The 144,179-nt window shown below is 45.4% G+C and overlaps 4 protein-coding genes and 1 long non-coding RNA gene across 6 annotated transcripts in view; 3 read left to right on the top strand and 2 right to left on the bottom strand.

Moving 5' to 3' along the window:
• Positions 1-23,364, top strand: part of atat1 (alpha tubulin acetyltransferase 1) — a 46,722-nt gene extending 23,358 nt beyond the window's left edge. Inside the window, exons 9-12 of the mRNA XM_052043993.1 lie at positions 2,591-2,801; positions 18,037-18,143; positions 21,139-21,184; positions 22,933-23,364. Of these exons, the coding sequence (XP_051899953.1) occupies positions 2,591-2,801; positions 18,037-18,143; positions 21,139-21,184; positions 22,933-23,332 (764 nt within the window). The 3' untranslated portion in view covers positions 23,333-23,364. The remainder of the gene's footprint in view (positions 1-2,590; positions 2,802-18,036; positions 18,144-21,138; positions 21,185-22,932) is intronic.
• An 8,507-nt stretch (positions 23,365-31,871) lies between these two features.
• Positions 31,872-60,795, bottom strand: ppp1r10 (protein phosphatase 1, regulatory subunit 10). The gene is given in 22 exon segments (XM_052043535.1): positions 31,872-34,448; positions 34,961-35,197; positions 35,303-35,413; positions 36,812-36,908; positions 37,875-38,075; positions 39,467-39,542; positions 40,503-40,749; positions 41,430-41,612; positions 42,700-42,844; positions 43,682-43,782; positions 44,384-44,493; positions 45,400-45,407; positions 45,638-45,744; positions 45,942-46,139; positions 47,371-47,389; positions 47,391-47,431; positions 48,268-48,319; positions 50,978-51,113; positions 52,487-52,573; positions 53,435-53,553; positions 60,342-60,683; positions 60,777-60,795. Coding segments are annotated over 20 exon segments (2,373 nt in total). The 5' UTR covers positions 53,542-53,553; positions 60,342-60,683; positions 60,777-60,795; the 3' UTR covers positions 31,872-34,338.
• A 176-nt stretch (positions 60,796-60,971) lies between these two features.
• LOC127585869 (uncharacterized) lies at positions 60,972-62,153 on the top strand. Its single transcript, XR_007958605.1, has 3 exons — positions 60,972-61,539; positions 61,653-61,759; positions 61,847-62,153. It is a non-coding gene; the product is annotated as an uncharacterized LOC127585869 (long non-coding RNA).
• An 8,288-nt stretch (positions 62,154-70,441) lies between these two features.
• Positions 70,442-79,361, top strand: mrps18b (mitochondrial ribosomal protein S18B). Its single transcript, XM_052043575.1, is given in 8 exon segments — positions 70,442-70,580; positions 71,693-71,718; positions 71,720-71,747; positions 71,750-71,790; positions 75,765-75,833; positions 76,727-76,793; positions 77,838-77,897; positions 79,039-79,361. Coding segments are annotated over 8 exon segments (612 nt in total). The 5' UTR covers positions 70,442-70,474; the 3' UTR covers positions 79,254-79,361.
• A 908-nt stretch (positions 79,362-80,269) lies between these two features.
• abcf1 (ATP-binding cassette, sub-family F (GCN20), member 1) lies at positions 80,270-138,543 on the bottom strand. Of its 2 annotated transcripts, XM_052043572.1 has the most exons (28): positions 138,375-138,543; positions 134,353-134,393; positions 133,311-133,379; positions 128,867-128,999; positions 127,936-127,967; positions 126,685-126,792; positions 124,258-124,335; positions 123,188-123,259; positions 121,026-121,106; positions 119,998-120,084; positions 117,530-117,625; positions 116,129-116,242; positions 111,683-111,805; positions 109,587-109,687; positions 105,928-106,013; positions 104,835-104,974; positions 103,813-103,961; positions 102,550-102,633; positions 101,449-101,573; positions 98,054-98,166; positions 96,931-97,102; positions 94,553-94,627; positions 91,573-91,643; positions 89,937-89,969; positions 88,176-88,344; positions 87,001-87,065; positions 84,815-84,887; positions 80,270-81,825 (listed from the first exon to the last, which is right to left on the bottom strand). In XM_052043572.1, exons 1-28 carry the CDS (start codon positions 138,454-138,456, stop codon positions 81,656-81,658), a joined length of 2,742 nt encoding a protein of 913 aa, XP_051899532.1. In that variant the 5' UTR covers positions 138,457-138,543; the 3' UTR covers positions 80,270-81,655. The 2 variants fall into 2 exon arrangements, with proteins under 2 accessions (XP_051899532.1, XP_051899533.1); XM_052043573.1 differs by lacking the exon at positions 119,998-120,084.
• Between the last annotated feature and the right edge of the window lie 5,636 nt (positions 138,544-144,179).

Below are 144,179 nucleotides of genomic sequence, written 5' to 3'. Positions count from 1 at the left end.
AGTATGTCACGTGTGCCGAGATACAGTGAAAAGTGCCTGTTTTGCGTGCCATCCAGCCAGATCGTTCCATATATCAGTACATCGAGGTAGTAAAAAGAAAAGCAGAATGCAGAATAGAACATAGAACACTACAGCACAGTACAGGCCCTTCAGCCCACAATGTTGTGCCGACATTTTATCCTGCTCTAAGATCTATCTAACCCTTCCCTCCCACATAGCCCCCTATTTTTCTATCATTCATATGTCTATCTAAGAGTCTCTTAAATGTCCCTAATGTATCTGCCCCCACAACCTCTGCAGACAGTGCATTCCACACACCTACCACTCTCTGTGTAAAAAAAAAACTACCCCTGACATCCCCCTTATACCTTCCTTCAATCACCTTAAAATTATGCCCCCTCGTGTGAGGCATTGTCGTACTGGGAAAAAGTCACTGACTGTCCACACGATCTATGCCTCTTATCATCTTGTACACCCCTATCAAGTCACCTCTCATCCTCCTCCTCTCCAAAGAGAAAAGCCCTAGCTCACTCAACCTATCCTCATAAGACATGCTCTCCAATCCAGGCAGCATCCTGGTAAATCTCCTCTGCACCCTCTCTAAAGCTTCCACATCCTTCCTGTAATGAGGTGACCAGAACTGAACACAATTCTCCAAGTGTGGTCTGACCAGAGAATATAGTGTTAAAGTTACAGAGAAAGTGCAGTGTAGGTAGACAAATAAACTGCAAGGGCCATGACGAGGTAGACTGTGAGGTCAAGAGTCCATCTTATCATACTAGGGAACCATTCAATAGTCTTATAACAGCGGGATAGAAGCTGTCCTTGAGCCTCGTGGTACATGCTCTCAAGCTTCTGTATCTTCTACCCAACAGGAGAGGGGAGAAGAGAGAAGAACCGGGGTGGGAGGGCTCTTTCATTATGCTGGCTGCTTTCCCGAGGCAGCGGGAAGTGTAGACCGAGTCCAAGGAGGGGAGGCTGGTTTGCGTGATGGACAGGGCTGTGTTCACAACTCTCTGCGATTACTGGCGGCCTTGGGCAGAGCAGTTGCTGTACCAAGCCGTGATGCATCCAGACAGGATGGTTTCTGTGGTGCATCTGTAAAAATTGGTAAGGTTCATCGGGGACATGCCAAAGGAATGCAGAGGGCAGGGATTGCACTAGGTTTGTGGTACCCAGCTTCATGGCACAGCAGTGGGGAGGGCAGAGGGTGGTGTCAAGTTCCCAGCACACCAATGTGCAGCGAGCAAGTGTCTGAAGTGCAGAGGTGTTAGAACACAGAACAGTACAGCACAGGAGCAGGCCCTTTGGCCCACAATGTTGTGCCAAACTAAGCTAATGACACCAATTTAAACTAATCCCTTCTGCCTGCACGCGGTCCATATCCCTCCATTCTTGGCACCTTTAAGAGCCTCTTAAACACCTCTATCATATCTGCCTCCACCACCACCCCTGGCAGCGCATTCCAGGCACCCATCACTCCCAGTGTAAAATAAAAACTTGCCCCACTCATCCCTTTTGAACTTTTCCCCTCTCACCTCAAATGCATGCCCTCTAGTATTAGACGTTTTGATCCTGGGGAAAAAGCCACCAGCTGTCTATTCTTTCTATGCCTCTCATAACTTCGTAAACCTGTGAATGTTCAGACCGGAAGTCCGAGAGCTCTATAATGAATCGGAGCTCTCTGGGGAAGTGCTAAGCAGAGCACCAGTGTATAAATTAATGTTAGTATCCCAGTACTGAAGCCTACCATTCAGCTCGTGGGGTTAGTTTGGTAGCACTGCTTCAGCAGTAAACACTGCCCAGTCCGTCACTGGCTCGTCACTTCCTTCCATCCAGACTATCTTCGTGCTGCGTTGCTTCAGGAAGGCTGACTATTGTCAAGGATGCCTGTCACGCTGGCCATTCCCTTTCCTCTCTTCTACCTTCTGGGAGAAGATACAGGAGCTTGAAAGCCCAGACGTCCAGATTCAAGAACGGCTTCTCTCCCACTGCTGTCAGACTTCTCAACCAACCACCTCTTTCACATCCTCTTCCCGGTGGTGCTGCCATGTTCCTGAACCGTTAATTCTACCTCTTACGTTATTGTCACTTTAGTATTCTTTTTGCATGCCCTCAGTTTGCACTACTATACTTTGCACCATCCTCTAAAGACAGGCACGGTAGTGTAGCGGTTAGCGTAACGCTATTACAGTGCCAGCGACCCGTGTTCAATTCCGGCTGCTGTCTTTGAGAAGTTTGTACGTTCTCCCCGTGTCTACGTGGGTTTCCTCCGGGTGCTCTGGTTTCCTCCCACATTCCAAAGACGTACGGGTTAGGAAGTTATGGGCATGCTATGTTGGCGCCAGAAGCATGGCGACACTTGCGGGCTGCCCCCAGAACACTCTACACAAAAAGATGCATTTCACTGTGTTTCCATGTACATGTGACTAATAAAGAAATCTTATCTTAAATTGTTGTAACTTCTGACTCCCCACTTTATATCTGAACTCTCCCCGGCTTTCTCACCACAGCACCTGTGGAAACGATTTCTTCTTCAGCTCTCCTCCTGACGACCTTACTGACTTTGCGGTCTTGCTGTCTCCAACAGGGCTCCCTGAAGACAAGGAGCTCCCCTGGCCCTTCAACCAGACGCCCTCTCTGACTCGCTCAAACAGCCTGGGCTGCAGCCCCCGCCGGCAGGCCGGTCCGCCCCACCTCGTCCAACAGGAAGGGCTGCGCCGTGTCAGGGGCGGACATCCCCATGTGCTGAACGGCACGAGGGAGGCAGATGACGCCTCCGCCCACAGGAGGAGAACCAGGTGAGTGCCAGCACTGAAATCCATTTGGTTGCTGCGATATTGTGCGCTGGAGCAAGGTTTGCACAGGTCTGGTGTAGCATCAGCTTCTTTTGAAGCGTGAGAGAGGAGTTGGAACGTATTTTACCTAACGTTCCTCGTATGCTTACCAGCCCTATTTGTATTGCATTTGGAGCAAAATAGAAATTTTTGAGATTGTCTGAGGTGATGTAAAGGGACAGTACACTGTCAATGGCAGGACCTTTAACAGTGTTGATGTACAGAGGGATCTAGGGGTCCAAGTCCAGAGCTCCCTGAAAGTGGCTACACAGGTTGATAGGGTGGTAAAGAAGGCGTACGGCATGCTGGCCTGTATTAGTCGAGGCACTGAGCTCAAGAGTCAGGAAGTTATACTGCAGCTTTACAAAAGTCTGTTTAGGCCACATCTGGAGTATTACATTCAATTCTGGTCGCCCCCATTATAGGAAGGATGTGGAGGCTTTGGAGAGGGTGCAGAAGAGGTTTACCAGGATGCTGCCTGGATTAGAAGGCAGATGCTGTAAGGAGAGGTTGGACAAACTTGGGTTGTTTCCTCTGGAGCAGCAGAGGCTGAGGGGAGACCTGATAGAGGTTTATAAGATTATGAGATGCATCGATAGAATAGACAGCTGGTATCTTTTTCCCAGGGTTGAAATATACTAGAGGGCGTGCATTTAAGGTGAGAGGGGATAAGTTCAAAGGAAATGTGCAGGGCAAGTTTTTTTTTACACAGAGAGTGGTGGGTGCCTGGAATGCACTGTCAGGGGTGGAGTTGGAGGTAGATATGATCGAGGCATTTAAGAGGCTCTTAGGCACATGGATGTGCAGCGAATGGAGGGATATGGACATTGTGTAGGCAGAAGGGATTAGTTTAGTTAGATGTTCAATTGCTAGCTTGCTTAATTCGGCAGAACATTGTGGACTGAAAGGTCTGTTCCTATGCTGTACTGTTCTATGTGACAGAGAACATGCACACAAAATTTTAATACAACAGCTGTACAATTTTAAGGCATCGTCTTAAAAGTTGCCCGAGCATTGTCTGCTTTCTGAAACTAGATCATTTAGATTTGGGCAGTGATCGCAAAGCCTACAGTGTGTTTACATGTCGTGCGTTCAGCGCTGTTCCCAAAGGGCTTGACAGGCACGTTTGGCGCTGCCCACATGGATGGTGACGGATAGTTTGGTGGTTTTCATGGAGTGGCTCAAAGGATGAGAGAAGTCGAGAGAAAGGAGGAGAGGTTTGGTGGGGGAGACTCCAGAGGCCAGGGTACAGACAGCAAAGGGGATGTCCAAGCTGCCAGAAGTGGAGGGACACAGAGACCAGAGAGATGTAGGGCTGGAGGATGTTGCAGCGATAAGGAGGGGCCAAGAGATCCATTTAGAGATGAGGAGGAGAGCTACAAAATGGTGCTGTTGGTGAATGGGTCAGAGGGCCACTGTGGGACAAGTTGGGATACAAGCAGTGGAACTTCTGGTGGGATGAATTTTACATGGGTTGCAAGGTGAGAAGCCGTCCTGTGGACTATTGGTCAAATCTCGAGGTAACCCAGGCTTGGAGGAAAGGGTACAGGAGTCGACTCAGACAGTGCGGCTGGTAGTCTTGATGGGAAGGTTCTGTTGTGGTTGTAAACAGTGGGAATGATTGAGGATCAGTGTTACAAATCGGGTATGATCTGTACACGAGGCATCAATGAGAAAGTTTGGCCAATGTGAATGCATGAATTTGTTTAACCGCTCCAATGTGAATGCAAGTGAGCCCGTGTGATGTATTGTGATACGTTTACCTGGACCTGTCTTGTTTCCCTGTTTTTTGATTGCTGCGTGCATGCGTGTGTGTGTGTGCATCATCCTAATGTAATCAATATCAGGATCTAGACCGCTGTTAGAACGCCTGCTCTTTGTTCATATGTTCTCTGGTTTTCTGTCTCTGTTTCTCCTCCTTTCCTTCCCAGTTCCCTCAACCGCTCTCAGCTTTCTTTCCAATGACATTCCCCTGACATTAGTCCCTCTTGTTTCCCATGGTGTCCGAGCAAAGTACAAATCTTTGAAGTATTAAATGGGTTTTATTGAAGCCTTTTTTTACTTGTATGTAAAACAATTGTGTTAATATTTTTTTACAGAAATCTTGGATTTTTTTTACTCAATTCTGATTTTCTTTAAAGCTGTTGTTGTTAATCTACTTTGCCACACCTTTCTGTGGATAAATCCTAAAATTCACTGCTTCCTCAATATCGACCAAGCTGTTTTAAAGTTCATAATTTTGCATATGAGCAGCCTGCATCATCCCAATGAGTCGTGGGACTTGCAACTGTCCCAAGTGGGAAGTGTTCCCTGTTGTGGCAACAGATGAGGTTTTGCAGTTCATCGCAATGCAACACCTCTGGATTAAGGGTGAATGGATTGGTGGGGTTGTTGGAGATCAGCCACAATTCTGAACAGGTCACGCAGGAGCAGCAAGTATGCACAAGAGAAAAGTACAAAAGTTAACACAGTTGTCTATTGCAAAGGCAATTGAATACAAAAGAAGGGAAGAAATGCTTGAGTGATATAGAGCATTGCTGAGACCAGCTGGAGTACAGATTTGGTCTCATTCAGAAAGGATATCAATGCATTAGTAGTAGAATCAGATTTATTTTCACTGACACATGATGTGAAATCTGTTATTTTGCAGCAACAATACGGTGCAAAGACTTAAAAAATTTATAAATTACAGAAGTAATTTAAATAGTGCAAAAAAAGGAATAACAAGGTGGTGTTCATGGGTTCATGGACCATTCAGAAATCTGATGGTGGACGGGAGGAAGTTGTTCCTGAATCGTTGAGTGTGGGTCTTCAGGCTCCTGTACCTCCTCCCCGATGGTAGTGACAAGAAGAAGGCATGTCCCGGATGGTGATGGATGCCGACTTCTTGAGGCACCTCCTCTTGGTGATCTCCTCGATGGTGGGGAGGGTTGAGAAGGTTTACTAACCCTGGGTCTGAAATGGGCAGTCTGTCTTAAGTTGGGCAGGCAAGGTTTGTATCTCTGGAGGTTAGACAAGTGAGAGGGGACTTGATTGAAACGTGATTGAGGGACCCTGACACGATGGACGTGGAGAGGATCTTTCCTCTTGTGGGAGAATCTAGAACTAGGGATTACTATGTAAAAAAAAAAACTAAAGGGTGGTCCAGTTAGGACAGAGGTGAGGTGAATTTTTTTTTTCTCTAAGGATCGTAAGTCTTTGGAACTCTCTTCCTCAAGAAAGTAGAGTCGTTGTGTGTTTTTTGTGAAGAAGTATTGTTAAGGAAGGGGGTGAAAGGTTACTGGCAGATAGGTAGGAATTCAGAGTTCAATAAGATCAGCCAAGATCTTATAAAATGGTGGAGGGGGCTTGAGGAATCAGAGGCCCTCCTCTGAATTTGTACGTTCTTCAAGTGACTGGCTTAGTGCTTGTGGTGCATGAGCACCCATTGGTACATGCACACGTGTTTTAATATATGTGCATGGGTATATGTGTGCGTGTGCATGTGTGTACTTTCGTGTAGTGGGTACTGGAGGGAGACTGTAACTATATTTATGCATGGAGTCGACACCTGACAGTAGTGAGAGGGGAGGTGTCTTCATTCTGTGGGGGGAATTCTGGTTTCCAGCGGTATACTTCAGACTGGAGGAGCTTCAGGCCTTGCAAGCAGGAGAACTTCCACCGATCGTGGATCAGGGTCCATGTTGATCACAGGCTCCAAACCGGGGAGACCCGCCAGTGCGGCCAAAGTTGGCTCAGCCAAAATTATGACTTTTAAAATGGGGAACACGTTGGTTAAGGGGTGAAGCAGTTTTTGTATTGAGTGAATGTGTGTGGGTCCCGATCCCTGACTTCTCCTGCATTTTATTGATCTTATGTATTTACGCTAGATACTTCAAAATCATACTTTGTGGAAATGCAGTAATGGTGTTATGAAGGACTTTTTTTGGTTGGGACTGGTGTTGGTAAATCCTAATCAATGCTTAAAGCAAACAACAAATACATGCAGGCTACCTGGGTTTGCTAAAGTGTATTGTTGGAATGGAGAGGTGGGGGAGTTGATCATCAGTTGCCGATGTTACAACCATGCGTGTTCAGTTATTGTGCACGTGCTGGGTTTCCAGTCAAACATCATCAGCTTATCTGACACCTCGCTCTCCTGCCTCTCTGAGCTATTTTGCGTAAAGCAAGGAATAGCACAAGGTGGTTGGTGGCCACTTGACCCACTGTATGTTCAGTAGTTCTTCGAACGAGCAATCCTGCCCTTATCCTGCTCACTTTCTTTTCCAAAGTGCTTGGCTGATTCCCTTTGGAAGGCTACGACAGAATCTGTGCACTCTGAGCATCCCAAATCCTAACCACGCTGTTGCGTTTAACGAGAAAGCTTCTCACCTCATCTCTGGTTGTCTTCCCAACCCCCTTGGGTCTCTGCTCTCTGGTTATTTATTGACCCTACTGTCATTGAAAGGAGCTCTGTTCTTCACAGGTGACCTTTGATTAGAGAAATACGCCCCTACATAACTTACGTCATTATGTAACACAGCACAGAAACAGGCCATTTGGCCCAACTCATCCATGCCGACCAAGGTGCCGACCTGAGCTTGTCCCGTGCCTGGTCCATATCCCTCACCACCCAAAGATTTGAGATACAGAATAAAATCCGCTGGTGTGGAACTTGTGTGGAAAATAAATAAATCAACGCAATGTTTTTTCAACTCGTGCTTCTAGACGCAGGTGACACGGCTTCGTGTTACAGAAGATCAAGATACGGACTGTTTTCTAGGAATCCAATCCACCCCCCCCCCCCCCCACCACCCCCTCCCCCAGTAACACGTGGGTCACCTGTATTGACTTGGTTCAAGCCCCTCATGATTTTAATGCAGAAGCTTGTATTCTCCTCCTGTCCCTCCACATGATGAGAGTTAAAGAAAAGAAAAACCTTTTCATTATTCCCAGCACCTTTCACAACCTTGGGATTTCTTTAAAATGGTTTATAACCTACAAGGTACCTTTTTTGGAAACCCTGTCACTGTTGTGATGTAGAAAGGACATAACCAATTTGGATAGAAGAAGATCCTTCAAAACCTTGTGAGAAATGTTAAGACTATTTTAGGGGTAATGTTTGAAGGGGAAATATTGGGCAGGCCACTGGGTTGGAGCCCTCAGCCCTGTGTCCATTTCAGTAATGGACACAACTCCCCTGAGAGGGTAGACAGGACCTCAGTTTAATGTCTCATCTCTTGACGGTGCAGTGTTACCTCAGTCTCTGGAGAGACTCAGAGACCAAAGCTGGCACCTAAAGCTGGTGCAGAAGAGGAGAGCTCTGCTTGTCACTTTTATGTAGAAGTCACTTAGCCATTGAAGTCAATGGTGATGAAAAACTGGAATGTGATTGGTGTGTGTGGGGTGGAGGGGAGGTCCTATATTGGGGGTGGGGGGGGGGGGGGGAAACTTACCCCCACCCCCTCCCCCAAGGCCAGCATTGGAGCCTCAATGGCAGGCCAAGGCCATAGCTCCATGGCACTTCCTCAGAGGAGCTGACCTGCAGTTGAGCTGAGATGCAAGCACCCCATAGAGCTTCCTCTACCCCATCAAACACCACCCCATCCAATGTTCTGGAGGTCTGAGCTTCTGTTGCTCGTCCTGTTTAGTTTTCGTGCTGGAGCGCGGTAGGTTCCCGGAGACTCCACTCTGAGGAAAGAAGAATACACTGACTGAGGAAGGTAAAGCCAGAGCGCTCATGTCACTGCGAATGTTGAGAGACCTCTGAGGCGAGTCTCCAAACATCGTTCTAATTTGAGGAGCTCTGGGTGTTAGATTGATTGCAGGAGTTAAACAATCTAACACCGAGAGCTCCTCAAATTAGAACGATGTTTGGAGACTCGCCTCAGAGGTCTCTCAACATTCGCAGTGACATGAGAGTTAAAGCCAAAATGTGCCTGGAAGTCCCAGTCTTTCCCTATCTGAAGCAGGAGGGTCTGCCATAGGGCTCACTGGTACTTCCCTGTTTTTTATAAGATAGATCTCTTTATTAGTCACATGTATATCGAAACACACAGTGAAATATTTTTGCGTAGTTTTCTGGGGGCAGCCCACAAGTGTCGCCACGCTTCCGGCGCCGACATAGCACGCCCACAACTTCCTAACCTGTACGTCTTTGGAATGTGGGAGGAAACCGGAGCACCCGGAGGAAACCCACGCAGACACGGGGAGAACGTACAAAGTCCTTACAGACAGTGACCGGATTTGAAGCCAGGTCACTGGCGCTGTAAAGCGTTACGCTAACCGCTACACTACCTTGCCTGCCTTTACACTTTAACCTGCAGTGAAAATGCCTTCAGTTTTGGGTACTTGTCACCTGTTGATTGCAGAACCCCAGAGCGTTGAATGGGGTGGAACAGGGGTAGTGTATGATGGGGTAGAGAGAACTTTGTGGGGTCCTTGCATCCCAGCCCCAACCGCAAGTTGGTTCCTCCAAGGAAATGGCCAGGTACTGTGGCTTTGGCTTGCCTTTGAGGCTCCAGTGATGGTCTTGTGGGGTGCCCCCACCTCAATGTAGGACCTTCCTTCCACCCACACCCACACCCACCAATCACACCCAGTTTTTTTGTCACCATTGACTCCAATGGGAAAGATCATTGGTGAGAAGTCCAATGTGCACCAACATTACACCTTGAAGGCAGATTGAAAATGCGACCCCTCCCTGGGGCTACCAACTTAGGTGAAATTCGTCCTGTGTAGGTGAAACCTAACTTCTGGGAACGGTATCTGGAAGAAGAGTCCATGGGAAACGTTGCAGTGATGTCTGTCTTCTTCCCCCTTTGAACTTTCTAAATTTGTTTATGAACCAATATGAGGTGGAACAAATGGCCCTTTTGACAGATGGTTAAAAATCATCTGGTTGGTTGCTTATTGACGGGCCTTGGGGAAAAGCAGTGCCTTACCATTAATGGGCATGTCAGGCAGCCAATGACGGGTGCAATGATGTCTCCACCTCCACCCAACCAACATCCGAAGCACTGTCCTCATCCCCGTTGGTGTTTCCACCTCCCCCATAGTCACACCGGGTGACTGCCCAGCTGCAAGAAGCTGTGATTGAGTCCGTGCATGCTAATTTCTGTGGTGAAGCTCTCCTCCACTCACTACATTTAGCATGAGAAATAACCCCGCCATTATCTGGTGATGTTTGCAGTAGTTTTGTGTCATGAGTCATATTTGCTGAAATTGGTGGATACTCTCATTATGTAGACGGTGTAGATTGTTCGCCCCTGTCGTGCTGTTCAAATTTGGTGGGTAAATAGACTGTTGTTGTAAAGTGGACTTTGTGGTGAATCCTGCCTTTCCCTGCCGCAACCTCCCAACTGGTTGGTTGTCCATGGACTCTTGGCGCAATGTGCTTTTGACAGACTGTGTTGACCTTTACATCCAATGTGGAGCGGAGTAACTGGGTTTACAGTAACTTTGGGTCTTTGTTGTCGGGAGTTTTACTTCAATCCGTGCCTTTAGAAATTTTTTTTTTATGTTCCTTTTTTATTGTTAAACATATCAGGAGTTGAATTGTTTGCCATTATGGCTGGAGGATGCAGAATTATCCTGGCGGGAGCTTCCGTATATAGAGAGAGGAATGCAAAATGCTAAAAGGAATATCAAAGGCGAATTGAGCTGGAGTCATAGACTCACAGTCATAGAGTTGTACAGCACAGAAACAGGCCCTTCAGCCCATCTCGTCCATGCTGACCACGATGCCTATCTACGCTAATCCCATTTGCCTGCATTAGGCCCGTATCCCTCTACTTTTTTTTAATCCAAGCACCTGTCCAAATGCCTGTTGAACATTGTAGCTCCTGTGTTGGGTGACTGCAGGACAAGGAGGTCATAGGTGGAAACCTGTAAAGGGCAGGCTTCTGGCTGACGTCGCAAAGTCCTTGGTTACACCATGGTTAATACATATGAGGCAAGAGATGGATTCCTGGACGTCCAACTTCAACAACCCTGGAGACACAACCTGGGACGTAGCAGCCCACCCGATCGGCAGCCTGGCCACCACCGTAAACAGGGTGGCTTCAATCACTCCCCACTGCTTCCTCTGCACCACCTCATAAAGCTACTCCTGGAAGGACAGAGGGACGGGGCAGGGAAGCACTGCCCCCTGTAACTTTCCCCTCTTGACTTGGAGAGGTATCACTCTTCGGATTTGGTTCCCACTGGGTTTAAACCCCCGACTGCCTACCTGGCACCTTCTACACAAGGACTGTAACAGTTCAAGAATGTGAAGGAATCTACGAGGGGAAGGGTTAATGGGAGAAAGAGGTTAGTGTGGGATTAATGTGAACGGTCCCTGACAGTCTGCATGGTCCTGATGGGCTGAAGAGCCTGTTTCTGTGTATGACTCTAATGTAGCCTGCCGCTACCTTCTTGAAACATCTGGGACTTTGCCAACAATGTCCACCTCCTGTAAAAGGTTATCTTTGAACCCAATCCAACTCATCCAGTTATAATTCGGAAACTCGATGGATAAACTCACAAGTGGGATTTTATTTGCCTCTGGGATGCAGATCTGCTGGACCCAGGTTTATTGCTAGTCCCTGATACCACTTTAAAGGGCATTTGATATCTATGTGGTGTGGGTCTGCACTCGCGTGGAACCCAAACCAAGTAGATAATAGACTGGATGGGGGAGGTCAGAAAGGACATTAGTGAGTCAGTTAAACTTCTGTTGACAACCCCATTGATTGGCAAGTCATCTTTATAGAACGCATAGGGTGAGCTCCCAATCGTATGAGAGTCTTGGGCCACGCAGACCAGCCTGGTTTCACACTGCCCGACTCAGAAATGTGGCTGAGGGAGATCTGAAGTCCCTGGAACAACAGGAGTGTTCTTAACCGACTCCCTGTGTGCCGAACCCCACGGGATTGGGCGTCAGACTGATGTTACTGTCCAATGTTGCCCGTTGACCAACAGAGTAAAATCTGGGCCAGAGCGTGAAGTCGGTATCATACCCAGTCCCATCGGATCGCTACCTGACCAAGTGGTTAGACTTACTCCAGTCCGTTCTCCCCTATCCCTAATGGATTGGATGACACTACTACTGATTCCTGATGTCGTAGAGTCCTAGAGTTATACAGCATGGAAACAGGCCCTTCGGCCCAACTCATCCATGGTGTCTCCTGAGTTAGTCCCTGCCTGCATTTGGCCCACATCCCTCTAAACCCTTTTCTATCCATGAACCTGTCCAAATGTCCTTTAAACCTTGTAATTGTACCTGCCTCTGCCACCTCCTTTGTTACTGGTGGCGTTAAGGAGTGACCAGATTGACTGGATTTCTGTTCGTGACTTGCCCTTGCTTATCCTGACATGGGATCAACAACCCTCTCCCGCACGTGCTCTGTGCGTTCAAGTTGTCCTGTTGGTGACTGACGCAGTTCCGGAAGGGGAACGGTAGCCACCGTAAGCATCACCTTGGTTTTGTTCTCTGGTGCTGTGCTGACCCCAGCACTCCTCTGCTGAAGCTGCTGTTTTCAGCTGGTGCTGTGGGGTTGGAGGGGTCCCTGACGTCACGATGCTGCAGGTCAGAGATGGGATGGAAGGGGGGTGAGAGGTGACGGCTTCCACTGGTTGGCTGCTAACTCTGTCCCTGGAGCAAAGCAGCGACGAAGGTCACACTGGGTGTGGTTGGTGCCACCTCCATGGCCAGCAATTGGCCGGAGAGGACAGAGGGCACCCTCCTCTATACCCTGGGCCAAGCTCGATGTACCACTGGGTCGTCTCCTGCCCACCATACCCATGTCTTCAGTTGCATGGAGGAGCTGCCTGGCTGGCATGATGTTGGAGGTGCACTCTCTGCACAAAGGGGTTGCAGAGCGAGTATCCGGAGGAATGATCGCTAGCCTGCTCAGTAATCAGAAGGGCAGGGAAATCTGGAATTCTGGACACTACATCACCTCTGTCTTTTGGATTTACCATTGAGAATCAGAATCAGGTTTATTATCACTGACTTAAATGATGTGAAATTGGTTGTTTTGCAGCAGCAGTATAATGCTATATAAAATTACTATAAATTACATAAATATTGCAAAAACGAAAGGAATAATGAGGTAGTGTTCATGGACCATTCAGAAGTTTGATGGTGGAGGGGAAGAAGCTGTTCCCGAATCACTGAGTGTGGGTCTTCAGGCTCCTGTACCTCCTCCCCGATGGTAGTAACGAGAAGAGGGCATGCCAGATGGTGAAGGTCCTTAGTGATGGATGCCGCCTTCTTGAGGCACCACCTCTTGAAGACGTCCTCGATGGCGGGGAGGGTTGTGCCTGTGATGGAGCTGGCTGAGTCTACAACCCTCTGCAGCCTCTTGCGATCCTGCGCATTGGAGCCCCTATACCAGGCGGCGTTGCAACCAGTCAGAATGCTCTCCACCGTACATCTGCAGAAATTTGCAAGTCTTTGGTGACGTACCAAATCTCCTCAAACTCCTAACAAAGTAGAGCCATTGGCGTGCCTTTTTCATGATTGCATCAATGTGTTGGGCCCAGGATAGATCCTCTGAGATGTTGGGGCAGGCTGTGTTGTGATGTTAGGGGCATTGTATCTGTTGGCTTTTGAAGGTCACATCCTTATCATTCCTAGTAATCCTTGTGTGGATGGGTGTTTTAGTTCCTGCATGTCTGTGAAGAAATAAGTATGTAAAAGACCTTGCAATGTAGTTTCTATGTTTACAATAAAGCCCTGGATGATTGGACCTTTTATACGTGTGTGGTTGTTCTCTCTCTCTGTCCTACCCAGCTCGCCCCAGACTTAAGGTCTGCGCTCCTAAATATACAGTCTCAGGAAGGGTTGTTGACCTGAAACATCAGCTGTGTTCCTCCACCCACAGACGCGGCCTGACCTGCTGAGTGTTTGCAGCATTTTGTGGTTTTATTTCAGATTTCCAGCACTGCTAGTCTTTTTGAGTTTCACATGCAGTCTAGCTCCTTGCAACAAAGTAGGCAGCCCCACGTTAAAAAAGAAACTCTCAGCTCCCTCTCCCCTCCGCCTCAATCGTTGACCTATGCTGACTCGTTGAGTGTGGGTCTTCAGGCTCCTGTACCTCCTGCCCGATGGTAGTAATGAGAAGGGGGCACATCCCAGATGGTGACGGTCCTTAGTGATGGATGCTGCCTTCTTGAGGCACCGGCTCTTGAAGATATCCTCGATGGTGGGGAGGGCTGTGCCTGTGATGGAGCTGGCTGTGTCTACAACCCTCTGCAGCCTCACTCGACAATATTGCATAGGTTAGGAGCGTGTCAGTGCCAAACCTGTCCAGTTTAGGTAACACCCACTGACTGTAAAGAAACTAACCAACCCTACCCTCCCCCCACTGTATACAACTGCTGAGTCTTGCAGCTCACACTGAGAGTCAGACCCGTGGGAGAAACTGGTGTTCGGGAGGGGAGGAGAGGCAGATTAATAATTCTGCTGTCAGGAGGGGCGCGCAGTGTGTGTTTTCTTTTGCAGCATCCATTAGTGTCAACCCCACACTTGCCAGTGCCCATTTTGCAGCAACACCACCACCCACCACCCCCCCCCCCCCCCCCCACCAGAATCAGGATCATAACCACTGACTTAGATGATGTGAAATTTGTCATTTTTGCAGCAGCAGTACAGTGCAAAACTTATAAATCTGTAAATTACAAAAATAAATAAATAGTGCAAAAGAGGAATAACGAGGTAGTGTTCATGGACCGTTCAGAAATCTGATGGCGGAGGGGAAGAAGCTGTTCCTGAATCATTGAGTGCAGGTCTTCAGGCTCCTGTGCCTCCTCCCCGATGGTAGTAACGAGAAGAGGGCATGTCCCGGGTGGTGAGGGTCCCTAGTGACGGATGCCGCCTTCTCGATATGGTCTACAGTATTAGATGGCATCAAAAGCACAGACTGATGAGAAAGAACAATTGTTTAAAGTGGAAAGAGAGAGGAAACCAGTCCGTGGGAACAAACACGTGTATGTACATTGGGCTTTTGAATGTAGTAATATTTTTCCAAGCTCGGTCATACGTAGGGATGTCTGTAAGTCGGGGGTTCGTAACTGAGGGACGGTCTGTACACTGAATCCATGGCCAGAAGAGTTGGAGGGAGAGGGAAAATTTACCAAAGGCCTTTAAAAGGTTAAGAAGCTTCCTGTAAATCTCCTCCTGATCGCCGCAGCAGCCAGCCTTCTGCTTTCTCATTCTAATAGCTGTATCTTCCTACTTCTGAACTCATCCTGGAAATCCGCACTGGGCACACTTGTGTGTTTCAGCTGTATTTTGATGTGACATCAAGTGGAGTTTATTGTCGTGTGCACAAGTACGGTGAGGTACAGTGAAAAACTTGCAGCAGCATCACAGGCACGTAGGTACAGACAACACACAGGACATAAATTATACTAGGCAGCGAAGAGAGAGAGAAAAAACATACAAAAAAATAAAGACACAATCACAGACAAGTCCACGGGAGTACAAGAGGTGGTCCGCGGTGTTCCTTTGCTGAATAGCGTCAGGATTGTGTCTCTCATCAGTTCCATTCCCTCAACTATTTCCCTGTAACCTGATATCCCTCACGTGCCCCTGATTCCCCTTCCGGCCACCTACCCTTGAGGTATTTTAAGTTCAAGTTTATTGTCAGAGGCACACACACACCCAGGGTATAAAATGCCATGAAAACTAGCTTTTACCAGCCCCAGCACAGTACGTTACAGACATGACCAACATAAACTTAAATTAATATAAATTATACATAACTTACAGCAAAATAAACAAAAATAGACATAACCACATCAGTGCGAGTTGAGGGAGATACAGTGCGAGGCAGTGTTGAGGTTCTTCAGGTTAGTTCAAGACCCTGACGGCCATGGGGAAGAAGCTGTTGTTGAACCTTGAGGTGTGGGTTCTTCAGGCTCCTGTACCTCCTGCCTGATGGCAGCGTCGAGAAGTGGGCACGGCCCGGACGGTGGGGGTCCCTGATGATGGACGTCGCCTTCCTGAGACATCGCCTCCTGTAGACGTCCTCGATAGTGGGGAGAGCTGTACCCGTGATGGAACTGGCCAGGTCCACCGCTCTCTGTAGCCTCTTGTGTTCCTGTGTATTGCAGTTCCCATACAGTAGACAGCTTAGCCTATCAGCACAAGTGTGAGGAAACCGGAGCACCCCGGGTCACGGGGAGAACGTGTAAGCTCCACACAGGTAGCACCTGAGGTCAGGATCGAACACCGTACCTGTGAGCAGCACTAACCCCTGTGCTACCTCATTCCACTATACTGTACACACAGTAGTCATGGAGTTGTACAGCACAGAAACAGGCCCTTTGGCCCAACTTGTCCAGGCTGACTGTGAAGTCTATCTACGCTAGTCCCATTTGCTCACCTTATGCCCATATCCCTCTAAACCTTTCCTACCCAAGTACCTGTCCAAATGCCTTTTAAATGTTGTAATCGTACCTGCCCCGACCACCTTTGGCAGCTTGTTCCATAAACCCACCACCCTCTGTGTGGGAAAATTTTCTCCTCACATCTCAAGATATACAAGATATTTATTTATTAGTCATATGTATATCGAAACACACAGTGAAATGCATCTTTCGCGTAAAATGTTCTGGGGGCAGCCCGCAAGTGTCGCCACGCTTCCAGTGCCAACATAGCATGCCCACAACTTCCTAACCCGTACGTCTTTGGAACGTGGGAGGAATCCAGAGCACCCGGAGGAAACCCACGCAGACACGGGGAGAACGCACAGACAGCGGCGGGGATTGAACCTGGTCGCTGGCGCTGTAATAGCGTTACGCTAACCGCTACACTACCGTGCCTGGGGCCGCATTTCCCACACTCCCTTTAAACTCACCAGCGCCCCGTTTCCCACACTCCCCGGGTCCCTGTTTCCCACACTTTCTTTAAACTCCCTGGGGCCCCGTTTCCCACACTCCCTTTAAACTCACCAGCGCCCCGTTTCCCACACTCCCTTTAAACTCACCAGCGCCCCGTTTCCCACGTTCCCTTTAAACTCACCAGGGCCCCGTTTCCTGAACTCCCATTAAGCTTACAAGGTTCATTGTAAAATTTCTAATAATGCTCTGTATTATTATACATTATTTTTAAGAGAGAAGCAAAGAATACGAAAACAACCTTTGACAACAGCCAGTCTGAGGAATTCAATACATCTTGTTGCATCTTGCAGCCTTCACGGCAACAATCCACCCCTTCCCCCTGCTGCACTGCGCATCGCAGGGTTTAACGCTCCCTGTTTTATAAAGCAGTGTCCTCTGACTTGTGTGTTCAAGCAGCCAATACTTCTGACGGCCCATGTGTAATGCACTTTGTTTTGCATCTAACCAAATGGACACACACGATAAAATAAGAAACCGTGGAGAAAGGCGAGAGGCAGCCTCCAGATGACTTGTGAGGGTTACTACAATTAGTATCTAAATGCCTTCTAATTGTCCTGTGGAAGCTTTGTGGCAATCAGTCTCTAACTGAAGCAACACACAAGATGCTGGAGGAACTCATGGCATCAGGCGGCATCTATGAAGGGAAACAGTCAACATTTCCCTTTATTCTGGATGAAGGGTCTCGACCCGAAACATCGACTGTCCATTCCCCTCCACGGATGCTGCCCGACCGGCTGAGTTGCTCCAGCATTTTGTGTGTGTTGCTCCGCATTCCAGCATCTGCAGCCTCGTGTGTCTGCATCCATGTGAGCCTGGCCTCTGTCCAGTTGTGGCGATCACCCTCTGTGGGGCTGCTGCAAGGACAGGCCAAGCTGAGCACAGGTGGTCTACAGCAGGCACCCAACACCGTGTGCGTTACACGATGCACATCCCATCCTTGTTGTGGGAAGGAAGGAAGGGGTGGTGGTGGTGGTTACCACATCGGATCCTTCAACTCTACCAATGCCAGGGGCGTGCTGTTGGTTTTTGCCAAGCAGGATCCTGGCGTTACTCCTCTGCAGGCTGTGTTCTTGAGTTGATTTGGCTCGTTATTTTTGCCTCTGCCTCATCTGCATCTCCATTAGTTTGACATTGCATTGTTTTATTTCTACCCATCCCATTGGCCTCCTCACTTCCCCTTCACCTTTTATTATCCTCCTGACATCCCATCTCTTGCATCCTTTGCCTCCTTTCCCAAATCCGGTTCCTCCTTCCCCCCCCTCCCTTTGTGTGTGGTCCCATCCCCTCCCTCCAATGTCCCCACCTCCCCTGTTTCGATTTGCTTCTACAGTGACGCGCCTGAGGAGGAGGCGGCGCTCGCCATGGGGAACGTGTGTACAGTCTACAAAACCTGCTCTCAGTCCCCAGAACACGGGCCAAGGAAGTCAACTGAACCTTGTGAGTTACTTTATTCTCTCCACCGTTAAGAATCTTGCTCAGCCTGGTTCCCATACAGCATGGCTGCTCAAACCTAGAGCACTTTGGGTACAGGAGATTGTCTGAACACTTAGCATAGAACCATAGAACACTACAGCACAGAAAACAAGCCATTTGGCCCTTCTAGTCTGTGCCGAAACTTTATTCCGCTAGTCCCATTGACCTGCACCCAGTCCATAACCCTCCAGACCTCTCCCGTCCATGTATCGATCCAATTTATTCTTAAGACTTAAGAGTGAGACCGCATTTACCACGTCAGATGGCAGCTTGTTCCACACTTCCACCACTCTCTGAGTGAAGAAGTTCCCTCTAATGTTCCCCCTAAACCTTTCCCCTTTCACCCTGAAGCCACGTCCTCTCGTACTTATCTCTCCTAATCTAGGTGGAAAGAGCCTACTCACATTAACTCTGTCTATTCCCCTCATAATTTTGTAAACCTCTATCAAATCTCCCCCCATTCTTCTACGCTCCAAGGAATAAAGTCCTAACCCGTTCAATCTTTCCCTGTAACTCAACTCCTGAAGACCTGGCAACATTCTAGTAAATCTTCTCCGCACCCTTTCAATCTTACTGATATCCTTCCTATAGTTAGGTGACCAGCATGCATGGCTCCTGCTCCCTGTCCCCTTACTTTTACGGACGAGGAAATCGATTGTTGGGACAACACACAAAAAGTACTGGAGGAACTCAGCAGGTCGGGCAGCATCCACAGAGGGAAATAAAGAGTCGATGTTTGGGGCCAAGACCCTTCATCAGGACTGGAAGAGGGCAGAAGCCAGAATAAGGTGGTGTGGGGAGCGGGAGGAGCACACGCAGGCAGGGGATAGGCGAGTCCAGGTGAGAGGGGGAAGGTGGGGGGTGGGAGAGGGAGGGAAGATGTAATAAGCTGAGAGGTGATGGGTAGAAGAGGCCAAGGACTGAAGAAGGAGAAATCGGTAGGAGAGGGCAGTGGACCTGGAATAAAGGTTGGAGGAGGGGAGGAGAGGTCATCAAGGCGGGGGGAAGGGGGCCACAGGAATGAGGGAAGACAAAGGAGTGGGGGGGGGAGAGAAAGAAGGGTGGGGTTACTGTGGTCTCTTGTGTCTCTGATGTTTCAGGTTGATCTTTCATGGGAGCATTGAAGAGGAGAGGGGGAGTGATGTCTACAACCTCTGTCATCTCCAACGGGATCCAGGCACAGCTTCCCCTCCCCTGTCCCTGCAGGGACTGCTCTCTCTGTGACTTCCTTGTCCGCTCGTCCCTCCCCACCAATCCCACCCCCCCCCCCACCCCCCCGGGCACTTATCCCTGCAACCGTGCTAAGTGTTATGCCTGCCCTACACCCCTACACCTCCTCTCTCACCACCTTCCAGGGCCCTAAACAGTCCTACCAGGTGAGGCAGCGCTTCACCCGTGAATCCATCGGTGTTATTTATCGCAGCCGGTGCTCCCGGTGCGGCCTCCTCTACATTGGCGAGACCCGACACAGGTCGGGGGTCCACTTCGTCGAGCACCTTTGCTCCATCCGCTGGGATCTCCCGGTGGCCGGCCATTTAATTCCACTTCGTGTTCCCACACCGACATGTCCGCCCATTGCCTCCTCCACTGCTAAGCTGAAGCCAGGCGCAGATGAGAGGGACGGCACCTCGTATTCTGCCTTGGTTGCCTCCAACCTGACAGCATCAACATTGATTTCTCCCAACCTCCGGTAACCACTCGCCTCTGTCCCTTCCCTGCCCCTATCACCCCTTCTCTTTCCCCTCGCCCACCCGCTCTGTCTGCCCATCACCCGCACACTCCTCCCTCTGGTTCCCCTCCTTTATCCGGGAGGCAGCGGAGCCCCCAACCTGGAGGCCAGCGAGCTTTTAATGTCCACTGCGTTGGTTTAAAATCCACTGAATTGTCTGAGGGAACCCATACATAGCACCCAGTCTGTGTACAGAGAAAAAGAGGCTGGTTAGGTCTAGTAAGCAATTAAAACCTCACCCCATTCGACAAGGCAACATACTTTCAGTGGTTGTTAATTGAACATAGAACACTACAGCACAGTACAGGCCCTTCAGCCCATGATGTTGTGCCAACATTTTATCCTGCTCTAAGATCTATCTAACCCTTCCCTCCCACATAGCCCCCTATTTTTCTATCATTCATGTGTCTATCTAAGAGTCTCTTAAATATTCCAAATGTATCTGCCCCCACAGTTTCCGCCGGCAGTGTGTTCCACGCACCCGCCACTCTCTGTGTAAAAAATTTACCCCTGACGTCCCCCTTATACCTTCCTCCAATCACCTTAAAATTATGTCCCCTTGTGTTAGCCATTGTCACCTTGAGAAAAAGTCTCTGACTGTCCACTCGCTCTACGCCTCTTATCATCTTGTACACCTCTATCAAGTCACCTCTCATCCTCCTTCTCTCCAAAGAGAAAAGCCCGAGCTCACTCAACCTATCCTCATAAGACACGCTCTCCAATCCAGGCAACATCCTGGTAAATCTCCTCTGCACCATCTCTAAAGCGTCCACATCCTTCCTGTAATGAGGTGACCAGAACTGAACACAATACTCCAAGTGTGGTCTGACCAATGTTCTATAGAGCTGCAACATCACCTCACGGCTCTTGAACTCAATACCCTGACTAATGAAGGCCAACGCTCCATGCGCCTTCTTAACAACCCTATCGATCTGCATTGATGCAGGGTTTCAGTAAGTACCCGAGGTTGCCATCTGCTTGTGAGCGTTTGATGTCTGTGCTGGGGTTGAATGGAAAGCAGTCCCTGAGGAGGAGTGGTCCCGGATTCCTGCCTTCAGCTCTCGTGTTTGCTTCTCCAGGTGGTGGGCACCGGTGCAAAATTGTGTGCCAAATGGGGGGTGGCGGAGAATGCCGCACAAACGCACGACCTTCTCCCCTGGGCACCCCGCGTGGAGGGAGGGGAGCAAGAGTCAGAACCCGAGTGTAACGGAGATCTGTGTCTTTTTCCAGGCTCGGACCAGAACCCCTCGGGATGGGGTCAACACTCGGGACTCGGGTGAGCAATGAAGATCTGACCGCGGTAGCTCGATGTTCCCCCCCCCCCCACAACCCCCTCCCCTTCCAGCTAAGAGCCTCGCCCTCAATGGCTGCTACTTAAGAGGTGGTTCTGTGCTTGACCCACCACATCCCCAGCTCATCCTGCCTACTTCCAGTGAGGGGCTGAGGTTTGGAGAGGGTGGAGGGAGGAGTGACAGCCTGCTCGGAAGGTGATACCACACCAGGTCATCCCCGGCTGTTTGGGCAGGAATATGGGAAACAGGGTGCTGGAATAACCTTGGCCACCAGAAGTCAGAGACCCTCGGAGGGAAAGAGGGAGTAATTTTAATCTGGCTAACAGGCTGGCAACAGTAGTGTAGTGTAGAAACCATTAGGGAGGAGGTACAGGAGCCTGAAGACCCACACTCAACGATTCAGGAACAGCTTCTTCCCCTCCGCCATCAGATTTCTGAACGGTCCATGAACCCGTGAACACTACCTCGTTATTCCTATTTATTTAATTTTGTCATTTACACTAATTTTTGTGTCTTGCACTGTAAAGCTGCCGCAAAACAACAAATTTCACAACAAACGTCATAGAAAACCTACAGCACAATTCAGGCCCTTCGGCCTGCAAAGCGGTGCTGAACATGTCCCTACCTTAGAAATTACTAGGCTTACCCATAGCCCTCTATTTTTCTAAGCTCCATGTACCTATCCAAAAGTCTCTTAAAAGACCCTATCATATCCGCCTCCCCCACCGTTGCCGGCAGCCCATTCCATGCACTCACCACTCTCTGAGTAAAAAACTTACCCCTGACATCTCCTCTCTACCTACTCCCCAGTATCTTAAACCTGTGTCCTCTTCTGGCAACCATTTCAGTCCTGGGGAAAAGCCTCTGACTATCCACACGATCAATGCCTCTCATCATCTTAAACACCTCTATCAGGTCCCCCTTCATCCTCCGTCGCTCCAAGGAGAAAAGGCCAAGTTCCCTCAACCTGTTTTCGTAAGGCATGTTCCCCTCTGATGGTGTCAGTGATAATAAACCTGATTCTGATTGCCAAGTGCTGGTAAATGGGATTAGTAATTGGTTTATTACTGTCACATGTTCCGAGATACAGTGAGAAGCTTTGTTTTGCGTGCTGTCCATACAGATCATTCCGTACATTAGTACATTGAGGTAGTACAAAGGGAAAAGAAAACCGAATGCAGAATATAGTGTTACAGCTACAGACAAAGTGCAGCGCAGGCAGACAATAAGGTGCAAGGGCCACGACGAGGTAGATTGTGAGATCGAGAGTCCATCTTCAGCACATGAGAGGTCTGTTCAAGAGTCTGATAACAGCGGGACAGAAGCTGTCCTTGAGCCTGTTGGTCCGTGCTCTCAGGCTTTTGTACCTCCTGCCTGACGGGAGAGGGGAGAAGAGGGAACGACCAGGGTGGGTGGGGTCCTCGATTACATCGGCTGCTTTCCCGAGGCAGCGGGAGGTGCGGACGGAGTCGGCGGAGGGGGAGGCTGGTGTTGCGCAAGGGACCGGGCTGCTTCCGCAACTCTCTATGGACGGCACAGACAGGATGGGCCGAAGGGCCTGTTTCTGTCGCTGGGCGACTAGCTGTAACGCGACAGTGGGGAGCCAACAGACCACGCGGTCTCAGAGGGGAGCAGGGCGCCTCCCCTGTCCGGCAGAACAGTGTGTTGACTGAGCGGACCGTCTGCACCCATCTCATACCCCCCCCCCTCCCTGTATGTTTCCTTGATGCAGGGGCACAACATCCCGGACCCATCCCGTCCCGCCTTTGGATCTGAAGGACCTCTCCCAGGACTCGGACCCTCCAGCAGAGCAGGTGCCCCCATCCGCCCGACTCCCAGAGCCCCCTGCCGCCCCGAGGGGGGAGAGATGTCCTGGACTGGACGGCCGGGGCACGGGACGGAGCCGGGATCAGTCGCCCGAGCCTGGACAACCCGGGGGCTGCGGGCCAAGGAATGGGCACCAGGAGGGGCTCCACCAGCCGCTCCAGCCAGAGCAGAGAAGGCCGCCGTCTCCCAGGCGCGTCGGTGGGAAGGGGCGCGGCGATCCTAATCCTTGTCTGGAGACTGCGCTCCCCTCCCACGCCCAGTGGATCCGGCACAAGAACAAGTTCAGGAACACCAGACCCTGGTGAACCCGGGATGTCGCCTACCCCCGACCCCCCCCCCCCCCACAATGCGGGAGATTGCCGGGGTTTTTTCCATCAGCGACCGCGAGAGAGTTGCTTCCCGCCGGCTTGGAGCCGGGGACTTCTCTTCGGAGACCAAGCGCAGACCAGGCAACCGCCTCGCCGAGCACCTGCGCCCCGTCCGCCGTGGCCGTCTGGAGCTCCCGGTTGCCGGCCATTTTAATTCCCCCTCCCCGTTCCCCCAGCCACCTGTCTGTCCTCGGCCCCCTCCATTGCCAAACGCAGACTAGAGGAGCAGCACCTCGTATCCCGCCCGGATAGTCTGCAACCCGATGGGGATGGGCATTGAATTCTCTGACTTCCAGTAAACTGATTCCCCCCCCAATCCCCTTTCTCTCTCTCCTCCCAGTTCCACCCCTCCCCATCTCCCTGTTTCATTCCCCTCTCCCATCTGCCCATCACCACACACCCCTCCCACTGGGTCTCCTCCCCCCCCCCCCCCCCCCCCCCCACTGTTCCCACCTGCCCTCCCCACCTCTCTCACTTGGTTCCCTCACCCGTCAGATTCCATCTCCTACAGCCTGTCGCCCTCCACCTCTCACCTCCCGGCCTCTGTCCCTAACCCCACCCTCCCCTCCTCCGTCTGCTTATCACCCCCCCCCTCCTCACCTGGATCCACCTATCACCTGCCAGCTCTTCCCCCACCCCCTCCCCTTCTCTTTATACTGTCTACCTCCTGGCTTACAGTCTCTAACTGAAGAATCACACAAGATGCTGGAGGAGCTCATGGGTCAGGCAGCATCGACGAGGGGAAACAGTCAACATTTCCCTTTATTCCGGATGAAGGGTTCTCGTCCCGAAACGTCGACTGTCCATCTCCCTCCGCGGATGCCGCCCGACCCGCTGAGTCCCTCCCAGCATCTTGTGTGTTGCTCCAGGTTCCAGCGTCCGCGGTCTCCCCCGTGTCTCCCCTGTACCGGTCTGCCGCCCTCGCTGAACCCTCTGCACGGGGCACCTGACTGCTGCAGCGAACGCCAGCCCGGACTCCTTCACTCTCGCTTCCGAGCGGACTGCGCGAGGTGCAGACCCGCGCCACAGTGAAGCCAGTCGGCCAACGTGACACAAGAATCTGCAGACGCTGGAGTCCGGAGCAACGCGCAATCAGGACGGAGGCAGCTGAAATGTCGACAGTTCCTCCGCCCCTCCACAGATGCTGCTTGACCTGCTGAGTTCCTCCAGCTGGTTGCTGGTGGACCTCAGCTGTGCAGGCCGATGTTTTTATTCCCCTCCCTTCCTTGAGTATTACGTTGCCAGGGATAGGATGAGGCAGCATGGAGACCGGTGCTGGGTTTCCGACAATAGCGCTCGTTCCGGGAAGAGTTGAGGGGAGGCTCGAAATAACCCCTGGCTCCGAACCCAACCGTGACCAGCTTTGGACTCCAGACCTCCATACCTAATGGACGGTATACTTAATGTGTAAATCTGTCCCTAACCTCCCGCTGTATCAGCCACGTCTATTACTCGTGCAATGAGACACTTCTATTAAGTATTAATTATTACCAATTTCTCTTCAGCATTTTAACTGAGCGGACTCCATTGTGAAATGTTTGTATGTCCTGCAGGGTTTACTGCCAACCCCCCACCCCAGGCAAGTTTGACGTTGAGTTTGGGAGTGCCAACGTGATGAAATGTGACTGAAATAGGACATTTAACATTCAACCGGATGTTCTGCTCACTGCCAAGAGTATTTTGTGCATGTGCATGAAGATTTCAATGTATTTCTACCTTTAGTGCCTTGGGGGTTGTGGTGACACCTCCCAATTTCTTTGTAACACAAGTAGTTTTTGTTTAGTAAGTAATGGTGTCTAGCTTTGTCTATTAAATTATTAACGTGTCGTAACACCGGTTGTTATTCTCAGAGAAGAGAATTTGCAATTAAAGTATTTTTGTATGTATGCATATCTTTGTGTCATGTCGGTCCATGATCCACAGGTTCATGTCCTGGGTAAAACAGGGAACATTTATTAGGCGAGAGTATTCTGGGTTAAGGAATCAAGGTGTGCAGATGAGATTTGAGATGCAAATCAGCCGCGTTCAGAGTGGATGACAGAACAAGACTCGAGGGGCTGAATGGCTTTGTCTCGATCCTCTGTTATTCAGCTGTCAGGGTAGTATGGGGAACAATGCAGTCCAGTTAACAGAGGCATAACTGAACAGTAAGGCACAGGAACAGGCCCTTTGGCCCCATGATGTCTGTGCTGACCATGATGCCAACTAAACTAATCCCATCTGCCTGCACACGGTTCCATATCCCTCCACCCCGAGCTGTTCATGTGCCTCTTAATCGTTTGCTCGTCGGTTCTGCTTCCACCACTCCCTCTGGCAGCATGTTCCAGGCACCCACCGCTCTCTATGTAAAACAAAACCTTCCTCGCAAATTCCTTTAAACTTTCCAACTCTCACCTTAAAGCTACGCCCTCTAGTATTTGATATTTTCGCCCTGGGAGCTAGATTCTGACTGTCTACCCTATCTCTGCCTCTCATAGTTTTACCAACTTCTATCAGCCTTCGATGGCCCAGAGAAAACAGGCCAAGTTTGTCCAACCTTGTCTTGTACATAGTCTGTAAGCTAACCTCTCGGAGATCTGATGAATGAGGCTCCAGTTGATGCATGGAGTCAGACAGCACGGAAACAGACAGCCATTCGGCCCATCATGTCCACGCTGACCAGTGGAACATCCATCCATATTAATCCCATCCCCCAGCACTTGGCCCGTAACCTTCTACACCTGGGTGATTCAAGTGCTCATCTTATTCAATGCTGTCGGTGACTCTGCTTCCACAACTCTCTCTGACAGTGTGGTCTAGGTACTCACCACTCTCAGGGTGAAGAAGATCCCCTGTAAATCTCTTACCCCTTACCCTAATGTCCTCTAGTGTACAGTGGTGTAGTGGTTAGCGTAACACTATTACAGCACCAGCAACCCAGGTTCAATTCCGGCCGCTGTCTGTTAGGAGTTTGTACGTTCTCCCCGTGTCTGCATGGGTTTCCTCTGGGTGATCCGGTTTCTTCCCACATTCTAAAGACGTACGGGTTAGGAAGTTGTGGGCGTGCTATGCTGGTGCTGGAAGCGTGGCGACACTTGCGGGCTGCCCCCCAGAACACTATGCAAAAGATGCATTTCACTGAGTGTTTCGATGTACATGTGACTCATAAAGATACATTATCTTAGTTTTATCGACCTCTGATCCAAGGAAAAGTTTCCTGCAGTCTACCCTATCTTTCCCCCTCAATTTTACCTACATAAATCATGTCCCCTCTGAACCTCCTCTGCTCCAGGGAGAACAGTGAAAGTGCTGTCACAGGTAGACCGGGTGGTGAAGGTGGCACTTGTCACACTGGCCTTCATCAGTCAGGGCACTGAGTATGGAGTTGGGACGTTATGTTGCAGTTGGACAAGATGTTGGTGAGGCTGCACCTGGAGAGACACCATTAAGCTGGAAAGAGTGCAAAGAAGATTTACGAAGATGTTGCCAGGACTCAAGGGCCTGAGTTATAGGCAGAGGTTGGACAGGCTGGGACCTTATTCCTTGGAACGTAGGATACTGAGCTCATACAGAGGTGTTTAAAATCATGAGGGGGCACAGATGGGTGAATGTGCGCAGCCTTCTTCCCAGGGAAAAGGAATCAAAAACTAAAGGGCACAGGTTTAAGGTGAGAGGGGAGAGATTTAAAAGGGACCTGAGGGGCAACTTCTTCACACAGAGGGTGGTCAGTATGTGGAACGAGCTGCCAGAGGAAGTGGTTGAGGCAGGTACAATAACAACATTTAAAAGAATTTGGATACAAAAATTCTAGAGGGAAATGGGCCAAATGGGATTAGCTTAGATGGGCAGCTTGGTCGGCATGGATTAGTTGGGCCGAAGGACCTGTTTCTGTGCTGTATGACTCTGTGACTCAGACCCAGTCTCTCCTCATAACTGAAGTGCTCCAGCCCAGCCCATAATTCTGCAGAGAGCATTATTACGTCAGTTCCAACTTTGGGAAAAAGACGATCTTTGCTGGTTTGTGAACTTCTGCACGGGGCCCTGAAGTGAGCGGGGACTGCAGAATGCATCGCCAGCGACCGGCAGTGAAGTGCACACTTCGCACCGGGAGACAGTGCACGTCACAGGTTCAAGGGCTGTGGAGCATGCAGTACGCTGGAGATCTTGTGCAGAATGTTGCCCTCAGATGGTATCGGCTCTGTTGCTTAAGATAATTAAGGCACTTCCTAAGGTCCAGGAAAAGCTTTAAAATTGCACCTGAATTGTAGACAGACAACATTACAGGAAGGTTGTATTGTTTTATTAGTGGGAGTAATTTGGAAGTCAGTGCAGATTTTCCTTTCTAGGAGGTAGACCTAATTAAACTGCATTCATGTCACTGGCCATCCCCCGGTTACATATGCCCAACTTATGGACACCCCTACATTTGAACAAGCTCCCATAATATTATTAAATTCAAAAATCCAAAGTACATATATATAGAAACATAGAAAAACTACAGCACAATTCAGGCCCTTCAGCCCACAAAGCTGTGCCGAACATGTCCCCACCCTAGAAATTACTAGGCTTACCCATAGCCCTCTATTTTACTCAGTAAAAAACTTACCCCTGACATCTCCTCTGTACCTACTCCCCAGTATCTTAAACCTACGTCCTCTTGTGGCCACCAATTCAGCCCTGGATATATGTTCGTTCCTACGAACTAGTTTCTTCTCTCGCCTCATGTAGTAACTTTTCTTTTCAGTCTTGTGTGTTTTTGGTGCCAGTGGCGGTGTGGTTCCTGTATTGAGTGATTTCTGTGTATTTTCTGACTTATGGACAAAATTGACTTAGGGACTTCAGTAACAAACAGAACCCGTTCCTGACCTGGGAACAATATTTTATGCGTGCTAAAAGTGGCAGTGTTCCCCATCAGAATCAGCTGCTGTTTTCCTTTGGTCATCTTCTTCATTAAGGGCTGAGTAGCGGGTGTGATGCGGCAAGCACTGAAGGCCTGGAGAGTGGGACTGGTAAATTAGTTTTTTATTGTCACATGTACCGAGGTACAGAAAAACTTTGTTTTATATGCCATCCAGACAGATCATTTCATTACAACAGTACATCAAGGTAGTTGAAGGGAAAAGCATAGAACATAGAACAGTACAGCACAGAACAGGCCCTTCGGCCCACAATGTTGTGCCGACATAGCTAATCCCTCCTACCTACAGAATATCCATATCCCTCTATCTTCCTCTCATTCATGTGCCCATCCAAGCCCTTCTTAAAAGCCTCCTTTGAATTTGCCTCCACCACCCTATCAGGCAACATATTCCAGGCATCCATCACTCTGAGTAAAAAAATGTACCCCTCACGTCTCTTCTGAACCTACCCCCTTCACCTTAAATGCATGCCATCTGGTATTGGATCGCTCAATAATGGGGAAAAAGATATTGCTTGTCCACCCTATCTATGCACCTCAATAATTTTATACACTTCCAACAGATCACTCGACAGAACTACTGGGCCTGGCCTGGGTGCCCATTGACAGGTCCAAGCAGCAGGTCAGCGAGGGGTGCGTCCAAACCAACCACCTTTCCCTCCTCTGAGGATAAGGATCTGCCTGGGAGTCTGCAAGGAAGGAGCACATTGTATCTGCTGGCTTGCTGGAGGACTTCCTGACCCGGGGGTGGCGCGCAGGGGCTGGAGTGCATCCTGGACAGTGAGGATCACAGTTTAATCTAAAATTGTTGTGAGCATCATCAATTAAGTTTTTGTTTTAAAAAAACTGAAGGGGTTCCAAGGGGAGGGGCCTCCTGCCACTGCACTCAAAGTAAATTTTGTGTTCAAATCCCATGAATTATTTAAGTTTGTAAATGGATAATGGTGCTGATGTAAAGCAACAGAATAACCTTAACTGTAATGAAAATGTTTTGTACTTACGTTAGATATTTTATCAAGGCTAACCGTATTGTCAAGCATACCTGCCACCCTGGTCATTCGCTTTTCTCTCTTCTACCTTCCAGAAGATAAAGGAGCTTGAAGAGGCTCCAGCCTCAAGAACAGCCTCTTCACACTGCTATCAGACTCCTGAACCAATCACCCCTTCCTGGCGCTGCTGTTGTGCTCGAATTCTTAGTTCTACCTGTTCTGATATTGTTACTTTAGCATTTCTTTTTGCACTACAATCTTTGCACCATCGTGTTGTTTTAGTGTGAATCACAGTATTTATTATTACCATGTGTACTCTCCACTCCATGAGCTTCGCAGAGCAAGGAATTTCATTGCACCTTGGTGTATATCACAATAAGCTAAACCAACCAACTCAAAAATGTCACGAACCCCTGCCCACTCAACTCTGCAACACGAAATCATTTGGTTTGCATTGTTCACACCAACTGCTATAGATACAACCCGGATATTGTCACCAATCTACGGTGTATTTCTGCCTTATAAAGAAACTCCAGGTTTACCTTGAATGTAGAGGCCTAAAATATTTGGGGAGCAGTTAAAACAGTATCCATCAACCCATTTTAAGACTGCAGATAACTCATCAGTTGAATGGCATGTCACTAATGCTTTGGAGAATTGTTCAGTGAATTGGAAATAGTCTTTGCACTTTATCTTTTAATGTCTGACAATACCACTGTGCATCTACCTTGACAGATCTGCACTGCTTTGCAGTTCCCCACTTGGAGCACTGTGCTCAGTTCTGGTCGCCTCACTACAGGAAGGATGTGGAAGCCATAGAGAGGGTGCAGAGGAGATTTACAAGGATGCTGCCTGGAATGCAGAGCATGCCTTATGAAAACAGGTTGAGGGAACTTGGCCTTTTCTCCTTGGAGCGACGGAGGATGAGAGGTGATCTGATAGAAGTGTATAAGATGATGAGAGGCATTGATCATGTGGATAGTCAGAGGCTTTTTCCCAGGGCTGAAATGGTGGCCACAAGAGGACATAGGTTTAAGGTGCTGGGGAGTAGGTATAGAAATGTCAGGGCTAAGTTTTTTTTTCCCACTCAGAGTGGTGAGTGCATGGAACAGGCTGCCAGCAACGGTGGTGGAGACAGATAATATGGGGTCTTTTAAGAGACTTTTGGATAGGTACATGGAGCTTAGAAGTTACTAGGCTTACCCATAGCTCTCTATTTTTCTAAGGTAGGGACATGTTCAGCACAGCTTTGTGGGCTGAAGGACCTGAATTGTGCTGTAGGTTTTCTATGTTTCTATAACATCTTTCACATTATCTTAACACCAATCTATATTCACCAACTCCACTTCCTATTTACCAACTATTCTTTCCGTAATCACACCTCAAGATTTTGAAATACAAGTTTTGATGTTTTCAAATCAAACCTACTTACCAAAGAAAGCAGGAACACTGAAGGAAAACTAAAAACATCCAGCTAGTAATAAAGATCCTTATTGCTGTAGGAATAATGAACTATCCAAACTAACTTTTTGGGTCTTAAGCAAAGCTATGAAAAAAGATTTAAATATATAATGAAAACATTGCAATGGAGTTCACCAAACTGGTTCTCTGAATGATTCAAATGATCCTCAAACAGGGAACCAACTCTAGGAGTGGTCTAATATGGAGAGAAAACTAAGAGGTTAATTTGTAAACTGCACCCCACAGACACACATGCGCGTACACACACTCAGCTCATTTTCACTTCAGTCACTGGTGGACAGGACAGGACAAGGTGGGTTCTCTATGAAGACACTGGTCTGTTTTGAGTGCACGTGTCCCTGGTTTGCTTTCAGCGCATTGTTGGCATCTTTAGCGTATGCATTTTTCTCTGGTTACAATCATCGTACTAATTTTACACTGGAAATCAGGGTTAATGGAAACATACTGAAACATTATCCATCATCGCATTCTGGCTACGTACAGAATATTTAGAACACTTACAGCTGCAGGACATTAATGGTGGAAAATTCATCTACAAATTTCTTAAAATGTGTTATTTAATACGTGGGGACATGAATCAGCTTAATGTTTTTTTTAGTATGTCCATATGGTTATATGTCCAGAGAAGGAACTTGCTACATGCTTATTTAGCTCCCAGAAGCCCAGTTATACAATCTCCCAATTAAAATTAGTTTTAAACTATGTACGGATAAACAAAATCCTCATTAACCCTTCACAGCCCATATGAGCATAGGACTCAGCAATGGCCTTCAGTTTATGTGTTCACATGTGGAGATGCAGGTGGGCTTAGTGAAAGATGCAGACTATGGTTTTTAAAATTATATTTTGACTGAATCCATCTCAAGCAGCATTTCATTCATTCATTGTGGGTGCAGTTTCCCAAATTAACATCAAGGAACAGCTCCATTGTTTCAATGTTTTATTATTAAAATATAAAAATAGCAAATACTGTACAAAAGACAACCAATTTCACAAAACTCCCAACAGTAATATGCCTCCAAAGAGACGAGCAGCAGGTTTTCACAGAAGACAACTCTCATACTCACTGACCTTGCAGCAAGTCACATTTGAAAAGGTACACAAGCCATTTTCAAAATACTTTTATTGGTTTATTAAAAAAAAACTTCCTGGTTATTTATATTTTTAAGCACAATGACAGAATTGTACAATATCCATTTGTTCAAAAAAAAAACTGAGCTGTAAAATGATCAGTAGCAGCCATTATCACCGCATCGGCTCTGATGGGGTATATTTTGAATATATATATTTATATAAAAAAGAACAAACTAGACAAACATTGGACATACACAAATGTAAAAATTAAACACCGTTCTGAAGGAAACCACCCTAGAGATTAGGCTGCCATTGTGTGTATAACAGTACTGTTAGTGCAATGTTGACTGGGTTAGCTGATCCAATACGTCCTGCCTGTACAAATCAGAATGGTCGACCCTTGACAACAGTACAGACTTCCTAGCAACATTTCCCATTCCTCCTCACTCCCAAGGGGCTACGCAAGCTCAGAAGCTCTTGGTGTCAGTGTGGGTTCGGTACTGGGGAGCATCATTTACAATGCCCTTTTCGAACTGCACACATTTACTGGCTGTGAATCACTTAGCGGCAGGTGGAGATGAGACCAGGGGCATCACCATCTGATCAGGGGCTTCATCCAAATTCTGAGAAGCCAGAAACAAAAATAACTGCCCCCTTTGAAATCAAACTCAAGTGCATTGGATTTTCAATTAAAGTATGGCTGAACCATCCCAGCCTCAGTTCAAAACTAAGCCCATTTTCTTTTCAAAAGAAGAATCAAATTTAACTTTACAGAGACCCAAGGATAGTGTCTCCCCGCTTCCTTAACAAACCTCACTAAACATATCAGATGTCCAAACCTGGAATGAAACCCATCAAGTTGGGTTTTATGGAGTTTCCACAGGAAGATATGCTGGGCACCGCCAGATGTTTACTGGTGGACCCTTGGGTGCAGAGCAAGAGGGGTCAAAGCTTTTAACAAAAAAAATAATGCAAGTAGAGATGTCAGATGGTCTGTGGGGAACAGGCCGAGGGTTATTTCAGGGGCGACCCATTGGCTGCTTGCACAGGCTCTCACTCTTCCTCTGTCAAGGCAGAACTCCTTTGTCCTCGAGATGCAACTTTAAAAGAGACTGTGAGGTTACTCTAACTGGCCTTGTTTAATAAATCACACATCTGTGGAATAACTTTCCCTCAGGGCTGGAGGAGGGGTCTGTGAAACAGTGGTTTCCAAATTGCCAGCGTCCCATGAACCAAACACGTTAAAGAACGTCATCACCTTGGGAACCGCAACCTGCGCTCACACCCAGACTGGTCACGGTTAGCCAACAATTCCAAGCGAGGGAGAGAAGGGGGTGGGGGGGGGAGAAATATTGGCCTCTAGTTTATGACTGTACTTTGGCGAACAGGTGGGGTGGACGTCACTGGATATGCCTTGCTAACTTGGGGGGGGGGAGAAGAGGGTGATGCAGGCAGTGACATGGTACTGATGGTTGCTGAACAAAGACCACAAGCTCAGCCAGAGGACGCCAGCTGCCAGGCACACAGTACCGTCCCCGTCAGTAACACACCGCGCACTTATTACAAAATAGATATTTACAAAAATAGTTGGAAAAGATTTCAGCCACTGCACAGTGAGGAAGCGACTGGAAGGTTATCAGCACTTGTGTTATGGAAATAGGTGGATGGGACGGACAGGGGGCAAAGAAAAAAAAGTCAGAAGGAAAGCAACTTGCAAAAGAGCACGAGTTGAACTAGTCCAAGGGAGTGGATTCCTTCCACTCAATGGAAAGCAAAAGTCCAAACGTGAAACAGAAGGTTCGCTGGGTGTCGAATGCAGTGTTGAAATAGTTGACTGGCACTTTTCTTGTGCAGAGGTAGAAGCGTTCAGTAGTTGCCTAGTCCGAGGAGGTGCCTCTGCGCTGCCTGTCTCCAACGTAACGGACTCGCAAATGGAGGAGGGAGGGAGGAGACATCACCCAATCTTCAGACCACGTGTGATCCGCTTCGCTCTGCTTCACCACCAGTTGCAAATAACCAAACAGGTAGAGGGGAGCTTTTGTCACTTTGTCTGTAGTGGTGAAGAAGTATTTGGTGCAGACTTAAAAGGAGAAAGCACAGTTTGTTTTTCTCTCTCCTTCAAAGTTCAGCTGCAGTTCAAGCTGCCTTAAATGAGCCTCACAGAGGCAAAGAGAAAGAGGAAAAGGGTGAAGGGGAACAGTTGGGTCCAGTGTCTGTGCAACAGTGAACACATTGTAGTGGTCTAAATCCCATGCCTAATGTCCTTTCAGTTTCATTGTTCTGAAGCCTGTGTAGACTGTGATGGAGACCCAGACAGGGTCCTGCACGTCTGTGATACAGCAGTGAACTGTTCAAACTCTCCACAGGATAGAGGGAGGCCTGCTCGCTCTGGTGTCAGGAATCTCCACAGGAATCAGAGTGCCTGGCCCAGCCAGAATGCTCTTCAGCTCTCTTCAGTCAAGGTTAGCTTAACCGCTGCATGTACCAGCCTGCCGTGGGCTTCAAGGCAGTGGGGGGCCGTTCACTCCAGGGTGGTAGAAGGCACAGTTGCTTTCATAGCGGCAACTGCCTTTCATCATGAAATGCCGACACGGTGGTCTGTTTGACATGTCTGCTTGGGGGGGGGGGGGGGAGAAGAGAATCCTCTGATTAAACTGATGTCATTCCAAGCAGCGAGTTCTGTCACCCCTGAGCCAAGAAGCCCCGCCCCACAGCTCAGTCTCCCTCTACAGCTCACCTACACCCTCACCCCTCACTCCCCCTCCTTCACACTCCACTTCCCTCAGTCCCTCCACCCCTCACCTCACTCCCCTACTACCCCTCCTTCACCTCCCTCAGTCCCTCCACCCCTCACCTCACTCCCCCACTACCCCTCCTTCACCTCCCTCAGTCCACGCCTCACTCCCCCACTACCCTTGCGTCACTACCCCCTTCCTTCACCCTTCCCTTAGTCCCTCCACCCAACTCATACTCCCCTTCCCTCACTACCCCTCCTTCCTTCACATTACTTTCCTTTGCCTCACGCTTGCCCCCACGTCCCCCATCGGAATGTCCCCCCCCCCCTCTCCTACCCCCCCACCCTGTAGCCCACCTGCCCCAGACCACAGCAGGACCCCCACCTACCTCCACCGTGGTTGCCTCCCATTCCATTGCCATGTGCACCCCTGCCCCCACCATGGGGGTGGCCTCTCCCGCACCGGCCCCTGAAGCTCTGGTCGTTGCTGCGGCCCCGCCCCCGCGGGTAGGGCCCACCCCGCATGCCATGGGGGGGACCCCTCATGTTGTCGTTGGGCTGGTCCCAGTAACCATCCCGCTGCTGGGGGGGGCCCATCATCCTGGGGCCGCCGGGGCCGTGGGGACCTGAGGTGGGGGAGAAGAGAGCGGGAGGTGAGAGCGGTGCCAGACAAACACCGGGGGAGGGTCGGACACGTGCGGAGCGGAGCGGAGCGAGAGGCGCCAGCCCACCTGGGAAAGGTCCACCTGGCCCCCCCGGGCCGCCGGGAGGGAAGTGAGGCATGTTGTTGGGGCCTGGAGGGAAACCGTTCATGGCCGGAGGGGGGCCCATCATCTGCTGTCCTGGAGGGCAATAAAACAACAACATTTAGACCACAAGACATAGGGGCAGAATTAGGCCATTCAGCCCATTGAGTCTGTTCCGTCATTCAATTGCAGCTGATTTCTCTCAACCCCATTCTTCCCGTAACCCTTAACCCCCTCACCAATCAAGAACCCATCAATCTCTGCCTTAAATACACCCAATGACTTGGCCTCCACAGCCCTCTGTGGCAACGGATTCACCGCCCTCTGAAGAAATTCCTCCTCACCTCAGTTCTAAAGGGATGTCCCTCGGATCCCGGACTCTCCCACTGATGGAAACATCCTCTCCACATCCACTCTATCCAGGCCTGTCAGTATCCAGTAGGTTTCAATGAGAACTCCCTCCCCATACTCTGAACTCCATCAAGTACAGGCCCAGAGACATCAGATGCTCCTTGTACGTTAACCCTTTCATTCTACGGATCATTCTTTGAATAATTTAAAAAAACAGCCCCAGACCCATCTGCAGACAGAGATCTTTGTGTCTATGCTGGGGTGGACAGTTTTCAGCCTGTGGTTCAAACCCCTCAAAATAAAGATTGTTCTAACTGGTAGAACAGGCAGAAAGGGCAGGAAGGCCTCTTCCTGCCATAGAGGTGAAGTGACATGGTATCCAGGTGACTAGCCCTGCCCGGGACAGTAGTGGCATCAATGCCCTTGACTGAGTAGGTCTGTGAGCGCAGTTGGAAGGTGATGAAGCCATGGCTGTGCCAGTCCTGGTGGTGAGTTAAAGGTTGTGGATGAGGGACAAAACTCCCCAGAATGAAGGAGTATCCAGATCCTCCACTCTGGACAATGGAATGAACATTTCCTGTGCCCCATTCACCCCCAAAGACCCTTGATCTGATATTTCCAACACTAGCCTCAAAGCACTGAGCCACCCTAAATAAAGAATGCTGTGTGTGGCAAATCCCAGGCTCCACCACCCTACATTCCCAATCCAATTTCCTTTCCTTTTGAACACACCACCTCTGCAGTTTGTTCCAGGGAGCGGGAGAGGGAGCAGGAGAGGGCTGCTCTCCAGACTCTTGACTTATCCCCCTTTGTGCAGAATGAGAATCAACCTGCAACTGAGCCACAGGTATCTGTTTCCACCTTTACCCATGCACCTTCTAGTAGGAGTCATTGGATAACAGTCAAATGTTGAGCAACTTCCTCCTCCAGAGAAGAAAATCTCTCCTCTGGAAACTGTTCAGTCAGCAACACCAGTAATTGAACTTCAGGCTTTCTGACTTCATACACGTTTTAGAAGATTCCCCAACTCTATTTATTAGATCAGTAAGAGGAGAGAGGATTACCCAGCTTCACTCAACTTTAAATACCTACGGGGTGAGGAATACATGCACACACAATCCAGTGCCACTCTGGGTAATGTACCTGAAGGAGCCTGCTGCTGCAGTGGCCCAAGGAGCTGTTTGATTTTATCTGAAAACTCTGGCTGTTTGACCAACTCCTCGATGGGCTTCTGATTGCTCTGGAACATGTAGAGAGAGAGGAGAGAGAAAGAGCAAAAATGTTGGTTAGTACACAACAATCTCAATTAGTAAGCAATTAAATTTAACCAATGTTACAGAGTTTACAGAACAATACATTTAGTAAATTGAACCCAGACTGCACCAAGCAGCTCTTCAATGACCATCTGGGTAACTTGTAGAGGGATGAATGCTGGTCTGGACACCATTTCTCAAATAGCGTTTAGGAATTTAACAATCTGCTTCAACATCTGTCCAAGACCTCGTTCTCACGAGTGGCAGTTGGGAGAAAGCTAAGGGCTCAAGTTGAGCTCACAGCCCGTGCTCGAGAGATAAAACGTCATGAAATGAGACAAGCTGGCAGTTAGTGAACCAGCATGAACCAGTCAGGGCAGCACAGTGATGCAGCTAGTAGAGCAGCTGCCTCACGACTCCAGCGACCAGGGTTCGATCCTCGCCTCCAGTGCTGTTTGTGTGGAGTGTGCACGTTCTCCCTGTGGGTTTATTCCGGGTACTCCGGAGTAGATGGGAATGTAGGAAGAGTAAGTTAGAATAGGATTACAGTGAAAACAGGTGCTTCCGGTGGCCCGATTCCGAGCTGCATCTCCGTGGCTCTTGTCAGAAAAGAATCTGAAATGCTGACCCACAATACTTTCAGGTGATCGCCAATACTTCATTAAAGGAGTCAAAGCTCACAGCAAGTAACTCTCACCCACTGTCCAAAATAAACCAGCGTTTTGCTGGAATGCTGGAAAACTTGACCAGCCAGCCAGTATCCGTGGAAAGAGAAACCACCCAACGTTTTGTGTCAGGCACCCTTCCTCAGCCTGTTTCAGATTCCAGTATCTGCAGTTTTGTCTTCCAGAAACATTATCCATTTCTCTTTCTGCAGATGCTGCTTGACCTGCTGAGCATTTCCCCATCTCTGCATTATTTTTCCTTACTGTCTGACTGCTCTCTCGACTCACCATGATGGAGGTGAGCAGCTCCTGGACGTTGATGCTGGAGTTGGAATTGGAGCCAGCTTGTTGTGCCTTCACCACGCCCATGCTGCCCATGAGGTTGGCCAACACCGGAGGCAGTTTGGAGCTTCCAGAGCCATCTGGAGACTGAGAGCCAGCTATCGCCTGCAGCGGCTCCTCATATAACGGCTCTTCAACACCATTCTCCTGCGGAGAGAAGCCACAGAGGTTGCAACAGCTGTAGGTTTACTACGACTAAGAACTAAGCTTCTCGATTGCTGCCTTTAAGGGGAGAGCTCTTACTGGGGTGTAGATCCATTGTTTCCCCCACTGTACCTCACCCCTATGCCCCTTGCTCACCCCTTTCAGCACAGGGGTTGAAGGAATGAGATCCTGCAGGGTAATCATGCAGCTAGCCCTCTGAGCGCAAGGCAGAAGGGAGAAAGGGACCACAGGTTAACCTAACCCCATTTATACCCAGATCCTTCAGGATAATGGTGACACCGCCCAACCCAGCAAACTGACAAAGTGGCGAAGGCATATGGCACGCTTGCCTTCATTGGATGGGGCACTGAGTACAAGAGATGGAATGTCAAGTTTCAGTTGTGTAGGATATCATGAGACCACACTTGGGAGTATTGTGCACTGTTCTGTTCACCAGACTGTAGGAAGGATGTGATTAAGCTAGAGAGGGCGTAGAAAAGATTCACAAGGATGTTGCCGGGACTGGAGGGCTTGAATTATGAGGAGAGACTGGATAGGCTGGGACTGTTTCCCCTGGAGAAGAGGCTGAGAGGTTTATAAAATCATGGGGGGCATAGATAAGATAGATAATCTTTTTCCCAGGGTGGGGGGAGTCTAAAATTAAAGGGCACAGATTTAAGGCGAGAGGGGAAAGATTTAAAGGGGATCTGAGCGGCAACTTTTTCCCCACACAGAGGGTGGTGGGTATGTGGAATGAGCTGCCAGAGAAAGTGGTAGAGGCAGGTACAATTACAATGTTTTAAAAGACATTTGGACAGGGACACGGATAGGAGAGGTTTAGGGGGATATGGGCCAAATGCAGGCAAATGGGACTAGCTCAGGAAACCATTTTGATCAGCACGGACGACTTGGACTGTAGGGCCTGCTTCTGTGAACAGCTTAGACTGTGAGCCCAGTTTTAATTGTAAGAAATGTGCAAAAGGCTGAACAGCTCAGAATTTCATAGAATTACCAATAACTGTCATCTGAAAGGATGGTGACAGCAGATTCAATGGAAATTTTCAAGAGTGAACCTGATGCGAGAAAGGAGAATTTTGCTGGGCTTCAAGGAAAAGGGAGTGTGATACTTGGACCTCTAAAAGGTGGAAATGACCAGATATCCCATGCTAAATAACACATCCCAAGATAACCTGGACAGAAAAAAGCTACAAAACTCACACGACAGGCCACAGATTGTGGGGTGTGTACTTAAAAATAATAAACACTGGTTGTTATCTAATGGGTAACGCAGGGGCAATGAGAAGGCAGAATGAAAACCCAATTTCCTTTGAGTACAAAAGATCTTAGCTTAAGCTGCTTTGACTGAACTAGGATGCAGTAAAGAGAAGACTTACGTCATCCAGCGGAATGACCTTGGGCGGAATGGTTTCATAGGATTCGGGATCAGGCTCATGGGGGCTCTCCGGAACGCTGAGGATCCAAAAGTAGATCAGTTAGTACACCAAAAACTTTTACTAAACTGGCATCTTGGTCAAACTGCATCAGTGAGGAGAGAAACAGAATCAATGCTGCTGGCCTTTCACCAGCTTTGATCAGACCCAAAACACTAATTCTGTCTCTCTACAGACCTGCCTGCCTCGTGTGCACTTCCTATATTTTATATTTCCAGCGTTTTACTTTTGTTTCACTGGCAACATGGTCAAGTGTGCTCTCCATCAATGCACTCTGTACTAACCCAATGTAACTGCACTGTGTAATGAATTGATCTGTGCAATCGGTATGCAGGACAAGTTTTTCACTGTACCTCGGTACAAGTGACAATAATAAATCAATACCTGAAGTTGGGAATCAGTTTTAGGTTCTGTAAAGGAGAGGTCAAGCTGACATCTAGCAAAGAACTAGCATGCACATTATATCTTGCATACGTGACCAGACATATCAGCACGCTGAGCTTAGGTTTTTTGTGGATACACTTGAACGCTAAAGTCGTTATACTCAAGCTTCAGCAGGATGGTACCAGGGATGTTAGATATGAACCTCAGAGCAAAGATCAAAAGAAAAATCCCAAGAGGAACACTGGCAGAAGAACTAAGGAGGCACAGCAGGAAAATCAGTGGATACAGAGACCAGGTGTTCAAGGCAAAAGAGCCAGATAAAAGACATTTAACCTGGCCTGAAACAATAGAAGCTTCCAGAATATGGAGAAAAATGAATGGAAAAATTTGATGAGACTGAAGCAGGCAATGAGCCAGTACGGGTTCGATAGGCCAAATGGCCCATTTCTGTTGTGTGCAATCAGAGCAGGTGCTTAACTAGAACAGCTTTTACATTACTCATGACTTAGCCCAGAACTGCCAGGATCTTACCGGTTCTTCTCTGTGAAACGCTCACACAACACTGCACAGATATCTGATGGGGAATAGGACGTACCAGTCTTTAGACAGGAAGATTTCCTGCAGGATTCCTTTCTCTCGCTCCTCCTGAATGAACTTCTCCTGACTATTACTGCCCCGCTCTGCGAGCTGAGGGCCCAAATCAATTAAAACCGGGCACGCCCAGGGGATCTTCTCCTCCATTGTGTCGTGGCTTAGCCTGCGAGCCGTCTCAAACGCCTGCCGATCCATCATCATTTCGCGCTTGGCAGCTTCACCAAAGTCTTTGATCTTGTTCACGTTGACTGAAAGGGAACGGATTAGATGAACACAACACATAATGACCTGCCCAAAGCCGGGCAAGATGGAAAAGTGCCCAGTCAATGGATAAGATGGGGATCCATCAGTTTAATTAATTTTGAAAGTAAAAGAGTTATTTAGGACTCCACCAGAGAGGAGCATTGAAGAGTACAGCAAGGAACAGGCCCTTTGGCCCACAACGCCTGCACCAAACATGATGCCAAATTAAACTAAATTACTTCTGCCTGTACATGATCCATATCCCTCCATTCCCTGCATATTCACGTGTCTATCTAAAAGCCCCTTAAACGCTGCTAGCACATCTGCTTCCACCACTACCCCTGGCAGTGTGATCCAGGCACCTACCACACTCTTGGTTAAAAAACTTGCCTCACACATCTTGCCTGAGCAAGTTCAGGATTGATGGCAAGCAAGGAGATAGTTCTTCACTAGATCGAGGCTGCTCAAAGCATTAATGAGCTATGAGACAACAACGGAAGCATCCCATTCACCCGTGTACATCTTTGAAACCTTTAGCAGTGGGAGTAGGGTGGCAGGAAAACGAAGGAGCCGACTAACTGCACTGCACCAAATCACTGCCAAATTCAAGAGCAAGCAGGCAAGAGATACAAGCAACACAACTTTAATGGAAAGAGATCCCCTCAGTCGTAAACTCATGTCTCACCTCTCTCCGTTTCATCCAGTTCAAAGTAGAAATACTCCCGCAGCTTGGACTCCTCACGCCACGACACAGTCTTCCTCTTCTTTCCCTTCTTGGTCAATTTGGCTGCTTCTGGCGTTACCTCGGGGAGAGATGGCTCGGCCACTGATGCAGCCACGGCTGCTGGGTTATCCTCTTCCACGGCTGCTGGTTAGAGACAAAGCACGCAGATGTTACACTGACTGGAAACAGTCACCGGCTCAGTTATTTGTTTTTAAACAGCAGTTTGACACCCTTGCTTGCTTGGTGTGGTGGGAGGTAGACCAGAAGGTAAAATGGATCAGAAACACGGATAGCAAAAACTGTCAGAGACCATCTTCTTGGCAACAATTTGACATTCCTCGATTTCTTATGCTGGTGAGAACACCTCTCCCCTCATGATCAAAAAATCTGGACACTAATCAATCCAGCAGAGAATTCAAAAGAAACTTTATCCAAGAGGATGGATCTTGCCTAACGGCAAATAACATACATCTTTAAGGGGAAGCAGGAATAGGTAAGAGGGATGTAAAAGTAACTGGAAACGTAAGAGTAAATAATCTACAGCTGTTATTGCTTCAACCATGGTGTGACTATAGTTATGACTGCAAGATGTGCAGGTGCTTGTGTGAAACAAAGAAGTGCTTAAGGCATATCTTGTTTTGCTAAATGTTTGCTGTGAGCAACTGCCCTAGTATGTGCAACTTCGCACGCAAGCTTCTTTAGATTGTATAAAAGGAGGGACACTAACATGTAAATCTCTGAGTGGGGATCAGTACAGAGCTCGGGTTACACTGTTTACTCTTTCTCTGTATCCCTCACTCCCACTGGCATTAAAATAATAAAGCGCTTACTGTCCACTCCTTGGTTCTGTTGTCGTCTGCTTTATTACAGGGCGGGTCAACTTTCACAGGGAGAATGGAATGGAATATGCTTTCAAGTTGAGATGGGAGTGGGAGTAGGGGGGCTGGCATGCAACAAGCAGCAAAGACTGGGCTGAATGGCTTATTTCTTTGCCATAAAACCTTGAGGAACCCTGTGAGAGGGCAGAACCGCTTCCCCTGCTATTACCAAATGACTCCCAATGCACCATTAGAAATGTTACAGAAACCTGCAATGCTAAGGGCAGTGGCAAACAGTTATCTTCTAGAAGAACAGCTCATGGGAAAACTTTTCAGTTCATGATGCAGTGACTACTGACATGAATAGTAAAATTACTTGGCTAAGATATTTCAAACACTGCTATTGGACTTACTCATCTCCATGGGCTCGGACACCTCTTCCAGCGGTACAGGCGTGGCAGACCTCTCCACATCCATGGGTTCAGTGACGGCAGCTTCTGGAGAAGCAGGCTTGGTGCTGTTCTGTTCAGGGCTGGCTTTTGGATCAAAGGGATTGGACTGAGCAGGAAAGAGAATGTTAAAAAACCCTGAGTCAGTGACAATGATTACAAAGCAGAGGTAAACCATTCACATCAGGTGACTAAACTGCACCTCAGAACAGAGCACATCTGCGCCTGTGTGCCCGGTGGCAGCCAGCTGGGCATGAAATCATTTTAACCAACATCACTTCGTTAGTGCTACTGGTAGACTGAGTACATTCATTTACTGCTACCTTTTTTTTTAAAAGAACAAGACTTCAGTGTCTACCCTTCTGCAACTAATCAACCTCATTTTGCTTGTTTTTGACGATCACATCCAAACAGGAACTCAGCATCCATTCACACTGGGCTTCTGTTTACAACTTATCCCTTTTTTGAATAGCAATACCATGCAAAGACTTCTTAATTATAAGACCTAATGTGCTCCTGCCTTCTACAATGGCCATCATTCAGCAGTCTGGCTCACAATGTTAATCAGAAACTAAGCACGACCTTCAAGTGAATTATAGCCTGCTGCACTCGCTCACACAAATTCAGAAATTACTTCAAGGCATCCATCAATTAAAAACTACCATGGGATGAAACAGGTCAATTTTAGAAGCTTAATGGTATTGACATTTTTCTCATTTGCTAGCTTGTGTAGTAATCACCAAAATAAAAAAAACTAAGAGTAAATTTCAGTATGAAAGAAAATCACGTGCCAATAAGATTTATCAAAATCCCAGTCAAAAATATGATTCTTGCAGGAATCACTAAGAGCACCTTACAGATTACCTTAAAGACCAGCTGTCTACTCCCATTAGTTCAAAGATTACAGACAAGTAAATACAGAGTCCACACTCCTGTTCCTCAGTACCTTGACATTGGTTGGAGATGTGATCTTCTTCTTTTTCTTGATTTTTAGCCCATGTACTGGGGCAGAGTTGAGCGCCTCCAGAAAACCAGTACTCTCAATAGCTGGGAAAAAAAAAGAGCAAGGTCAGGATGCTGCTAACAATGGTTCAGCTACATCTAAAGGATGCATAGTTATTAGTTTATGAAAGATGAAATGAAAATTCAGAACTCTGGAATGGGGGGCTGCAGTGCACATACGCACTATCAGGGGTGTCCAGGACTTTACTACATAAATAAACTAGAAGTATAGGCCATTTTGCATTTGACAGTGCTCTCCTTGTAGGGACGCTGCCCTTCACATTTGTTCCCTCTCTACATGCATGAGAACTCACAGGATCCTCACCCAACTCACTGGATATGTGATGTCAAACACACGCACAGAATTCTGCCCGTGGCCTGGACTGAGTTAGCTGTCCCCAGGCAGTTCTTCCAGAGCACTCCTATGATACTGCAGTGAGAAGTGCGAATGAGAGAAACGTAACCTACAGCTATTGTACACGTGAAGCTCTTGAGGGAGGGTAGGAACAGGGAGACGAGCTGAACCATAATCCAAGCTCAAACACATTTAGCATTCCAGGCACGTTATAAGTGCATGCACAGCACTCATAGAATTGCATCAACAAGCACTTTCAGACAGAAGTTAAACAAGGTGCCAAATACTCACGTTGGGGCGGAATGATCTTGACTTTGATTTCCTTGGTAGCGTTAGGTGTCACGTTTAATGGTTTGTACTTCTTTTCCACTTGCGGTGCAGCACTACTTGTTAAAGATGTGCTAGGAAATAACCCAAACAAAAGGCTGTTATTGACAGCAAGAGTTCTGGTTTATTAGTGAAACAAAAGACAGTTGTCTAATTACAAGGAATAGAAACCACAGCTATGAAGATCAATGGGACCTAGTTCATTTTGGACCAAGGCTCCTTTGAACAATTAATCTAGTCTCCCAGTTCAGTACTGAGGGAGCCTTGCTGCACTGGAAGAGGTTGTCTCTTTCTGATGAACATGAACCAATGTCTGTACCTCAGGTGCCTACTTTGAACAAGAGCAGAGATATTTCCAGTGACCCTGTCCATCTTTACTCTTCTGCCCAGTTTGAAAAATTGAAGTGGATATTATTTAATTTAAAATTACCTGGTGCTGGTTGTGAGTAAATTCATTGCCACGTTTCCTATAGTTTAACAGTGGCTATACTTTACATTTAGCTGTCCATAAACCACTTTTGTACTGGCTTAAAGATTGAAAGGCATCCTATCACACTGACATTTTCAATTGAATTTGAACACAAGAATATAGGAGTAGGCCACTCGGCCCCTCAAGCTTGCCCTGACATTAATCTGATTGCGGCTGATCTATGTCAGCCTCAACTCCTTTTCTGTGCCAGTTCCCCACAGCCCTCAAATCCTTGATATTTCAAATATCTCCACTTTAACTGCTTCTAATAAATTAGCCTCCACAACTCCCTGCATAAGAGAATTCCAGAGATTCATTACCCTCAGAAGAAATTTCTAAGTGCCTCAATTTTAAATGACTGGACTTTATCTTGTAACTATGCCCTCTTGTTCCAGACTCTCCCACCAGTGGAAACTCTACGCTGTCAAGCCCCCTTAGGATCTTACAAGTTTGAATAAGGGCTCCCCTCATTCTTCTAAACTCCAAGGAATACTGACCCAAACTGTCTAGCCTCTCTTGCTAGGAGAGATGATAAACACATACAATGAAACAAAAGTAGATCTCTTGGTGGATGCTACCTACCCCAAAATAGGTTAAGGCAGTATTCACACGAGCACTAGAACAGTTATCTTTGCTGCAACTTTTACTCTCAGACATGTACAACCCCATGAACAGTATCTGATTATAATATAGGTTTCTGCTCTACACCCCAATGTACAATGTGATGTGCATCATAATAGTGATCTTACTTTGGTCCTCTTAAGAGGTGCTGGCTTGAGTGTTGTACTTGTCAGAAATGACTGGACCAGGGTCATCTTTTTTGGCTGAACGGGAGCTGCTGGTTCCATCTCCAGACCTGTAAAAGTAGTTGGGTAATGTCAACATACACTGCACCAACAGGCACAAGGAACACCCGCTGGCAGCAGGCTACCTCAAGGCTCGAATCTGCATTACAGGGAAATCACCCTGTCTGTGCGAGTAGGTGGTGTGTTACCATACCTCGCAGCGCACACTCATCTATTACATCTAATAAGGCAAGCACTGAGAACAAACCTGTCGACCGGAACTTGGCATGACTGGGTGCCGTTGTCCGTAACGATTTGGGTTTTTCTCGTTTCTTCTCCGTTTCTTCCTCCTTCGTCTCCACTCGGAGGTCTGACTTGGGCTCTGGGACTCTCTCGGAGACTGGTGCTCGAACCTTGCCTTCATCCTTCTTCTCATCCTTCCTCTTTCTCTTCTCTGGCTGTTTATCTACAGATTTTATAATGAAAACATTCAAAATTTATCAAACTTTATACTTGAGACATTTATTGTTAGAGCATAAAAACACCTCCAGCTGCCAAACCAATTATACTTGAGACATTTATTGTTAGAGCATAAAAACACCTCCAGCTGCCAAACCAATTAACACTTAACCAAGGATCTACAATTGACACACGTCGCTTCATTGCGCAGAAGAGATTTAGCTTTGAAACACAAGCTAACTTGATCAACTAGAAATCTAAAGACCTCCCGTTGAAGTACACTTAGAGCTACTAAATGCTGTCGTGCCATATCTTACAGAGTCCATTGCTACATAATCATGCATAAAAATATTTAATCTGCTCAAAACAGCAAATGCATGTTCTGTGACACCAATTGTCATACTCAAATTTACCATGATTAAATTAAAATATAGATTGTCTTTGGGTCTTTTGGTGCAATGCCAAAGTCCAGAGACAACTGCAGACAACCAGCCTGCCGGAAGATTATAAAATTCACAATTTTGGATGTTAACAGCAATTTAGACTGTATGATAGAAACAGAATGTGCACTGCAAGGTCTGAGAGTGTTCGAGCCCATGTACAACACAGCTAGCAGAAGCAACACACAAGATGTTGGAGGAACTCAGGGGGTCAGGCAGCATCTATGGAGGGGAATGGGCAGTTATGTTTCAAGATCAAGACCTTGCAATGTGGACTGAAAGATAGAGTGGAGATAGCCAGTATAAAAAGGTGGAGGGAAGGGGTGGTAGAAGCACTGCTAGAGAACCACCTAAACCAGATGGGCTCCAGTTTCCTCTCCCTGGGTTTGGAAAGATAACTTTATAAAGCTGGGTCAGGGGAGGAGTTTTGAACTACTGCCTTACAACTTCTGAGATCAGGAGCTGTATTTTATTAATTGATTATTAGTGGACACCAGGTGACATTTTCCAAAACAAAACGGAAGGGACATCGGAGAACAAACAATATCCTCAGAGCAGAACAGGATTAGAAGGCATGAAGCAGTGGAAATGCAGCAGGAAACAAGGCAATGCCTTTGGTGCTGGGGGAGGGCAATGTTATTTCTCTGGCAAAGATGGCTTGACTACCTATATCAGCATTGTAGTCACTGCTCCATTTGATCAAGGATGCCATGTTGTATCAGATATCTGATTTCCAGTAAACCAGTAATAATCAATTTTAACAAGACTGAATTGTACCTATCATTCCAGGGCCCAAACTCTGAGATCGAATGACAGTCCATCCAATGGTTGACCAAAACCTGTGCCAACTTCCTGAGCTCTGAAACAGAAACCAGAAGAAATTGAGAAATATGGCTCTTGCCCCGATAACAAAGGCATTAAGCTAACAAACCCTTCATCATGCAAAAATCTGTACAGGAGGTAGCATGAAACCGTCAACATTCTCAGAGGGTACCAGCTGCCGCAAATGGCGAGAAGTCAAAAGTCTCCTCTCCTGAGAGGATGTAGTAAATCAAAAGCAAACTGAGCTCGTTGTGACAAACTGAAACATACAAGTCATTCATCAATTCGCCATTGTTGCCATATGGTAGATGCAGGCACTTGAGTTTTTTTTAACCATTTTAAATAGCTTGTTTATTTAACAGACTCATTTCCATTGACTTGATCAAAAACATTAAATGCTACTGGTTTTTATTGACCTGTGTTTGAAAGGCAGTCTCCCCCACCCTTCACTAAAGCAAAAAGTGAAAATCAAATAAAAAACCCTTGTTGTAGCAAAGATTCATCACACAAATGTTTGTGAACCACATCACTTTCAGAGCAAGCAAAAGTGAATGCCATGATTAAAATGTAATTGCACTGGCAGATAACAGTGGTACTTTTCAGAGTCAACGATGACAACAGATTATTTCAAGTGGTTATGAAAATCTAATCTGTTGTGGGATTCCATTACAGACAGTTTAGCAAGGTGGATGTATAGTAGGTAGCGAAGAGATTGATATGGCCTGCATGCTGACACTGACTATCCCAGTCTCAACTGGAAGCTGCAAGAGGGTTCTTAGTTCCTATAAACCCACAAGAGCACGTCAATAACCATTTTGAATCATCATAGGTCTAAAACATGCAGCAGTTCCACAAATCAAAAGTACATCTTACCTTCATCCTCAAAGCTCTTGCTCAACTGTTTCACTATCTTAGCTGTATTATTCTGAAACAGAATGAAGTTCAGGTTAAGAATTTGCCAGCTGCATTTATATTAATGCTGCTTTCTGGAACCCATCCCTCCCCCACATAAGATTGTAAAAACCCATGATTTGCACACTTCTCTCCGTCCCAAAACAAGTCAAGATGGATGATGCTACAGGCGACAGTTCAGTGGCTGCAAAGTCTGCTATTCCAGTGAAGTCGACATTTGGAGCAGTGATGTCTTTCATGACCCTAATGATTTTCAATAAAATTTAGGGCCAGATAGCTTAATCTTCATCCTTCATGCCCGTTTTGCTCTTCATCAGATCATGGCTGACCTTCTGTGTCAGCTCCATTTTCCCACGTTCTCCATACAACCCTTGATTTCCTTAACATCCAGCCATCAATCAAGCTGTTCAGAATGAACTTGATGACTGAATCTCCAGGGTAACGAATTCCAAAGATTCACAACCCTTTGAGTGAAGAAATATTTCCTCACCTCAATCCTAAATGGCCTACTCTTTATTTCAAATGTAGCCGTTGGTTCCAGATGGTTTAAGAGAAACTTCATGCATTCACTTGTTAAGCGTATTAGAACCTTTGTCCCCTAGAAACCTCATTACATCCTCCTCCCCATTCACAATTCTACTTAGTTTTGTACATTTAGCAAACTTGGAATTATGACATTTGTTCCCTCCAGCCAAACTGTAGATTTTGAATAACTGGAGCCCCAACAATCAATCCCTCCAGTACTTCCAAATCACTGCCTGCTTACCCAGAGAGACTCATTCATTCCCACTGTCTGTAATGAACTTGCAATTCACACTAGAATGCAGCACCCAACTTCAATGTGAAGTAAACTCGATCTACCCATGTGGGACCTTATAAAATGTCTTCTGAAAATCTAAATAAAGGACATCCATTGATTCCCCCTATCTATTCTCTTAGTCACATCCTCAAAAGAACTCCAAGGAAGTAGTCAAGAGTGATTTCCCTTTCTTAAATCCATGCCAACTCCACTCAATCGTATTATTCTTTTCGGGATGTTCATATACACTTCCAGCATTTTCCTATTTTCCCTCTGCCTTTTTTTAATACTAAAGTCACATTTGCTACCCTCTAATCTGCAGGATTCCAATCCCAGAATTTTGGAAGATGGTCACCTCTATCAAAACTCTGGGATTTACATCACCTTGTCCTTGTGATTTAACAGTTCACAGTCTCACCAACTATTCTACTTTTTCTCCCCCTACTAACACCAATTTCCTGTGGTTCGTCATTCTTACAGGATCCTTGGTTCTCCAGTAGTTTGAAGTATTTAATTGCTCTGCTGTTTCCTTACTCCCCTTTCTTTAAAGGACCCACAGGTGCCTTTGCTAACTTTTATTGAATTACTTAGTCAGCCTGTTTCCTGTCAGTTAATACTATATCATCCTTTTCTTCAATTTTCTTCCTTCATAGAGTTCTAAAATGCTCCCAATCCCCAGGCTTACTGCTACTTCTGGCCCCTTTATAAACCTCTTCCTTTAATAGTTTCACTTTCATTTCTGCAATGGATCCATCACTATGCAAGAACACCTAAGGGAGATTAATGGAACCCTAGCAAAATCTTGAGAGAAGATAAAGTTTTAGGAAAGGGGTGGGGGGGAGAGAATTAAAAACTCAAGGAACGCTTTGAAATATTTCACTATGTGAGCTAGTTGTCTCTTCAACAATAAGCTGAAAACTATTCGTCTCAATATTAAAAACCAAAAAGCCACAATATTTCAAATGGCACACTAAAAAAAAATCATAGGAACACGATTCTTTGTCACAAAAAAATCAGTTGCGAGAAGTTACCCACAATCATGTGGAGCCCAACCATTTGCTCCCTTCCACCCTACTTGAAGTGTCACATCTTACCTGAAACAAGAATGCCCATTTCTTGTCCCAGGCTTCTATCCAAATGCATTGTATAACCAAACCTCATCACAGACTAAAGCAGGATGCCAATCGGTCCATCATGTCTGTGCTGGCTCTTTCAAAGCCTTTTCATTAGATCCATTTTCTCAAACGGCCTTGCAAATTTTTCATTGAACACCAAATTCCATTTTCAAAAGTTATTACTGAAACTATTTCCAGTATCCTTACAGCATTTTGTTTTTAAATGATCCTTCCAGTTCTTTTGAACCACCTCAAATCTGTTCTCTGGTTACTGGCACTCCTTACCAATGGAAACTGGCACTCCTTACCAATTTCTCAAATTTTTCATACTCTGGTTCTGTACCAGGGCTGAACATAGAACTATTGCAGAGACCTATTGCAGGCATGGCAGTGTAGCGACTAGCGTAACGCTTTACAGTGCCAGCGACCCGGGTTCAAATCCGGCCACTGTCTGTAAGGAGCTTGTATGTTCTCCCCGTGTCTGCATGGGTTTCCTCCCACATTCCAAAGACGTACAGGTTAGGAAGTTGTGGGCATGCTATATTGGCACCGGAAGCGTGGCGACACTTGCGGGCTGCCCCCAGATCGCTCTACGCAAAAAGATGCATTTCACTGTGTTTCGATGTACATATGACTAATAAAGATATCTTATCTTAATCCAGCATGCACCATTCTAAAATTTAGTCACTGAAGATAAGCCCTGCCATTCTGTGGGCACTGCCTTAATGACAACTTATTTGTTCAGGGTTTTATTTACCTGTTTCAGATGGTCCACAGTGAGTGGTAGCAGCTGCAAAGCCAACAAAATCTGCTGTAACAATGGCACATTGCTGGTAGTTTTGGAATAGGTCAGCCAATTATTCAGCAGCTTGTAACCGCCAATGCTGATGAACCTTCAGGAAAGAAGCAAACAGGTGACTATTTGCATCTCATGATTTGACAGACAATGCAAGGTAATGCTGGACTAAATAAAATTTGCAAATAAGGTCAGGATTAGAAGAAATAGTCAGAATGAGTGACCTAGGCTTCTATCCTCTAGAGTTTCAAATGAGAGGTGACATTGAAATGAACAAAATTCTCAGAGGATGTAACAAGGTGGATGCTGCGAGGGTGCCTTCCCCTGGATAAGGAGTCTAAGAACTAGTGGTCACAGTCTCCAAGTAGGGGGGTAGGCTATAATGGACAAGTGTGGAATGATTCCTTTACCCAAAGGGTGGAAAATCTTTGGAACGCTCTACCCTGGAGAGATATGGAGACTCAGTCATTGACTGCATCGAAGATACAAATTATTTCTGGATATTAAAGGATATGAGAAAAGAGCAGGAAAATTGTGTTTGAGTTACATGATTGGCTATGACCTTGTTGAATGGCAGATCAGATTCATGTGGTTGTATGGCCTGTTCTCTTGGACTCTGTGGGCTGGAAGCAATGAGGGAGGGAAGGGAAGATCAAACATGGATTTAAAAATGATAGAGGCAGAATTTGAAAGTTGAAGCATCATTTAATCAGGAATTTTCAATCTTTTATTATCTTCATTTGTTATTCCTGTTAATATGAAGTGCTATCCCCAACAGACTGGTACCATTATCCATCTGGAGATTTATGCACAGCAGCACCTGATGCTTGTCCTTCAAAGGGATGTTCACAGTGCCTTTCATGGGCCAGTGGATCCTCAGTAGTTGAGTATTTTCCAGACTGGCAGATAGATTTTTGGATACTGGGGGGGAAATTGAGGGATAAGGAGATCAAGGAAGAAGATAGATTTGAAATAGAAGATCAACATAGTCATTAAAAGGCTTGAAGGGCTATATGGGTTATTCCAATTTATGTCCTTAGGCACGTTAGACACAAGTCATAAAGGTTTACAGGGTTATCTACTGCCCACCTTCAAGCCTGCATTTAATGCAGATCTCAGTGCTATCATCTTTTTTAGAAGCATAAGATCAGTTGTTTGGGCTGGGCACAGGACTCTGGAGCAACCCCAGCAGTAAGCAGAGCCCAAATTTGAGTGCTGACCAAGGAATATCATTTTAAGCAAAACCATACGACTTAAAGTTGTAAAAAAATTTTGCACAAGAAAATACACCTAATTTTTGAACCCAAGGCAGTGTGGTGACATACAAATGAACTGGAGATGCACAGAATGAATTGTCTTACATATAAAGCAGTACATAGAACAAACAATTTAATAAACTCAAGGACAATACCAATTTAGCCAAAGTAGAAAATTAAAAAGAGATTAACAATTAGAAAGTATCATGCTTACTGATTTAGGATATCCTCAGACCTGGTCTGCAGCAGGATATTTAAGTACATACATCTGCTTACTAACTTTTTTGACTCCTTCATCAACCTAAAAGTAAAAGGCAATGAAGAAAAGCAGTTAATACACCTTGCACTGGATATGTAGCCATTATCCAGACATACAACTGCAAATGTTTGAAAGACCAACGTGTTCAGTGAAGTGCAGCAATCATTATGAACAACTTTCATGTGGTCCAGTGGATGAGTCTGAATTGATCACAGAAGAATCTACTTGAGACACGAGGATTGGTGAGAAGCAGGAAGTAGGGAGTTGTGATTACTTGATGGAAAACAGACAGGATTAGGTGGAATACCAACTTTACTCCCTTCCTGAGTCATTAAGTCAACAAGACTGTGGTGTAAAAACGTCCCACTAAATCCCAAGGGATTTCCACACAGGTGAAATCACCTCCATCCCCTTTGATGGTGAACAACGTGGTCTATGGAAATTATGTCAAGGGTTGACATTTAGGTAAAGCTATCACTTCATACGCATCCAGAGTGGAAAGAATTGAGTATCAGCTTACAAGAAAAATAAAATCACGTACTCCACACACAAAGAAACGTTTAATTGCAAGGTAAAGCCAGCCAAAAAACTCATTGATGGTAGCCAGTTTGTATCTTGGGTATGACCACCAGCACTAAACACAATAGTCACAGCCACACACCAGCATGGCTACTTGAAAAGTGCATGAGTCATATACCGAGGATGCAAGAAGCAGAAGCAAAGACTGCAGTCCCAAGGAGTGGCCGTCAAATGTCTCCCCATGCTCCCCTCACCCTATCAACAACATAAGTATGTGCTGCAGAAAGGATGTCCCATGTTCAAAGATACAACACTATTAAGGGAATTATTGAATTTGTATAAAGAAGCTTGTGTGCAATTGCATGGAACAGAGTGAAGGTTTACCTGTAAATTCTAATGACATCATCGCCACTTTTAATTTCCCCATCTTTACCAAGGAGGCAGTCCAACCCTATTAGGAGTTCTTTTGGATCTACAGGCCCCGAACCCATTGTATCAATTACCTTAAGAAAACAAAATAAAGAGGTCAGTGTTTTTTTTTGTTTCCCTGTCTGGTTGAAAATATAGTTACAGAGCAAAATTTGACTATGAGGTACATTAAGTTTATTAGATGCATGACAGCATACTGATCTTTGAACTTGACAAGAGGGAAAGAATGAAGTCCTCCCCATCCTGCCTCCTAAACCAGTTTTGCAAGAACTTGATATGTTCCTCCATCTCCGTGTTACAAAATCTTTGGATTACTTCTGAAAATGTAATTGTTGATAAATGGATTTGTTCTATTGATTCTACAAAATGCACTAAAACAGCAAGTAACCAACATACAGAACTCCTGTCAGCACACCAGGCCTTCTAAGACACCTTATGTATAAATTTACATAACTCTTGTATTTGCTCAGGGTAGCTGCATGTCAAAACTTAGAATATGTTCCCATTTTGAGCACAAATTTCAAACTCCAGGAGTTGAACTGTCACCAGCAATTTACTGGGCCTAAACTGAGATGGACATGAATGAAGATCTCACAGCTCCAATCAATGGGCAAAAAAAATTTTAAAGTGGACAATGCCTTTACAGTGCTAGGATTGAATCTGATGGGTTATATCTATCATTTTGTTGCCAAGTGCAATGCACTGCATACTGCCCTGTACAAGGCAACATTTTTCTGCACATATGTATGGCACTATTTAGGTATATAATTTAACTGCTCACATCTATTAGTACTATTCTGGAAACAGAGCACCTATCACCCCAGGAACACTTCTTCCCTTTACTCCACGACAAACTCTTCACCCCAAGTGTAACACTCCATGCAAGAACAAACTCTTGGGATAGCATACTGACTGGTAACTTCCCAGATATAGGCAAGGTTATATTGGGCCCTTCACATCTCAACTATTTTTAAATACTGCGCATTTGAATGTTCAGACCAACTCCCATTTGATTTCCAGCCTTTGCTGCTATGTATACCCTATGTTTAACAAGGTACTAGCTTCTGCAGATAACCTATACAACAAATGCAACTAATGCTACTTCAAAACTGCACAGAAAGATTATACGTCTTGATGTGGATGATGTTGGAAGTTAAAAAGGCAACAACGAACTGAATTGTTTTGCAGCAGAAGGCACTCATATGTTGCCACATGTAACATTTTCCACATGACTCATGCAATGATTTTCTTAGAATTAATGCACTTTTCAATTACAAATTAGTCTTGGATCAGAAGTTTCATATTTAGAAAAACCATATCTGCAGACATTTAACAATGCAGTAAGCAGCTGAATGGAATTTTGCTTCACTGAACCACCCCCTCAAGGACATTGATCTCAAAACAAAATTCCAGTTGTGCTCAAGCCTGCACTGATCAGTATATACTGTAAATTTACAAGATTAAGTTGTGGGGACACGGATCTAAATAACTTTTAATGATCTTAGTGAGGGGAGCAAGCTTGGTTAATGAGACAGCTGTAATTACCAGCAGGATAATCTATGCTGATCCACAGCAACAGAAGGCCACTACTGCTATCAGGGCTACTTCACCTACAATAATCAGAGGTCAATTAGGTGCATTAAAGTTGATGTTCTATTTATATAGAATAGAAAATTCAGGAAACTGAGCATAAAGTTCATTCAAATTTGGATCTCAAATTGAGGAAGACAGTCAACGTGAGTGCTCTTGCTATGTGAGTAATATGTTGTGCAACTGTTTGGTGGAGCATACTTTAAGTGATTGAATGCCAGTATAATCATGCTCCCAACTAAAAGTGAGATGAGGGAGTATAGTGGGGTGTCATGGACTGTTGCTAGATGGGGCCGCAACCACAGCAGTCTGGTTTCAGGCTCAGGTGTTGTGGCTCCCTGCAGACCGAATCTTCACCCCTGATGTACAGAGCATGAGCAAACAATAGGCAAAGCAGTGATGAGCCACAGTACAGCATCCACTAGCAGCTGAGGACAGGAATCAGTTCTGCAGATCTCCAGCCACCTGCTCAGCCAAGGTCCATGGTCTGGGAGACAAGGGGGAGGGGAAAAGAGGATAATATTAATAGCTTGGAAGTTCTCTTTCTTGCATCACTGAGGGGTCTCTGCACAATTTCTAAATGCCACTTTGAACTGCTCAAATAATGTAGATACAGAAATATGCTCATGAAATGCTTACATTTCATGAGGTAGCTGGCTGTCTAGTGCAAAAGTGATAATTACCTGCATTGAGTTACATGTTTGCATGAAAACCCTTACAAATTGCAATACACCCCCAGAAACCAGAATACCCCTTCAAGAATCTCCAAGTAATTGAAAGTCTGAACAGATAGCATATTTTGACATCTGTTCAGATGTGGCAATCAGTCAGGGGATTGAATACAGCCAGATTATAACATTAACCCCAGTGCAAACCTGTAGCCCTTGGTACAGGGGTCAAGAGCAGACTGAAGCAGTGCCCTCAGAGGTTGAGACCAAGCCAATCACATTGACAGGTAAAATATTTCATATTCATGCCTGCACAAGTGGGGCAGAAATCAAAGAAAACCCAGTTTTATCACCTTTATTGGAAATGGGAAGCACCAAGTTGCTTATGCCACTTCTGAAAATATCACCAGTAATTACCCAGCATCAGAAGCGAGAATTTTGCTCTTGCATATTGGAAAGTGCTTTACTACAGCTAGATGGTGGAAAATATACTGGTCAGTGTACCTTAGTGAAACAACTAGTGCAATCAGTATGTATATCCACGTTTTAAAATGGCAATAAGCCAGAATTTAATGGAAACTCTGCTAAAAAGCCATTAGTCTCAGAACAGCCTTGATCAAGATTCTAAATCTCATTCAACTGAGCACCACAGCCTCCCACCTTACAATAAGCTGCCTAGTTTATTGCAGCTTCCAGAGAATACTGCTCTATCTACAGCAATAATTGCTGGAGTAATCTGTAATGCTGTCATTTCAAACCAGGTCACCATGTAGGGACCTGAAATCTCATTGATGTGCCCTGCATAAGTGAAAGTTGCCAAAGCAAGATAACTATGCAGATTTATCTGCAATGTTTGTATACATTAATATCACACAAATGGTGGAAATCTAGCAAGCTGTTACCAGCTCCCAAATAGTTAATTTGATAGGTTTTGTTCTAAAAGCTTTTTTGTGGACCTTGAGCACAAAAATTTGCAGATAGCAAATTTGAATGTAACTTAATTGAGAACAGACTGACTCACAGAAGCCCTCATCTGCAAGTGGAAATTTCCCAACTACAGTAGATTAGGAACATTTACTTTAAATGACATTGGTCACAAATTTAGTGAGCCCATTATTAGTGAATTAATAGACTTACCCCTTCACTATACATTAGTTGCACTAATCACCTAGAGGTCTGATTTCAAGGTGAAATGAAACATGAATCCTTTCTAAAGCTACCTCAGGATTGAAGGCTCGTCTGCAGTTCTGATGGTCACACTTAATTGAAATGCATAGTTATGGAAACAAGTATTGCAGTGAGTGGAAGGTGAAACTGTCAAAGGTTCTAGCAGCCTGTCAGGAGAGCTAAATAGAGAAGTTAATTATCCCATTAAAAAGTGCAATGAACAAACCTGTACACTTGTGCACGTAATTGTAATTTACTGATGTTACAACCCATCCCTTCCACCCACCATCCCAATTCTTACTGGTAAGCAAAAACTGCTCAAGCCAATTCCCAAATCTTTATACTGAAGCTTGCCTGGTAACCTGGAAGTCTTTCTTTCTGATAACAAACAAGATAATATGACACCTTACAAGTTATCTGTGGCTTACAAGTTAAGTTGAAGTCAGGCTGTTGTGTGACCAAGACAAACAAAAAATTCCCAGTTTGTTAGGCCAACTCCAAAGCTTGCTCACCTAAATCAAAACACCTACATCACTGGATGACTGAGCAGTATTCTCACATGGAACACTGGCAGCACAGCTTGCATTCTATGTATATGACTGAATAGAATGTATTTGGAGCAAAGCTAAGGCTGTTGGCTGGATACAGCCCTCATGTTAGGCCCTAGTCCTAGCAAATTGAATTTATGGCCAGTGGCAAGCTGCAGACTAATTTAGAAGGAAGCTCATGTAGGTAATTGCTGTGCTTGAACTATAGTTGACATGCAACTTATGGTTTTATTATAGGGATGTGTTTTCAGTGCTTAAATTATATTGTAAATACCCTAGCAGTGTTCAACTCGACTCCTAAAGATGAAATAAAAATCACCAATTCCTTCCAAATGAGCACAACCCAAAATTTTGTACAGGGACCAGTTCCAGCACTTGAAGCAATGGTTTCCTGCAATATACATACAGTATATATAGACCAAATAGCAGCTAAAGACATTTAAAATTGTTCTTGCTTTCCATTTGCATATGTAACCAGTGATGCAAGACATTAGCTTATATTGTTACATCCATATCCACCCAGTAAAATTCATTGTACATCAGTGCAGTGGAATACAAAGGACTGGACTAACAAATTTAACCCATTTAAGTGAAGATTATCACTGTAACCTGTTACCACTGTGCCAGATAAGAGGGTTACAATGATTAATTTATTCACCAAATGGCTCCATATGCAGGGCACGTCGTCAGCAAGATGCATAATTGGTTTTTTCCAAACTGCCACATTTAGTTCCTTACCTCAAAGGTGTTTGATCTGTCCTAAATCCCTATAAATAGAACACTAACACGACTCCATTGCTAGTCTGCACAGAAGCCTAAAGTACTCAAAACCATTTACGCATTAGAAATCATTGGTGGCGCTGGCTTTCAATATCCCTGGCCGCTTTCACAATTTGTAATGAAAAAGGGGCGGGGAGTTGCCCCGCAGCTAAGGGACAATAGCCTTTGTTCCTTCGAACCCGGAGTGGGCGGGATAAGTAGTGCGAGGTAAAATCGAACTGAATGCCAATTAACCACCTAGAGTTTAAACTGATGTTCTGCCGCATGCTGGAGGTTAACGCAATTAAGATCAGTAATATAACCCGCCTCCCTAAAAACCTACAAAAAAAATACGCAACGTGGAAATAGCTTTAAACGCTGATTTAGACATACGCGTATTTGTAATCGCACTTCTGCTTCCAAAATTGTACCGGCATAGGGGAACGTGGAAAGCAATGGGTACTTTAGAAATTAAATTTGATCGTGAAGCAAGCTCACTGGAACAATGCCGACAAGATTTTTTTAATGCATGCAGATCTCGAATACTTTGCTATGGATCTGTTAGAATGGCAAACGTCACACTCGCTCAAGACAGCAATGAAGTCGTGAATGCAATTAACGTTCAGAAAGATTTGCTTACCAGTTTGCATGTGGCTGTCACTGATGAGTTTTAAAGTGCAGGATGTTTTAGCTTCACCTCCCCCTATTCATCAGCCCTATTGTGCTGGGACCTAAACAGTACAAAACCGTGCAAGCATGGCACTTTAGCTCCAATATGAAAAGTTAATCGCTTTCCATATGAAAGTTGCTCTCTGCAAAGAATTATACACCTATACAGAAGACAGATTAGGTTATGGCCTGCAACCCGTTTACCTACGGCCCAGTGGTAACCTGGTCACAGGTACTTTTTCATGACATTCAATCGATTTAATTAGAAGAGGTTGATTGATACCTTCAAAGAGTTAATCACTTTACAGTAACCTTTTACAGTTAACCATAAAAAGCTTAGTTAACCCCCGCCCGCTAATGAGGTACCAATCAAGCCCTTAAAAACACAACTGACATTGCAAAATGGGTCACGATTCCTTGATGCGGGAGGAAGAAAATAATTATTTCTTATCACACGACCACGGCATCTGATCGCCACCTAGGACAAGCAGTTTCCAGTTATTCCTCGGGGGTGGGGGGGAGGAGAGAGAAGAGGAGGAGGAGACAGGAAAGGGGGGGAGGGGGGAAGATGAAGCACTTGCCAGTTTAAGAAATCATTCCCCTTCCCCACACAGAGGTTTCCAATGTGGGGCGGGGGGTAGAAAAGTGTGAGTGTCATCTGTCCATTTCGGAGCAACAATCGGATCTCCACAATAGGGGAGAGAGAGAAAAAGGGCTGTTTTGTTTTCTTGGACAGCCCCCTTTGCTGCAGAAACAGGCGCTTCTTCCTCTGCAGAGTCCATTGGCTGAGAGAGAGAAGTGGGAGCTTTTGGGTTTGAAGGTGGTGGGGAAGGGGGGTGGGTGCTGAAGGTTACGTCACCTCGACTTGAGTCAGCGCTGATAATCATCCAAGCCTCTCTGTGGCTCGCTCCTTGTGGCGTTTCGGATAAGAGGAAGGAAAACACGTTTTTAACAAGGCAGCAAAGCAGCCACCACCGCCATCTTAGGACAAGACGACCAAGCGCCCGCCATCTTAACGAGCAGCCACGGCACAAAATACATTTAAGCATCAAACCAAACAGCCTGCTGCAAACTGTGCCCACCCTCCCCTTGCTGCTTTTAAAACCCTTTTTCCTCCTTCCCTGGGACAATTACTTGCAGCAATCTTTATTTACAGATTGCACGACCTTCCTTTTATTTTTTAAAAACGATTTTTCTCCCCCCTGGTCTCACACACACACACATATATACATACAGACAAAGCACAAAAATTTTACGCTTTTATTACCACTTAAAAGTGTGTGTGAGCTCATGGTTTGCAAACCCTACCCCTCCCTTTTTTAAAAAAACACTGCCCTCCCCGCCTCATCCGAGCCCATTAATAGGCATACCTTTTCATATAGAAAAAAAATCGATTTCATTGCACCCCCCCGCCCCAACCCAAAGTAATTTTCCTTTCGTTTGCCAAAAAGCGAAACTTACTATCAAACTCTCCTTCAGCGCCTCGAGCTTTTTTTTATGTGCAAACACAACACAAGGTTGACAATTTTTTTGTTAAAGAGATTTTCATGACTTTTTTTGCAAAGAACTCGGCTTATTTTTTTGTTAAAAAGGAGCTTATGGGTAAGTAGGTATATTTTTGCTGATATTTTTCTCTCCTTTCGCAAGAATTGCAAATATTTTTTTGGAAAAAGTGTCCCAAGTTCATCAAAACCACATGAAAAGGAATTTTGAGGTGCGGCTGTTTTGTTTTGTTATCCTCACACACACACACCCACACAAGGGAGAGACTTCTTCCCCGTCGTCTTCACCAAAAGAAAAAACCTGGAGAGAAAGAACAAGAGAAACAACATTAAGCAAATACATCGTAAAAATACATTAAAAAATGAAAATAAATCTTTAAAAATTAAATCAAACCGTTTTTTTAAGGGAAAACCCCACAATCTGCCAGCAGCATACCCTCCCCTCCCTCACATACCTCAAACCAAACGCTGGAATGGCGCTGCCGCATACGTCGTCCCTTTTATACTTGGGATGCGGACGTCACAGAAGGCTTTCGCGTCACGTGAGGAAAGCGGTTAACGTTTGAACCTGATTGGCCAGCGAGCAACCTCTCCGGCTCCCTCCGACCATTTACTCCCCTTATTTTTCAATACTGACCCTTGAATCTTCACTAACAATCCGAATTAACGGCAGTTATTCCGCGGGTAGACTTGGAAAAAATAGGATTTCTAAATCATTTTCTCCCCCCCCCCCATCGTTTGACGTCAGAATGAGTTGCAGATATTTCAGTTGGAGCATGCGCATTGACACCGACGCGTTAAACAACAAAATTATGTTTTAATATCAATTCATTCACGATCTTTCTCACTTCCAGTCGATCGTGTGTATTTCGATGCGAACACCAACCGGGAGAAATGTCCATAAAATGAAACTTTCCCCTCAGTAAAACGTCGGAGAAAAAGAAAACGGGTCACGTGACAGCGAGGCGTTGGCCAAATTTAAAACGACAACTTTTCCACGTCTGTGAACCAAAGTTGTTATTACTTCAGATATTAAAAATCTGAGGAAATAATAGTGTGGTGTTCTTTATTTTTGAAGGATAATAAACTTTCCTCTTTGAAAACGAAACCTTTGGACAACACGGTGACGCCGTTGAGCCCGCGCGGGTTTTAATTGGGTTAAGTTTCATTTCAAAACAAAGGAAAGTGAATCGTGCGACTTCTGTTTGGCGGTAAAATAATTGCAAATGTGCATATCTTTATTCGGAATTTAATTTATTTTATTGTACAGGTGGGGAGCGTGACCTTTCAACTGTGGGGGAGGAGAAGATGGCAGTGCTAGTGAGTGGCTTGAGACTGCAGCTTAGGACTGTTGCTGTGGCTGGCCGGACTTTGCTGGTAAGACTTCTGTGGTGTGGCTGTAGGAATAGTTTACTCTTGGTTTAAGATTCTGCTTTGAGTGGCTCAGCATCTTTTATCTTGCAGTGGGACCACACTCTGGAGTATTGTGTGCAGTTCTGGTTGCCTACCCCAAGGAAGGATGTCAATAAGCTGGAGAGGGAGCAGAAAAGCTTCATGGGGATGTTACCAGGGCTTGACTTCTAAGGTGAAGCTGGGTAGGCTGGGGCTATATTTCCCCTAGAGCGTAGGAAGTTGAGGGGTGGCCTTATAGAGGTTTATAACATCATAAATGTCATAGATGAGGTGAATGGTCGCGGTCTTTTCCCAGTGTAGGGGAGGCTAAAACTAGAGGGGATAGGTTTAAGTTGACAGGGGAAGGATTTAAAGAGGATTTGAGGGGTAACTTTTTCACACAGAGGGTGGTGGGTAGGTTGATCAAGTTGCCAGAGGAAACTATAGAGGCGGGTACAATTACAATGCTTAAAGGAAATTTGGACAGGTTCATGGGTAGGAAAATTTTAGATGGACATGGGTTAAATGTAGGTATATGGAACTAGCTCAGGTAGACAATTTAGTCAGCATAGACAAGTTGGGCCAAAGGGCCTGTTGCCATGTTGTATAACTCTGTGACTCTCTATCTTGAATTATGTCTAGTTTACGTTTTTTTTTGAGTGCTGCTTATCTGATGCTCTGTGCCTGTAATGCTGCTGCAAGTAAGTTTTTCATTGCACCTGTGCATACGTGTACATGTGCATATGACAACAAACTCAACTTTGACTTTGTAAAGATAAACTGAATACTCTGTTTTTGAGAATGTTTCTTTAAAGATAAAAACTGATTTTTTTTTTGTTCAAACTGTTCTTTCTTGTAAAAATTGTGTGTAATTTATCTTTTTCTTGTGTATCTGATGCTGTGTGCCCGTGATACTGCTATAAGTTTTTCATTGCACTTGTACGATTGGTAAATTGGTTTATTGTTGTCACATGTACTAAGATACAGTGAAAATCTTTGTTTTACTTGCTATCCATACAAATCATTTCATCACATCAGTACATCGAGGTAGTACAAGGGGAAAGCATTAACAGTGGAGAATATAGGGTTAGTTACTGAGAAAGTGCAGGCAGACAGTGACGAGGTAGATTGTGAGGTGTAGAGTCCCCACCTTATTGTACAAGAGGTCCGTTCAGTAGTCTTGTAACAGCGGGATAGAAGCTGTCCTTGAGCCTGGGGGTGCATGCTTTCAGGGTTTTGTATTCCCTGCCCGATGGGAGGGGGAGAAGAGAGAATGTTTGGGGTGGGTGGTGTTTGATTATGTTGGTTACTTTATTGAGGCATTGAGAAGTGTAGACAGAGTCCATGGAGGGGAAGCTGTAGACACAAGAGACTGCAGAGTTGGAATCTGGAGTAAAAAAACAATTGGCTAGAACTCAGCGCATTAAGCAGCATCTGTGGGAGGAGATGTCGACATTTTGAACCAGAAACATTGACAATTCCTTTCCTCCCACAGATGCTGCTTGACCCACCGAGTTCTTTCAGCAGATTGTTTGTTGGGCAGATACATGCTTGTGGATATGACAATAAACTTGACTTTGACTTTTACTCAGAGTACTCTGTGTTTCCACTGTGAAAGAGTGCAAAGGTTAGGAGAGCAAACTTTGCTTTCAAAACAAAGATAGCACAGTTGAGGTCAGGCAGTGTGTGGAGAGAGAAAAGGTTACTGTTTTGGGTTGAGGGGTCTTTCATCAGAACTGGGGAAAAATGGGTAGGAGATGGAGATTACACAAAGTTTGCGATTGGAAAAAGAGGTTAATGATTTAAATAAAAGGGGTATGGAAATCAAAATGAAAAACTGCAGATGTTGGATGTCTGAAATCCAAAAAATGCTGGGATCAGGCAGCATTTCAAAGTTGCGTTTATTGTCACATGTACATTAATGCACAGGTGCAATGAAAAACTTGCTTTCAGCAGCATCGCAGGCACGTGGCATCAGATAAACAGCATTCACAAGAAAAACACAAATTAAACATAAATTGTACACTTTTTACAAGAAAGGACACAATTAGAACAAAAACAAAGTCCATTTCAGTGCAAAGTGATCAAAGTGGTCATAGTGTTGCCTAAACTGAGGTAGTGATTAGGGTTGTGCTGTTTGGTTCAAGAAAGAGAAGTAGCTGTTATTGAACCTGGTGGTGTGGGACTTCAGGCTTCTGTACCTCCTATCCAATGGTAGCTGTGTGACGATAGTATGGCCTGGATGGTGGGGATCTTTGATAGAGGGGAGGTAGCTAGTATTAAAAAGGTGGAGAACAGATTTTGCCTAATCTCAACTGTTTTTTTTAAATAAACAAAGTGCGGATAGAGAAAAGGTTAATGTTTTGGGTTGGAAAAGACAGGTAGGAGATGGAGATTACACAAAGGTTTGTGATTGGAAGAAGAGGTTAATGATTTAAATAAAAAGAGTGTGCCTGATGAGCCTTGGGTGGTTTCCCCCACAGAAACTACTCGCTCTAAGCCTGTTCCATAATACTGAAAATGCCTCTTCTAAGTAAAACATTTTGTAACTGTTTTCATGAAAGAAGACTTGGAAACGTACAAAACTTCTACTGGGCTTGTCAGACTAGAGCCATCTGTGCTGTTTCCCCTGGCTGGGGTATCTGGAACTAGGGGTAGCAGTTTCAAGATAAGGGCTGGGATGAGATAAGAGAAAATAAAAATGACCTGGAGGGTGGTGCGTCTTTGGAATTCTCTACCCAATAGGTCTAAATATGTTCAAGAGAAAGCAATAGATTATTTGGATTAAGGAATCATAGAGTCATACAGCACGGGAAAAGGCCCTTCAGCCCATATGTGTCTATGCCAACCAAGATGTATATTCAAGCTATTCCCATTTCCCAGCACTTGGCACTTATCCCTATAAACTCTTGTCCATATAGCTGTCCACGTACTACTTAATTGCATCTAATGTTCCTGCCTTAATTACTTCCTCTGGCAGCTGGTTCCATATATCTACCAACTATACACACCATATATCAAGGGATTAGAACAGGGAAATGACACTGTGGTAAAAGATCAGCCATAATCTTACTGAGTGGTGGATCAGCCAACTGAGACCAAGTGGGCCACTCCAGTTTCTTTTCAACGACTAGCTATATAATTTCACATTGTAAAACACTTCTCACTGCTCTTTATGGCACAGCTCACTATTTTCCCCAAACTCCTCTCGATTCAGAAGGCCAGTGTTTCAGGTCCTCGCTCCAGGTTCTGGGGCAGTGATCCGACCTTGCATTCCCTGTGTGGTGCTGAGGGCACACTGCGTTCTCAGATGCACGCCGCCGCCACCACCACCACCTTCAGGGCAACGATTGCTGGCTTTGTTAGCATCAACGATTCCACAGTGACACCAGCAGCAGCAGATCGGTCCTGAGGCAGGGTTTCGACCCAACATGTCGGCCATACCTTGGCCTCCACAGATGCTGCTTAATCTTGAGTTCTTCCAGCAGTTTTATTTATTGGTATTGGTTTATTATTGTCACTTGTACTGAGGTACAGTGAAAAGCTTGTCTTGCATACTGATTGTACAGGTTACTTAATTACACAGTGCAGCTACATTGGGTTAGTACAGAGTGCATTGAGGTAGTACAGGTAAAAACAATAAAGTGTCAGCTACAGAGAAAGTGCAGTGCAATAAGGTGCAAGGTCACAACAAGGTAGATCGTGAGGTCAGAGTCCATCCCATTGTATAAGGGAACCATTCAATGGTCTTATCACAGTGGGGTAGAAGCTGTCCTTAAGTCTGGTGGTATGTGCCCTCAGGCTCCAAACTTTGCCTGATGTCCTCATGATATTCATCCCTCAACCATCGTTAACAGACCAGGTTATCCTGTCATTACAACATGCTCATTGCTGTGTGCAGATTGACTATTGTATTTCCTACATGGCCCCAGAGGCTACGGTTAATCAACTGTTGGTGGTCTGGGGTGAGCAAGATTGAAAGACAATATACAAATTCAAATCTTCCTTTCATTTATTTTTGTCATTTAAAACTTAGTCCCTCCTGTGGACCATTGCTGTATGCTATATTTTTGTCCGATTAAAATCTGTTCCAAGTGAGTCAGAGCCACACAGCATAGAAGCAGGCCCTTTGGCTCAACTGGTTCATGCTGACCGAGTTGCCCAGTAAAGGGATTAAAATGTGGCAGCATCCATGTGTCAAACCATGCCTTGGTCAGCACTCCTACCTAATGTAACCATGTAAAAAAAAATTACTCACCTCAAAGCTGTTTGGCTTGTTGCTTTGTGCCAAATGCCTTTTGCCCCAATAAACCGCTTCGTTCCATCAAAAGCTGTTCCTTTTATGAAAGACTTTGGAATGTTTTGACAACACTGGTGAGATGCTGTGTAAGTACAAGCAGCCTTGAACACACAAACCAAGGACTTTTTAATTGGGGAATTTATTTTTGTGTTTTTTTTTGAATCATAGTCATAGTCTTACAGCAGGGAAACAGGCTCTTTCTTTTCCAATCTTTTTATTAGTTTTCAAATTAATAAACATAACAGTAGTAATTATACACATGATACAAAGAGATAGGGATTACAATAATAAGTTAACATATACAGACACAAAGAGTAAAATGTGTAATCTAAACTTCCCAATCGCTTGATAAATGAGCATGAAAAAGATTTAGAAAGAAATTTGATTATATGAAAAAAAAACCCCAAACCAAAAAAAAACAATAACAAACCAAATAGTAATAACAAAACTAAACAAAAGCGGAGCTGTTGTATTTCATTGGTTAAAAGCAGTATTATGTCATTAACTCTGCTCCTCTATATTCTAATAGAAAGTTATCGAAAAGGATTTGGAAAGGGTCAGCTTACATCATATGAAAATGCTGAATAAATGGGCTCCAAGTTTCTTCAAATTTAACATGTTATGGTTTGGGAAAACCATTGGAATGTAGTAGGGGGTTTAGGACCTTTCCATTTAAATAGGATGGATCTCCTTGCTATTAAGGTAACAAATGCAATCATACAACAAGCTGAGGCAGATAAATGGCCAGAATCCATCATTGGTAAAAATTGCAGTAATAGGATGAGGTTGTAAATCGATACTCAACACCACTGAAATAATATCAAAAACGTCTTTCCAATATTTTTCCAAAAGAGGGCAGGACCAGGACATATGTGTCAGGGAAGCCACCTCAGAATTGCATCTATCACAGATAGGATTTGTATGGTTAGGGAAACAGGCTCTTTGGCCCATCAAGTCATAGGTGACCATCATTGTACCTGTCTCCTTTGTACTGACCCTTCCGCCTCTGGAATTGGTTTTCCCTTATTTCCTCTTCAAAACGCTTCATGATCTTGAACACTCCCAACCCTGGCACTGTCTGTGTAGAGTTTGCATGTTGCCCTGGTGACTGTGTGGGTCTCCCCCTGATCCTTCGGTTTCCTCCCACATCACAATGACAGACAGATTGGCTATTGTAAATTGCCTCTTTTGTGTAGGTGAGGGGTAGAATCTGGAGGAAGTAGATGGGAATGTGGGGAGAATAAAATGGGATTTGTGTAGGGTTTATGCAAGTGGGTACTTGATGTTGGTGCAGACTCGATGGATTCAAGGACCTATTTCTGTGCTGTCTCTCTGGATCTTCTAGAGACAGCACAGAAATGCTGGAATTTGGAGCAACAAACAATCTGATTGTTTGAAGCTCTGAATTCCGGCATCTGCAGTCTATTTTGTCTCCAGGAGGTCCATAGATCCATAAAGGGCAGGCACGGTGGTGTAGTGGTTAGCATAACGCTTTACAGCGCCAGTGACCCAGGTTCAATTCAGGCCGCTGTCCTGTAAGGAGTTTGTATGTTTCTCCCATGTCTGCGTGTGTTTCCTTCGGGTGCTCTGGTTTCCTCCCACATTCCAAATACGTACGGTTAGGAAGTTGTGGGCATGCTATGTTGGCGCCGGAAGCGTGGCGACACTTGCGGGCTGCCCCCAGAACCCTCTACGCAAAAGTTGCATTTCACTGTGTGCTTCAATGTACATGTGACTAATAAAGAAATCTTATCTTAGATTATTTGCTGCTCCATGGATCTCCTATCAGCCTACTATGCCTTTTGTATTGCCTGTTTCAAAAGCAGTGTGGTAACACTCACTTTTGACTGCCTTGCTGCTTTTCTCTGTTGTTCAAATCCAGAAAGATTTCCCCGTTTACTAATGATATTTCTGTGCTGCTCCGAAACTACTGTTCCACACAACTTACTTTTAGTTTGCAAGAGCTGAAGGTCACAAGAGGCAGCCTGCCCCTGCCACCATAAAGCTGTCCCTTGTGAGTGCACTTGGCTCTGTGCCACTGCAAAATACTGTGCACAGTTCACACACAGTGAAGGAACTTTGACAACACAGTACTAAGGAAGCCAGCATAAGTTTTTTTTTTAAACCAGCGTACTATTAAAGATCTGAAGCCTTCCAGTTATTGAATAGCAAGTTTAATTCATGTCCTTTTTGTTTGTTTGATGTTCTTTTTAATTTTAGAGGACTTGATGTGTGAGATCGAGGTTTGCAAGGCATCTTTTATTGGCAAGCAGGAATAGGATTGGCGATTGGGCTTTAGTGACTTAAACTTATGATTTTTCACTGCACGGCTAAATTTATTCCCACTCCCCCACTGTCATCTTGTAACGAACAATTGTTTTGACTTGTTGGGCATACACTTGCCTCTGGTTCCTGCATGAGGACAAAAACTAGGCTGATGTTCCAGTGCTGTGTTGTCTGAGATTAGACAGTAGAGCAAGGTCTCCTTTGTTTCCTTTGTGAATATTAAAGGTCCCACTACACAATTGGGAACAAGAGTAGGACAGTTTTCCCTCCCCACCCAGTCCCTGGTCAAACTTTATTCTCCCCTCTAATATCTTTGATTGTCCTGTTGTTGGCTGCTGATGTTCCTCCATCCCAGCCCTGTGTACCCTCTGAGAGGATGCTGACTACTGTTTGGACTGAAACACACCTTGTAAACAGAAGTCTTTCTCATTCCAGAGATGTCGAGGGTTAATCTTGAATCTGGACATGGGTGGTAAATAACCTTCAGTGAAGGGTACTGAGCACACTTAGTCAGATTTTTGATCATATGGTCTGGTGCTGGTCTACATTACCTGTTGCTTTACCTTTTCACAACTTGCCAGGGTGGAGACAGAGCTTGTGACTTCCATCCAGTTCCCTAACTGCATTGGGATTAATTCATACATGATGCATTGGGATTAATTAAGACACGGGAAGAGCCTAAAGCAGTGGGGAGAAGGGTCACAGGCTGATTTCCAGTGACCTGAAGGCTGAGAGGCTCGTATAAACCTTGCACACCCCTCGCTGGCCCTTCAGCACAATGACTCTTGTGCTTCTTGCCTCTCATGGCTGCATCATCTCTCAGCAGAGAAAACCAACCCCGGGGCTAATGGGAAGGGTTTAAACAAAAAAGCAATACTGTAATTGTTTCAGTTATGAGAAGAAGACTGGGTCTGTTTTCCCTGGAGCAGAGGTTAAGAGGGGACGTGATTAAGGTATATAAAGTTATGAGGGGTATAGGTAGGGTAGACTGCAGCAACCTATTCCCCGTGTCCAAGGTAGATAAAACAGGATGATATAGATTTAGGGTAGGGGTTAAGAGATTTAGAGGGGATCTGAGGGGGAATCTTTTCACCTAGAGACAGGTGAATGCCTGGAACACACTGCCTAAGAGAGTGGTGGAAGCAGAGTGACTGACAGCACTTAAGAAGTCTCGAGATGAGCACTTGAGTTGACTGGGCGTAGAAGGCTATGAGCCAAACGCTGGAAGATGGGATTAGTTATGATGGGTACACACTGGTCAGTGTAGACATGGTGGGCTGAATGGCCTGTTTCCATGCTGTATGACTGAGTCTACGAGGACTTCAGTTCTATGAGGAGGCTGGAGAATTGCAGGGGGAGACTGGGGGCTGTTCTGAAGCCAGAGGAGATCAGGAGCAGGTTTCGTACTGCTCAAAGTCATAAGAAGTTTGTATGGGGTGGATGGAGAGGGACTGTTTACTGTGGCCAGGTCGGCCACCAGGGGATATGGATTTAACCTGGAGGTGAAAATAAACTCAGAAAGCGCTACCTGAAAGGACCGCAGAAAGCAGGTTCGTCAGTGACTTCAGAAGCGAGTCTGATGAATGCTGGAAGGGAATAAAACTGCAAGGACTGTGGGAAGATCAAGACAGTGGAAACTGTATTGAGCTCTCAGTGGGCACTATGGGCTGAAATGGACTCTGTGCCATGTGGTAATAAATCATCAACCTGCCTGAGGATGTGGTTGAGGCAAGTACAATAACCATGTTTAATAGGTACATGGATAGGAAAGGTTGAGAGGGATATAGGCCAAACGTGGGCAAATGGGACTAGCTTAGATGGGGAGTCTTGGTCGGCATGGACCAGTTGGGCCGAAGGGCCTGTTTCCATGCTGTATGACTCTATATTCTGCATTCTGTTATTGCTTTTCCCTTTGTATCTCCTCAATGTACTTGCATATGGAATGATCAGTCCGGATGGCATGCAAACAAAAGATTTTCGCTGTACCTCGGTACATGTGACAATAATAAACCAACTACCTCTGTTGAAAGAGGCAGGGGATCTGGGTGACGTTGCAACAGATTAAATTCTCCACTTTGCTTCATGCCCCCAGAACACGGTTTCCGCAATGGAGGATGCTGCAACCAATTCACCAGCCCTTCAGCACCGCAGCAGACCAAGCCACCTTCGACATGATCTCGCGCTACAAGGAACGGCCATGGGAATACCTGGAGAGCGAAGGTACTTGGTGCATCTCGATCCCTCACGCCACACTGCATGCCCTCCACTGTTCGGTGTGAAGGGAAACAGAAAGCCTTTCTCAAGTCAATGGGAAATGATAAAGTGCAGCTCCTTTATAAGCCGGTGGGACTCATCATGGGCAAAATCGGTGGCTGAGAGGTTTGAGAGTAATAGCTGTTTTCCACAGATCTCTGGATCTAGAACTGGGGATATGAGGGGTTGGACACTTGGGATCAAGATGAGGAGAAATTTCTTTCTGCAAAGGATCGTAAGTGTTTGGAATTATCTACTGCGAGGTCTGTAGAGACTCATTCATTAGCCTATTCCAGACTGAGTTTTGATGGATTTCCAGATACTGAGGGGGATCGGGAGAGTTTGTGGTCAGGCAGGCGAGCAGGCAATGGACATGGGTAGGTATAGCCACCATTTTTAAGTACCCCATGGGGCTTTCTTGACCACCTATCCTGTGGACTGCATTAAATCAAGGGTTTTGCTGTTTTAGACAGTATGACAGGCTGACACCTATAATCTGTTCACTTCGGACAAGACAATTGATAAGTAATGAGCTGAGCTGTAGGGAACGAGTGGGGGAAGAGACAAACTGGATTGTTCTACTGGTGGACCAACTTGTAATGATTCTGAGAATGTCTGACTCAGTGTTGGGACTAAAACAAACAGCTCTGAACTTGATCACTATTTGCCCCTGCCTCAGATTTTAAGGCTGGTAGATCACTGATGATAAAAATGGTAGCAAAATAGGTCACACACTGTCCTCTCCCCCTCTGGGACCGGGTGGGGCAGTGGGTCACAACACTGTCCTCTCCCCCTCTGGGACCGGGTGGGGCAGTGGGTCACACACTGTCCTCTCCCCTCTGGGACCGGGTGGGGCAGTGGGTCACACACTGTCCTCTCCCCCTCTGGGACCGGGTGGGGCAGTGGGTCACACACTGTCCTCTCCCCCTCTGGGACCGGGTGGGGCAGTGGGTCACACACTGTCCTCTTTCCCCTCCAGGACCAGGTGTGGTAGATTTTGGAGAGGACGTTTGGCTCACTCCAACCCACAACTTTTGTACTTGTTGGGATGTTACTTAACCATTTTTATTCTGCTGCAGAGTACATCGAGCGATACGGCAATCAAACCGGTGTGGGCTGACTATCGCAGAAACCACAAGGTGCAATCCCACCTCAGAAGACCAGGGAAACCTGCATAGTAAGAGTTGCGCTCTCTCTTGTTTCAAACTCCTTTAATCCTGCTGGATCTTGACCTTGCCTGGATGACAATGTTGTGAGCTTGGGGCCCAAGGCTTGAGAAAGATGCACTGGGTGCAGAGCAGATCATTGGGAACTAGTTTTAGTGTTAATTCAGGATGGAGTTGGCTTGAATTTCCTTGGAGTGGCCTGACTGAGATGTTTAAAATAAAGAAGGGTAGATTCAGAGACTGTTTCTGCTCTGAGAAATGCAGAACAGAGGAACTTAACCTGAAAAATAACAGCCAGAAGTCTTCCACTCTCAAGACACGAAAACTGGGAATGTTGTTCTAGATGCTTCAACTGGAATATATTATTATTTACAAACAATACTGAGGAATAGTGGAGCTGAGATTTAAGCTAGAGATGGTACAGAAAAGATTCACAAGGATGTTTCTGGGAATGGAGGGCTCAAGTTATAAGGAGAGACTGGATAAGCTGGGACCTCTTCCCCTGGAGTGAAGGCGACTGATGGGTGCCTCAGAGATGTATAAAATCGTGAGGGGCATAGATAAGGTGGAAGGTCACAGTCTTTTTTCCCAGGGGTGGGGGAGTCCAAAGCCAGAGGGCACAGGTTTAAGGTGAGAGGGGAAAGATTTAAAGGGGACCCGAATGGCAAGTTATTCACACAGAGGGTGGTGGGTACATGGAAGGAGCTGCCAGAGGAAGGGGTAGAGCAGGTACAATGACAATGTTTAAAAGACCATTTGGACAGGTACATGGATGGGAAGGTTTAGAGGGATATGGGCCAAGTGTAGGCAAATGGGACTAGCTTAGATAGGCATCTTGGTCGGCGTGGACCAGTGGGTCAAGGGCCTCCTTTTGTGCTGTATAACCTTATGACAGCAGAGATGGGTTTAAATAGCTCCAGTTCCCCATGATCTGTTGTGTTGTATGTGGAGGAGCGGGAGCTTTCCCCCATCGACACAATTGTCTTTTAATGCGATTTTCTTCTAACGCAAAGCTTCTTAGGAACACAACTATTGCATTATGACAGAACTACTTGTAGCTGCAGTGAAACTCTGCTAATCTGACACACCAAGACTTTGGTGCCAGGCTATAGGATGTCCATTCCTATTTTTTACCCCAACACACTTTTTAATGTTGTGCAGTATTATAAATTTTCCAGTTTAAGGGATGTGTGGGAACCGAGGCCCCAGTGGGTTTTATGGGAGCTGGGGCCCCATGAGTTTCAGAGGAGTGTGGGGAATCGTCAGGAATTTACTTGAGACGGTGCAGAACTATCTTAGTTCAGCGACTAGTTTAGTTACTGGTTTAATTAGTTCATTACAACATCATGAGCCGAAGGGCCTGTTCCTGCGGTGGTTCTCTGTTGTTTGTTCTAATAGTTGGTATTGTGGATTATCAGAGTTTACAGTATTCCAAATCATTTCTTTTTTTATTTAGAAAATGTATTCTCCTTCTCCTGATTATTATCTAATTAACAACAAAATTGCCTGTTACACACTGGGAGTACTTGCTCCTTTCAGGTCCTCCCTGGGTTACAAAATGCCGGACTAATGTGCCAGGAGGTAGGGGAGGTCCTTCAGTTTTCACCAGGGAGAGGGACTTTGACAAATGTGAGGTCAGTGTAGAACAGGCTAATGTGCTGGAGCATGTTGAGGTTGAGAAAGTGGTAGTGTTGGAGCTTCTGAGAAACTTTAGGATAGGTGAGTCCCTGGGACCAGATGGGATATACCCCAGGTTACTATGGGAGGCGAGGGAAGAGATTGCTGGGGTGTTGACGATGATATTTGCAACCTCCTTGGCCACAGGAGTGGTACCAGAGGATTGGAGGGTGCCTAATGTTGTTCCCTTGTTCATGAAAGGTAATGGGGATAATCCTGAGAATTATAGACAGTGGTGGGCAACCTATTGGAGATGATTCTTAGGGACAGGATTTACAAGCACTTGGAGAAGCATAGTCTTATTAGGGATGGTCAACATGGCTTTGTGAGGGGCAGGTTGTGCCTCACGAGCTTAATTGAGTTTTTCGAGGAAGTGACAAAACAAGTAGATGAAGGTAGAGCGGTGGATGTGGTGTATATGGACTTTAGTAAGGCGTTTGACAAGGTTCCCCACGGTAGGTTCATCCAGAAAGTCATGAGGCATGGGATCCATGGAGACTTGGCTGTGTGGATTCTGAATTGGCTTGCCCACAGAAGGCAGAGAGAGTATTCTGCCTGGAGGTTGGTGACTTGTGGTGTTCCGCAGGGATCTCTTCTGGGACCCTTAGTCTTTGTGATTTTTATAAATGACTTGGATGAGGAAATGGGGGGATGGGTTAGTAAGTTTGCAGATGACACGAAGGTTGTCGTAGGTTACAACAGGATATAGACAGGATGCAGAGTTGGGCAGAGAAGTGGCAGATGGAGTTCAATCCAGAAAAGTGTGAATTGAAACACTTCAGAATATTCGAACTTCAAGGTTAATGGCAGGATTCTTAGCAGTGTGGGGGAACAGAGGGTTCTAGGGGTCCAAGTCCATGGATCCCTCAAAAGTTGCTGCGCAAGATGGTAGGGTTGTTAAGAAGGCATTAGGAGTGCTGGCCTTCATTAGTCGGGGTATTGAGTTCAAGAGCCGTGAGGTGATGTTGCAGCTCTATAGAACTCTGGTTAGACCACACTTGGAGTATTGTGTTCAGTTCTGGTCACCTCATTAGAGGAAGGATGTGGAAGCTTTAGAGAGGGTGCAGAGGAGATTTACCAGCATGCTGCCTGGATCAGAGAACATGTCTTATGAGGAAAGGTTGAGCGAGCTCGGGCTTTTCTCTTTGCAGTGATGCAGGATGAGAGGCGACTTGATAGAGGTGTATTATGAGGGGCATAGATAGAGTGGACAGCCAGCACGTTTTTCCCAGGGTGGCAATAGCCGATACCAGAGGATATCAGTTTAAGGTCAGAGGAGGAATGTTCAGGGGAGATGTCAGAGGTAAGCTCTTTACACGGAGAGTGGTGGGTGCCTGGAACACACTGCCGGGGGTGGTTGTAAAGGCTGATACAATAGGGAACTTTAAAAGGCTCTTAGGTAGACACATGGAAGTAAGAAAAATGGAGGGATATGGGCTGTGCAGGAGGGAAGGGTTAGATTGATCATGGAGGAGGTGTTCATATAGTTTGGTACAATATCGTGGGCCAAAGGGCCTGTAATGTGCTGTACTGTTCTATGTTGTAATGGACACCCCGTATACATGTTTGGGAGACCGGCGGGATGGATGGGGATGGATTTGCTGGCTGCTGCGGGGCTGCAGGCATCTTCTTCTGGGTGGGAATGGGGCATTTCCCCATGTCTTCTATCCCTTCCCACCCCGAGCTGCAACACTCGGGGGCTGTGTCGATCCGAGCAGAGCTGGGAGCGCTGAGCAGACTTGCTCTCACTCACTGAGTCAGTGAGGCTGGCTGGTGGCCTCTCCACCTGCGCCTGCTCGCTGTCCCGTCACTGCTGGTCCTGTGATCCTCTCCCACACACACTGATTCTGTTTGTTTCTGACTTGCAAACAGTTTGGTTTACGGACTGTTCTCAGGAACTGAACCCTGTCGTAACACGAGGACTGCCTGTATTTTATCAAGGTGTATCCTTTTTTTAAACTTATTAATAATCTTGCCCGGAACTTTTCCTGGAGAACATTGCAGTTTCTCTGGTGTCTTCCAGTGACAGAAGTGCCCTCTACCTTTCTCCTCTGCATCCTCTGTCCAAAGCCTGTACATTCTCAAGGGTAGTGCCCAGGTGTCAACACAGCATTGCAGCTGAGGTAGAACTTCATGACCAATGTGTTCTGTCAATAAAATCATGTAAAACCAACTTGGGGTTGGGGAAATGCAAGGAGGATTGTATTGGAGCCCAAGTCCCAACAGCTGGGGCAAGTGACCTAGGTTTGTAATGTTCATTGCCCATTCACCTTCAATTCCACCTTAACAAGCTGTTTTCCTTCTGCAGAGGGGAGACAAGATCAGCGGCAATCCCTGTCCCATATGTCGAGACCCAAAGATCCAGGTTGACTACAGGGTAAGCATCTCCCCTCATTTGTGCAGGACTTGTTTGTTAACAAGCTCCCACAAGGCTGCATTTCTGCCCTTTCTCAGTCGTAAAGAGAAGGCAGTGTTGGGACTTTACAGTTTTCTGACCCACCAGGCTCACCTTTTGGAGGTGTTGGGTTAACAATGCACCCGTGGACTAGTAGGTAAGCTGGTGTGTTCATTGTGTGTGAAGAACATTGGTTCAACCGCTGGGAATTTATGGCTGTCTACCAGTTTTCTTTATCAAGTCTGGTTTTCAAATCCATCCATGGCCATTCTCCTCTTCTGGAGCCCATGTGAGATGTCCTCCGAGTGCCTGTCGTGGCTCATTGGAAACCCACAACTGTCTGAGCCGAAACACTCCAGCACAAGAATCTGGGGTGTTGACTCATAGGTGGAGTGCTGACAGAGTGTAGCACTGTCTGAGGTGCCATCCTTACCAAGAGACGCTAAACCAAGGCTCTGCCGGCTTGCTTAGGTGGGGCGTAATGGTATTTCGAGGGAGAGTGGGGATGTTATCTCTGATGTCCTGATCAATATTGCCTGCCCAAGGAAGACTTGCAAATTCTTGTGCGAGTCGGTAGGTTAAATGGCCGCTGTAAATTGCTCCTAGTGTGTAGATGAGTGGTAAAATTTGGTGGGATGAGGAGTTGATGGGAATGTGGGGAGAATAAAATGAGTTAGGGTAGATTTGTGTGTAAAATAAATAGAAAATAAAATTTTAAAAATGAGTGATGGCATGGTCTTGTGGGCTGAAGGGCCTGTTTCCGTGCTGTCTCTCTCCATGACCAGTCTCCAGTGTAATTATTGCAAATCAGGTCTGTTGTTAATATTATCCTGGTCACCTGGCATGTAACTGAGACTGACTTCTGTGTCCTGCAGAACGTGAGGCTCCTGGAGCAGTTCATTTGCTCACACTCCGGTGAACCCTACCATCCCACCAGAACTGGTAAGGACCTGATTCATTATTTTGACTTGTATTCAGCAAAAGTCATGGGTCATCTCACTGTGATGATTGGGCTGATCCCAGCTGGAGAGTGGGGACTACAATCTTTACAACAGCATGTCTCTGTTAGAGATTGTAGTCCCCACGTGGGGCAGTGGGTCACACACTGTCCTTTCCCCCTCTGGGACCGGGTGGGGCAGTGGGTCACACACTGTCCTTTCCCCCTCTGGGACTGGGTGGGCCTGAGAAGATTTGTTTCTGTTTGGGTAATGGGCCTGATGGTCCAAGTTTGTTGATGATACAATTTGGTGTGTGAGGTGCAGAGGTGTGATGGTGAGCATATGACATGGAATATGATGTTTTAAAAGAAAATCTGGTAAGGTTGCAAGGGCTTCTGGGGTGTCCCTGTACACAATAGCTGGAGGAATAAATTAGGAAGGTAAAAGGTAGAGTGGCCTTTTATTGCCAGAGGAGTGGAGTATAAGAGTAAAGGTGCCTGTCTTAGGGCTTTGGTATGACTGCTGCTGGAATTTTGTGTGCATGTATCCCTCCTTGGGTAGGGAGACGACTCCTGTAGTAAATGAAATGCAATGATGGTTCATCACATTGATTCCTGGGGTGGAGTTAGGGGTGATGGGTTTGACCTATGCAGAGAAACTAAGCAGACTGGGCCTTCATTGAGGTTAGAATGACAAGAGATAGCCTCCTTGAAATGTACAAAATTCTTATGGAACTTGACAGGGATGACATTTCCTCTGATGGTTGTCTAGAACCAGGAAACCAATAAGGACTGAGGTAAAGAGAAATTTCTTCACCTAGAGAGCAGTGAATCTTTGTAATTCTGTACTGTGGAGGCTGAGTCACACAGATTTTAGGATTTTTAAGAAATTGAGGGATAAGTGGTCAGTGCAGAAAGTGTTGCTGAGGTTTCAAAAAAAAAGCCATGATCTGCCCCCATTTCTCTTCCCTGGGGTTTGCTTCAACTGATGGCGGAAGTGTTTGGTTCTGTCACTGAGACTAACCCTTCTGCATCTCATTCAATCCTAGGAGTATGTATGAAACAGTTCAAGAACTTGACCAAAGCAATCCAGGATGCTAAGGATCACGGTAAGAAGTCTGGGGAATGTACTGTCTAATTATGGGATGTGCAGGGGAAAAGGGAAGCAGTTGTGGAGAAATCCTGATTGAACTCAAATGTAAACTTGAGTGCACACATTGGATAGTGGTACAAGTCTGATTGTGATTTAACTTCAAGGTTGTAATATACTGGAGCAGGGATTCAGTTTGAGGTACAAAGTTGCTTTGAGTCAAGATATTGTTTCAAGACTAATTGGTGTGAAGGGTGTCTCTTTAGTGTATAAATTTATTTTCCATTCAGTGTGTCAGTTCATTACTGCCTACAACATTCCATCTTTGTGACCTAGTGTGTTATTTCTGTCTGAATCAAGATACAATCCCATACATATCCATGTGCTGTACAAGCTGACCTGGTGACCTGCTGCTAAGGGATAGGAGGAGGAGAAAGAAGCTTTTGAGCTGAGTCTGTGGCTAGAACATGGACAGGATCCTGATAACCAAAACTCTGGACTAATAGTCTGTTGAACAGAAACTGATAGGCCAGTCTGCAGCTGTGGGAGGGATCGTGCCGACATTGTGGAAGTTTCATTTTATTACCAGTTATTTGAGAGAGCTTGCAGCAGGAGGTTGATTCCTTATTATTTCAGAAATCCCATTTCAAATTACTGAGTAGTCATAAAGCACTACAGCATGGATACAAGTCTGTACCACCAGCCTAGAGGACAGCTTCTATTCCACTGTTATAATACCACTGAATGGTCCCCTAGCATGACAAGATGGACTCTTGACTTCACTATGACCTTGCACCTTATTATCTAACTGCAATGCACTTTCTGTAGCTGTTACACTTTACTCTGCATTCAGTATTTTACCTTGTGCACTGTGTAGTGAATTGATCTATATGAATGGTTGTTCCACTGTACCATGGTAAATGTGACAATAATAATCAACCAATTCCCTTCAGCTCAATCAATCTATGCTGACCACGGTTCCCACCCAGCTCGTCCCAATTTCCTGTGTTCTGCCCACATCCTTCCATGTACCTATCCAAATGCTTCTTAAATGATACTATTGTACCTGCCTCAGGTAGTTCCTTTCCATATACTCGATCTTCCCCTCACCCCTCGGCATGGAAAAAGTCACCTAATTCCATTCTTGCTCCCTGTTCCAGGTTTGCTCAAGTTCCAAGTGCCCTGCGTTGAGATCCGACTGGAGGATTATTGCGGCTCCCACGGTGCTGTGGGCAAAACACCACCTCCCCCTCAGCTGGAGGGGCCTTGGTACAGCTGGTACCAGTGGCAGGCACCACCCGAGAAGGAGGTTGCTCGCATTCGACAGATGTACAAACCCTTCCTGAAGGAAAATGTCATTGAAGCCTCCAAGTAAAACAACATGACTTTCAAAATGACTCCACCAGTACGTGTGACCACAACCACAGGACTGGAGTATGGCAGCCAAGATATGTTAAAGTTTTTCAATAAAATGTGAATGAAGTCTTGTTGCTGCAGTTTGTGAAGGGTGGGAACTGATGCAAATTGTCCTTGTTTGCACTGTTGAATACATGGAACAGTTACATTATGTTCATTAACTGAGGGAATGCTGCAGTGAAGTTTTAGAATGTGTCAAAGATGAGGGAGTCTATTCACAAACAATTATGGGTTGATTTCAGATGTGCAATCAGTGAGGTTTTGATAGAAATTTAGAGGAAAACTGACTGACATTAAATTCAGGCAGATTTAAACCAGGAGCCACCAGATCAGTGTGTTCTGTACTAGTTAACATACAAGCCATGCAGAAGTAGGTTTTAAACACAACAGTGCAAGGTTGGAGTCTGAGTGTACACAGCACATATTCAAAGGTAATGTTTGATTAACCACCCCAAGCTCCACCTGCCACTTTATTCACTTATTACTGCGTAAATCTAGTGCCAAATTAGAATCAACTTGTGGTTATAAGGGGCAGGCAACTACAGCTCCACTTCAAAATAAATGGGCTCATACCCACATCCATTACTGGAATAAGAGTTGGATAAACTAACTGAAAAATTGAACTTTGAGGACCACTAATGTATTGATGTGGTTGTTTTCTAGCCTGTGAAGTTTAAATATTGAGCTATGAACATAAATAGGCTATTTAGTGAGATCACAGCCAAGCTGTTACTTCCAAACTACAAGCCTTGCTTTAGCTTTTATCAATAGGTACCTTCAGTCAGCACCTAGGAGAAACCCCCCTGAAAATGGGTAGTAGAGAGACTGCAGAAATCCAAATGAGTTAGCAGTTTGGCTTCCTGTCTAGTACTCTCAATTTTATCCTTGAATGGAGTGCTGTGCTAAATGCCTTATTCCAAATGTAAAATATTGACAATGACAGCCTGGAACCATGGCTGTCCACACAGAACCAAGTCCAGTGTAAATTTTATTTATACACTACTATTTAAATTTTTTTGTGGCATGTTTGCAATCTGATTAAAAAGCAGTCAAAGGAAGAAAATTTATCGAATGCTTGTTTCCACTTTGCATTCACACTAATCCTGTGCCAAATGGAACAATCCTTGGTCATGGAAAAATAAAGAAACGTTCACTGTGCAAATGCAGATCTGACTGAGGGGCCGCAGATTTCAAACACATCAGATTTTAGGCAGGGCTAATCATGCTCCCTTGTGATATCAGACACGGTGACCTGCAGCGCACAAGTCCCATTCCACCTCCAGTGTGCTCTGTGCAGAGAGCAGAACATCACTGCTTCATGTACTCTGCCTCACTTCTCCCTCCCTCTGGTGGCAGCCACCCCAGGCAGAGAGAATCTACAACACACCAAGCGTTTCTGGCCAGTTTGAGCATCATGTAGATTTCCTACACGAGCAAACCAGTGCCAATCTATCCTTCTGAGACCCCAGTGAAGGTAATTTGCAAATGTACTAAATCTGGGCAAGCTTTTAGGGTTTTGGATGATTCCACCAGGGAGTCATCTCCCTTTTCTGGCTGGATTTCCTAAATTTCATTGCAACAGATTTTGTGCACCACTTGAGTTCATCCCAATTTTGGCTGACTTGATGTTAAACCTGGAAAGTTTGGCGAAGCAGAAGACTTTACTGGTGCCACAGCCTCAGGAGAGCTTTTGGTACCCCTTTCACCTTCTGCTCAACGCATCTGAAAACGCAGCCCACCAGGATGAACCCTGCCACAAAACCCTGTGACAATGCAGCTCGATCTGGCAGTGCTCCTTGAAGTCATATCTAAAAGGCATTGCAAGGTTCAGATCGAACAGTCAGGGAGAGCTCTCCTTGCCCACACTTGACCGAAAAAGATCCACCACAGTCAAGGAACCTGCTTTTAAACGGAAACTCCAGTGGGTCTCTACACTAAAACAACTGAAACCGCCTGAAATGCACACCAATTACATCAGTGTCTGTAAAGAAAAAATTGGAACTGGTCTTGAAGGGCCCACAGCATGTTCAATCCATCTCTCCTCCATTCACTTGCTGATTGAGCTGCTCTTGCCCAGCACTATTTTAATTCACATTTCCAAACCATCTCTTTCCCCTTTTACCCAAAGGCACTCTCCACTCCGACAAAAAAATATTTATAGATCATAAAATTCTCCCTTGTTTGGCATTTTAAGTACAAATGTGGACATTGGGCACACAGCCGCAGTTTGCCACTGTTAAATTTCTGCGCCGCAGTGCGAGGTCCCTGCACATCCTGCTGCAGTTGATTTCGATTGGTGCCACGGTTCACTTGAATTTCCACGTTGGCCGCAGGGTTCTCCATCCAGCCGGCACTGCGGTCTCAGTCCTTCTGCTGCTTGCGGTTAATGGTCTCTCCCAGCGCCTCCAGCACCTCCCGCTTGTAGTCGTCAAAGTTGCCGTCGATCTGGTTGATGGTCTGTTCCTCCACCACCCACAGCTGGCAATTGGTCTCGGTGATCAGCCGGGCATCGTGGCTCACAATGAGCACAGCTGCACAGAGGGGGAAGAAGAGAGATGATAGCATGGGGCACTGTTGGCCAGTCACACTACCAAGATAGCTACAGGCCCTCCCTGGATTACAAACACCTGATTTATGGACACCCTGTACACAAGCTCCCATGAATATCAAATTCAAGTAAGTCAGGACCATACAGCATGGAAACAGGCCCTTTGGTCCAACTGGTTCATGCCGACCGAGTTGCCCAGCGAGCTGCCTGCGTTTGGCCCATAACCCTCTAAACCTCTCCTATCCACGTACTTATCCAGATGGCTTTTAAACGTTGCCAATGTGCCCGCCTCGACCACTATTTCTGGCAGCTCATTCCAAATATGCACCACCCTTTGCATGAAGCTGCCCCTGATGTCCCTTTCAGATCTCTCGCCTCTGATCTTAAACTTATGCCCTCTTGTTTTTAGTGCCTCCTCCCTGGGGAAAAAGACCTCGTGCTTTCAAATGAGAATCAGTCTTGAAAAAAATAAACCTATATTCATGTAATCTCCCCATAGTAAATCAGACACCAGTGTCCCTTAAGAACACAGGCTGCCAGTTTCACTGCAGAAGGCCACTTAAGAGAGTTGGAAATTGACAAGCAATCACTTCTATTGAAACTTGTGCATCAATACTCTATTAAACAATGTCCACTGATACTTCAAACCCATGGAAACCAACCATTGGAGTGTGGGACATGCTGGTTCTGTACCATTGTAACTAGGCAGAGGAGGACAATGAATAGATGTTCATGTTAATTGGCTCTCATCAACACCAGCATTGCAGTGATGGTGCATCTTCTGACTTATGGACACCTGAAAAAACAGAACTTGTTGGTATCCTGGGTGCAGCCTGTTCTCACTGCACGGCACAGGCCTTGCATTAGCGTCAGTCACAGAGATACAAGCACAGAAACAGACCCTCCAGCCCACCGAGTCCTCACTGATCGCCAACCACCCATTTTACACTGTTCCTACCTTAATCCCATTTTGTTATTTCCCCTACATTCACTTCAAATCCACTCACTGACACACCAGAGGTAATTAACAGTTGGCAGTTAACCTACCAGCCTCCACGTCTTTGGGATGTGGGAGGAAACCGGAGCACCTGGGGGAAACCCACGCGGTCACAGGGAGAATGTGGAATCTGACACACACAGCACTGAAGGTCAGGATGGAACCCAGGTGTCTGATGCTGTGACGCAGTAGCCTCACGGCACCACTGTGCCACCCCCATCAGTCTGTGCCAAGCTAACATCACTCACTGCACAATATGCCACAGACCTCGCATCATATCTGTTGCGCCAAGTTAACGTCTGCAGTGTCCGTGCAGATCAATGGACTGGAGTCTGGAGAACTGAGGCTAGGTGGCTTGATCACTATTGACCACTGCCACCTACCCAGTAATGTGAGCAAGTGGGGAGGATGATCCCTGGTCTGGCTGTGTCAGGCTTCACACAACATCCAATTCCACCCAGAGAACATTATTTCAGAAATTGAGGTGGGGAAACATTGAAAGGAAGTCCTCTGCCGATTGCAATACGCAGGAAAATGAACGTGGATGGCTTGGAAAACAACAAACTGGTTGAGAAGCAATAATGCCCACAACTGAAAAGGTTGTTAACACCAAGACTGTGGCCAATGGGAGTAGAAGCTACACGACAGCTCTGAATTAAGCACACAGCTAGGCACAGGAGCTTCAGGAGAATGAAGCCACATTTCAGGACGTCTTAGAAGAGTTTAACACAAGAGGTTCACTGGAACAGTACAAGGACTCAAGTTATGTGGAAAGATTGCAGAAACTGGGATTATTCTTAAAGCAGAGGCTCTTAAAAAGAGGTTTAATGAGATGTTCAAATCATATAGGGCTTTTTTGGGGGGTAATAAATAAGGAGCAGAAACCCATTTGCTAGGGCAAAAATGTCAGTGGCTACAAGACAGATTTAAAATCATCAGTAGGAGCTGATTGCAGTGAGTATTGACTGCAAATACTGTCTGAAAGAGTTGTGGAATTTGTTCCAATTGTATTCCTTCCTGCATAATTTTGTATACTTTGTTTTTCTTGTGAATGTTGTGTATCCGATGCTCTGTGCCTGTGATGTTGCTGCAAGTAAGTTTTTCATTGCACTTGTGCATAGCGGTTAGCGTAACGCTTTACAGCGCCAGCGACCCCGGTTCAATTCTGACCGCTGTCTGTAAGGAGTTGGTAGGTTATCCCTGTGTCTGCGTGGGTTTCCTCCGGGTGCTCTGGTTTCCTCCTACCTTCCAAAGACGTACGGGTTAGGAAGTTGTGGACATGCTATGTTGGCGCCGGAAGTGTGGCGACACTTGCGGGCTGCCCCCAGAACACACTACGCAAAAAGATGCATTTCACTATCTTTCGATGTACATGTGACTAATAAAGAAATCTTATATATGTACTTGTGAATTAGACAATAAACTCTACTTTGACTTGAAGGAGATTCAATAGAGAGTTTCAGAAGGGACGGAAAACCACTTGCCACTGAAGAACAGCAGAGGCAGGACTAGTTATAGAGAGCCAGAGTCATACAGCATGGAAACAGGCCCTTCGGCCCACTGAATCCATGTTGCCAAACACACACAAATCCTACCCCTAATCCCCTCTTATTCTCTCCACATTCCCATCAACTCTCCCCAGATTCTGCCACTCATCTACATGCCAAGGACAGTTTACAGCAGCCAGTTAACCTCACTACTTGGACGCCTTTGGGACGTGGAAGAAAACTGGAGCACACGGAGGAAACCCACATGGTCACAGGGAGAACATGCAAACTCCACACAGACAGCACTCAAGGTCAGGATCAAACCCAGGTCTCTGGACCAGTGGGGGAGCACCTCTGGTTAGCTCCAGGAAAGAGAGATGTGGATCAAATGGGTTCCAATGCACTAATGATCTTCTGTGCCTCAATATGCAGCCCTTTGGCAGAACCCAGGCAAAGAGAGGGCGTTAGCTTCCTCAGACTACACTCACCTCCTTTGTAGACGTTAATCGCATCAGCCAAAGCATCAATGGATTCTATGTCCAGATTGTTTGTAGGTTCATCCTGCATTTGAAACAGACAACATTGCTTTAAAATGGAAACAGGACAGAAGGAAAAGTCCCAAAGACGTGAGATTCAGTTGGTTGCATAAATCTTTAGTGCAGAGGGAAGGGGGAAAACAGTGAATTGACTCCATTTTAAATTAAACACCTTGACCCCTTCCAACCATAGACCAGGATGCAGAGGGAGGGAGGAGTGGTCAAATCCCAAATTGGAATTGGAGAACATTTAATAATTAAGCTAGTTTCAGTAACTCCACAAGATATAGGAGCAGAATTAGGCCATTCAGTCCATTGAATAGTGGAGCAGACTCAATCATGGCTGATTTTCTTCTAAACCCCACTCTCATGCCTTCTCCCCATCACCCTTACCCCAACCCCCCTACTGATCAAGAACCTATCAATCTCTGCCTTAAATATGTCTAATGACTTGGACTCCACAGCACTCTGTGGCAACGAATTCCACAGATACACCACCCTTTGGCTGAAGAAATTCCTCCTCCTCAGGTTTGAAAGGGACGTCCCTTTATTCTGAATCTGTGCCCTCGGAGCCTAGAGTCTCCTACAAATGGAAACATCCTCTCCATATCCACTCTATCCAGGCTTTTCAGTATCCAGTAGGTTTCAATGAGATCCTCCCCTCAGCTCAATTGAGTACAGACCCAAAGACATCAAACACTCCTCATACATTAAGCCTTTCATTCCCGGGATCATTCTTGTGAACCTCCCCTGGACTCTCTCCAGGGCCAGCGCATCCTCCTTACAGACAGGGCCAAAAATTGCTCAGTGCGCTCACTACCTGGCTGCAGATACACATGCTATTCCTGCCCTCATGCTGCACACTGTGTGCCCATCAACCAGGCCTGAATAACGTTCAGTTCATGAGAAAGGGAAGCCAGTGTTTCAGCGGATTGGAACTGCAGCAAAAGCAGAAGACAGGGTAACAGATCCAGTGGCCATCTCCTTCCAAGTCTCTGAAGTGGGATCTGGAGCCAGAACCTTTCTATTACAAGTTGAGTGCATTACCAGGGATAGGCATTCCTGCTGAGAATAGCACATAGACGTAGGATAAGGATTAGACGTCCTCGAGTGAATCCCTTTCAGACTATTACTACCTGGGATCATGGACTGAGGTAACAGAAGGATAGCTGACATATTGGAGTCCAGATCCACTCTCAATGACATGCTGGGGGAGTCAGAGTCGTACAGCACAGAAACAGGCCCTTCAGCCTACCACATCCATGCTAACCTTTTTGCCCACCTACACTAATCTCATTAGGTCTGTACTCCTCTAAGCCTTGCCTATTTAAGAGCGTCTGCCTGCCTGTGTCTGCGCGCACCTGCGTCTCTAAATGCCTCAAACATTGTAATTGTATCCAATTCCACCACATCTGGCAGCACATTCCAGATATCAACCACACTCTTTGTTGGGTGGTTGAGCGGCACGGTAGCATAGCGGTTAGCGTGATGATATTACAGCGCCAGTGACCCGGGTTCAATTCCCGCTGCTGCCTGTAAGGAGTTTGTATGTTCTCCCCGTGTCTGCGTGGGTTTCCTCCGGGTGCTCCGGTTTCCTCCCACATTCCAAAGGCGTACGGGTTAGGAAGTTGTGGGCATGTTATGTTGGCGCCGGAAGCGTGGCGACACTTGTGGGCTGCCCCCAGCACATTCTTAGCAACGCAAAAGGATGTATTTCACTGTGTATTTCGATGTACATATGACTAATAAATATCTTAAAAACTTACCTCTCACCTTAAAGCTATGCCCTCGTTTTTGATATCCCTAACCAGGGAAGGTACTGATCATCTACCGTGTCCCTCAATTTTACACACCCCTATCAGGTCACCCCCTCAGCCTCCTTCACTCCAGGGAAAACAAACACAGTCTGTCCGATCGCTCCCCATAACGAATGCCCTCCAATCCAGGCAACACCCTGGCGGTCCTCCTCTGCATCCTCTCCAGTGTTTTCACATCTCTCCAGAACGGCACTTAACACTCCCAACTGTGGGCCTAGCCTGCGATTCAGTGGAGGTGGGGAAAATGTGGTGCAGGGAAAGGAGACGGGGGTTTAAACAAGGTTACAGCGACCCAGGTGACAGGAGTGCCGGATTACTCACGAGAATGAGGACGTCGGGCTGTCGACAGGCCAGCTCTGCAAACACCACTCTCGCTTTCTGACCACCTGCAGGGAAGAGAAACAGCAATTTGAGCAACATGACCACATGTGCACGGACTTACCGAGGTGGCAGAGTACAAGGGAACTGTCTCAGCCAAGCTCCAGGCTCAGCTGTAACCTGCCTGATCATCATGGCAGGAATTACTTTTGTTCACTCCCACCGAGCTGTTACTTTTACACAGGTCGGTCACGACTGCTGGGACAAGCTCATAATCACTCGCCAGGAGCTGAGACACCAGGTCCAGATGTGGTGAAGGGGGAAATTTACAGTGCGGTCCTCATTAACACTCAGGTTTTTGGGCACATCGGGAAAAGTGAGCACGCTACTTCTGGAACAAAGCCAGCAGCATTCCTATGTTGGAGGTGTCGGGAAAAGTGTCGTATAGGCCGGAGGTCCCAGTGGCAACTTTTCCACCAGAGATCGCCAACCTCCAAATGCCGTGGAGCTGCAACTGAATGTCACGGCTTTTGTTTCGATAGCAGGAGCGACCAGCCATGGTTCTCGTACCCGATTATAGAGACATGCAATAGGGAAACAGACCCTTCCGCCTATCAACCACCATTTACACTGATCCCGTTTTATTCTCCCCTACAGTCCCATCAGTTTACCCACCTTCTAGCACTCACCCACTCATCAGCAGCTGGTTAACCTACCAACCTGCACATCTTTGGGATGTCGGAGGAAACCGAAGTGCCTTGGGAAACCCACAGGGTCACCGGGAGAACGTGCAAACTCCACACAGAGGTCAGGATTGAACCCAGACCACTGGAGCTGGCAGGGCAGCAGCTCTTACCAGCTGCGACACTGCGCTTGCCTGATGATCCATCAAGAACAGCTGGATCAGGGTTAGAACGAAACAGCAGTGATCCCAGCTACAGTCAGTGCCGTGGCTTACAGCTGATCAGTGGGGAAGGAAATGGCGGTCACTGGACTGCAGCGAAGGTACCAAAGGAAGTCCAGGAAATGGAGCAGTGGTCCCGATTAATAGGGCCACACCGTGTTAAACACTACACTGCAGTCGGCATTCTTTTCTCCTGAACACAGGCTCGATCAGGTCCTCCTCCAAACCCCAATTTCTTCTTCCCTCTCCCAGACCGACCCTGCCCACTCAGTACCAGAGAGCTTGCTGATCTGGATGGTGTGGGCGTGGCTCTCCAGGCCAAAGCGCCCGAGACATTTCCGTGCGTCCTGGTACGCCAGGTTGAAGTTTCTCATGAGGTACTCCGTTGCTGTCTCCTCCATGTTAAGCTGGTCAGCGTACTGCTGATTGAAGAATCCTATTTTCTGCATGAGGAAAAAGGCGTTTTTCTTTTTAAAAAAAAGGTGTGTGTAAAATATGACATGAATTCCCCCGTGCAGGCACCCCCCAGGAATAGAGAGACAAGAGACTGCAGATGCTGGAATCTGGAGCAACACGAGATGCTGGAGTAACTCAGAGAATCAGGCAGCACCATGGAGGGAAATGGACAGTCGACACTTTGGGTCAAGACCCTCCACCTGGACTTGAAACACCGATGGTCCATTTCCCTCCATAGACGCTGCCTGGCCCGCTGAGTACCTCCAGCATCTTGTGCGTTGCCACCAAGAATAACTCAGTCAGAATCAGATTCATTATCACAGACATACGACGCGAAATTTGCCGTTTTGCGGCAGCAGTACAAAGACTAAATCTATTACAGAAATAAATAGCGCAAATTTCTTGAGGCAGAGGGTGGTGAGTCTGTGGAATTTGTTGCCACAGAGGGTGGTGGAGCCCAAGTCATAGGGTGTATTTAGGGCAGAGATTAATAGGTTCTTGATTGGTAAGGGGGTTAAGGGTTACGGGGAGAAGGCAGGAGAATGAGTTGATAAAAAAATCAGCAATGATTGAATGGCGGTCCAGACTCGATGAGCCAAACGGTCTAATTCTGCTCCTGTATCTTATAGTCTTACGATTACTCGAAGAAGAATAAGAAGTGATCTCATTGAAACTTAAGTTCTTACAGGAAGGATGAAAGAGGTGTACAAGATGATGAGGCATAGATCGAGTGGACAGTCAGAGACTTTTTCCCAGGGCGACAATGGCTAACACGAGGGGACATAATTGTAAGGTGACTGGAGGAAGGTATAAGGGGGATGTCGGGGTAAGTTTTTGTTTTATACAGAGCGGTGGGTGCGTGGAACGGACTGCCGGCAGAGGTTGTGGGGGCAGATACATTAGGGACATTTAAGAGACTCTTGGATAAACACATGAATGATAGAGAAATGGGGGGTTATGTGGGAAGGAAGGGTTAAATAGAGCAGGATAAGATGTCGGCACAACATTGTGGGCCGAAGGGTCTGTACTGTGCTGTTATATTCTAAAACTAAAATGGAATAAGGAGGTAGTGTTCATAGGATCGTTCGGAAATCTAATGGCAGAGGGGGAAGAAGCTGTTCGTGAATCAACAAGCAACTTAAATATAAACCATTTCATCCCCCACTCAACCCCGAGCCCTGTAACCTGACAAATACAGACTTTCAGTTCTTCCCTACAGGCCTTGGACATGTACACAATTCACTATCACACTCTACGGGCTGGCATTGGTAAACCAAGGTCCATCTGTTTGCTCACTGGATGAGTAAACTGCGAAGGTTCCCTCCAGCTTTAACAACGAGCAGCTCCTGAAGAGGAGGCTTGAGGTGGTTCTCCGTGAAGAGTGAGCCAGTGAACTGGGTCCTGTGAAGTTGGTCTCGGAGCAGTTCCAGCAGAGGTTCTGGAGCAGATCCCCACCCAGCCTTTGGCCATGGAAAGCAGAAGGCAAGTACACCCCAAAACCTCACTTCACCACCACAGTACCACGTATTAACTCCCGTAATCATTCCAGTGTACAACAAATTTGCTCCAAGATACTCACCAGTCTGTGATTTTTCCTTTGTTCACCCATGGTCTGAAACAAAAAAAAAAAGAAATTAGATTCCAAAGCAGTTACATAGAGTCAGAGAGACACAGCATGGAAACAGGCCTTTCAGCCCACTGAGTCTGTGCCAACCACCCATAAGATACAGGAGCAGAAAGGCCGTTGTCTATCCCGCCATTCAATCATGGCTGATTTTTTAAAATCCCATTCTCCTGCCTTCACTCATTTACACTAACCCCATCTTTTTTCTTCTTCTCTCCACTTTCTTATTAACACCCACAGACCCTACCACTCACCTACAGCAGAAGCAATTTACAGTGACCAATTAACCTTACAACCCACGTCTTTGGGATGAGAGGAAACCAGAGTACCAGCGGGGAAAAAACCACAGGGTCACAAGAGAGAAACTTCCACACAGGACAGGATCGGGAGTCTGGACTAAACCCGGGTCTCTGGCACTGTGAGGCAGTGGGTCTACCCACTGTGCTGCCCCACTAATTAACATCCATTAACATAACAGTACTGCAGCACAGGAGCGGTTGTTCAACTGGCCCACACTGGCATTCAACTCGCATGAATCCTCCCTCTCTATTACTTCACAGTCTATGAGTTTCTGGAAGCAGAGAACATTCCTGGTGACCGGCCAACATTCCCTCAGGTGGAAGGTAAAATAGGTGGAGCGACTAATCTGTGTTGTTGCAGATTCACTGAAGTGTTTGTAGGCAGAACAGTGGAATGTCTGTAAAGTGCTTCGAGTTTTTCGTTAGAGGCATGTAAATTTACCGTTTCCTAATGGAACAGTTTGACAGCATTCAGCTAGATTTCCAGTCTTTCATATTTGCGTATGAAACAGGAGGTCTATTCTGGATCTCAGAGCATCCCATTCCACACCCCAATCAGCTCCACCCCCCAAGTCCTGGCTTCTACCACCTCCCCACACACTTGGGGCCATCTACAGTGGCTAATTAACCCTCCAACCCGCACGTCTTTGGGACGTGGGAGGAAACTGGAGAACCCCGTGCAAGCCCACGATGTCACAGGGAGAACGTACAAACTCCACACACAGACAGCATGGGACGTCGGGCTCGAACCCGGGTCGCTGGAGCTGTGACAGAGCAGCTCCATTGGTTGCATCGCTGTGCTGCCTGTTACAAGGCGCAGAGAATGGATCACGATTCAATACTGGTAAACATCAGTAACTGGGACTCACAAATCAAGACAAGTGGATCCCATGAGTAAACTTGCTGCCAGCTGGCCCTCCAGAAATTAGATTGTGATTACATTATTGGATAGTCAATCCAGAGACCTGGGCTTCAAACCCTTCCATTGAAAATTTTACAGTTTATAAAAATATCAAGACTTAATAATGAAGAGTTGGTATCAGGAAAGTGTCACAATGCCACTAGTTTATATAAAAAAAATGCTCTCTGATGTCCTTCAGGAATCCTTCCCTGATCTGGTCCACACATGATTCAAAGGTCAGTGTGGTTGCCTCTACTGCCCTCAAAGTGCCACGTGAGTGGTTCAATGGTTAAGGGGCCCAATGGTTTGCTCATGTTTTATTTCTTATGGTCTATTCTTACTGAACGAGGGCCCACGACAATGATGTAGTTGATCGTGTAGCACAACTTACAGGGTTCAACTTTCCGCTGAGCAGCAACAGCAGCGTACTCTTCCCGACTCCGTTGGGTCCCACAATACAAACTGAGAGAAGGGCAAAACAGGAGCAAGAGTTAGTGGCCTTTTCACTGCAAGTCACAAGAACCAGTCTCTTTCCCCTCTGTTCAACAACTGTTATTGTTGGTCTCAATGTCAGAGTGTTGCTAAAAAAAAACACCTGAATTTCAGAGCAGCAATCACTTATCACTAATACACTGATGTCAATATTTCAAGGCCAAAATCTTATAAGGACTTTGAAGATATTTCTAAAAGCATTCTTTAAACAACGATGATTATATTCCAACCTACAACCCACTCTCAGCTGAACTATTATTTTATATACAAATCATGAATCCCTTAAAATGCAGTCTGTAACTTCAGGGTATCAGTATTCTGTACATAAACTCAAAATCCGTTTATTAGATGCATCCTGCAACTCAGTTCGATACCTTCAACTGTCTTTTTCTTAGGCAGCCGCTAAGAGTAGAGGATAACTTGTGTCTGCTCCGCCTACGAGCCCAATGTGGGATGTGCCGACTCTGTCACAGATGGGGCAGCTGGTGGTCGAGGGGGTAGGTGGGTTGCAGGGAAGGTGATACATTCCTTCCACTGTTATTGTTGGACTTCTGTTGCTCCTGAGGTGGTCCTTGGTGCCACCCCAAATGTTCTTCCTCTATTTTGAGTAATCAGAGGTCAGGGATTCCCAGGAGGTGATGAGGACGTGACATTTTTCCTGGGAGGTGCCACAGATTTGTCCTATTTGTCCCTCTGCCGCCTTGCAAGCAGTACTGGAGCATCCGGGCCAGAACTACTAGATTGTACAACAGTATTTCCCCCCCCCCCCCCCCCCCCAAGGCTGTCAGGCTCCTGAATATCTGGAGGCAATCTCAGACAAATGCTGCGTCAAAAGTCCTGGTTTGCTCAACGGCGCATAAGAACTTTGGCTGTTGCTGAACATGTTTATTCACAGTGCAATACACTGAGTTCTCTATTTTCTTTGTCCAACTCGGTTTTGCACTAACCTTGCACTAATTTTGTATCTGTATATACCATTTCTTTCACTATTTGTGCTTGCACAATTTTTCTGTCTGCGTTTATTCTACGTCCTCTGTTCTATGTATGTCCTCGTTGTGACAGTCTGGGGGAAACGACATTTCGTTCCTCCGTGTGTTTTACAGCATATGGGGGAATGACACGATCTACCTTGTTGTGACCTTGCACCTTATTGCTCTGCACTTTCTCTGTAGCTGCGACACTTTGCTCTGTACTGTTACTGTTCTTACCCGTACTACATCACTGCACTCTGTACTAACCCAATGTAACTGCACTGTGTAATGAATTGACCTGTACAATTGGTTTGTAAGACAAACTTTTCACTGTACCTCAGTACGTGACAATAATAAACCAATACTTGAACTTGAAATGTCCATGAAGCTCGTCCTCTTGGTAATCCCTTAAATGATGGTGCTCCAAGTAGCATGCTTGTTTGGCAAGCCTGGCACTGCAGGTGCAAAGAAGGTGGTCCACCTACACGAATTTAAGTATGGCCAGTCTTCTCATGGGAGATGGTGGCTGGGGAATGTATGCTGTGTTGGAGGATTTTGTGGAGACAGCATTGCTGACATCAATTCAATATCCGCTGTAGGTAGCCCAAGTCTCTGAAGTGAACAGGGAGGCATGGGCCAGTGTTCCTCGTTAGACCACAAGATTTAAGTGGGTTTGAGATCTTGATCTTCAAAACAGGTGGTCAAAAGCTGGGAGACTGGAGTTCACAATGAATTTCATGATTGTCTGCCCTCACTAAAAGGTGGATTCCAATTTATGGAAACTGCTCAATGACTTCTCGGGTGTCATCGTGATCCTTTCTTGTTACGGACCACAGAAGGAGTCAGCACCCTCAATGGTGCTTTGTATATCGAGCAGATGAACTTGATCTACGCATGTGTAGAGTGGACCACACTATGCCAGTGTAGTCAGAGTCATTCGGCACAGAAACAGGCCCTTCAGCCAAAATAGTCAATGCCAACCAAGATTCCCCATGTAAGCTAGTCCCATTTGCCTGCATTTGGTCCATATCCCTCTAAATCTTTCCTATCCATGTACCCGGTCCAAGTACCTTTTAAATGTTGTTAATGTACCTGCCTCGACCACTTCTTCTGGCAGCTCGTTCCACATACTGACCACCCTCTGGGTGAAAAAGTTAGAAACATAGAAAACCTACAGCACAATTCAGGCCCTTCGGCCCACAAAGCTGTGCCGAACACATCCCCAACCTTTGCCCCTCATGTTCCTATTAAATCCCTCCCTTCTCACCTTAACCCTCTGCCCTCTAGTTCTTCATTCCCCAACCTTGGGGGGGGGGAGGGGGGGGGGAGAGACTGTGCATTAACCCCATCTATGCTCCTCATTATTTTATACACCTCTCATTCTCCTGCACTCCAATGAAAAAAAGTCCCAAACTGCTCAACCTCTCTCCATAACTCAGTCCCTCGAGTCCCAGTGACATCCTCGTAATTCTCCTTTGTACTCTTTCTAGCTGAGCCTGGACCACACAGCGCACATGAAGAAAGCCAGGTACTTTTTAAAAAATTCTTTTACATATTCTTTATGAATAGTATTTATTCTGGAAATAAAAAAAAGCCCCACCCCCCCCCCCCCCAGGAAAGAGACAAGAGACTCTGCAGATGCTGGAATCTGGAGCAACAGACACAGAGTGCAGGAGGAACTCAGCAGGTCAGACAACGTCTATGGAGAGAAATAAACAGTCGATGCTTCAGGTTGAGACCCTTCATCAGTCCTGACCTGCTGAGTTCCTCCAGCACTTTGCGTTCCGCCAGGAAGGAGCACTTTGAGGAACTCCACAACAAAACACTTTCCTTGGTCTTAAGCATGCTCTCAATCACTGTTACTACCTGTCAACAACCAATTAAATGACAGACATAATGGATGCTTACTTCTGGAATCCATGTCGATACCAAAGTCCAGGTTCTTGAAAATCGGCTTCTGGTTTTCGTATGCAAAATCAACAGCTGGAATTTCAGACAGAAAGACTGCATCAGTCCAGGATGACCACAACACTATAACCTTGTACAGATGTAGCATTCTACATGGACAATAGACTGCAGTGGCTGCACAGAAACAGTGAGTGGGATTGTTAAAGAACGACAACAGACGGTCTTGGCAACTTTGTGCTCAAAAAGTAGAGGCATGTGGTACTTGAGACGGTCCAGGAAAATAACTATGAGGTTCTGAGAGTACACAAAAGGTAAATGTTAAACAGAATCTGCAATAACAGGAAGCATTGTACCTTAAAAAAAAACCATATTAAAAAAAAGTGTCACTGTGGAGCTTAAAGACTTGAAGAGCTGAAGAGAAAGCTGGAAAATAAGCTGGATGAGCTTCACCTCCCAAATATTCCCTAGCAATACCTACTGGTATAAGCAGCTCCAATAGATTTTTGGACATTAAGGGAATTAGGAGGTTTTGAGAGAGAACATAGAACACTACGGCACAGTACAGGCCCTTCAACCCACAGTGTTGCGCCGACATTTTATCCTGCTCTAAGATCTACCTAACCCTTCCCTCCTACATAGCCCCCTATTTTTCTATCATTCATGTATCTGAGTCTCTAAAATGTCCCTAATGTATCCGCCCCCACAACCTCTGACAGCAGTGTGTTCCACGCACCCACTACTCTGTGTGAAAAAACTTACCCCTGATATCCCCCTTATACCTTCCTCCAATCGTCTTAAAATTATGTCCCCTCAGGTTAGCCATTGTCACACTGTGGAAAACTGTCCACTCGATCTATGACTCTTATCATCTTGTACACCTCTATCAAGTCACCTCTCATCCTCCTCCTCTCCAAAGAGAAAAGCCCTAGCTCCCTCAACCTATCCTCGTAAGACATGCTCTCCAATCCAGGCAACCTCCTGGTGAATCTCCTCTGCACCCTCTCTAAAGCTTCCACATCCTTCCTATAATGAGGCAACCAGAACTGAACACAATTCTCCAAGTGTGGTCTAACCAGAGTTCTATAGAGCTGCAACATCACCCCACGGCTCTTGAACTCAATACCCCGACTAATGAAGGCAAACACTCCATACGTCTTCTTAATAACCCTATCGACTTGCGCGGCAACCTTGAGGGATCTATGCACGTAGACCCCAAGATCCCTCTGTTCTTCCACACTGCTAAGAGTCCTGCCATTAACCTTGTATTCTACCTTCAAATTTGATCTCCTAAAGTGTATCACTTCACACTTATCTGGGTTGAACTCCATCTGCCACTTCTCAGCCCAGCCCTGCATTCTATCAATATCCTGTTGTAATCTACAGCAACCTTCTACACTATCCACACCACCACCAACCTTTGTATCATCAGCTAACTTACTAACCCACCCTTCCACATCCAAGTCATTTATAAAAATCACAAAGAGCAGGGGTCCCAGAACAGAGCCCTGCAGAACACCACTGATCACTGACCTCCAGGCAGAATATGCTCTGTCTACCACCATACTCTGTCTTCTATGGGTGAGCCAATTCTGAATCCACACAGCCAAGTTTCCCTGGATCCCATGCCTGACTTTCTGAAAAAGCCTTCCATGAGGAACCTTATCAAACACCTTACTAAAATCCATGTACACCACATCCACTGCTCTACCTTCAATGTGCTTTGTCACATCCTCAAAGAAGTCAATCAGGCTCGTGAGGCACGACCTGCCCCTCACAAAGCAATGCTGACTGTCCCCAATCAGCCTACGCTTCTCCAAATGCCTATAAATCCTGTCTCTAAGAATCTTCTCCAGTAATTTGCCCACCACTGAAGTAAGACTCACTGGTCTGCAATTCCTAGGGTTATCCCTACTCCCTTTCTTAAACAAAGGAAGGACATTTGCCACCCTCCAATCATCTGGCACTACTCTTGTGGCCAGTGAGGATACAAAGATCATCGCCAAAGGCGCAGCAATCTCTTCTCTAGCTTCCCGTAATAACTTTGGATATATCCATCCGGCCCCGGTGACTTATTGATCCTAATGTTTTCCAATAGTTCCAGCACATCCACTTTCCTCATGTCGACATGCCCCAGCCTATCAGTCTGTCAATCAGATAGGGTGGGGGAAAAAGGACAAGATAAGGAGATCAGCCATGACCTTACTGGTGTACAGTGTTTAAGGGACCCAATGGTTTGCTCATGCTTATTTCTTAGTACGGAAAGAGGGACCTGCCCTGGAGAAAATGGTGCATGAGAGAGGGGGAGGAAATATTCCAGGCAACCTTCCAGAACATTTTGCCCCAAGGGAAAATTTTAATGGAACTTTTCATTCTCTTACCATGAAGTCCCAGGATAGGGGGGCTCAGCGGAGGTGGATTCGGGAACGTAAACTTCACTGTGTATTCCCGAGGCCTTTTCAGAAGCTCGGGGGCTTCGTTCGACTCCTCGTCCATGTTCTTTTTCCGGCATTTCTGCTGTTTGCGTGTTAGTGCCTCCTTGGTCTGTTTTTCCTGCAAAATAGAAACCATTTGCTTGAGAAGAAAGCTCAAACACACACACACACACACACACACACACACACACACACACACACACACACACACACACACACACAGAGTGATGGGTGCCTGGAATGCGCTGCTGGGGGTGGTGGTGGATGCAGATATGAGAGAGGCTTTTAATAGGCTCTTAGATAGGCAAATGAATGTGCAGAGAATGGAGGGATATGGACGATGGGCAGGCAGAAGGGATTAGTTTAATTAGGCAGAATATCATAGGCCAAAGAGCCTGTTCCTGTGCTGTACCACATTCAGCTTTAGAACATGGACGTAGTTGCACGCACAACTTCAGCAGCTCATTGTTCTATCTACTGAGCAGACATAGCATTTGTGCCTTCAGTGGTCACATTACCCAATGAAGCAGTACAGCCTAACTAGGGAAGGCGGCACCATCATGCTCTTTACTGAGGAGCCAAAGAGGCTGAAAGAACAATTCCTGTTCTTTTAATAAAAATAAAAAATGCTGGAAACTCAGCAGATCAGGCAGCACCTGTGGAAAGAGAAACAGAGCTAACACTGCAGGTCAAAGACCCTTTGTTAGAACTCTGTTTTTAATTTCAGATTTCTAGCATCCAGTTTTTTTTGATTTTTATCCTTTTTAATCCACACCTTTCACTTGAGATCCAGGTTTAAAATAAGCCCATATGATATGTATTTAGATTTTCAAATGGCCTTGGATAAGGTACTACATTGAAGACTCGTCACTGAGATGAGCCAGGATAGCAAGCCACAAACTGAATTGAAATAGGAGCATGGAGGTAAAGGCAAAAGGTGGGAAAGTGATCCACAGTGACGAGACCACAGTTCACAATTTACATTAAAATTTGGTGTCAAATCACAAGTACAATTTCTTCCACCACAAAAAGAATTGTCAACCTGTAACACTTCACACAAACCACTTACTGCTTGCTTGGTCGACTTGCCGCCTGCCTTTAGATCTTTAAGTCTCTTCTCTTGTTTCTCGTAGAGTTTCAGCTGTTCTTTCTGTTTCTGCTGGTACATCTTCTTAAAGGTATCTGAAAAGAGTACAAGGCATACACGAATGAAAAAAGGCACAGAACTTCTCAGAGTCAGTATACACTCGAGAGAGAGTCAGGGGGTAGAAGTGGGTGTAGTCACCATTACTAAGGAGAAGGTGCTTGGGAAGCTGAAAGGTCTGAAGTAGATAAGTCAGCTGGACCAATGGACTACACGGTTCTGAAAGAGGCCGCTGAAGAGATTGTGGAGGTATTAGTAGTGATCTTTCAAGAATCACTAGATTCAGGAATGGTTCTGGAGGTCTGGAAAATCGCAAATGTCACCCCACACTTGAAGGGAGGGAGGCAAAAGACAGGAAATTATAGGCCAGTTAGCCTGACTTCAGTATGTGGTAAGATGTTAAGAGTCCATTATTAAGGATGAGGATTCTTGGAAGCTCATGATAAAATAGGCCGGTCAGCATGGTTTCCTTAAGGGGAAATCTTGCCTGACAAATTTGTTGGAATTCTTTGAGAGAGTAACAGGCAGGATAGACAAAGGAGAGTCAGTGGATGTTGTTTACTAGGATTTTCAGAAGGCCTTTGACAAGGTGTCGCACATGAGGCTGCTAAACAAGATAGGAACTCATGGTATTACAGGAAAGGTTCTGGCATGGATAGAAGATCGGCTGACTGGCAGAAGGCAAAGTGTTGGCTCCAGGATCTATCCTGGGCTCAACACATTCATGCAATCATGAAGGCGGCACGCCAGCAGCTGTATTTCATTAGGAGTTTGAGATTTGGTACGTCACCAAAGACTCTTACAAGTTTCTATAGATGTATGGTGGAGAGCATTCTGACTGGTTGCATCACCGCCTGGTATGGAGGCTCCAAAGTGCAGGATCGAAAGACCCACAGGCACAACCCTCCCCATCATCGATGACATCTTCAAGAGGCAATACCTCAAGCAGCAGCATCCATCATCAAGAACCCTCACCATCCAGAACATGCCCTACTCCCATTACTACCATCAGGGAGGTGGTACAGGAGCCTGAAGACCCACACTCAACGATTCAGGAACAGTTTCTTCCCCTCCGCCATCAGATTTCTGAATGGTCCATGAATCCATAAACTCTATCTTTATGTTTCCAGTAGTGGGAGAGTCTAGGACCAGATGGCACAGCCTCAGAATAGAAGGACGCCCCTTTAGAACAAAGATGAGGAGGAATTTCTTTAGCCAGAGGGTGGTGAATCTGTGGAATTCATTGCCACAGACAGCTGAGGAGGCCAAGTCATTAGGTATATTTAAACTGGAGGCTGACAGGTTCTTGATTAGTGAGGGTGTCAAAGGTTACAGGGAGAAGGCAGGAGAATGGGGTTGAAAAGGAAAAATAAATCAGCTATGATCGAATGGCAGAACAGACCTGATGGGCTGAATGGCCTCATTGTGCTCCTCTATCTTATGGTATTACATACACACACGATTGTTGGTCGAGGCAGGAAGGAGTACCCTTCCAGGCCACAATTCATACCTGTTACTGAAGATCAGCACCACACAAATTGATGCTGTATTGCCTGGAATAAGAGGGAAAGGCATAATCTGCCAAAGAATTCTATGAATTCTCTTTTGAGCTGGGAGTAGGTAGAGAGCAGGCAATTTCTTGACTTTTGCTCTTCTAGAATGTCACTGTTGTGTTAAATATCATGGCTGTTCAAAGCTTTACTTTGATTCAACTGCAACCATCCTCTGACTCTCCCAATATTAGAGTTCCTTTCACCAATACAAAGAGATGCATTTACGTGGCGTTTTTAGCTTTGTGGAAACTGCTCATGTTACTGGGCGGTTCACTAAACTTGGACATCATGGGAGAAAAAAAGAGACCGAGAAAGGTCAAAAGAGTATGAAAGGGAAGAGAAAAAAATACAAATTAAATATGAAATTCTAGAACTTGGGGCCAAACAGAAGACAAGGCTAGCAATAATAGAGTGAAGCAAGGATGCACAAGAGGCCCCAGTTAAAGTCTGGACCAGAGATGATAGAGATAAATGGAGGAAGCAAATTAGTGATCATTCACTTACATCATAATTCTGTTCATGCAATCATTCACACACCACTTTCAGTTACTGAGATTACATTGCACCCTCTTTCGTCCCATTGTTACTTCAATATTTGCAGCCTAAGTTGTAAACTGCATTGGTGCTTTATGCACCTCATAAACCTCATGTGTGGTGTTAAATCATGCGCAGGGGCACTGCCCAAAATGAATGGCTGGTATGGCAATTCCAATGCACAGGAACACCAGAGGCCGCGGAGGGTAGTGGACAGCAGGCGATGCCTCAAGGCGGCGGCATCCATCGTCAAGGATCCCCATCGTCTGGGTCATGCCCTCTTCTCGCTGCTACTGTCGGGCAGGAGGCACAGAAGCCTGAAGTGCCACACCACCAGGTTCAAGAACAGCTACTCTCCTGCAACCATCAGGTTCTTGAATCGACCGGTGATTCAAGGCGGAACACTACGGACCACCTCCTGCACTAACCTGGACTTGTCTTCTCCTTCACTGCCTTGTATAATTTATACTCGTGTTGTCTGTACCTGCGTGCCTCCGATGCTGCTGCAAGTTTTTCATTGTACCTGTATCTCATCGTACTTGTGCATATGACAATAAACTTGACTTGAATTCTACTTTCCACTCCTCCCTTTTGGAGATACTGCCTTTTTCTGGCTGACTAACCGTCTAAGTAGCTATTCTTGATACATGATCCAAGATCCAGTTCGTATTGCTACACCTAACACAGGAAGCCAAAGCTTCTGTTAAAAATTGCTTGGAAATACTGATCCAAATCCTGCCCTGATCCTTCACCTGATCACAGCTACTACAGCTGATCACTGACCAGCAATTGAGACATCACATGCTTGAAACAATTTATTTAGATTCAACTCCCTTCCTCAGAATGACTTTCGAAAGTCTTCTGCTGGAAAGCCAAACAAAAAAAAAATGAAAGCAGCTTCTGCAAGGAGCAAACATGTTTCCAGCTTTTGATTTCATTTTGAGCATTTTGCTTGGTTTCTCGTTCCTAACAGTCACACTTACAACTCTGCTCATTTTTCCTGATACTTTCCCTTGTTTGTAAACTCTTCACTTTCAACTGTTATTTGAGCCTACAGCCGGGATGAAAAATGTTTGGTTAATTATTTTAAAATCAATCACATTCACTGCAAGATTATCCTAGTAAATAGTCTTTGAGTCTCCACCAATTCTAAGAACACATGCATATCCCCTCAACCATTTCCCAAAACTTATACTTCAATGCCCAGCATCATTCTCATTGTGCATCACTTACTGTAGTTCCCCCTGTAGTAAAAGAGCTTCTGCATGTCCAGGTGAATGACATCCGTGCAGACGTCATCCAGGAAGCCCTGGTCGTGGGACACGATGAGCAGCGTCTTCTTCCAAGTTTGCAGATAGCTGGCAAAGAGAGATGGAAGGTAAGTAGATCTCAAAAGGTACGTGAACAGAGACATACAAAGGCCGTCCCTGGTACATTATCAAGTCACAAACATTCTCTCCCTCCCACAGTTGGCACTACCCCTGATCTTACCAGAAAGTAACTAGGTCTATTACCATTGGTAGAATCGTGTGGAAAGAGAAAATAGTAGAATCGTGTGGAAGAGAGAAAGTGATGCATTTACCCCCCCCCTCAGAATCTGCTTTAAAATTAACAGATGCATCAATTTCATAGAGACTACAGACAAACATAGGATTTGGGAACAGTCAGATTTGCCGCAGTTCAAGAAAGCTTGTGTTTATTACATGCTGCAAATCAACTTTATTTGGACATCTGAAGCAAGAAAGGTGCTCGACCATTAGGAGAGAGCCTTTAAACAAACTTCAAGTCATGTTAATGCAGCAGTGCGTGTTCCGAACATCAGAACTTCTCTAAAAGGAGATTTGAATAGAGTAGATTTTTCACTGGTCGGGAAGGAACAGTATCCATGAATGGCGTAACTTGAATGTCAACTTTAATAGGTTCCTCTGCCAGTGCTGGGGTGAGAGACCAAGGATGCAGTGCCTATGCCACATTGTGCCGAAGTGAAATCACTCCAAAGTGTCAGATAATTCCAGATCTGTGCCCTGTCCTCGATCCAAAGAGGACCAAAACCAAGTGAAGCGAGTTGGCAAGGTAACTCAACCACACCAACAGGGAGAACCTCCTGTTCTAGCGCCTACGGTTGTTGGATTGTTTAGCTTCAATGTGCAAGGTACACAATTTAATGGATCACCAATATTCTAGGTGTGACTATATTTGAAATAGACCCCTGTCGCCTACTCAAAGCTTCATGGTTAGTTGATCCAAGTCTGAGGAAGCTTTGAACATTCATTTGAAAATTTTAAGCAGAACTGACTCTCCAGGTCATGGACTCAATACAGAAATCAACCTTACTTGTTAAGCCAGATGACTGCATTAAGGTCCAGATGGTTTGTGGGCTCGTCCAACATCAGTAATGTGGGCTCCATGAACAAGGCTCTAACATAGAACAAGGACACCATAATAAGGACACAGGCACAAAGACAACTATTTTACATTGATCTTCTTGTAAAACAATCGAGCAGTACAACTGGTTTATAGATCAGCTTTTCATGTAACCCCCAGACAAAAAACAATTCTACAACCACCACTATTGATCTTATAGAAGTGTATTGACTGGTGTATGAAATCATGAGGGGCACTGATAAGATGAATGCAGAGTCCTTTTCCCCCAGGGAAAGGAAATCAAAAATGAGAGGGAATAAGTTTAAGGTGAGAAGGGGAAGATTTAAAAAGGGACCTGGGGGAGGCAAGCTTTTCCACAGGGTACATGGAACGAGCTGCCAGAGGAAGCAGTTAGAAACATAGAAAACCTACAGCAAAATTCAGGCCCTTCGGCCCACAAAGCTGTGCTGAACATGTCCCTACCCTAGATATTACTGGGCTTACCCATAACCCTCTATTTTTCTAAGCTCCATGCACCCATCCAAAAGTCTCTTAAAAGACCCTATCGTATCTGCCTTGGGGTTTTCCTTAATCCTGCCTGCCAAGGCTTTCTCATGTTCCCTTGTTGAGGCAAGTACAACAGTATTTAAAAGAAATTTGGACAAGTACGTGGATAGGAAAGGTTTGGAGGGACATGGACCAAACGCGGGCGAATGGGACTAGCTTAGGTGGGCATCTGGGTGGGCATGGATGAGTTGGGCTGAAGGGCCTGTTTCCATGCTGGATGACTAAAACAACACCAGCAGGATTTGAATCTGCGCAGAGCAGCCATTTAGTTCCATAATTAGAGAAATCCCATTACACAAACTGAGGAGAACTTCGGTAGTTTCTGTTCTGCAAGCGTGGAGTGCATGCCTTGATCCATGGAAGCTTTGGTGAAAACCAACCTCCCTCAGCTATCCTGAGGTGCAGCATCGTCCCTCATTTATACAGGTAGGTTAAAAAGTTTAGAGGGACATGGGCCAAACAGCACTAGCTTAGATGGGCATTTTGGTCAGCATGGAAGAGTTGGCTGAAGAGCCTGTTTCTGTGCTGTATTGCTCTATTACTCTGTTCAAAGACGCAGCGCCCAAGTGGCCCTCACTGACACCCCCCCCCACCCCATCCACAGAAGCAGCCTTTCCATAGCATGCACCGTTCCTTCATTGTTGGCCCTCTTCATCTTGTCCTTACCTAGCCAGTGAGACTCGCATTCTCCAGCCTCCAGAGAATTTCTTGGTGGGGCGATTCTGCATCTCAGGAGTGAAACCCAAACCAGCCAGGATACGGCGGGCTTTGGCTTCTGCAGCAGCAGCACCGGTAGCACGCAGCTCCTCGTACACCTGCAGACAGACGTGGTGGGATCATGGTGATGGGAATGTCACTGAACGTCAGGGTAGTAGTTAGACTCTTTTGTTGGAGATGCTCATTGTCTGGTGCTTGTGTGATGAAAGTGTTACTTGCCACTTATCAGAACACATCTGAACTTTTATCAGGTCTTCTCGCACACAGGCATGAGCTAGTTTTTTTTCCCCTTACATTGTGCAATCATCAATGAACCTTCCTCACTTTTTATTCTCTGATAGAAGGTTGGCCATTGATGAAGATGGGCCATGGACACTACCCTCAGGCATCTGACTGGCTGTTCAGCAGAACAACAGTGACACAGCCCCTGTGGAAATTCACACTGCCACGTGCCTAAAAACGGTAGACAATGCAAAGAGGAAGATAACAGGAACCCCGAGAGCGACAGATTAACATTCCGTAAGAGATGACAAACAATGAGTCATAACACACACACACACACACTTCAGGTGTTGCAACATGCTGAGTTAAAAAGAATGAACGGGCTGAAGTTTTCCCCTTGAAAAGGGGAAGTAGAGGGCGATTTGATAGACTCCTTTAAAATTTTGATGTGGTTTGATAAACGAAACATTCCAAAACCTTTTAATTTTCAGGAAGATAAATACCAGAACCATAAATGTAAGACAGGAGCAGAAATAAGGGCCCAACAAATGGACTACTTCTACACTGCACATTATGTACCACGGCACGAGCCTGGCAACAGTGCACCATAGCAGCAGTGTTGATGATATGGAAGACCAAACTGGACTGGGTTGAAGAGCTGGCATTAGTGCTATATATCCAAGTCCTGATGGCAAAATGATTTATGTGAAAGACTAAATGTTAAAGTTGTCCAAGGCTTAAACACTCACCTTCTGCAGCCTTTCACCAGCGCGGTCATCGCCTTTCTCCAAGAGAGTCTGGAGCTGTCGCTCTTCTTCCAGAAGCTTTAGCCTCTTTGTATCAGCTTTCAGGACGGCATCGACTGCTGCTGTGTCATCGGCCTTCACCTCTGAGGAGAGGTCCCACAAAATTTATTAGATCAATGCATCACTCTTCAGTGGAGCTGAAAGTTTCTCATCAACAACTCCTTGCATGCCAAATCTTACAGCACTGCTTTCAGTTCTGGTTGCCCCATCATGGGAGGCTTTGGAAAGGGTGCAGAAGAGGTTTAACAGGATGCTGCCTGGATTAGATGGTATTAGCTACAAGGAGAGGTTGGACAAAATTGGATTGTTTTCTCTGGAGTGTTAGAGGCTGAAGGGAGCCCGGATAGAAGTTTATAAAATTATGAGAGGCATAGATAGGGCAGGCAGTCAGAGGGTAAAAATGTCAAGTACCAGAGGACATGCATTTAAGGTGAGAGGTGGAAGTCTAAAGGAGATGCATAGGGCAATTTTGTTTTTAAAATTACACAGAGCGGTTCTTGCCCGGAACAGGCTGCCAGGGGTAGTGGTGGAAGGAGATATGATAGTGGCATTTAAGCAACTGTTAGATAGGCATATGAATATGCAGGAAATGGAGGGATATGGATCATGCACAGGCAGAAAAGATTTAGTTTAATTCAGCATCATGTTCTGTGCAGACATTATGGGCCAAAAAGGCCTGTTCCTGTGCTGTACTGTACTGTTCTATGTATGCATCTTTTCTATCCCCACCCACTCTGGACTCAAGCTTCTACTAAAGTGACAGGTACCCCTGGATAGACTGTGTGATAAATACAGATCCTGTTGTCATTTTCATAAATGATCTGTCAAGAAGTATTGAACACCAAGTATGCAAAATGGCACCAAAGATGGCTAACACAGAGGGACATGGAGGGGAACCCAAACTTTATGGGAAAGGTGTTAAATGGATAATAAGGCCTGTCCATCCTACTCAAGATCCATGCAAGCACATTTTCTAGAAACACTATGGCCATGTTAATAAATGGAAGGGAGCCAGTGTCCATGGAGTTCAGCTTACCTTGCTCACAGAGGAGCACGTCAATGTTGGGAGGGATGTTCAGCACTCTATTCTGGATGTGCTTCAGCAGTGTTGTCTTGCCCTTACTGGGAAACAAGGGAAAACTTCAGTATAACGATCCACATTCTCAAGAATAGCTTGAGTTAAAAAAAAAAATGGGAATTTTGAGGGACAATGCTGCACCTCAGGATAGCTGAGGGAGGTTGGTTTTCACCAAAGCTTCTACGGATCAAGGCATGCACTCCACACTTGCAGGACAGAAGTTCCCCTCAGTTTGTGTAATGGGATTTCTTTAATTATGGAACTAAATGGCTGCTCTGTGCAGATTCAAATCCACCTGGTGTTGTTTTAGAGTCATACAGCATGGAAACAGACCTTTCGGCCCAATGCATCCATGCCCACCAAGATGCCCATCTCAGCTAGTCCCACTCACCTGCGTTTGGCCCATATCCCTCCAAACCTTTCCTATCCACGTACTTGTCCAAATTTCTTTTAAATACTATTGAACTTGCCTCAACTGCTTCCTCTGGCAGATTGTTCCACATACCCACCATCCTCTGTGTGAAGGAGTTACCCCTCAGGTCCCTTTTAAATTTTCCCCCTCTCACCTTAAACCTATGCCTTCTAGTTTTTGATTCCCTTTCCCTGGGAAAAAATGTGCTTTCACTTTCCCCTCATGATTTTATACATCTCTAAAGTCACCCCTCAGTCTCCTACGCTCCAAGGAATGAAGTCCTAGCCTGCCCAACCTCTCCCTATAGCTCAGGCCCTCGAGTCCTGGCAGCATCCTCGTAAATCTTCTTTGCGCCCTTTCCAGTTTCATAACATCTTTCCTATAACAGGGTAACCAAAACTGTTTTGATATCAATTAAGATCTGAACAGTACAAGAATGTTTGGGCCAATAAAAGGGTTACCCTACTTTAGTGCCAACTTCCTGCTGTGGAACATACCACAAGCTGATCAGTTTGTTAACAATCCGAAGAAAATGACTTGCAGCACGTTTCATATCCTTTGGATGCCCCAAGGAGCTTTACAGGCAATGGGAAACATACACAAGAAGGAAGAGGTGCTGGTTTCACCACTGTGCAATTTATGATTTGTATCCATAGCACTGCCTTTCCCCTCTTAATACATCTCATTAATTGAAATCTATCAAACTTACGTTTAAAATTAATTGACCTACTTGTGGAAGAAATATTCCAAATTTTTGCCATCTTTGGCATGCAATTTAGCACCCAGCTTCCCAGGCAAAAGGCACAGTTCCTGTCTTCAGATAATGTCCCTTTGCTCCAAGCTTTGCAACCAATCTGTGCTGCGTTTCTGGGAGCTCTTGAAGCATTTGCATTGGAGAAAATCAAGGTGGCAATTTGCACAGAGCTGGTCCCACAAACAGCAAACAATGCCTAGATCGTCCATGTTTGGAGAACATCCCAAGTCAAACACTCCAGCCCTTCTTCAAATGATGCCATGTGATCATATGGCACTATATGCCATATGTCCAAGGTAGAGGGGTGGGATGGTTAGGTTTTACACCTGTGTTAATAATGCACCACTCCTCAGTACTGAACTTCTGTTACCCTGATGATGTACTCAGTCCATTGAGCAGTCCAGGGATTACTGTACATGGTGCAATGGCTCTCTGTGCTCTTCCCCATAACATAGGAGGCAGCCATTTGGCTCATTAGATCTATACTGCCTCTTGGGGAGCAATCTCTTTAGCGCTGCTGCTCCTCTCCTTATTTCCCTACAGCTCTGCAACTTATTGTCTCACACATGCTCATCAACTCCTCTTTGACCCTTTTTGCCAGAAGCCAAGATCCTTACCAGCATGTCTTTGGGATGTGGGAGGAAATCAGAGGAAACCAAGTAGTCACTGGAATAATGCAACCTCCACACAGATAGCACCGGTGGTCAGGGTTAAGCCCAGGTTGCTGCAGCTGTAAGCAGCAGCTCTACCTACTGCACCACTATGCCACCATCTTTCGCTACCTGTAACCCATGAAAGATCCATGGGAGTAGCACAGCAGCGCAACTAGTAGAGCTGATGCCTCACAGCACCAGAGACCCAGGTTCAATCCTGACCTCGGCTGCTCTCTGTGTGGAGTTTGCATGTTCTCCCTGTGACCACGTAGGTTTCCCCGGGTGCTCTGGTTTCCTACCACATCCCACAGATGTGCGGGTCAGTAGGTTGATTGGCCACTGTAAATTGCTCCTAGTCCAAAGGGGGAGATGTAGAATCTGGGGAGGATTAAAAAAAAATTAGATTAACCTAGGGTTAGTGTAAATGGGTGGTTGATGGTCAGTATAGACTCGGTGGGCAGAAGGGCCTGTTTCCATGCTGGTTCTCGCCTACTCTGTGCAACTCTGCACAGTTTTAACTTGTGTGCCAGTCACAGCTTTGGGAAAAAAAAAGGTACAAAATTTGCAACTCTAGTGATTTTGGGATGAATAAGCCAAACAGATGGATGAAGAAAAGCAGACCATCTCAAACTATATCACGTTTAAAAAATTAGGAGTGGTACTGTTGATCCTTCACTTAAATTTGAAGATACTTGGAGTCCATTTATTCAATATTTTCGCATGATATAGATCCCTTTTCAATAACTTTCCAATTTAGAAGAACGGAGTTGACAACATAATATTGCTCTGTTTCTACTGAGAAATTTCAGTCCAGTCTTTTTTTTTTCCCCATCTTTTTTAAAATTTTTTTCCCCCCAGTTTGGTTTGATATATTGTTTATAATTTTTCTTATTGATTTGGGGATTTTTTTTCCTTTCTTTTATATACACAATAAACCTTTTTCTTTCCTTTCTTTTATATTATATTCATTTACTAAGAGATCATGGGAGTTAGATTTTTTTTATATTTTACTATTCTTTATGATTATCTATGCCATGATTGTTCTCCTGATCTCGTTGTACTACATGTACAAACATCGATGTTATATATTAATCTATTAATTTGGAAACTAATAAAAAGATTGAAAAAGAAAGAAAGAAAGGCAGACCATGTTAACCACATTCACTGATCTGATCAATAAAATTACTTGCAAGAATCTTTTCTGCTGTCAATTTAGATTTAGCAGGAACTTATTTAACAGAACGTTTTAGGCAGGATTTGCCACTTAGGAAAGGAAACAGCCTCTCGTCTATGTAGAACAACTATCTGGGAGCAGATAAGGGGCAAAAAAGTAATCAAAGTAGCGGCTTTGTATAACAATTGATAAGCATTTGAAAAATTATTTTTGCTCATTATGTCAAAATATATCTGCATCTCAGATGTAATATCCTCTCCACATCCGTGCAAAGGCAAGTAGTTATTTTCGACACAAGCATGTAATAGCAGGCTTGCATTGTTTTAGAAGGTTGACAATTTTAAATGGAATGGACAAGTTGATTTTTTTTTCCCAATAAACTGAAAAACACTTGATAAGAGTTAAGGCTGTTAATGGGGACACAAGAGACTGCAGATGCTGGAATCTGGAGCAACTCAGTGGTTCGAGCAGCATCTGTAGGGGGTGGGGGGATAAACGTGGAATTGTCTGCTTTTTGGGTTGAAACCCTGCGTCAGGACCCGCTGAGTTCCTCCAGCAGATTGTTTGTTGCTTAAGGTTGTTAATGTTGGACAAGTTCTCAAAGAGCCCCATTTTCCCACTTACCCGTTAGGTCCAACCAGACCATATCTCCTTCCAGCTACAATGTACAAGTCAGCATTGATGAACAGTTCTTTCCCATGAGCTGAGATGCTGAACCTCTCCAGCTGAAAAAAAACACGGCTTCATGAAAAATAATGCAAGTTTACAGCAAGGAACAGGGGGTTTGGGTGGTGTTGAAGATGAGGGCCGTACAGCAACAATGATAGGATTATGATAACTACATAAAGCACTCACGCTTTAGTGCTAGCTTTGTTACCCGAACACCATTTAATGTACTTCAGATGGGTAAAAGCAGTTACCGCTAAAATCTCTCAGCTTACAATTGTCCTTCTTCCAAGCTCCTGAAGGAGAGCAGGAGCCCTACAGGTCCTTGCAAAAAATTCCCAACTTTTATGCAAGCTATCAGATATTAGCAGTAATGCAGTCAAGTCCACGCCTGCCTTGGTGGCTTTCTTATGTATACGTTCCAACAGAATTTACCATACAGTACCATCAGCTTTCCCCCTTCTATCCAATTGTTACCCCTTCACACAAGCACATACCTGCCCTTGCTATATTGACATACAATGCTACATTTAAGACAAGATAGCCTTGAACCTGAACTAGATGTCATCGATATATAGGTGGACGACGGACTGCGAGGGTGATACAATGGGTGCATGTCACCCTCAATTGACCTGTACCTTCCTGGTCTATTTGTGCTGTAATGAAATAGGCTCAAGTGCAAGAGGGAAAATTGACAGCGGCAAAATGAACAGAAAAAAATCAAACCTAAAAAGCAAGAAGTATTTCCCAAAAACACGAATGAGAGATTCAGCTATCATTTTAACTGAACTTTGGAAAGGGATAGAAAATTCTCAATTTTAATTATATCAATAATATCTCAAACAGTGATGAATCGGAGTACAGGAAGGAGATAGAGAGCTTAGTGGAATGGTGTCATGACAATAACCTTTCCCTCAATGCCAACAAAACTAAAGAGCTGGTCACTGACTTCAGGAAAGGGGGCAGTGTACATACACCTGTCTACGTCAATGGTGCTGAGGTCGAGAGGGTTGACAGCTTCAAGTTCCTGGGACTGAACGTCAACAACCTGTCCTGGACAAACCACGTGGATGCCATGGCTAAGAAAGCTCACCAGCGCCTCTACTTCCTCAGGAGGCTAAAGAAATTTGGTTTGTCCCCTTTGACTCTCACCAACTTTTACCGATGCACCATAGAAAGTATCCTATCAGGATGTATCATGGCTTGTTATGGCAACTGCTCTGCCCAAGACCGCAAGAAGCTGCAGAGCTGTGGACACAGCCCAGCGCATCACGGACACCAGTCTCCCCTCCTTGGTCTTCACCTCTCGTTGTCTTGGTGAAGCAGCCAGCATAATCAAAGACCCCACCCACCCGGGACATTCTCTCTTCTCTACTCTTCCATCGGGTAGAAGATGCAGGTGCCTGAGGGCACGTACCACCAGACTTAAGGACAGCTTCTACCCCACTGTGATAAGACTATTGAACAGTTCCCTTATACAATGAGAAGGACTATGACCTATGACCTCACGATCTACCTTGTGACCTTGCACCTTATTGCACTGCACTCTCTCTGTAGCTGTGACATTTTACTCTGTACTTTTTTTTTACCCGTACTACATCAATGCACACTGTACTAACTTGACGTAACTGCACTGTGTAATGAATTGACCTGTAAGATCAGTTTGTAAGACAAATTTTTCACTGTACCTCGGTACAAGTGACAATAATAAACCAATACCAAAAATTCAACACTGTTCTTATCAATTGGCAGCCATACAAAATCTACACTCGTGTACTTGTCAGGCAACTAATTAACCAAGGGGATTTGAGAGTCCTTGGCTTCTCCTGAGCAACAAATCTGTCCTACAAGGTGTTGTAGAGAAGTTGTTCTTCAGACTTCCTATCCCGCCCACAGTCTATTCCAGCAGATCGCCCACCAACTGGACTCAATTGGTAGCATCCCTGGTACAGGACGTGATGTATGTTTGCCTCGCGCTCACATAATGAAGTCCAGCGCAGTTTAGAGGTCCCACCACCCTCGTTTAGTGCAAGACCAGAGTTCATAACAGGTACCTTAATATCTGATGCATTCTCCAGCATGGCTTGTCTTGATGATTGCTCAGCTTGTGACACAGAGAAGTCACCCTCAGCATCATTTGAAGCTTTCAGTGTGTCCACTTGCCGCTGAAATTCCATCTGAGGAGAAGGTGAAAAGAAACAGAAATGTGGACGTTAAGTTTTATTGGAATTGATATTTCAAGTTTAAAAAAGAAATCGATTCTGGAGTGACTTTCCTGGCTTTAAGTTATATTGGCTTTATCAACAACTAAGTAGGTCTCTGAAACTGACAGTTTTAATAAGGAGACACTAGAGATTGCAGATGCTGGAATCTGCAGATGGTCCAGATGAAGGGTCTTGACCCGAAACGTCGACTGTCGATTTCCCATGACAGATGCTGCCTGACCCGCTGAGTTCCTCCAGCAGTTAGTTTTAAGTAATACAATGGTTAAAATTTATTGATCTTTGCACAAGTTAAAGTGCCAACCTGGGCATTACAGCAAAACAAGAAAAGGTCAATATTCCTCTGGAAATTTCCACATTTATGTCATTCCCATGGTCAGGGAAAAACACATGATGGGGAACAACTCAGGTTTGACTTAAGATCTGTAGTGACTCAGTCGGCATTCTGGTCCCAGGAAAGGAGGAAATTCCCCCCCACTCAGGATTTCCCCTCCACTCTCTAGGAACTTGTGCTGGTATTTAAATAAGCAGACTCAGAAAACACTATGCTCTGTATTTATTCCATCTTCTTAAATGATAGTGACTGGAGTGGGGCTGGGAATTTATGACTGTTTATGGACAACCTCATAATCGTTATGAAAAGATTTCCTTCAGGTTTACGTGCACAGGCAAAGGATGTGAGAAGAACACAGCCAAAATGAACATTGAGATTTGAAAGGCTTAATATTGACAAATAAATGATGCCACGCTGACAGCCTGGACTTCACATCAAGGCGCAGGGGAAAATGCCCTTGGATATTTGGGGGAATAGAAAACAGGATTAGTGTAAAATGCGTGGCTGATGGTCAGTGTGGACTCAGTGGGTTAAAGGGCCTATTCCTATGCTGCAAGTACACAATGACTCCAAGTTAGAGTTTTATGCCCCTGTGAATCAGCAGTTTCTGCCACAGATGAATTAGGAGAACAGCATTTATGATTTACAGCAAAAAATAAAAACAAGGTCCTGGTGAAACTCAGCAGGTTGGGCAGCAACTACAGAGGGAAATGGACAGTCGACACTTCGAGTCGAGACCCTTCATCTGACACACTGCGTTCCTGTTTGTATATTTGCTGTAAATCATAAATGCTGTCCCCCTAATTTATCTGTGGCAGAAACTGCTGATTCATACAGGCATAAAATTCTGTAATAGACTTAACATGCCTGAGCAAGGACCTGGGCTCACTGTAACTTGCCTCCTGCCACAACAGGTTGACAGCAGATGCAATCTCACTGGCTCTCCATGTGGCTTTGGAGCACCTAGACACTGCAAGACATATGTTAGGCTACTGTTTGATTACAGCTTGGCGTTCAACACCATCATTCCCTCAGTACTAATAACCACGCTTCAAAACCTGGGCCTGTGTACTTCCCTCTGCAACTGGATCCTCGACTTCCTTATCAGGAGAGCACAGTCAGTGCTGATCAGTAATAACATCTCCTCCTCGCTGACTATGAACACAGGTGCATCTCAAGGATGTGTGCTTAGCCCACTGCTCTACGCTTTACACTCATAACTGTGTGGCTAGGCACAGCTCAAACGTCATCTATAAATTCGCCGATGACACCACTGTTGTCAGTAGAATCTCAGATGGCAATGAGGCAGTGTACAGGAGTGAGACAGATCTGCTGGTTGAGTGGTGTTGCAACAACAACCTCGCACTCAATGTCAGCAAGACCAAGGAACTGATTGTGGACTTCAGGAGGGGAAGTCAGGAGAACACACAGTCCTCATTGAGGGGTCAGCGGTGGAAAGGGTGAGCAGCTTCAAGTTCCTGGGTGTCAACATCTCAGAGGATCTATCCTGGGCCCAACACATTGATGTAATCATGAAGGCGGCACGCCAGCAGCTCTACTTCATTCGGAGTTTGAGGAGATTTGGTATGTCACCAAAGACTCTTACAAATTTCTACAGATGTACAATGAGAGTATTCTGACTGGTTGCATCACCACCTCGTATGGAACATCCAATGCACAGGATCGCAAGCGGCTGCAGAGGGTTGTAGACCCAGCCAGCTCCATCACGGGCACAACCCTTCCTACCATCACAGACGTCAAGAGGCAGTGCCTCAAGGTGGCAGCATTCATCACTAAGGACCCTCACCACCCGGGACATGCCTTCTTCTCATTACTACCATCAGGTAGGAGATACAGGAGCCTGAAGACCCACACTCAACGATACAGAAACAGCTTCTTCCCCTCCACCATCATATTTCTGAATGGTTCGTGAACCCATCAACACAAACTCGTTATTCCTTTTTTTTTGCACTATTTTTGTAATTTATGGTAATTTTATGTCTTCGCACTGTACTGCTGCCACAAAACAAAATTTCACGTTATACAAGTCAGTGGTAATAAATTTGATTCTAGTTTGTTTTTTGCTCCAGGTTACAGCATCTGTTGTCTCTTGTGTCAGCATTAATGCTTTGATTGTTAAGCTGCATAAAATTGATCAGTTGATAATTAAGATTTACATAGTGTGAAAGACTTGTTACTCTATAATCCACTTCATAACGTCAGTATTCAGAAAGTGCTTTATGGCTAATGAAGTACAGTAAAACTAAATATCTGGCATGCCGGGATTTCGGTATTGCCAGATTAGCAAATTTTCAAGACTATTGAATTTTATTCGTATTAATACCTCAACATTTTTAATTCACTTAAGATGTTAAATAGTATCATAATAAATTTCCCAGTGAACCAGGCAAGTTCAAAGGAACTGGGGCCTCAGCACATCAGAAGAGAGCGCAGGAAACATTACCTGGTACATCAGATGCCGAACCATCAGGACTTTCAAAAGGTGGGAGAGCAGATTATCAAAGTTTTACTGTACTTTTGAAGCATGGTCATAACTGTAATGTAGGAAACACAACAGCCCATTTGTATTAAGCTAACTACCACACACAGCAAAATGGCCAGGTAATCTATTTGGAGACACGAATTAAGGGAAGAACACCAGCCAGCACACTGGAAACAACTCTTCTTCAAGAGGATCCTTCAAGCCAATTTGGCAGCAGACAGGATTAGTGACTCCTCCAGCAGAGGACACCTTGAGATCAAGTCTCTGGAGTGGGATGTGAACCCACAACCTTCCAATTCAAAAGGGGAGATCTGCCCACTAAGCCACCACTGACAATATTTACCAGAATAAACTAGGCAAAATTCCAAAAGATCGGAGTTTTTAATCCATGGATCATCCTTTTACCAACACTTGATCAAATACTCTGTAGAAGACAATGGGAAGGGAGATCTGGTGAATAAAGGGTTACTCTCTCTCTACTGGTAAACAGCTTGAGCCAGCTGCTCGTGAAGCTCAGCACTCCTTATCAGCCAAGCTGAGTTCAAGGCCACAAGGAGGGTTGTTTTTGACTAACTGTGAAAGATGTGTTAACCTGTCTGGCTGCACATAGCAGCCTCTGCTTGACCAATGGTAGCGTGAGCCGGTCAAGCATACCCAAATATGGGTTGGTGGACACCCACCGGAGAACAATGTATTTAAGTTTGTTAGCACCCTGTATTCCTGGAGTCGGGCCATGTGCAGGGAAGAGCAGAACTGACTGTTTGCTCGCTCCTCCATGTACCTCCACTCCTGCTAGCATTAAACTAATAAAGCATTAATTGTAAGTTCTTTCGTTCTGCTGTTGTCTGATTTATTACAGAGCACGGGTTGACTTTCACAACCCCAGGGTAAAGACTGCAAAGTATCAATGGGGAAAAACAACCCTTGCTCCAGCCTGGTACTTACAACATTCAACACTGCTGCAGAAGCAGATCCCTCTTGCCTTCGTATGAACACAAGATCCAGGATGGGCAGGAATGCATCATGGGTGCACAACCAGATTCACCCGCAGCACCCCCGCAAAGTCACAGTCAAACTTGAGTAGTCATTTTGTATGTCAGTTTTAATTTGTTTGTTTTTCCTCCAGATCCCATCCTGAAGAATTCAGTGTCAGGAGCTCAGGAGTTTATGAAAGAACCAACTTTAGGCAGGAAAATGATCCCATGAAACCAAAATTGCCCCCCTGCCTGAAGTGGCCACCACTGAACCACACTGGCATCACGTAAAATGGCAAAGAAATCACACTCTTGGTAGCTAGTAGACATGCAACTTCCTGAAGACAAAGGGTTAATTACATTACTGAATGTCATCACTCCTTTACCCTTAAATGGATTGCAAATTTTGCTTAGGACTGCAAAACAAAAATAATTAGCATTTTGATAAAACAACTTGTAGCTTTTACCTGTTTCTTCAATTTCTTTTTTTCTTTCTTGCTTAAATTAGCATATTTGTCATCTGCCACCTTTTCCTTTGCTCCCTTTTCATCCTCCTCCACGTCTTCCTCATCATCTTCATTCTGCAATATTAGGGAGCACAGAAAGATCAGCCTCTCTCATCCAGTGGACGAGTACGTTTTATACCAAAACTACTCTCACAGGTAGGGATCAACGTCCATTCTAATCAGCTCCAAATGCAGGTGGTGGCATATCCTTTCCATGCCAATCACTCTGTTTAAAACAAATTCCCAGTCCCTGGAAAATTGGTTCGTGTGATCTCAAATGTACAATTTCCCTCTTTTAAAGTGCCGAGCCAAGTTCAGTAGCTTGAATGGCTAGATAAAGGGTCAGAGCTCTCCCCACACCTCCACACCAGCATGTTCAGGGCACTTGGGAGTTGAGTTCTCAGTTATCTGCACAGAGCAGGAAGAATGAGATCATCCAATGCATGCAGAGACAAAACCAAACCAGAAAATAATGGTTAATAGGAACCACGTTCAAGTGTTTGTCAACACTCTGCCAAAATAACATCAGCAGCTGGATTACTGAATCCCTTTATTTTCTTACATCATTGTAGGGGAAAATAACTCAGTCCCAGGTAGGTACAGTAGCACAGTGGCTAAACTACTGGACTAGGAGCCAGAGCTCTGGACCACTGGCCCAGGGACGCGAGCTCGAGTCCCACCATGGGGCATCCAAATTTAAGCAGCTAAATTAAACAAGAATTTAAAAACCTGGTCTCTGAATTCTCCCACTTCAGGCAATCTGCCCCCACATCCCCCCCCCTCCCCCACGCTTCTCTTCTTCCCTTTCCTAGCCTCCTTTCTCTCTGTCCTTCCCTTTGACCCATCCCCCGGTGGGTCTGCTCTCCCCTCCTCCTATCACTCTTACCTGCATCTACCTATCACCACCCTGTGCCCACCCCGCCTCCCCTCTTTTGTCCACCTATTACTGCTCTGCTTTTCCCTCCTATATATTGGGCTTCCCCTTTTCCTATCTTCAGTCCTGAAGAAGAGTCCTGACCCGAAACGTTGACCACCTGCTTTTCTCCACAGAGGCTGCCTGGCCTGCTGAGTTCCTCCAGCATCACAGTGGTTTCCTGTCAACCATGAAACTGTTGGATTGCTGCTAAAGACACCATCTGGTTCACTAATGACCTTCAGGAAAGGAAATCAGCGACCTTTACCTGGTCTGGCCTATATGTGACTCCCACCCCACCAATATGGTTGGCCTTTATTCTGTTTCCTTAAATCAGGGACAATTAGAAATGGACAATAAATGCTGGTGCTGCCAGCAATGACTAGGTTCTGTGAATGAACAAAAAACTGCACCGTCTTTAGTCTTGCATCAAAGCTCAATGTTCTAACCTTAACTTTTGCTTTGCCTTTATGACCCTCCTCTTCATCCTCTTCCAGCTCCTCTTCATCATCCTCCATATCCAAGGCACCAAAGGAATTTGCAGGCTGTTGGAAAGCACAAATTAATTTAGCTTTTATTATGGTCAACCATGCAAACTTGCCACAAGGAAGATTGCCTGATGTTCACTTTCTAAACACAAGCACACATGTATATGTGTAGGGCCAATAACCCCCAAGGAACTGATCTTTCCTTTCAAATTTGATGGCATAAATCACTTACCATTAATTCTTTAGTTCTTAAGCAATTCCTTTCATTAAAATGTCGGTACTGGGTTACTGTCCCCTAACAATTTTCTGTATACAAACTCAACCAACCATACGAGCACAAGCAGTCACAATTTTTTCTGAATTCACTTGAGATTTGCACACTTGCTTCCTTTTTGTTTTACCCAGTGTACTGAACACAACGGTTGAAAGACCATCAGAAATTAATGAGTGAAACAGCCCCTCAAAGCTATGTTCAGCCATTCACCAAGATGAACTTCCAAACCAATTCCAGGCATACCCTATTCCCTTTTTCCTTGTTAAGCTTACTGCACAAGAATCTATGGACTTTAAGCTTGCATATACTTAACGCTAGCATTTACTGGCCTCTGGAGTAGTGTCATGAGATTGTTTGAAGTTGTTCCTTCTCAGATGAAGATATGGGCACGAAGGATAATGATGATCTCAGTCTCTCTCAGACCAGGGAAATGTCTACTTGAGTCCAATAACATATAATGAGATTACCTGCCTTCCTTCTATCTCCATTTTACTCACTCTCTTATTATGAGCAAGACTTTACCCAAAAAGCAACTAAGGCAACCTTTGCAGTATGATCCTTCCCCAAATCCTACCCCTCCCCAACATCACCAAGGTACTTTTCATTTCCTGAACAAGGTCAAATTGTTCACCATACTCCAGGTGTGGTCCCAACACACAGAAAACGCTGGAGGAACTCTTCCAGTCAGGCAGCATCTATGAAGAGAAACAAATAGTCGACATTTCGGATCAAGACCCTTTATCCAGTCCTGATGAAGGGTCTCAACCCAAAATATCAACTGTCTATTTCCCTTCATAGATGCTGCCTGACCTGCTGAGTTCCTCCAGCACATCTCATGTCTCAGGTGTGGTCCCAAGTAGTCTTCTATAATTGTAGTTAGACTTCCATACTCTCACAATTCAACTCACATGCAATAAAATCTGATACAGCATTTCCCTCGTTTATACATTTCACAACTACGTTAAAACAAAACTATTCTTCCTGTCAAAGTAGATAAGGTTATTTTGGTGGGGTGGGGGGGAGGAGTGATTGACATTCCAAGTCGAAACCTTGCATCAGAACTGATGCAGGCTTCGACCAGAAGAATCAGCAATTCCTCCTCGCAGATGCTGCTCAACCTGCTGAGTTCCTCCAAGAGATTGTTTGATGCTCCAGATTTCCGGCACCAGCAGTCTCTTGTGCCTCTAGATATCATACTTCCTACCTAGCTCAATCCTATCTTGGTCTCAACCCCATTTTTCCTGCTTGCTCCTCACACCTTTGTAGTGCAAAATGCCTCAAATATTTTCCGTGACGACTTCTCCACAGCTCTCTAGAGCAGAGAATTCCAATGACTCACAACCCTGAGAGAAGAAATTCCTCATCTCAGTCCTAAATGGACAACAACTTATTCTGAAGCTACGCCCCTAGTTATAGAGAGCTCCACTAACAGAAAGCATTCTCTCAGCATTCACCTTGTCAATCCTCCCCAAACAAGGAACAGTTCCCACCATCGCATCAATGAAAGTACATCTAGACTTTCCCCAACCCCACAGACTACTTGGGATGACCATATGTATTTTGGAAGTTGCCAATAAACTACTAGGGTCCTCCACCAAGGAAAGATCAGTCACTTTAATTGTTAGTCTTACTGATCCATGATGGGAAACAACACATCAGAGATTCAGCTGTTAATTTCTTGCTCCTGCACAGATGGGGAGAAAGGGGACTTTGAAGCAAGTTCAAATCTGTCACGGAGATGAACAGGATCAGGACGTTCTAAACAAGGAACGAATAACAAGATAACTCAGCAAATGCAAAGGTTGCCTGTTAGCAAGGGCAGGTACCACCACATTTTGCTACAGAGAATTAACAGAAGTTAGTTATCCTGCTTTGTTCAGTCGTGTTAATGCGCAAAACAAGTGACTTTTTACTTTCATGCACCTTATTTACCGATGGTTCACCAGCTCTGGCACTTGGAAGAAATGCACATGCAAGGTATGGGTGTTCCTCATCACTAGTGTGGGTCATGGCATCACCAGGTGCAAAGGTCATCAAACTAGACTAGGTGAGGCTGTCAAAGTTAGTTGGGAGTAGTTTAGTCTTGAATTACTAAGCACAGTAGGTTACGTTATGAAACTGTGTTTTCACTTCAAGCTCACGTCATTCAATGTACCTTTCCTTTCCCTCCCTGTGGCTTTGATTCTTCTTTATTCATTCCTCCTTCTCCGTCAATCTGCTTCGTAGCAATGGCACTGCCACCCTGCAGATGAGTAGCAGCAGGATGCAGTGTTACACTGATCAAGTAACAAAGCATCAGCCATGCATCAGCTGCAATATAACCAGACTATTTGGCTGCAATTCATATCATACATCACACCCACAATTCAAGGGGAACTCAAACTGGCCAGCTCGCCAGGTTATCAGGTCAATCTTTTCTTCACTGGATCTCCTTGGGCTCAGTAAGAGAATGAAAATCTAGCCAGACTACATCTTGCCTTCTCAGCTTTTGTCAGAGACCAAAACTGAACCTTGCTCATTCTACTTCAACCCATCAACTAAGCTTTCAAGAAGTTAGTACTGGATTGATCATGACTGCCATCACAGAGAGTGAACATGGATGGGTCTTTCATTCGTTTATTGCATTTATTTCATCCAGGTCAATGTGGGAGGGTGGAACCAAGCAGCAGAGTAGGAAGCCTATTGGTAAAAAGAAGTCCACAAGGATCCTAAAATACATCAAGACTCTTTTAGCAAAACTTTCCAAACTCAATTTCCACCAACTGGAGGGACTTCAGGATGTGAACATTATCACCATATCACATAACACCCTAACCTGTAGACCTATGTGTTATTTCAGCACTGCTGGGTCAGAATCCTGGAACTTACTACCTGGAAATCTTACAGGAGCACCTTCGTCAAACCGACTAAACTGCATAAATTCTATTCTTACATTTATTTTTAAGAACAAATAAATTAAAAGCTCAAGTAACAGAAATCTCCTCTCCCAAAGGCCCCTGTACCTAGAGTTTTGAGAACTATTCTTCTGCTCCTTCACTGTTGATGATAGGCGAAAGACAAGGGAAGTAAGATAGCAACATCCATCTTAGCCCTTCCATTAGCCTCAAGGCTTAGTCTAAATGGCAAATACTGGCCCACGCAAACTCTAATTTACATCAGCCACACGGTATCTGAATTTTCTACCTTTTGCTTTCCTTTGGTTTTAGAGTGTTTTCCCTTTTTAGTTGACTTGTCATCCTCATCTTCATCATCGTCAGAGAGTGCCTATGACAAAAATCACAGGGAATAGTTATAGTTAAATTTGCATTCAGAAAGAACCAATGTTTATAGACACACCCTGTATTTCCTCAATCCCATGTGGCACTCTTCGAAAAGTTTCCTGTGTTTCACTGTCCACTGAAGTGTTATGAAAGGCTGAGGTAACAGGCTTCTGAAAATGCCTCTCTACATAACTGTTTATGCCGTCTGAACTGAACTTCTGACTCTTAGTTAACTGGGACATGCACATTGTGGGAAATACAGAGGTAATATAAAGCACAATAAGTTCATTCAGTTTGTTTTAAACAGGGCTGCAAAATTTCAGCTCTTAGCACAACATACACAATCTAATTTCACTCAAAATTCCAGTTATAATTTAAATCTTCACAGATCTGGGTCTTTAGTGAATGTGACCAGAGTTCCTACAAAAGATGAGATTTTAAGAGTGTCATAAAACTTTAGTTACACCACAGGTGAGGGGAAGATTTAAGAGGAACTTGAGAGGCAACTCTTTATATATTATATCCACACACACACAAAGGGTGAGATCTATGTGGAATCAGCTGCCAGAGGAAGTGGTTGAGGCAAGTACAACAACAACTTTTAAAAGGCAGTTGGATAGGTGCATGGATTGGAAAGGGTTAAAAGCTTATGGGCCAAAAGCTGGCAAATGGGACTAGCTTGGATGGGGCATCTTGGTCGGCACAGACCAGTTGGGCTGAAAGGCCTGTTTCAGGGCTGTATAGCTCTACTTGGAACATTGTGCCCAGTTTTGGTTGCTGCGTTACAGGAAGGATGTGGAGGATGCAGAAGAGGTTCACCAGGATGTTGCCTGGATTGGAGAGTATTAGCTACAAGGAGAGGTTGGACAAACTTGGATTGTTCTTTCTGAAGCATCAGAGGCCTAGGGGAGATCTAACTGAAGTGTAAATAATTATGAGAGGTAAAGATAGGGTAGACAGAGTCTTTCTCCCAGGGTGGAAACATCAAATGCCAGAAGGCATAGCTTTAAAATAAGAGGGAGAAGGTTTAAGGGAGACTTCTGAGGCAAGTTTTTATTTGTATACAGATGGTGGCAGGTGTCTGGAGCGCACTGTCAAGCGAAGTGGGTGGAAGGAGAAACGAAAGCAATGTTTAAGAGGCATTTAGACAGGCACATGAACAGGCAAGGAATGGAGAAATATGGACCATATTCAGGCAGATGCGATTAGTTTGGATTGGCATCGTGGTTGGCACAGACACCATGGGCCAAAGGGCCTGGTTCTGTGCTGTACTGTTTTATGTCCAAACCGGCCTTCTGGTTTAAAGGGGCAGCAACCTAGACAGAGGCTTCCTTCCTCCAGGGTTCTTACTGAATTTCATATCAGAATTACATGTGGCTCCATGTACACAATAACTCAACTTTAGAACCCATACAAATGCAGCCTCAACATTAATCATAACACTTCTACTGCTACAGTGAAAGTAACACGGAGTGAAAATAGAACACATACAACAGGTTCAGACCCATGAACAGTGCTGCAAAGTCAAGGCTAGAACAATTTATAGATCCAAAAAAAACCAAAATTAAGATACATGCCCAAACCTCAGGAAAAAAATATACTGGCCTTGGAATGGGAAGAGCATAGATTGCCCAGAATGATACTGCTTAAATTTTTTAAAAGATGAGCTGCATCAATTTCTTTTGCCTCAAAAAAGTTAAGGATGCTGTAATAACATGTATTGAAAATGCAAAAAGGTATTGAAAGGAAAGATAAACTCTTCCTGTTAGAAGGGGAATCCAGAACAGGGAGATATAATCTTGAAGATCATATTTTCAAATGAGGAAATATGGAAAGTTCTCCCCGAAAGCAATGCAGATGCCAGGTCAATTGTAATTCTGCTCTTCTAGATTTCAAAGTTTGAGGAATATGGAGCAAAGATAGGTAAAGGAAGCTTAGGTATAGAGCAGCCATGATCTAATCAAGTGATGAAATAGGGTTATGGGGATGAATTGCTCACAGCCAGTCTTCTGCAATATCAGAATATGTGGGGGCCTTTCCTCAGAGTTAAACATTATGCTTTCCCAGTCGACTTTGCCCGCCTACCTTTTGTTTTGCTTTCTCAGTTTTTTTGCTCTTCTTGCTTGATTTATCTTTGTCCTCGTCTTCTGATGGTACCTAGAGCAGAAAGCATCGAGATGCAATTTGTTTGGCTGGAGCCTTGTTGGTCATATTAGAAGTGAACTTTAGTTATTTCACAGTCAAAACATTAGTCATCAAATTTTGGAGATAATTTACCAATCCTTGGATTTCCCAGATACTCTGGGGTAAAAATTTTGAATGTTTAATGTGATCTCATCCACCCAAAGCAATTTGTAGATTTCTATCTGTAGAAAAAAATTATTGTAATTTGTATACCAACAGAAACTATTTCCTGCAATCGTAAGACTGGCCCCCAGATACAATTCACGTTAGCTTTTGAAATTAGGTATTGGAACACCAGGGCACATTTCAATATCGCCAGGCACCCTCCATTGACATATACAAGAACCACTGATCAAACCTTTCCATCATTGCAGAATTTGAAAACCAGCTGCAATATTAACTGAATGTATATGATTCATCAGGAAATGATAAGATTCATCAGGCAACTTCTGTATTCTCTTGAACTCGGTGGCTCTCCATACTAATGGTTAATGGTGCAATCGTCTTCTGGTCAGGAATGTGCCTGTATTAACTGATGTCTCAACATATAACAGCGCAACCCAGGTGTGAACAATGGGACCTTAATGATCTAAACAACAGATTGGGGGAAAGATACAGTATCTAACCTTTTCAAAGACATGGTAAAGATGGCTCAGATGCTAATTGTTAAGCTGTTTTGTTTTTAAATAGACGTTGACTAGCAATTGTAAATAAATCTCATCTTGGCCCAGTCGTTTGTTTAGCCACAGACTTTATCCCTGATTCCTAAGGAAAAGACAACGAGCCTTCAGATAATGGCCAGCTTTTGTCGCTTTACTCCTCTCCAGATTTGGATAGCTGCGACTACCCAGGTGTTCCTTTGCCCTTTCTGATTCTCAGTCATTGGGGATGGACAATAAATGCTGATCTTGCTAGCAAAAGAAGACAAATTGTAAGAGAAGCACACCACATGACATGCACGAGGCTGGTACCTTTTGCTCTTTTGCTTTTCCTCGTTCATTTTTCTTGCCTTTAATACTTTGCTTCTGGTCATCTTCCTCAGGCATGGGCTGTAGGACAAGAAAATTATTGTGAAACTAAGTGGAGCTGAAGATATTTGCAATCCATAACAACCAGTATCCTCCCCCAGTTAAATCCATCCTCCTTGCCCCACTTCTCCATTGGGACATTACACAAGGATGTTCAAAATGTACAATAAAGCTTGATCCTCTCCTCCTTCAACATTCACTTGCATGAATTTTCTAGCAGAGCTAAATGGATCAGGGCAACAACCCTGGCTAATGTTCTCTCCCCTTAGGAGACCTACACTCGTCTCGATGCCCTAAGATAACCCAATTCATAACAGGTCAGTGAACAACTCTGGGTACACCAAGGTCACACTGGGTGGAGCAATTCTTTATCAAGGTGTTGGAGGAGTTGATCACCTGATTGTAGCAAGCGTCTTTCTTCTGCCCCACTCTTAAACTGCTTTCAGTTAAGAAAAGCTACATAACTGAAAACAATATCAATCTGAGAAATTAATTTCTTTATAGATGACTGAACTTGCATACTATCAATATTTCTGTTTTTGTTTCAGAATTTCAACTGGGTTACAAACAGCTGACTCATGGACACCCCATACATACAAACAAACGTTTGGGATACAGGCGGAATGGATGGGGATGGATTTGCCAGCTGCTGCCAGGCTGTAGGAATCTTCTGCTGGGTGGGAACGGGACATTTCCGTGTACCTTCTCTCATCAGCCCCGACATCCCCCCGAAGCTGCAACAATCGGGGGCTGGGTGGAACTGGGGACGCTGAGCAGGCTCACTCACTGACACAGTGAGGCTGGCTGGAGGCTGCTCTTCCCGTGCCTGCTCGCTCTCCCATCACTGCTGTTTCTGTGATCCTCTCCCACACACCATTTCTAACTCAAAAAAATTTGGGCTACAAACAGTTCTCAAGATCAGAACCCTGTCATAACTCTGGGACTGCTTATGCATACAAATTAAGGGCAAGGGATCACTCAGCCCCTCCAATCTCAGGTCAGACAACATCTGTGGAGAGAAAAATAAGGTCGACGTTAAGAGTTCTGCAACTTCCATCAGAACTACTTTGACAAAGAACAGTTCCAACAAAAGGCTGCAGACCCAAAATTTTGACTCTTACTCTTCCCACAGATGCTGCCCGACCTGTGTTTTTCCAATACTTCTCGTTTTTGTTCCAGATTTCCAGCATCTGCAGGATTTTTTTGTTTCCATATGAATGGAGGTTGTAAATGACGTAGCTGTGTGATACTTAAGTCCCAAATGAATGAGATTAGGATCCCTCACCATGATGTGCAGCAACAATCTCTGACAAAGGGTCCTCGATTTGAAACATCAACTCTTGTTTCTCTTTCCAGATGCTGCATCTCCTCTGGAGCATTTCCAGCAATTTCTGCTTTTATTTCAGATTTCCAGCATCTGCAGCTTCTCACGATTCTTATTTGGTATTAACATCGGCCTTTTGAGAAGGTTAATTCCCACGGCCGACCGATCTTGACAAATGTAAAGCTGGAACTGCCTAGCATGACAGGAAAATGGTAGCAAAATATGCTACTTGTGCCTGACGCTGTCTTATGCTCGTGGCCGATTTCTACTGGCATAACAATTGGTAGTTAGCACCATCTAGTGGCATATTTTTGCCCAGAATTCCAGCATCTGCAGTTTTTTTTTGGATTCCCATATTTAAGCTGTTGAGGGGTCCCGGAGCTGTCTGCCTTCCACAATGCAAGGCTAAACTACAAGCACAAAAGGTATTGCATGGATTACGCAAGCTGATATGAGATATGGATCTTCGGTGAAGAGGTCGCAATGCCATTCAGTGATGCCAAACCCAGATCTTCATCTCCAGAACTCCTTCTCTTGAATTTAGGTAATCACACAAATTAGGAGTAGACCACTCGGCCCCTCCAGCCTGGTCCACCCGTGGCTGACCTGACTCACCACAACTCTGCATTCCCACCCACCCCTGATGACTTACACCATTTTGCTTTTCAAGTATCCAAGCACATCTGCCTTAAAAATATTCAAAGTGCTTCCACCACCCTTTGAGGAAGAAAGTAATTTGCCTCGCCCGTCTTAATGGCCCCTTATTCACCCCCAATTCTAGATTCTCCCACAATAAACATCCATTCCACATCCACCGTCAAGCTCAGGATCTTGTGTTTCAGTCATGGTTCCTTCCACTCACTTAAACTCGTGGATTCAAACCCAATCTAATTTTTCCTCATATGGCGACCAGCTAGGTATTTGCTTAGTATAGCTTTTCCAAAATGCTTCTAATGCATTGACTTGCTTCTTTAAATAAGCAGAGCAATACTGTACACAGTACTCCAAATGTTGTCTTACCAATGCCCTGTAAATTTAACACCAACCTTATTTTTCTGATTTTTGTCTTTCTTGGTGAGCTGCGTCTCTCCTTCATCCTCGTCTTCATCGTCGTCACTCTGTTCAAGACTAAGAGCTGCAAAGGCATTGCCACCCTTCAAATAAAACAAGAAAAAAAGATTAAAAACCAGATGGGTCCAGCAAGAATAAAACAGCATATACACAATCAATTTCCAGTCTCTCAACTAACAAGAATACATTGCTCACGTGTTAAGAACACAAAGGTTTTTAAACAGCTCAAGCTAAAGCAAGCAGAATCATCGGTTCCAAATTACATTGGAGGGATAGGAACCAAAGGTGTGTGTTGCAGGTTGCAATGGATGAAAGAGACTATAGAATTTGGATTGACGTTTCTGTGACAATTAAAAACCTTTATGTATAGTCCCTTGCTGGATATCCTTCACTGCTGTGCTCTACTGTCAAAGAATGAAAAGGAAGACTTCCATCTATACAATGCCAGTCATATCAACTTCAAGACACCCCAAGCACACAGCAGCCAATGAAATTCTCCTGTGCCAGGGTAGCTCATGTTACAAACAAGTCTATTACAATCAGAAGGCAAAATTCTCAGGGCAAGCGTACCCCTGACTTATGACAACACTTGTGGATCATCTCATGTACGTAACGTTGAAGATAAAAATGAAAAAGAGAGAAAAACAGTGGTCAAAACCCTACTGCACCTGCTGAGCCCAAGAATAAATTTATATAATACACTGTGAAGATAGAGGTGGAAAATCCAAAAGCAAAATTAATTCCATGAGAGTTCTGACAGAAAATGTGGTGGGCAAGGGTGATATCAAGTTTTACACAGGCAGATAATTCGGACAGAAAACATGGCAGGTAGGAGTGATATAAAATATTACATAAGCAGGGAACCAACTTGTAAGGTTTAATTTCTTGTCTTTGCTACAAGTCTGATAAATCTGATAACTGATTAAACAGACGACAAGTTATTTTATGAAGGTTGCTTCTGACCCAGAAGTCTACAACCTCACGATGAAAGTTATCACTATTTACAGCTTGACCTGAAGGGTCAATACAGCTCCACTTCAGGTAATCTTCTCACCATTATAAAACACTTCTAACTTAGCAACTCAGAATCACCAATTCAAAATGAAATTTGGCATAACAACCTTATATACGATTCCTCCCACCCACCCCTAAATTTTTTAAGTTACAACTAGAAACATCGTTTTAAAGAATAGAATAGTAACAATGCCAGTTTGCGTATTACTTACCATCTTTTTGCATCCTCGTTTTGGTTTTATCACTGTGAAAGAGAGAGAAAGACACATAAGAGGTGGGGTAGAGTATCTTGCATGCAAATAAGAATTTTACCCATAGCTTCATATTTCAATTTCCTACAGAAGTTACTGATTATTACTGAGGACTGTCTGTTGCAGATGAACAGTGCCAAGTTAGAGCACTGCTCCCAGAAGTTTTGGCGAGGGCAATAAACATCGATTTAGTGGTTCCAATTTGCCGGTAACCTTGTAGATCACATTCAGGCCTGAGACTTGCAGAACCAGCTCTTAATAAATAAAGGAGCAAAAGATCTCACTTAAACAGAAAAGATACCTTTGATTTAACAATTCAACCAAAAGACAATCAAGTTCATTATGTAACCCCATCCCCAAGTACTGCAAAGAACCACCTTGGTCACGCAGTAACTTTTAAACTCATAACCTTCTGACTCAATTCACATAATGCTCCCCAAAAGAAAAAGCACGGTAAACATTTAGGGCAGAAATAAGAAACATATAGAAAAGATTTAGGGCAATCGCTGCACTTTAAGACCACATAATAAACTTTGATATTCATTCAAAGACATTTGAGTAAGTATATGAATAAGAGGGGTTTAGAGGGATACGGGCTATACACGAGTAAATGGGACTAGCCTGGTGGGCACCATGGTCGAGTTGAGCCAAAGGGCCTGCTTCCTTGCTGTATTGCTCTGATTCTATGCCCCATTCACACTTCAGAGATGAAACCGTAACCCAGTTTTACACAATGCAAAACTCTCACCGGACAGAATGGAAGTTCAGAAGGCAATGATCAACTACTGCAATAATGTGTACTTCAATTTCTGAGGCAACAGAAGGCTGTTGCCCTCAGAAGCTCTGAAAGCTTCTGAGGGTAACAGAAATCTCTCACAACCCCCCGTCTCACCTTCTTCCTCCTCCTCATTATCACTGGCCTGCACCGAGAGCTTATTCAGTTTCTCAGTCACTGCACTGTCATCATCTTCATCCTTTTTCTTCTTGCTCCGTTCTTTCTTTTTGTCACGCTTTTTCTTTTGTTGCTGTTCAAAGGAAACAAAAAAAAGAGCAGAAATCATTAGAGAAAGCAATGCGAGACAGAATTACTTGCAGTTACACGTGTAGCACATTGGGACATCACTACTTCCATCGGAATGGAGAAGTTCCAGGCTAATCGTACCTCAAAATACATCGCTCAGAGACCAAGCATGATTTCAGGCATAGTTTCTATTATATAGCTATCCTTCACTCATTGACAAAATAACCCTGCTTTTATCAGGAGACTTTGCTGTGGCTTCGGTCCTGACTTGTTGCATTTGGTATAAACATTGAATCTATTTTGCTGAGCAAATGACTTTCCTGAAAGCAAAACTGACTTAATGATAGGCCCACTGACAGTGATAGTACCACCTTTGCTGGAACATCTTAAAGCATTTCACATGGTGAATTACTTGAGTGCTGATCTTGCACCTTACAAAGAATTGCCACTGCACAGGGCATTGCCATTCAGCCCATCAAATCAATATCAGCTCCAAAGCACAGAAATCCTGTCTGAGAGTCAAGAGTTGTACAACACAGAAATTAGACCTCCTGTGCACCTGCTGACATTTTTGCCCATCCATGCTAATCCCATTTGCCTCCATCCTTATCATATCCTTCTCTGCTTTGCCTATTTAACTGTCTAGCTACCTCAAATGTATTAATTGTATCCGATTCCACCACCACCTCTGACAGGAGGTCCAGATATTAACCACTCTGTAAAAATAAAATCATACCTTAGATCCCCTTTAAAACTTCTCCCTCTCATCTTAAACCTATGCCCTCGTGTTTGATACCCCTACCACGGGAAAAAATTCTGATCATCTACACCTCTCATCAATTTATCCACCTCTATCAGATCATCCATCAGCCTCTCCAATCCCTCCCCATAACTAAAGTGCTCCGATCTAGGCAACATCCCAGTGAGTCTCCTGTCACTCTTTCCGCCCTTCCTTTAGTGTGGCGACCAAAACTGCAAACGATACTCCAAGTGTGGCTCTAACCTGTGCTTTGTAAAGTTGCAACGTCACCCCAACCCTAATATTCTATGCTCTATGAAGGCAAGTGTGCTGTATGCTTTCTGCATCACCCAATCAACCCGTGTTACCAGAGGTCCCAGCATCGATCCCTGCAGTAAACCACCAGTCACAATCACAGATAAACACCCTTCCACAGCACCTCCTATCACCAAGCCAATTTTGGATCCACTTAGCCAACTTGCCTTGGATCTCACGTGCCTTGTCCTTCCAGATCAGCCAACCGTGCAGCACCTTGTTAAATGCCTTTACTGAAGTCCATATGGACAACATCTGCTACCTTTATCATTCTCCTTCGTTACCTCCTCTAAAAACTATCAAACTAGAGAGACAGGACTCGCCTCCACCCCCCCCCCCCCCCCCCCACAAAGCCACGCTGACCATCCCTAATCAGTCCTTGCCCTTCCAAACCCCCACAATTCCAATAGTTCCCAATAATTTCCCTACCTCCGATGCAAGGCTCACTGGCCTGCAGTTACCTTGCTTATCCCTGTTGCCCTTATTGAACAAAGGAACAACATTAGCTGTCCTCTAGTTTTCTGGTACCTTGTAAAAATCTCTCCACGGGTGCTGCCTGGCCTGCTGAGTTCCTCCAGCATCATAGCGTTTTTCATCTAGATTCCAGCATCTGCAGTCCTGTTTCTCAGGGCCCCAGCTATCTCTCCCGTTTCCCACATTCATCCAGCCTTGGGGATTTAGCCACTCTTATGCATTCCAAGATATCTAACGCCTCCACCTTCCTAATACTAACATATTTTAGATAATTAATATATTCCCCCCGAACTCAATATTCTCTATGTCCTTCTTGGTGAATACTGATGAGAAGTACTCATTTAGGACCCAAGGAGACCTACTCTTTTTCTAGCTACCCTCTTGCTCCCAACATACTTAAGAGAAAGACTTGGGATTTGCCTTCATCTTACCTGCCAAGGATATTTCATGCCCCCTTTTTACCCTCATTTCTTTCTAGGATACTCTTCTACATCTTTTATATTCCTAAAAGGACTCACTTGACTGAAGTTGCCGATACTTGCCATACATTTCCTTTATTTTCCTCAATAAACCTTCAATAACTTTTGTCCTCCGAAGTTCCCTAACCTTTGCATTTCACCTCTACAGGAACATGCCAGCCCTGAACTGTTGCTTACTCTTTTAAAAGACTCCCACTTGCCTGATGTTGCTTTACTCACAAACATCTGCTCCCAATCGACTTTCACCAGGTCCTCTCTTGCACTATTGCAATCAGCCTTGCCCCAATTTAGGATCTCAACTTGAGGATCAGCCTTATCCTCTTCCATAATTACTTTGAAACTTACACAGTCACTGTTTCCAAAGACAGATAGAGGTACAGCACAGAAACAGGCCCTTCAGCCCACTGAGTCCATGCAGACCATCAACCACCCATTTACACTAATCTTACATTGGTTCCACATTCCCATCAATTTGCCCAGATTCTACCACTTGCCTCCACGTCAGAGCAATTTAAACTGGCCATTTAACCTACCAACCCACTCACTATTGGGATTTGGGAGGGAACCAGAGCACCCAGGAGAAACCCACGCGGTCATAGGGAGAACGTGCAAACTCCACACGGACAGCACCTGAGGTCAGGACTGAACCCGAGTCTCTGGCACTGTGAGGCAGCAGCTCTGCTAGCTGCGCCACCGCGCAGTCCCAGTGTTCCCCAATCGACACTTCCATCACCTGTCTGGTTTCATTTCCAAAGATAAGGTCAGGTACAGTCCCTTCTCTGATAAAATTATCTATTGTCTTAAAAAATTATCTTAGACTCATTTAAATTCCACCTAAACCCCTTGCATTAAGACAATCCCAGTCAATATTGGGAAAGTTAAAATCCTCCACCACAATAACCCTATTATTTTAAACACCTTCCTGCTATCTACTTATGTATCTGTTCCTGTAATTCCTGATGACCATTGGGAGGTCTCTACTATAAGCCCAGCAAAGTGATTGCCTCCTCAGAACTGTATAGCACAGTACAGTACAGGCCCTTCGGCCCACCATGTTGTGCCGACCTATATAAACACCTACTCCCCGATCAATTTAACCCTTCCCTACTGCACAGCCCATAACCCTCCAGTTTTCTTACATCTGTACACCTAAGAGTCTTTTAAACGTCCCTATTGTATCAGCCTCTACCACCACCCCCACCAATGCATTCCAGGCACCCACCACTCTAAACAAAAATACCTACTTCTGACACCTCTCCTAAACTTTCCTCCTCTGACCTTAAACTGATATCCTCTGGTATTGGCCATTGCCACCCTGGGATAAAGGTGCTGACTGTCCACTCTATCAATGCCCCTCAATCTTATACACCTCTATCAAGTCACCTCTCATCCTGCATCACTCCAAAGAGAAAAACCCTAGCTCGCTCAACACTTCCTCATAAGACAAGTTTTCTAATCCTGGCAGCATCCTGGTAAATCTCTTCTGCATTCTTTCTAAAGCTTCCATATCCTTCCTATAGAGGTGACCAGAAATGAACACAATACTCCAAGTGTGGTCTAACCAGAGTTTTATAGAGCTGCAACATTACCTCGCAGCTCTTGAACTCAATCCCCCGACTAATGAAGGCCAGCATATAATACATCTTAACCACCCAATCAACTTGCGCGGCAACTGCCCTATTCCTACATTCTACCCATATGGCTTCACTGGCCAATCCTTCCAGAATATCCTCTCTACACACTGATGTGATGTGTCTCCCCAATCAGAAGTGCAACTCCCAATCCTCTTGTGTGTCCCCCTTCTGTCACATCTGAAATGTCTGTGCCCCGGAACATTTGGCTGCCAATCCTACCCTTCAGTCAACCACATTTCCGTGACTGCAATAACGTCTAAAGTCCATGTGCAGATCCAGGCTCCAAGGTCATCTGACTCATCCGCGAGACACTTTGCATTAAAGTAAATGCAGTTGAGCTTACCAGCACCAACCCCCCACCACATACCCCATGCTCCCTAACCTGCTTCTCATCTGCCCACCCTACTGGACTTGCTTGATTTATTCTCTGCATTCAAGTCAACCTCTCCACATTCCACACTGCTACTGAGATTCCAACAGTCAGTCCCATTCTTTCCCCACAACCCTGAAAATTACTTTCCCTTGAGCCCCTATCCAATTCTCTATTGGAAGACCTTAACAGACTCTTGAAAGATTTGCTTGCCAGTAGGCAGGTGTATCCCAATTCTATTCCTCTACTGCACTCCTCCAGCTAAGTTTAATCACACATTTGTGACAATATTTTTTCATTTTACCTGCTGCTCTATGATGACGGGCTCTTCTGTTTTCACTTGCTTATCATCTGCCGCCAGCTCTTCAAAGAACTAGAGAAAAGAAAAATCATGCAAATAAAACAATACCATTAGAATGATGCACATGTTCTCACAGAAGCTCTGTGGGTCAGGGAAGCCCCAGGCCAAAATGGTGTAAATCATAGCTTCAATATGAAGGAAAGATTACAACATATTTTCATACCTTTAGTGGCCTTGGTCATCATAACAGGTGGAAGGAGAATAAGCAAGCCAAACACATGACATGAACACCAGCCGATGAAACAAGAGAGCCAACAGCTGCTCCTTCACATCACTGGCCCCAGAAACTCCGCTCAGCCAAGGCCACTGCTACTGTCGGTAATGCAGTCCCTCAGTGGCTATGTCTATTGTGTAGATCTTGGCAGCTGCTTCCATCCAGTTCTGTCACTCTTGCTCAAAGTGTTCAAGACATGATGACAGAAGGACATCACAGGTCTAGAACATCCTATCAGTGCAGCCTCCAATAGGCACTGAACTATGGGGAAGCATCCCACTTAACAGGTTACTGAATAGTTTAATACAGATAGGAATAATGAAAATTTAGATCAGGTACTGGATGAATTAAAATCCATTGTCTCCTCCCCAATGCTGATATCCCATCTTGATTCTGTGTAGAAAATACAGACCTAATGACAAACTACCATTAAAGAACCTCCCCTACACCCATATGCATTCCTACACTCGTGCATACAAACTTGCAGGCATATGCTGAATAGCCAATCCAGTCCACAAAGCAGCCTCAGGTGTACAAGTAACAAAAGTTGCAAATACACTCCAAATCGAAGATCGTGTTGATAACCAGGCTTGCAATGGGGATGGTTTGGGAAGGAGACAGAGCCCATAGTGCAGCAGTGACACTGCCAGAAGTGTGGCTGGACCAGTTATTCCAATGCCTCCTACGATTCGCCCTGCCCACAGACAAATAATTCTGCAAACCATACTGCAGCCTGTGAGAAGTAATTCAGACAACAAGGTATGTACATACCGACTTCTTGGCCTTCTTGTCTTTTTTTCCTTTTTTCAGGACTGGGAGGAAAACAGTGAGAAATAACTTTATTTCAAAAAATAGTAATGCAAGGTGGTGACAACATAATTCAGCTGGAAGCATTCTCAACCATGTCACAGTCGTGGAGATGTACAGCACAGAAATAGGCCCTTTGGCTCAACTCATCATGCCAGCAAAGTTGTCTACTTGAGCAAGTTACATTTCCCTGCATTTGGCCCATAACCCTTCAAACCTTTCCTATCCATGTACCTGTCTAAATGTCTTAAACATTGTAATTGTACCTGCCTCCACCAATTCCTGTGGCAGCTTGTTCCATAAACCTGTCACCCTCTGAAAAACTTTCCCCCCTTTGCTCCCTTTTAAATATTACCCCTCTCACTTAAACCTATGTCCTCTAGTTTTAGACTCCCCTACCCTGGGAAAGGCCCTGATGCCCCTCATGATCTTATAAACCTCTATAATGTCGAAAGAGTTTAAGCTCCAACTTGAACTTCAGTATTAACATGCAATATGGTTCCAATTGATATGACTGCATTACCATTAAATTCTACAAATTCACATCTGCAGTTGGTATCTTTGAATCCTGTAGCTCCACAAACATTCAAAGCGCAGCCTTGATGTTGTGGCAGTTGATTCACACTGCCTAATATCCAATTTCAAGATGGCATAACTCAGGGATGTGACAGTAATACCCTTTCACAGCCAGAACTGGACGTTTGGAGTTTTTGCATGTATACTTTCCAATCATTCAGAAAGCTGATCAAGTCAGTGTTTAGTGAGACAAAGTCAAGTGTGAAAAAGCTGCTTTACAGCACTTGCCCGAACACAGTACAAGTTTCAATGAAAACAACCCTCTTGGTTTCCCATAAAGAATGATTTTGCTACGCTTTTCCACAATGAGGATCATCTTAGTCTTACTTTCAGAATTTTTACTAACTGAAACTCGGCATCAGGGCAGAACCATCTCTCTCTGCACTTTCTGTTTATCTCCCCTAGTCAGCAAATTCCACTGTCAGCTTTCAAATGGTTTAATTCAAGAGGGGCCACACTTCCTGCTCAACAATGCAACAATCATCAGAATTGATATTGTGCAGTGCAGGAGCCACTTGGCCCATTGTATTTGGTAGATGCAAGAAACCATATTACCCTGCTTCCCCCCCCCATTGTAATGCAAACATTTCCAATTCAAATATTCATCGAAATCCCTCCTAAAAGTTGCTACCATTTCTGACAGTGTATTAAAATTAGCCTTGATACTGCTTCTGGTTCTTCTGCTCACATCCTTAAACCTGTTAACAACCCTACTGCCACCGGAAATATTTTCTCATTAAACTCTTATTACGTTGGCTATCTTCAACAAATCTTACAGGAACCACCTCTGCTTCAAGGAGAAAACCCGAATGTCTACAATCACTCCACACAAGACGGTGGTCTATCATTTTATTATCCAGGTCAATTATCTCTCAACCAACATTAATGCCAATTTCCCACTGATTATCTTATTCCTACTGTGGAATCCTACCATGTGCTTTACATTTTCAAACACTCATACTCAAAGGTAATCCACTGGCCATAACGGGCTTGGGAACACAAACAGTAAAAATGCAGGCTCTTTTAATCTGAAGGCCACTGGTTTACTCATTTCATCCAAATATCTGCCCCTTATCATCAAGTGACTGTAGTCACAGCTGCCAGAAAAAGGAAACTAGGTGACTGCTTTGCAGAGCACCTGAATTCAGTCTGCAGGACATCTGAGTTTCCTGTTCCCTACCACTTTAATACTCCATCCCATTCCAACTTGTCTGAGTGGCCGCCTACAATGTTTTAACGAGGCCCAATGTAAGCTTGAAAAGCACTTCATTTCAGACTCAATATTGAATCTGACATCCTCAGGTAACTCACTTTCTCCACTTCCATCAGAACAAGCCCTTTCTGCTGTAGGTCATCCAGTTGTAATATAGGTCAGTTTTTTTTCAGTGGGTATTTGATACAGCTCTGTATTCCAGTTTCTGCATTCCTTTCTTTGTAATCTCTCAAACTGCCCTCATTTTATAGTGGTTATGTTCCGTCTCTCTAAACATCATTAGCCTATCAAAAAAAAAATGACTTCATCTATAGCTTATCCTCAGCAATGGCAACCTGACCTCACCCAATCAGAGATATTTGCCAAGTCCTAGTCATCCCTCAACCAACTTTCTCTGCAACTTAAAACTAACGTGTTTTCCCTCTTTCCCAGTCTTGGGAAAGGGCCTTCAACCTGAAGTGTTAACCATTTCATTGCAGCTGCTGCCCGACCTCCTGAGTGCTTCCAGCTTATTTTTGGTTTTTACTCTACAATCTAGACTAAAGAACTTAGAAGTGAAGTCACCTACCCTATAATATCCTTCATATCCTCTACTGTCCCTTGAAATAATACCATAGGATCATTTACAACATCCAGAGAGTGCAAGCAAAGCATTGTTAAAATATCTTTCAAAAGATTTTCAACAGTGAAGCACTCCAGCACTGAAGTGTTCAAGTCTCTGGAGCATACTCTGAACCTGAAACTTGGGGAAGCAAATGAGAGCACTAGTCACTGAACCATAGCTGACAAAAGAGGACATACAACCTCAAGACTACTTCATCATTCAATCATGGAGCTGATTGGCACCCAAGACAACATTAACCCAACTATCAATTGATACAAGTCTCAAACAATCCAACAAACCAAGCCGTTTTGGGTGGGGGGGGGGGGGGCAGGGGTGAAGGAGCAGTGATAGCTTCAGACTCCCACTCATTTTGCATGAACTAGTAAGTGTGATGTCACAGTAACATTTCACTAGAAGAATGTCTTAAGTTCCCATCTTCAGCTCATCTTTGATTGCTGATTGATTGAGTTATGACTAAGCAACTTCCAACACATTCTTAAATTACAGTATAAACGCAGATTACTACTTGGAGTGAGAGCAGGGAAAGTGAGGAAGTGGTTGATCACCAGTCCCTCCTACAGATCAGCCCAGCTCCCCACAAACACAGACCAGGATACTCTCACCCAGCAAGGGCAAGGCACACCTCCTTTGTACCCTGCATTCTGCATCAGCAACCCCCCCCCCCAAAAAAAGCCACTCTCACTGCACACCCTTTAACCCTGCACCAGACCGTGCCCATCTTCATCTTAACTGACCTGCAGACCAGGTAACTCTACATTGGCACCCCAGCGTAGAACCCCCCCCCCCAATTCCTCAACCTTTACTTTTCCTTCCCCAGGCTCCACACCTCTCTCTCAGACCCCAGTTCCACCCAATATTCCCCAGGCCTACCACAAACCACCCCCCCAGCCTCCCCCCACACCCCCCCTCAACGCCCGTGCCCCCCCACCACCACCCCCTCCCCCAACACCCCAGCCCCTCCCACCACCACCCCCACCCCCAGCCCCTCCCACCACCACCCCCACCACCCCCCAGCCCCTCCCACCACCCCCACCCCTCCAGCCCCTCCCACCACCACCCCAGCCCCTCCCACCACCACCCCCACCCCTCCAGCCCCTCCCACCACCACCACCCCCAGCCCCTCCCACCACCACCCCCACCCCTCCAGCCCCTCCCACCACCACCACCCCCCAGCCCCTCCCACCACCACCCCCACCCCTCCAGCCCCTCCCACCACCACCCCCACCCCTCCAGCCCCTCCCACCACCACCACCCCCCAGCCCCTCCCACCACCACCCCCACCCCTCCAGCCCCTCCCACCACCACCACCACCCCAGCCCCTCCCACCACCCCCCCCAGCCCCTCCCACCACCACCACCCCCCCCAGCCCCTCCCACCACCACCACCACCACCCCCCAGCCCCTCCCACCACCACCACCACCACCCCCCAGCCCCTCCCATCACCACCACCACCACCACCACCCCCCCCCCCAGCCCCCCCACCAGACCAACCCAGGCCCTCTCCCAGGCCGGCCACTAACCCAGCGAGCCGCCCTCCCGCAAGGCACGCCCCACGCCCCGGCAGCACCTCACCTTCGGGAGCGGGTGCAGGCGGCTCGTCGCCATCCACCCACTCCTCGCCGCCCGCCGCCGCCTTGCCTCTGGCCCGGGGCATCGCCCTCGCCTCCCGCAGCAGCCGCCACCGGTCCGGGACCCGGATGTTCCCCCCCTGCCGGCCCTCACGTGGAGCGAGCGGCGGCGCAAGCGCACTAGCGCCCCGGGGGGAGGCGCCCAACTGCGGCTGCGCACTGCCCTAACGCGGCCTCACCCCAAACACGGACCGGCACGCCTTAATGCTCCGGGTTGGCTTCTTATCCCAGATAAAACGTTCCGCTCTGCTTACACTATCCAACACCGTTGAATGGTATAAGCACGTATTGAAAGGTGTTTTGGGGAAATTACGAGATTAGAACATAGAACATTACAGTTCAGTTCAGTACAGTACAGTACAGGCCCTTCGGCCCACAGTGTTGTGCCGACATTTTATCCTGCTCTAAGATCTATCTAACCCTTCCCTCCCATATAGCCCCATATTTTTCTATCATTCATGTGTCTATCTAAGGGTTTCTTAAATGTCCCTAATGTATCTGCCCCCACCACCTCTGCCGGCAGTGCGTTCCACGCACCCACCACTCTCTCTATAAAAAACTTGCCTCTGACATCCCCCTTATACCTTCCTCCAATCACCTTAAAATTATGTCCCCTCGTGTTAGCCATTTTCACCCTGGGAAAAAGTCTCTGACTGTCCACTCGATCTATGCCCCTTATCATCTTGTACACCTCTATCAAGTCACCTCTCATCCTCCTCCTCTCCAAAGAGAAAAGCCCTAGCTTGCTCAACCTATCCTCATAGGACATGCTCCCCAATCCAGGCAGCATCCTGGTAAATCTGCTCTGCACCCTCTCTAAAGCTTCCACATCCTTCCTATAATGAGGCGACCAGAACTGAACACAATACTCCAAGTGTGGTCTAAACAGTTTCATAGAGCTGCAACATTACCTCACGGCTCTTGAACTCAATACCCCGATCAATGAAGGCACACACACCTTGTTAACAACCCTATCAACCTTGAGGGATCTATGCACGTACACCCCAAGATCCCCCTGTTCCTCCACACTACTAAGAGTCCTGCCATTAACCTTGTATTCTGCCTTCAAATTCAATCTTCCAAAATGTATCACTTCACACCTATCTGGGTTGAACTCCATCTGCCACTTCTCAGCCCAGGTCTGCATCCTATCAATGTCCTGTTGTAACCTACAGCAACCTTCTACACTATCCACAACACCACCAACCTTCGTGTCATCTGCAAACTTACTAACCCACCCTTCCACATCCTCATCCAAGTCATTTATAAAAATCACAACAGCAGGGGTCACAGAACAGATCCCTGCGGAACACCACTGGTCACTGACCTCCAGACAGAATACACTCCATCTACCACCACCCTCTGTCTTCTATGGGTGAGCCAATTCTGAATCCACACAGCCAGGTTTCCCTGGAACCCATGCCTCCTGATTGGGTATAAATTCACTCAAACAAAGAAGATTAACATCTAGTTGAGGTGTTCAACGGGATGGGAAAAATATTTGGGTGGGTACAAAAAATATTCTTTGGTGGGAGGGATCTAGGATAAGGGGGCATCAGAAAATTAGAGGTTGAAATATTCTGGGATGATGTTAGGAACCCAAATAACCAAAGGTCAGGAGTGCTGTCTTGGGGGTCTTAATATCCACCTGAGCAGGCAAGTGTGGTTTAAAATATAATTCAAAGTCAAAGTCAAGTTTATTGTCACATGCACAAGCACATGTGCAGAATTGCAATGAAAAGCTTACTTGCAGCAACATCTCAGGCATATAGCATCAGACACGCAGCTTTTACAAGAAAAACATATTAAACATAAATTATCCAAGTTAAAACTGTAACATTTCAACGGAATAACTGTCTAGCATTCCCTCAACACAACAATAAATTCTTAACCTGAATGATCTGCATAGCCCTGGCTGGAGATGGTGAACTTCTGCCTTACGCAAGAACACAAGAAAATAGGAGCAGGAGTAGGCCATCAGGCCCTTAAAGACTGCCCCACCATTTTAATAAGATCATGGCTTCATCCTGGCCTCAACTCCTCTTCTCTCTACGTCTCTGTTCCTCAATCTACCAAAAATCTATCTCCACTTTAAATGATCCAGTTCCACCACCCACTGAGGCACAGAATTCCAGACATTCACCATCGTCTGTGACAAGAAATTTCTACATATGTCAGCTTTAAATGACCGGCCCCTTATCTTGTCATTATATCCCCTTGTCTGAGTCTCTCCCAACATCTACCCTGTGAAGCCCCTTTAGGATCTTATATGTTTCAATAAGGTCACCCCTCATTCTTCTAAACTCCAAGGAATACAGGCCTAATCTATATAGTCTTTCTTGGTAGGACAGCCCTCTCATCCCAGGAATTAGCCTGGTGAATCTCTTTGTACTGCATCTAATGTTACTTTTTTTTGGGTAAAGGGACTAAAACTGGACACAGTATTCCAGGTAAGGCCTCACCAACACCCTGTACAATTTCAACGAAACTTCCCTATTTTTAAACTCCAACCCTTTTGCAATGAAGGCCAAAATGCTGTTTGCCTTCTTGTTGGACCTGCCTGTTAGTTTCGAGAAACAACGGACTGCAGTGCTGCAATCTAGATGAAAAACACGATGATGCTGGAGGAACTTAGCAGGCCAGGCAGCATCCGTGGAGAAAAGCAAGCAGTCAACTTTTCGGGTCAGGACCTGAAGAAACCTGGCCTGCTGAGTTCCTCCAGCATCATCCTGTTTTTCACCTGCCTGTTAGTTTTTTGTGATTCATGCACTAGAACACTTAGATCCTTCTATACTCAGTTTCAGTGTCTCTCCATTTAAAAAATAATCTACCTTTTGATTTTACTTGCCAAAGTGCATGGCTTCACACTTCCCCATGTTAAACTGCATTTGCCATTCTTTTGCCCACTCACTCAATCTATCTATAGACTTTTGCAGAATCACAGTATCCTTATCAAAAAATGCCCTTTCACCCATTTTTGTATCATTGGCAAATTTGGAAACCTTACATATTGCTCCTTCCTCCAAGTCATTGATAGAGAACAAACACAAGCCATGAATTGATTCCTGCAGTACCCCACTAGTTACCTCCTTCCAGTCTGAAAAGAACCCATATATTCCAACTCTCTGTTTTCTATGAGACAGCTAGTTTTCAATCCATTCGAATACACTTCCTCTGAAACCATGGGCTTTTAATTTATGATCTAGCCTCCAATATGATACCTTGTCAAATACCTGTCGGAAATCTATAAAGACCAGTTGATAGAGATTCCCTTCTATCAACTTTCCCTGTTACACCCTCAAAGAATTTAGCAAAGTTTTCAACGTTGTTTTACCTTTCATTGAAACTGTCAAGCACCTTCGCTCCGTCCGCTGCAACAGCCAGGACCTCTCGGTGGCCACCCACTTCAATTCCACATCCCATTCCCATATTGACATGTCTATCCACAGCCTCCTCTCTTGCCACGATGAGGCCAGGCACAGGTTGGAGGAACAACACCTCAGATCTCCAACCTGATGGCCTTAACATTTTAACATTAAGGCCTTAACAGTAACACGGCCTTAGCATTAATTTCTCTGGTAACCCCCCCCCCCACTCTTTTGTCTTCCCTTATTTCCATGGCTTCCAGCCCCCACCTTGATGACCTGCCCATCTCCTCTCCTCCCCTCCCCCATCCTTTAATCCATGGTCCACTGCCCTCTCGTACTGGATTCCTCCTTCAGCCCTTTGCCTCTTCTACCTATCACCACTCAGCTTATTACATCTTCACCCTGCCTCCCCCACCCCCACCCCCACCCACTACCTCCCCCCTCTCACCTGGACTCACCTATCACCTGATCTCACCTCTCCCCTGCCTGCATGTGCCCCTCCTCCTCCCCCACCACCTTCTTACTTCTGACTTCTGCCCTCTTCTTTTCCAGTCCTGATGAAGCATCTCGGCTCGAAACACCAACTGTTTATTTCCCTCCATAGATGCTGCCTGACCTGCTGGGTTTCTCCAGCACTTTTTGTGTATTGCTCCAGATACATCCAGCATCTGCAGAATTTCTTGTGTCTATGAAACCATGTTGACAAGGTTTAAGTATACTCAGCTTCCTAAATGATTAGCTATTTCCTCTTTGATTATTGACTCTAGCATCTTGCCAATAATAGCTGTTAAACTAACTGGCCTGTAGTTCCCTGCCTTCTGCATTTTTGAGCAAGAGAGTCACATTTGCTATTTTCCAATTTTCTGGTGCCCTCCCAGAGTTTAGTGAGTTATTCAAAATTTTCAACCAATGGGTCCACTATCTCTGCTGCCACTTCCTTTAACACCTTAATGTGCAGTCCAGTGGGTCCTTGTGAGTTCCTCCAATACTTTATCCTTTGTAAAATTGGAGTTTTTATGTTCTACAGTGTTATTTGAAATTAGCCCACCTGATATCTTCAGGATATTCGCAATGTCTTCCACGGTGACGACTGATGCAAAAGATTTATTCAACACCTCTGCCAGTTCTTTGTTTGCTTTATTAATTCACCAGCCTCGTTCTCCAGTGGCCCCATATTTACCTTAGCTGCCGTTTTCCTGGTTATATTACCATGGCCTCAGCAGATTAAAGCAATGGTAGTTTTTAAAACTAGATACAATAGCATCATAAGTAAGCTACAAGCAATTCGGGAGTGGTCTGATAATTCAAAAACATGACTTCAAAGTTCAAATAATTAAATGAATACTGCAATTAAAAATCTAATATCAGTAAGGATGACCATTTTGGTTTGTTCATACCTTTCAAGGAAGGAAATCTGAAACACTTAAAACAGCTTGCTCTATGCCTGAGGACTGACCCAATAGAAGAGTAGCTGATTCTTAATTGTTCTGCAAAAAGGCCACTCGGTTCACAGACAATGAAGAACGAGCAATTTAACATGGCTCTTGCCAGTAAAGCCCACATCCTGGGAATGGATTTAAAAAGAATTGTATAAATATTTGAAGGGGTAAGAATGCAGGATGCAGGGAAAGGAGCTAGTGGGAAGTTGTAACTGAATAGCTCTTTGAAAGAGCCGGCATAGGTTTGATGGTTTGAATGGTCCTCTTTTGGTATAATTCCAAAGGTGCTGAAATTAATGCCAATGAGTTGTACTCTTGACTCTATAAGGGTCTAAGTTGACGTCCCACTCCAGACAGACACAATAGAGTATTCTGACTGGTTGCATCATGGTCTGGTGCAGCAATTCAGATGCATAGGAACATAAGAAGCTGCAGAGAGTAGTGGACTCTGCCCAATACATCAGGGGCACATCCCTCTCCACCATCGGTAGTACCTACAGGAGGTGCTGCCTCAAGAAGGCAACATCCATCATCAAAGATCCCCACTATCTGGGCCGTGCCATCTTCTCACAGCTACCATCGGGCAGGAGGTACAGAAGTCTGAAGTCCCACACCACCAGGTTCAAGAACAGCTACTTCCCTTCAACCACTCGGTTCTTGAACTAACCGAGACAACCCCAATCACTACAATTTAGCAACACTGTCACCACTTTGCACTAAAATGGAGTTTGCTTTTTTTGTTCTAATTGTGTTCTTTCCTGTAAAGTGTATAATTTATGTTTTTCTTGTGAATGCTGCTTATGTGATGCTACGTGTCTGTGACACTGCTGTAAGTAAGTTTTTCATTTCACCTCTACATGCATGTACTTGTGCATATGACAATCAACTCGACTTTGACTTTGAATAGAAGTTAAGGCTGATAAACATAGTGTAGGATGGTTC

This window comes from Pristis pectinata, chromosome 34 (assembly GCF_009764475.1).
Source record: "Pristis pectinata isolate sPriPec2 chromosome 34, sPriPec2.1.pri, whole genome shotgun sequence".
Lineage (NCBI taxonomy): Eukaryota > Metazoa > Chordata > Chondrichthyes > Rhinopristiformes > Pristidae > Pristis > Pristis pectinata.
This window is presented reverse-complemented; position numbering and strand designations above follow the sequence as displayed.

What these genes read in the sequence shown, in the direction of transcription:
- abcf1 (XM_052043572.1), bottom strand. Translation starts at nt 138,456, where the DNA reads ATGCCCCGGGCCAGAGGCAAGGCGGCGGCGGGCGGCGAGGAGTGGGTG. An exon ending in GGTCTGGTTGGACCTAACGG is followed by an intron (nt 106,014 to 109,586) that starts GTAAGTGGGAAA and finishes CTTGTTTCCCAG; the next exon opens with TAAGGGCAAGACAACACTGC. An exon ending in TCAGCGGAAAGTTGAACCCT is followed by an intron (nt 89,970 to 91,572) that starts GTAAGTTGTGCT and finishes TTTTTGTTTCAG; the next exon opens with ACCATGGGTGAACAAAGGAA.